At 35.3% G+C, this 144,179-nt stretch overlaps 2 protein-coding genes across 2 annotated transcripts in view; both read right to left on the bottom strand.

Annotated features, from left to right (window-relative positions):
* Nucleotides 1-44,707, bottom strand: part of lmx1bb (LIM homeobox transcription factor 1, beta b) — an 84,881-nt gene extending 40,174 nt beyond the window's left edge. Inside the window, exons 1-3 of the mRNA XM_051118004.1 lie at nucleotides 44,446-44,707; nucleotides 44,084-44,208; nucleotides 42,932-43,118 (exon numbers count right to left, since the gene is read on the bottom strand). Of these exons, the coding sequence (XP_050973961.1) occupies nucleotides 42,932-43,118; nucleotides 44,084-44,153 (257 nt within the window). The 5' untranslated portion in view covers nucleotides 44,154-44,208; nucleotides 44,446-44,707. The remainder of the gene's footprint in view (nucleotides 1-42,931; nucleotides 43,119-44,083; nucleotides 44,209-44,445) is intronic.
* A 27,041-nt stretch (nucleotides 44,708-71,748) lies between these two features.
* On the bottom strand, nucleotides 71,749-141,898 carry mvb12bb (multivesicular body subunit 12Bb). The gene is made up of 10 exons (XM_051118005.1): nucleotides 141,796-141,898; nucleotides 137,901-138,018; nucleotides 130,769-130,876; nucleotides 126,273-126,369; nucleotides 125,013-125,142; nucleotides 122,766-122,873; nucleotides 109,429-109,523; nucleotides 80,837-80,895; nucleotides 79,060-79,119; nucleotides 71,749-72,762 (listed from the first exon to the last, which is right to left on the bottom strand). Exons 2-10 carry the CDS (start codon nucleotides 138,009-138,011, stop codon nucleotides 72,706-72,708), a joined length of 825 nt encoding a protein of 274 aa, XP_050973962.1. The 5' UTR covers nucleotides 138,012-138,018; nucleotides 141,796-141,898; the 3' UTR covers nucleotides 71,749-72,705.
* Between the last annotated feature and the right edge of the window lie 2,281 nt (nucleotides 141,899-144,179).

The following is a 144,179-nucleotide window of genomic DNA, read 5'->3' as shown; positions in this document are numbered from 1 at the left end:
GTGAGAGAAACACTTTTCAGGGTCTGGATACTTTTGTGAAGGACTGTATCTATAAAACAGCAGGTGTGTGCCATACAAGGCATCCAACAATTGTTTCGACCAGCCAGGATGATGTCCAGAAAGGAGGAGTCGATCTCCTCTCCGCTCTCTTTGCCCTGAGTCTGGGCCAGTTGGTGAGGCTCCAGGCGTGACGGGGAGCTGGCTGGGTTTGAAAGCCCATCCTCGAGCTGCAGAGGACAGGGTCAGATGTGGAGATGCCCCTGAACTCCTCTGGTATGTGAGGGAGAAAGCAGGAAGAGCACAGTGGTAAAGGATCCATCGTGGACGCAGAGCAGGGCAAGAGCTGAAAGACCAGCATGCATTAACACGGCAAGTATTTCTTTAATGCCAAGTAATTCTTTTAATTTCTTTAAACATTTTGATGGGCTGATGGAGACACCGTATCACCTACAGTAAAAGCTCACTTTCCTCTCAAACCGAAAAAGCAGTAATGTCACCATATTCCATTCATCTGAAATCAAGCAGAACAATATTTCTGAAGGCCGTCAGGCATGACCTTTTGTTTGGAAAGAGCCAGGCCTTCAGATCTTTGTTAAAGAAATTCCACATGGCTGGCACAGGCAGGATGAAATGAAAGCCCCTGCTGGCACAGACTGGCGCTGGTGCGTGGGCACCGAGCTATCACATGTCCCATGGGACAAGGCACGTGCCAAACCGACAGACTTCCCCTCCAATCAGCCACTTACCAAAGGCTCTCCATTTCAGCCCACAAAGCCACTCTAAACACACACACACACACACACACATACACTCACACACAAATTCGCATACACAGATGGAGTTGGCCGCAGATGACTGAATTACAGTTACAAATGCAATTGGAGAAGACTTTCCAGTTTGATTCAGAAAGAAATTTCCCTGCTGCTAAACTCACTCCTCATGTTCTGCTCTGCTATATGTGTTCTGATGCAGCGGTATACTGCTAAAATACTGCGTGTTAAGGTAACGTAAGGTGATGTAAATATACACTACCAGTCAAAAGTTTTTGGACAGTAAGATTTTTAATGTTATTTAAAGAATCTCTTCTGCTCACCAAACTTGCATTTATTTGATCTGAAGTACAGCAAAAACAGTACAATTTTGAAATATTTTTTACTATTTAATATATTTATAGTAATATATATTTACTATTTTTACTATAGCTGTTTTATATTTGAATATATTTTAAATGAAATTTATTCCTGTGATCAAAGCTACATTTTCAGCATCATTACTCCAGTCTTCAGAGTCACATGATCCTTCAGAAATCATTCTAATATGCTGATTTGCTGTTCAAGAAACATTTGTATTTAAACATTTATTATTATCAGTATTTAAAATGTTGAGTACTTTTTTCAGGATTCTTTGATGAATAAAAAGATCCAAAGATCAGCATTTACATGAAAGACATTTATAATGTTACAAAAGATTTCTATTTCAGATAAAAGCTGTTCTTCTGAACTTTCTATTCATCATTGAAACCTGAAAAAATTCTACTCAGCTGTTTTCAACATAATAATAAATGTTCTTTGAGAAGCAAATCAGAATTTCTATAGCATCACGTGGCACTGGAGTAATGATGCTAAAAATTCAGCTTTGAAATCACAGGAATAAATTACATTTTAAAATATATTCAAATAGAAAACAGTTAAATATTTCTAAATATTTCAAAAGTTAAATATTTCAAAATTTTACTGTTTGTGCTGTACTTTGGATCAAATGAATGCAGGCTTGGTGAACAGAAGAGACTTCTTTATCAAAAATTAAAAATCTTACTGTTCAAAAACTTTTGACTGATTGTGTATGATAACTGAAATGCAATCATTTTTTGACATCTAAGAAACTGTCATTGATAATATAATTTTAATTAATGATAAATATGAATTTAGCAAATCTGCCTAAAATTAGTCACAATTTATGCAAAAAAAATGTCTGTAAAATTTACCAGAATAACTGAAGCTGCTATAAAATGTAGCCCTAATATTAAAATAAATATTTATGCCTATTTCAGTCTTTTTTGAGTTTTAGTGCTTAAAAATATAAATGCCAGATAGATCTATCTATTTATCTATTTATCTATCTATCTATCTATCTATCTAGCTATCTATCTATCTATCTATCTTTATATAGTGAAATATATATTATAGTGAAAATATTTTGAGGGTTCAGATGCACCGATATTAAAATTCTGGCCAAAATACCAATAAGCCAATGATTATTTTAATTAATAAATGGCTAATGGTAAAATTCTATATTATTTTGTCTACACAAATGAAAAATAAAACAATTTAATCAAAAATGAGTCATTTTGAATTTAGGCATTACAACATTATAATGACCAGTATGAAAAAAAAATCATAAAAATTAAAGTTACTAAAATTGTAACTAAAATTTTAATTGTGCATTTAATTATTACTATTAAGTGTGCACTGGATGATGCAAAGGTAATCTAAATATAAAAAATAATGGTAATGTGAATTACAGCTACATAGAAAAATACAAAATTAAAATTGATTGATAACAATATATTGTGTATCTCTAATGAAATGTTATGATTTAAAATAACTAAATAAAATATGGATAACTGAAATGTATGGATAATTGCTTGGGGGGCATATGCAAAAGCATTCATAAAAAATATATAAGAAAATATACAAAAAAGTAAATAAGAAATCTATAATCAAATGATTCGATGTAAAAACTAACGAAATGTAATGGCTTAATAAATCACTGCAAAAGAAACATCTTGATTGTTTTTTTGTTCACCACATTAAATTTGAATAATAGACTAACATTCCCACATTTGATTGTGACTGATTTTTTATTACATTTCTACCCAGTCGAATTCCTCGGTGCCCTGATCCCACACAAGATCATTGCGTCATTGTGGCAACAAAATAACAACATACATCAATATCGGCTGAGATGAGTTAATACAAAAATTCCTTTTTATCTCAGAGGTAGAGCACCAAACCCAACACATTGTAATGTCTAGACATTACACCATAAATACTAAAGCAGAAAAACAACAGGCCGAAAAGAACAATAAATTAATTGTAGAAGATTTTCCTTGCTTGCTTGCTTAAACACGTCCAGTGTATCTGATCTGGAGGGATGTTTTATCTCTATCATCGCAATGGGGATTTTTTTTTTTTTACCCTTACCATCTAATGTTACTATATGAATCTGTTCTAGTCTTCTCAACCCTGTGTGTTCAGCTATGTATTTTGCCTCAAGTGATCTGGCAGCGAATGTGACAGGAAACCCTCCATGAATGTGGGAATTTCACTTTCAGCCTTTGTATAACAGTTCAGAGATTCATTGCAATATATTGATAATGCAACTGCAAAAAAACATAACAATGTATGACGGACACGTGTTGATCCGAGCACAGCTGAGTCCCACCAGCTGTCTGAAGCACGGCTCATGTAAGCCCACAGGAGGGGCGGCTCCGTCACCTCCCTACACGGTGCGAATGCTTGTGTTGATCAGATATGCTGTCTCTTATATTGTTACACGCAGACAACGCAATCCCTTTAACAAACGCCTGCTCTCCCTTCGGCGGAGGGAGTGTGTGCGTATTCATGAGTCAATTGGACACCCTTTGACTTTGGGAGTGTGCATGGTGTATTCATGGGGTGATTTTACACAGTCTTGGCCTGTTTTGTCCATATCAGAGGGAGCTATTGTTTACTCACACAGCCTGTCGAAAAGCAGCTGCTTCTATAATGCAAAGGCAGCACTTTATGCCACATAGTGACTAATGGCTGGCAGTGAAAATGACTGGCACACACAAACACACAGCAAGAATTCAGCGATACACGGGTCAGTGACATACGAGGGTCCATGATGAATAAAAGATAGACTGTTTTTTTTTAATGTTTTTTTTATGTTTGTGTAGTTCAATAGTTAATCTGAAGAACGGTTTAAATGAAATTACTCTAAAAATGTCATGTGGTTTAACCCGTAGAAACTATTTTTCCTTACAAAGTTTTCCTTTTTTTCGTATTTTTCCTTTTTTTTTTTTTACTGAACTTGGAAACTTGCTGAACATACAGTAATTTATAAATAAATACATATAAAGTGTGTTTTTATTCATTCATTCATTCATTCATTCATTTACTTATTTATTTACAATATTTAAGCAAAAAATATTGAAATAAAAATGTAGGTATTTCAAACAACATAATGAAAGATTGACAAAATACTTCTTTCCCGTTATTATAGCAGGACAGTTGTATATTACCCTGACAATTTTTACTTTATTGAAAAAAAAAAAAAAAAAAAAAAAAAAAAAAAAAAAGAATTTAAATTCTGAAATTAAAAAAAAAACATGGTGATATAATTAATTTTCAAGAAAAGTTTAAATGAATTTCTCTAAAAATGTCATGGGGTTTAACCAGTAGAAACTAACGTTGCTTACAAATTAAATATGTATCTCAAAAAGTAAAAAAAGTAGTAATAATAATTAATTAAATACAATTTTAAACAAATATCATGAACTTGCTGAACTTGACACACAGTCATTCATAAATAAATAAATAAAGTGTGCTTTCATTTATTTATTTCCTTATTTATTTATTTTCTCCAGTTAAGCAAAAATATTTAAATTATTAATATGCAGGTATTTAAAAAAAGTAAATAATAATAATAATAATAATAAATCTATATAAATACAAAATAAATTCTTTTTTAAAACAAATATCATGAACTTGACACACAGTCATTCATAAATAAATAAATAGATACATACATAAATAAAGTGTGTTCTCATTCATTCATTTTCTCCAGTTAAGCAAAAATATTACTATATCGGGACAGTTATATCACCCAGACAATTTCGACTTTATTTATTAAAAAGGGGTGGGGTGGGGTGGGGGGGGTATAGTAAAGTTCGACAGTTAATTTCAAGTACAGTTTCAATAAAATTACTCAAAAAAATATCATGTGGTTTAACCAGTAGAAACTAAATTTCCTTACAAATCAAATACAGATCTCAAAAAGTTTTTTTTTTATAAAAAAATTAACAAATATCATGAACTATGTTTGCTGAACTTAACACACAGTCATGAATAAATGAATGAATGAATAAATAAATTAAATAAATAAAGTGTGCTTTATTTTGTAAAGTGAAATTTGTGAAATTAAACTATAGCCATTTCAAACAAAATCATGAAAGATTATATCAAAATACTCAAATTCAGGGTTTTTTCATTATTATAGCAAGACAGTTATATATATCACCCTAACAAGAACTGAAAAAGAATTGAAATTCAGATATTAAAAACATGCTCATCATAGAAGATGCATTCAAATAATTTCAAATGTATTTTTGTATAAAATACCATTTAGGACAAAAATTATAGGCACGTCATTGACTCACAAAACAAAAACAAAAAAGTGGCAAAGCAAACAAAGAAATACAGCAGCACACACAGCGTTTGATTGAAACCACCAAGCACCAGCAAGTCAAGACGTCAGATGTGTGATTGATATTTCTAACATGTCCCACCAACCCTGAGCTGGTCTCTGGTGTCCCTCGACCCCGCTGTGGCTCCTCGGTACCCAATGACCCGAGGGCTGTCATCAACCTCCAACCCTTGTCGAATGACAGCGCCTCCGGGCCCCGTCCAAACCCCCGACCCCTCTCCCCTTCCTCCAGGTGTCTGTCAGTGGGGTCCCCTGCTCTGTGACAGTGCCGTCACCCGTCCTCTGAAAGCCCTCCCCCTGTGCAGTGTCTCCCCGGCCCTCAGGCCAGCCTTTGATATGACCTGCCTCGGTGTCATTGTGTGAGGGCCGCTTGAATAAGCCTATTATTTCAACTCAATTTAGTGTGAGTAAACTCTGAATGATGAGGCTATCCCTCACACGCTCATTCTTACCCTCCACCCCTCCTCTCTCACAGGCTGACCGTAGCGCTATAATACACACAGACGACAAATCGCCTCTCTTATTCTGCTCTCTATCATTCTCTCATTCTCACAGCCTCGCTCCCGGATTCACGCAGGACAAGTGCCACTTGTGGAGACAAAAGTGCGTAACTAAATGCTTGTTTTAAAGAGGGAAGACTATAATTACCTCTAAAGAATACAAAACAGGGATACTTATGTATGTGGTATGTGGTGCGGAAAGTAAAACAAAGTGAAGTAATTGGTTGTTAAACAGCAATGATCTTTCAAAATATCTTGTTATGACAGAAATGATTTTGTTTTATCTATCTCTTTAATGGGATAGTTAACAAATGGGGGGGGAGGAAGTCACATAAACACACATAAAATAGATAGATAGCAAACACTAGGGATGTTCCCAAATCCGAATATGTGTTCGGAAAGGAAATGACGTGTACTACGGAACCCCTAAAAGAAATAAATACCAGATGAGATATAAAAATATATTTTAATAGTTTCTCTCGCATTATATCGTTGGGTATTTATACTGTTTATAAGTTGCAGGCATCAGGTAGCCGCTATTAATATGCAGGTCACTGAAATCGCCTTGAATGAGCATTCGCGTTTCACTTTCACTTATTCGTTTTTTGTTAAGCAGTGTTGCCAAGTCCACGGTTTTCCCGCGGAATTGGGCTACTTTAACACTGTTGCCGCCGATTGTTTTTGATGTCCGCGGGTTGAATCGACCTCAATAACGTCATATTTATCCACTGAAATGTGAATTTACCAGGGGAACCCAGACAGAAAACATGTATTATATCCCCCAGAACGCTAGTTTTGAGTGGCAATTGGGTGGGTTTTGTTTTGAAAACCTGGCAACCCTGCTGTTAAGTTTTACCTCAGCATAAAGACGCCAACCCCCGAACCGTGATAAACACGAGACCCAAATCCTAACAGCATAAATGTGCTGTCTGATTCATTTTGTAAAGAAAAGTTTCCATTTAAAGACTGTTAAAGAGCCTTTATTTGCAAAAGGCTGCAGCAGTATGTCTTAATTACAGTGAATTAGAGGCTGGCTTTAAGTGGCGGCCGTTTGTACTGTAAGTCTATGGAGTGCGTGTGTGTGTGTGTAGTAACGTGATTACCGGCTATGTGCTTTATCTTGGGCCGAAAGAGGCTGACACAGTGCTAGAAACTAATGTGATAAACGCCAACGCTATCAGGGCTCCACTCACGGATCTTAAAGCTAACTGTTTATGACAAGCTAATAACGTGGCATGCAAAAGTCAGGGCCGTAAATTGGTTAGTTAGGAGCATGATGGATGAGGGCTAGCCTAACCTTATTTCCAATAGTGCCGCTTGATTTCCAGACCTGCGGATAATGAATTTGATTTAATTAGCCTGTCCCTCATCTAATTAAGAAGGTAAAAAATCTGACCCCGATTGTAGTCGCAGAACACTCTGCAAAACCAACACAACACGTAGTCTCTCTGGCAAGAGAAAGTTTTGAATGACTGTACTGGCCAGACATATTTCTGTCTGATGATTGGCAGTATCTGAACCCTTGGGCAAAAATTCTCTCTTTTGCTTGACTGCACTGTTTATTTCATTAGGCACACATAATGGCAGGGACTTTTCTTTGGTGGTTCTCATGCTATGTGGTAAAAGTGAGCTCTTTTTTAGGACATTTCTTGAGAAGATCTGACACAATATCCAGTACAGGCAGTTTTTTTTTCTTTCTAGCAGCTTCCAAGACATTCTGATGCTGTGTTTTGCAGATGTATGTGGTTAGGACAACAGCACAAATGATCAAAACTAGCATTAAATCAAGGTTATGTCCTATTAGTATAATAGTAGCCTGTGCAAAGTATTATGCTTAACAAATGTAAACCTATTTGTAATTTTTCCAAGTATTTAATATTTTCATCTTTTTGTAAATAAAAAACAGAATTATTAAACAACAAATGTACACAGTACATAATGACAAATAAAAAAAGTGATTAATCAGAAATATTTGTGGGTTTTGAAAAATTTTGAAGCATAATTTCATTATGGATTAGTTGTACATATGCTGTAGCACGGAGGGCAACAGTAATGTCGCTTATATACTACCAGTCAAAAGTTTTTATAAGTTGTTTTTTTAAAGAAGTCTCTTCTGCTCACCAAGCCTGCATTTATTTGATACAAAATACAGCAAAAGCAGTAATATTGTGAAATATTTTTACTATTTAAAATAACTGCTTTCTATTTGAATATATTTTAAAACTTAATTTATTCCTGTGATTTCAAAGCTGAATTTTTAGCTTTATTACTCCAGTCACATGATCCTTCAGAAATCATTCTAATATTCTGATTTGCTGCTCAAAAAAATATTTATTATTTTTATTATGTTAAAAACAGCTGAGCAGAATTTTTTCAGGTTTCTTTGATGAATACACAGCTCAGAAAAACAGCATTTATCAGAAATAGAAACCTTTTGTAACATTATATCGTTATCATCACTTTTGATCAATTTAAAGCATCCTTGCTAAATAAAAGTATTACTTTCTGTAATTTCTTTCCAAAAAAGAAAAATAAATAAATAAATAAAATTATTTTATTATAGACTTCAAGCTGATAGGCATAGTCTATAACGTTACAAAAGCTTTTTATTTCAGATAAATGCTGATGTTTGGATCTTTCCATTGATAAAAAAAATCCAGAAAAAAAATGTACTCAACTGTTTTAAATATTGATAATAATAAAAAATGTTTTTGAACAGCAAATCTGCATATTAGAATGATTTCTGAAGGATCATGTGACACTTAAAACTGGAGTAATGATGCTGAAAATTTAGCTCTGATCATAGGAATAAATTACATTTTAAAATATATTCAAATAAAAAGCAGTTATTTTAAATAGTAAAAAATACTTTACAATATTACTGTTTTTGCAGTATTTTGGATCAAATAAATGCAAACTTGCTAAGCAGTTTCTAACATTTAAAAACCTTAAAAATCTTACTGTTCAAAAGCTTTTGACTTTTGAAAAAAAAAATTCAACTGAATAACTGTTTTGTTTCCTAAGTTTTTTGTTTTATTTTAAAAGCCAATAGCTTAGTGCCAATAGTGTTTTTTTTAAGTCTGGAGTTCTAAAATAACTGTTTGATTTAGTCAAACTACAAGTAGGAGCTAAAGGAGCAATCAATCAATCTCTAAGTCTCTGACAAACACTTAAACTGACAACGATTGATGGGTTCCATGAATTTATAGGAACTGTGGAGACCTGCCGTTGTACCTGCTTGTTGTTTTTTCTCCTGTGAAATTATTTCCAGTCATGCTGAACCCCTCAAATTTTCTTTGCGTTCTGAACCAATTACTAAAAAAAGCTGTACTACAGGAATTCATAGTGCAAGTCCAACTAACCCCCATCTAATGTCATGCCATTCTGGTTCACAGAAAGAAAAAACACAGTCCACTGGTCTTTACCTGAAGTTAGCTCTGCAGCTTTGTAAATCTAATTACCTCCAATGCACACTTCAGTTTATCTCTTTGCAGGTCATTATCTAAATTGACGACATATCATTAGAGTACTCGGTTGTGAAGTGCCCCTTTGTGTCAGTGAACGTGCGAATGTTGCATGCGTGTTGATGTTTATGTGTGAGTGTGTTTACGTTTGCTCTATCTCTTAATAGGGCCCAAAGGGAGGGTGTAGTTTGGTAATTAATCCTCTGTAGGCCATACAGAAACGGCATCGTAACTGTTTTAAAGGCGGCAAGCATAGAGCTGAACATGGCCTTTATGCAGTGAACGCAAACACGGCTATCAGGAGACACGGAATAGCCTCTTGTTGCCTGGCTTGTGAGAAGCATTCATTAAGCGGTATTCTGAGGGAAAGCAGCTCAGACTTTAGTCGGCACACTCATTACATTAGAGAACGTTCAAGAGAACGATGTGATTGATGCCAAACATTCATGCTCAGGGGTCTTGAAAGAGTAATAATAGAAGATAAAACATCTGAATGACTGAGCAGTCTTCCCTTTTAGCTGTGGCATAAAATATTTACATCTTTGCTAATTAAAAAAGTTTTTCCATATAGAAAAGAAATAATTAAAATAAGATGAGAGAATGTTAGTCTACATCTAAAAAAACCCAAAACGGTTTAAGTCAGTCTTTGATGGGTGCAGATGATCAGCAATATCAAGCAGTTGACAACAAGTTACTACAATGCCAACATAAAACATAAAACAGAGTGCCAGATTTTTAATAAATGCAGGGCATGTACACACAATGGTCACAATTGTCGTTTTAACGAAGCAGTTTCACCCAGTAAACTTCATACATCCAGGCCAGTAGGTGTCAGTATGAAGTCTAAAACCACTGCTACTATTGGGACAAATCTGAGTCAGTTACAATCAAGCAAAACCTAGTGAGCATCATTAAATAGCATACATATAATATTAGTAGTATTATAAGTGAATTGTAAACTAAACAGTATATAGTACAGTATACAGTTCTACAATGATTAAACTAAACCAGGAGTACTTTGATTAGTGATTATTGCCAAACCAAACTAGTGGTTAAATAATAAATTAAAAATACAATGCTTAGCCTCAGTTATGACCCTATGAAATCTGTTTTATTTACTTCCAAATTCATTTTTTTTTTCCTGTTTTAATTTCCTTTGGGTTTTTCTCTGACTCTGTTTTAATGGTTAAATTAAAAAAAAAAAAAAGAAGCATCAATCAAAAAGCATGTCTAATTAATTGAAACCATAAAACATGCACAATTTAACAGCAATTAATCAAAAGTTTAACAACAAATTAAGTTTTTAAGGCCCGTGTTTTCCATTAATTTTCTGGATTCCATTTTAATGCTTTCATTACAGTTCAATAATTAAAAGCATCTCTAATTAATTTAAGAATTTATTAAAAATGTATTAATTAAAATTAATTAAAGAGTTTAATTAAAGAGTTTATTTTTTCTTGTATTAAATTTTTTTCTGGTAAATAAATTCTAGTAAATATTTATTCTGGTAAATATTCCTTAAAAAAGAATGTTTTAATAATAATTTTATTAGTAGTAGTAGTAGTAGTACTACCCTTTAAGTCATATATTTCTGTCACCATTTCTTCAAGTTAAACCAAGCTTTTATTTTGATGGGCTGCTGTGAAGAACTTTAAGTTTCTGTTTGTGTGACAATAGTTTTTCTCACAGTAAACAGTAAAATGCTCATAAAGTGACTCCCAGAGCAGTTCTAGAGATTATGTTTATGTTTATGTACTCATATATTGAGGCAGCAGAGGCTGAAAACCCGCAGCGTAGCGCACACTTCAGTAAGTGTGTAGTAAACTAAACCGCTCGTCTGCGCCATTCATTCACACAGAGACGCGCAGAAAAGCAGAATTCATATTTAAATTATTATTCAAATATTTTTGCACCATGATTTAGTCTTCCAAAATTTGGCAAATTCCACGTTAGGGATTAAATTCAATATTTATGCCTGGATTCCGTCCACGTTTTCCGCATTGCGGAAATCATGGAACCCTACTCAATTAAAAAAGAGCTACATTTAGTCAGAAACCCCAACGCAGCTTGGTTAAATTGTGATACATGGAAACACATCACAAACGATGCAGCATAACTGCAATATCACAAATCAACTCTGAAATGGACAAAATACCAGAAAACCTAATACGTATAATAATTCAGAGAGAAAAAACCTGAAACATCTGATCGCTACCCAGCCTTGCTTTTTACAAACCCTGGATATGGGAGTGAAATTATTGCCGTCCTCTGAGCCAACTGGCCCAAATGACTCAGTATATCATGTAGAGAGATAAAGGCTTCATGTCAGTCCCACTCTTAAAAACAAACCACTATGGTGTTGGCACTCTGCAGCATTCCCACTTTGAGGTTGTTTTCGCTCTTTGCCTTATGTAACCCCATGCCAAGCAACCCTACGGGAACTACGGCATGAACTACAGCTACTGCTGTTACAATACGATCAGGCTTGGCTGGGATTTGTCCACCGTCATTCAGGAATTTCGGAGTGATTCGTGTCCTGAGCCATTCGATTAAGTTTCACCGGAGGAACGCTTGCAAAAGGGCCTCGTCTACCAGTTTTTGTGAGGGACACGCACGGATGCCCGTCGCCACCGGTGTGTTTATTGGTAACATAATCACAAGGACGAAACGTGGAAGGGGAACGGCCCTCGTGTCCACAGAGAGGTCCGTGCGCAATAACACTCTCGTCTGACAGATAGACAGCTAGATTAGAGGGAGTGACAGGCAAACAGACAGAGATCAAGCCGTATTCCCCTTACCCGTCATCTGGCTATGCTTTTCTCAGGTCAGTAAAGCTAATTCAATTCCCTCGGTCCTCCACCAAAAGGCAAGTGCCACTCATGAGAAGCGACGGAGGTGAGAGTAGGAAGGATGGAGGGAGAGAAAGAGGGCACTGAATAATTATGAATCAAGGGAGCTTAACCTTCTGGGGAGTTAATTTGAAGAGTGGCAGTGATGGGTAGTTTGAGTGTGTGTGTGAAAGAGAGAGAGAGAGAGGGAGAGAGAGAAAGAGACAGCTTATTTCCCAGGGGTGTCCCTATAGCCTTTTGTGTGAGTATGAAGAGATCAGAGCGCAGAGCAATATTATGTCTGTTAGCAACCATATGACGAACTGACCCCGGCAACCTGCCCTGGCGACCGCACCTGCCATCATCATGGCTAATTTGTTAAACAAATCAATAGCGCTCTATTGGCCCGTTCACACCCGGCCCTCTCTCCCCCGCCTGATTTCATCCCTCTGCTCTGGCCAATATAGTATCGAGTGCCAGTCAGTCTGTCAAGAGCAATCCACAGGTTCAGTTTCACACAAATACGGAAACCATATCTGGCTTGATGTAACTTATTTAAAGCAAATCTTTGTAGTGCTTTTAAATGCCATAAAAGTTGAGGGCACAAAATATGCCTCCAGAAAGTTTTCGCACAGAGAGTACAAAGCAAATCAGATATCAGATATATGTAATTACAGATGACTGAACTGGTATTGATTGGAGCAGGACACAAATATCTGTAAAAAAAAAAAATATATATAATGGTGCATTTACAGAATATTTTTGGCTAGTAATTGCGGTACTTCTAATGCAATTACGCCTACTTTTTTTTTTTCTTTCAGAATTAAATGACAACTCTAAATGGAAATGACTGATCATGAATCAAATATTAATTACTATAATACTGCATACTAATTACTGTAATCTGACTTCAAACAAACTATTTACATTACACTTAAAGTAATAGTTTGTTATTAGAGACAATCACCTAGCAGGCATTGATTTCACAGAAAAGGTGTAATTACATTATAGTGTTTTTGTAAGAAATTGCTGTTCAGTTTTTAACCCTGGATATTAATCCTGCCATCAAAGTTTTCAAACAGCAATTTTTCCATTAATGCACACTAACTGAACACTGTTATTGTAGTAATGAATACTACGTTTGCTAAAAAAAAAAGAGATTAAATTATTGCCTATTTCCACCACAGGTTGTGATGATTTTGTGAGGAATGTTCTAAATGTTAAAAAGGTTAATCACTTTGCAGGCTGGCTTTTTGTAACCCAATAATAATAGAGTCAAAATTAATTTACTTTCATCATCCCTGTGCCCCTAATACATTTGCCGCTATCCAGAAAAAATCATGACTACAGCCCCTTCAGCCCTGGTCTAGCGACACATCTGGTGCTACACCTCAGTCAGAGCGGATAAATCAGAATGTATTTCTTTTCTCTTTTTTTCCCAGCACACTCTCTCCCGCAAATTCAATCACATTCCTCTGATCTGCCACAAAGATCAAATTAGGGCAGAAAGTCGCTTTGGGGAGAGAAGGAGGGATGGAGCTGAACAGAAAGGCAGGGATGAGGAGAAAAGAGGGGGAGAAGAAGGATGAGACGAGACAGATGGGAAAGCAAAAAGAGAGAAAGAAAGTACTAGAGAGGAGGCAGATACAGAGGAACAAAGTGATAAAACAAGGCAACTCCAGCACTGGTTAGCCCACCTTATGACTCGACCACAGCTCTGGGCTTTGTCATTACTGAAAGCAGTCAGAGAGTTTTTCTCATTTATTGTGGCGACTTGGCTCGGCAGCACCGCTGGGCTCCAGCACGTCTCATGGTGGTGTGTGGTGCTGTGCGGGCTGAGAGAGGGGGACGTGTGCATGGCAGGAGGGAGCGGAGGCCCTGCTGAGACACTCTAGCAGTCTGGTCAGGGCCCTGTGGCAGCCCACATCTGCTTCCAGTTTGGCACAAACCGGCTAAAAGAGGGCCCGCTCTGCCAAGGGGAATCACAGACCTTTGATTGTGCAGCTCTTTTGACTTGCTCTAATTGTCATCTCTCATTATACAGTCAAAAGGTGCAAAGATGGAGCAAAACGATGGGGAGGGAGCAATGTATTCCTGGTCCTGGAAAAGGGAGGGGACTAGATAGATAGACAGATCCACAGAACAAACAATAGAATGAACAATAACACAACAGAAAGAATAAACAAATGATAGAACGAACAAACGAACGACAGACAGACAGACAGACAGACAGATAGATAGATAGATAGATAGACAGATAGATAGAACGAATGATAGAACGTATGATAGAACGAACGAACAAACGAAACAATAGATAGATAGATAGATAGAACGACAGGCAGACAGACAGATAAACAGACAGACAGACAAATAGATAGATAGATAGATAGATAGATAGATAGATAGATAGATAGATAGGTAGGTAGATAGATAATCAGATAGACAGACAGACAGACAAATAGATAGACAGATAGATAGACAGATAAAATGACAAAATAAAGACAGATAGAACGATAGATAGATAAAATGACAGAATGAACGAACAAGAGCGAACGAACGATGTATAGATAGATTAATAGATAGACAGATAGACAGATAGATAGATAGACAGATAGATAGATAGATAGATAAAATGACAAAAAGACAGATAGAACGATAGAACGACAGATAAAATGACAGAATGAACGAACAAGAGCGAACGAACGATAGATAGATAGATAGATAGATAGATAGATAGATAGATAGATAGATAGATAGATGATGGATGGATGGATGGATAGATGGATATAGCAAACAATAGAATGATAGAACGAACGATAGAATGAACGATAGAACCACAGACAGACAGATAAAAAGACAGACAGACAGATAGATAGATAGATAGATAGATAGATAGATAGATAGATAGATAGATAGATTAAATGACAAAATAAAGACAGATAGAACGATAGAACAATAGATAGATAGATTGATAGATAGATGGATGGATGGATGGATGGATGGATGTAACACAACAGAATGATAGAATGAACGGACAGATAAAAAGACAGACAAACAGATAGATAGACAGATAGATAGATAGATAGATAGATAGATAGATAGATAGATAGATAGATAGACAGATAGATAGATAGATAGATGAGAATACAAAATAAGATACAATGAAGGCAGATGGATGGATGGATGGATGGATGGATGGAACGAATGAACGAACGAACGAACAATAGATAGATAGATAGATAGATAGATGAGAATACAAAATAAGATACAACGAAGGCAGATGGATGAATGGAGTTTCTCTTACCCTACAAAGTCACACCAAATACCCCATGAGACATGACAGAAGAACTAGAAGAATCAAAGTCATCAAAAGCAAAACATTCAGTGAATTAACAAGGGCGTGAGAATTAGTGAAAGAGACTCATAAATTGTGGAAAAAGTCTCTGGATGAATTATACTGGGAGTGGTGATGTTTTGTACCAGTAGCAATTGCTGGAATAACTGAGAATCAAAACAATATGTTTATAGTATTTGAAAGACACACTGGCTCTTCATCAAGACTTATTTTGACAGCATGTATATTCTCATTTGTAAATGATGAAGTATGTGTGATTACATTGGTTGTTAACACCCAAGTATGCAAGAATCATTTCCCAACAACCAAGAGAAAATAAGCTCATGAATCCACTGACTACTTTGAACAGACGTTGTCTATTAGTCCAGAACTTGTTGTTCCACCAAACCGTTGCCGTATTCCTTCACAGTCAATTTTAACTATTTTCCCAAGAGCATCACACTACAATGAATCACTGTCACCTACATCTGATATCCTTTTTGAATTATTTGCCATTGGACGAGACAACGGTATGAAGATATGAGAGTCTAAATTGGATAAGAAAAGGAAGAGTTTCTGGCTCCATATGAGACCGCCTTTGTTTTGGCCCCCTTGGCTCTGCGGTTTCTCCTTACTCTTCTTAAACTCTTAATTTATTATCCTGTAATCGCAATACAAAGAAGCCACCTTGAGTGCAGTGCTTCTGAAAAGCCTCCTCAGGTGTTCACAAAGACTACGTGCTCAGTGCTTAATGAGTCCAAAGGTTGGCTCTCACCTCAAGGTGTTAAAAAAACCATCAACACAGAAGCCTTCAATTACAGCTGGGTAATCCCTCCAGCGATGGCAGGTATGTATCAGGTGAGAACAGGTTAAGTCACACACATACACACACACACATCCCTGACAGGCTAGGGTGTTGCCCTTCTTTGATGTGTAGCCAGTTTGTTTGAGAAACACACTTGAGCTGCTGTGACGTGCCCGAGAGATCACCCCACACATGATATGTCCCTTGTCTGCACTGCCTGCCTTGACATCCTGGGAATCTTGCACACACACACACACACACATATACACCCACCCACACTCATACACTGCGGTTCCACTGCCAGCCTTGACCTGTATTACCAATATTTTTCACTGTTTACAAAAACAAAATGCATGTACTGTTTCTCTGCAATGACATATGATGCTATCACAACAGAAGCAGAGACACTTTCTTCAAATATAAGCACTTTTGGATCCGTGGACTTTCAAAACACACCTTTAAACTATGACACAAAAAGCCCTTTTTAAGCCTAATTAAGGCTAATTTAATAACTAGCATTTTACATTTAATCTCAAGCAGTCACATATAATATTATAGATATAAAATTAATTTTTATACAATTATTTTATTTTTATTTAAATGTAATACATTTTTATGGTTAGTCTGTAATTTATATATATTATAATTCACCTCAAGTGACATATTTATTACATATTTTATGCTATCTATCTATCTATCTATCTATCTATCTATCTAGATATAGATAGAGGGCATTTAAAAACTGTGAATGCAAAAAAATAGGTTAAATTGAAATATTAAAATTAAAAGAATGCATGAAAGCATTATCTAAAATCTGTAATAAAAAATAAACGAAATTAAATGTTAAAAGCATAGTAAACATTTTTAAAGTATCACTATAATAACAAAAGGGGGGGAAATATCTGAAAAGTGCAATTTAAAAAAAAATGAAAAGAATGCAAGAAATAATGAACTGAAACCTGTAATTAATAATAATAATAATAATAATAAAATTAAATGTTGAAAGCATAGTAAAAGATTTAAAAGTAACAATATAATAACAAAGGGGGGGGTATGTAATTAAAAAAAATAATAAAAATTAAAAGAATGCTTGAGAGCATTATCTGAAATCTGTAATTAAAAAAAAAGAAAAAAAACGAAATCCTGAAAACAGGAAAACGTTTAAAAAGAGCACTATAATAAAAAAAGGGTGAAAAATCTGTAACTTTTAAAAAAGTAAAATAATAAAAAAAAAAAAATAAATAAATAAATTTAAATGTTGAAACCATAATAAAAAGTTTAAAAGTAACACTATATTCAAAAATGATGGGGGGGGGAGGTATGTAATAAAAAAAAGTTAAAATAAAAAATTAAATGAAATAAAAATAAAAATGTAATTAAATATAAATTAAATAAAAAGAATGCATGAAAGCATTATCTGACATCTTTAATTAAAAAAATACATTAATTAAATTAAATGTTGAAACCATAGTAAAAAGTTTAAAAGTAACACTTTATTAACAAAAAGGGGGGAAATGTGTAATAAAAAACCTTAAATAAAAAATTTAATGAAATAAAAAATTAAAAATTAAATTACATCTAAATGAAAAGACAAGAATGCATGAAAGAATGAAATAAATTGAAATGTTGAAAGCAAAAGTTTAAAAGTTAGAAAAATATCTGAAACCTGTTATTTAAAAAAGTAAAATTGAAAAAAAAAATTAAATGAAAAGAATGCATGAAATCATTATCTGAAACCTGTAATTTAAGAAAAATAAAACAAAAATTTAAAGCATAGTAAAAAGTTTAAAAGTAACACTGAAATATGGAATATTATTATTATTATTATCTGAAATCTGTTAGTAGCTCCAATAAAACCCCCAAAAATCAATATGAAGTGCCCATAGTTAAAGAAAAACCCACTTATGCTTATCCATCCCTGGCATTCTCAGTCATAGTAGACAGGAACCATTGCTCTAATCTCTTTTCAGGTTGGTTGCAAAGAGCACATTTCTTTTCCCCCCTCTCTCTAGCTCTCTGTTTGTCAAGCGTGCCATCAGATTAGCCTGCGCTCTGGTTTCAGTGCTAATTGTGCTCGTCCACTTAAAAAGCTGACAGACTCTTGAGTGTGGAAAATCGCAGGCCTTGAGTGGCTTACCGCTCATCCATCATCAGCAAATAGATCCCTCACAAGAGCCGCACACCATCACCATTAGCACGCGGCACACCATCACTATTAACCTGCCGCGTGCTCCCCATCAGCCAGCGCTCAAACACGTAGGACACTTAGACGTGAAGATTAATGTACATTTCAGAATAAAAGCAGGAAGAGCGAACAAACAAACCGCTAAGAATGTTTGGAGATTCAATGGTGAATAACCTTGTTTTGATGCAAATCCGAATAATGTAGCATCTTCCCCTCATGGTATTCATTCATTCAATTATTTATTTATTTTCCTTACGTGACGTTTTTCCCATTTCGACTGTCTGTGAGACGGTGCTATACATCCTAGCGGAGGCTCAGCTTCCTGTTTCCTACTCCGAAATACAATACAACTGTAATTTCATATTTCACAATGACAGAAAACCACGGCAAGGATTTTTAATTAAAAACCGAATGAGTGAAATGAAAGTGGGAGGAGAGACAATAAAAGCAGGAATGTGCGCATCCGCGGACAGATTCCCAGCGTATTTTTTTATTTAAGACCAGCGCCTGTGCGCTAACAGCATTAATGACATTATAAAGAATTATGAGCAGAAATCGAATTTGCTTCGCCACTTGAGCGCCACTAAAATGCCAAACAATAAACTACCAGATTGCAAATTAGATCAGTAAAAATATCAAACACATTGCGGTGGTGGGGGAGAGCGAGAAACGGGAGAGGGAGGGGAAAAAAAATCCATAATTGTGTTTAGCGTCTGGACCCCAGGGAGCGCAGACACTAAAGATCATCAGGGCCCGACGTGCGAGCCCGCTATTGACAGTGTGCTAAAAATCGACAGGCTAACTAAATAAACACTGCAGGCTCCATTAAATATTCAACAGCTGAGATTTGACTAAATCGCCTGTGTTTCGCTTCCGCGCGTCCCTCTTGGAATCGCTACTCTCTCTTCTGTTTTGCCTCTCCTTCTCGCTCTCTACTCATCACCCCATCTTTTTTCCTTCCCTGACTCTTGACAGCAATAAATGATGTGGAGCCTGAGGGCCTGACTCCGAGGGGAGAGAACCGAGGCCTCAGCCTGCTCGGAAAAAGCAATAGAGGAGAAACAGCCAATGACCAATGCTCATCACGCCAGCGCTGAGGCGAAGATCAGTGACATTAAATAAAGGCTCCGAACACCTCCCGCTACCAAGATGGAGGACCTGTCACGGGCGCACACATCCACAAAATCTACCCAGCGTGTACTCTGTGCAGGCAAGGCTGGATGGATGCACACCGTCACAGAAACCGGGAACCATTTTGGCAATGCAGATGTTTATGGTGGCTGCCATACAAGGTTTTATATTCAAGGTTAACTAACAGATTTGTTAACCATATGAGACATTGTTTAAAAAATGTATTTAATCATGCCAGCAGTGATTGGTTGGGGTTAGAGTATGTGAATGTAATGGAGCGAATATTCAGTGATCACTGTGCTTTAAATCCACTCCAGGTTTTCTCAATCGCTGAATAAAGGAACACGGCTCCGAAATTGCTTCATATATAGCAAAGTTTAAGTCTCTGTTACAGCTAAATCGTAGTTCTTTCAACATATTTTAAATCATACAAACGAGTGAAAGTATTTTGGTACATTTCCAGCTGCGATGGGCTATAGTTGACTTGACTCCTACGAAAATTACCATCTTTTTATTTTAGTAAAAGTCTAGTAACCATGTTTTTTTTTTGCCACATTGATTAGCATTTGTTTAACTACAGTTTTATTACAGTTCCGTGGTTAAACTATGGTTAGTGTAACAAAACCATGGTTAATTTAGTTAATTTAGTAACTATAGTAACCATGGTTTTTTGGTTTTACTACAAATTCCATGGTTAAACTACAGTTAGTGTAGCAAAACCATGGTAAATTTGTGGTTTCAATAGTTTAACTATAGTAAGTATGTTTTTTTGGTTTTATTTGTAGTGAATCCATGGTTAGTGTAACATAACCATGGTTAATTTGTGGTTTTATTATATTACAAGTGTAGTAACCATGTTTTTTGGCGTACTGATTACCATTTGTATAACCAGTTTTACTACAAATTCCATTGTTAAACTACAGTTAGTGTTAACATAACCATGGTTTTTTCATAACCATTTTTCTTAAGTTTTAAATTTTTTTAATTAAAAAAAAAAAAAAAAAAAAAAAAAAAAAAATGTAATAATAAAATTTTCCTAAAAATGTCATTTTGAATTACTGACTGTTCAATACACTGAAAAGAAATTTGAGGTAGAAATAATTTTCACTCGGAAATTGCTACATTTCTAAATTAATTCCAAAAGAAAAGGCAAGTAACACACTCAGTTAAACATAAAATTAAAAGAAAAACTTAAAAAGTATTTTCTTGTAAATCTTTGTTGTATTTCTATGCTTGAGAAATCATTTGTAAAGTCTAATATTATATATTGGTAACACTTCTCACTAGTTAACATTAGTTAGCATGAACTAAGAATGAACAATACTTTTATAGCATTAATTAATCTTAATGTTAATTTCAGCATTTACTGATGCATTATTAAAATCACACGTGTTTGTTAACATTAGTTAATTCTCTGTGAACTTACATGAACAATGAACAACTGTATTTTTATTAACTAACATTAACAAAGATTAATAAACACTGTGATAAATATATTGTTCATTGTTCGTTTATGTTAGTTAATGCATTAACTAATGTTAACAAATGACACCTTGTTGTAAAGTGTTACTTATATATTAATACTATTTCCATCTCTCTTTTATTTAAACTGCTTAAAAACTTCTAATAATATGTACAAATTATGTAGACTTTTTTGAGACTAGGTTGACTAATAATCCATGAACTTTGGGCTGTTACCTATTATGTTCATGATAGAGAGGTAAGAAAGTACACAGACGGTCCAACTTTTCAAAGCACAAAAGTTTGTGAACCCCTCATATACTTTAGTTGAATTTCCTGAACTAATACATCAGAATTTCAATGAAGCCATGCAATCTCAACTGACATTGAAGGTCAACTGTGTTGCACCAAGACAGACCTCTGCATGTGTTTTAATCATATCAGCATTCTGACACTGATGGTCCAACTCGAGGGACAATCTCCTGTCCCTCCCCTAGCATTCGACTGCTGCCCACGCCTTTATATATCTGTGTATTTCTAGGGGGATAGATCAGGACAGATGACGGCACGAGCCGAACCCGTTAATCTGAACTGAAAACCAAACTCCTCCAGGTTTCTCCTCCTCTGTCTGTGCTCATCTGCTCCCGCGAGAGCCGAGAAGCACTTATGCAAATGAGCAGTGACAGCGTTATTGTGGAAGGAATATCAATGGAGTAATTACAGCACAGCCAGCACTCCTTTCCCCACCACCCCTGCCCGACTTCATCTCACAGCCCAGCTATGGCTCTCCCTGAGGGGGGAGGAGGAGACAGCAGCCACACTCTCTGGATCCAGAGCTAATAATGGAGGAACAGGTACAGGCACTGAGGGAGTCAGCCCGGGGGTCCTGAGACGCAGACGTGGCTAAACGTGGCCTCTGGTCCCAAAGAGTGATCGCAACATGATCTAATGATTAATGTGCAGTGAGCTGTGTTAAAGGCTCCAAACAGGAAAGTGTGTCACTGTTTGTCTCTGTGTGTATGTAAATTGATGTATGCTCAAGTGGATTGAGGTGGTGAGTTTTGAAGGCACCTGTACTGAAGGATGACAGGTACCAATGGTAAACTGCCACTGTGGTATATACGCTCAAAATACACTCATAACTTTGTAACTGTAAACATTAGTAAATTTGTTTAGCTTTTTACATCTATTGAGGTCACCTATATTAGTGATGTATGTTAAATTGGTATCATTGGTAAGAGATTTTTTATTAATCAGTATAGTTTTTTTTTTTTTACGTTATCTTTGTAATCTAACTTTCACTAACACTTTGAAATCACTAATAATGAATGTCCATTTTTCATACTGTACATATGATGCAATGATACCTAAATGTACTTGCACTGTAAAAAAAAAAATTTACTTGCACTGTAAAAAAAAAAAAGTGGCTTCAACTTAAAATGATTTGTTACCTGACTGCCTTAAAATTTAAGTTCAGTCAACACAAATATCTAACTTGTCACTTAGTACAACTTAACATTTCAAGTTGACTAAACTTATTTGAGTTAACTAAACTTCAAATTTGAAGGCAGCCAGGTAACAAATTATTTTAAGTTGATTAAATTTTTTTTTATTTAATTTTTTATTTTAAGGTGTATTTTAGTTTATAGTATTCTGTTTTAATAATTATCATCTTATTGTATTGGACAGTTTTAACATCAGTGCATCACTAATATATATGATCCCTTTCAGTCAGTCACATTCGACTGACGTAAAAATTCAAAAACTTTAAAATTGTATTTTTAGCAGATTCATATGAAAGCCCATTTACACCACCAAATAAAAAAGGGATATTGTGACTCTTTATCTCACAATTCAGACTTTTTTTATATAAAAATATAAACTCGCAATTGCGAGTTATAAAGTCAGAATTGTGAAATATAAACTCACAATTTTGACTTTTTCTTTGCAGAATTGCATCATTTTGCCATTTTGCCACTTTTTTTTGCAAATGCGAGTTTGCAATTCTGACTTTTTTTCACAATTATATCTCATAATTTTGACTTATAAAGTCAGAATCGCATAATATAAACTCACAATTGCAAGTTATAAAGTCAGAATTGCGAAATATAAACTCACAATTCCGACTAATTTCTCACAATTACAAGCTTATATCTTACAATTCTGACTTGACTCGCAATTGGATGTTATAAAGTCAGAACTGCGATTCTGGGAAAAATAAAATCACAAATTGCAAGTTTATTTCTTAGAATTGTGAGTTTATGTCTAACAATTCTGACTTTATTTCTCAGAACTGTGTTTATATCTCATAATTTTAAAATAAAAATAAAATAAATAAATAAAAAAATAGAATTGCGTGATAAAAAGTCACAATGACCTTTTTTACATTTTTTATTCAGTGGCGGAAACAGGCTTCCATACATTTATAATATACATAAGTTCTCTTCAATAAAAAAGACCAAAAATGTATTGATGACTGATAAAGTTTTTTGTCTAATAAAATGCTGTGGACTGAGAATATCTGTCACTCTAAAGCCAAGTAGCAAATAATGGTTCACTGCTGACATACACACTTAATTATATTGACTATTTAAACAAAAAAGGACAAGCCCTTCAATAGTGATATGTCATGTTCCAACTTGGTGTTTCAATGCATCAACACAATAAAACTACACTCTCAATTTCACAGGCTTCTCAAATGAGTGTTGATAGTTACATGAACAATCACAACTGCACAAAACTTCAGAACGTCATGTTGGTGTAAGTGAACTACGCATCCAACATCAAGCTTCAACACTGAACTTCAAGGGGAAGAAAAATAATATCAGTTTTTGTAACTACTTCTGAAACATCACAGCATATTCCTGCAGTCTTAAAATATACTGCTCGAAGCAAGATTTACTTTAGCTTAAAAGAATCTAACAAGGTCTAGAATCTTACCGTACTTATGCTTGCTTACAGGATTAGCGTTCATCAGTGAATCTAAGGTGATTTACTCTGACAGGCTCTGGAAACAAGTTGGCGATTGTCCAATGAGCAAACACTTTTGGCATGTAAGAGTTGTCTAATTTAATGCTCAAATTTGTCTCTTTGTGCTTAGGGAAAGCACTCCTAGCCCCATTAATCCATGTGAAACAACAGTCATGCACGCCTGAAGAGCAGTAATCTTTCATCCTCACCATCTATTCACAGGTGAAGGATGGGTACGGCCATAAATAACGAGGGGGAGAAGAAAAAAGGAGGCAGGAGGGATCAAGGCGAACGCTGGGAGACCAGAAAAAGCAAGGGAGAGAAAGCTAAGGAGAAAGAGGGGATAGCTTCAAAGCCGCCACATTCCTTAATACCCCCCTTAGGCTGAGCATTAACACGGCCACGGCTGGAATGCTCCGGTCGCCCTATGTGCACCATCACTGGCATGAGCGATACCCCCTAAAAACTCTGTAAACACACTGATAAAAGTAAATGTTCCTTATGAGCATTGATGGTTTCATGAAGAACCTTGAACATCCCCTAAAAAAATAAAGGTTCCAAAAGCAATTCCATAGAACCATTTTTGGTTCCTCAAAGAATCTTTCAATGTACAGTTCTTAAAAGAACCATTTTTACTTTTTTAAAGGTTCTGTGGATGTTAAAGGGACAGTTCAGCCAAAAATGAAAATTCTGTCATTAATTACTCACCCTCATGTCATTCCAAACCTGTAAGACCTTCAGTCATCTTCAGAATGCAAATTAAGATATTTTTGATGAAATCTGAGAGCTTTCTGACCCTGCATAGACAACAACGCAACTGACACGTTCAAGGCCCAGAAAGGTAGTAAGAACATCGTTAAAACAGTCCATGTCACATCAGTGGTTCAACCGTAATGTTATGAAGCTACAAGAATACTTTTTGTGTACAAAGGAAACAAAAAACCATCCCTTTAAAGGTTCTTCTTGGAATCACAGATGCCAAACCTTTTAGAATAGCGCACGTAATGCTTAACAAGTGTTTGAAATCAAAAGTTACTGGCCGGTTTTAATAAATAAAAGAAGAGGACGAGGAATTAATAAATGCGCGAGAGATCAGGAGACATCCTCAGAGGGCAAGAGGAGTAGAGCAGGGGTCAAGCCCAAGACCCCTAACACATTCTGTTACTGCACAAGACTGGCGATGTCCAAGCACCTCATAGATCAGAGCGCGCTTATCCCCACACTTATCTCACCAGCAATAACTCCCAATTAAAACTCGAAGAGAGTAAAACAGATGAAGTGAGAGACAGGAACCAGAGGTTTCCGAGGCCATTCGCCCCTTCCGTCTGCACCAGCCTCTGCATACGCACATGTTCGCACTCCAACGGACAGCCAAAACAAATCGCTCGTGACCCCACTGGCATATAAATTCTGATTATGGGGTGAAATGTGCTTGCGGATTCCCTACCACACATTTCTGAGGTCTGTGTGGCCGTAAATAAATCAGAGAATCATCCTTAATAGTTTCACCCAATCCTGCACGGCCCCAAAAAACGATTTCTAACAAAAAACAATGTTTCGCTTCGGATGAGAATCAGTTTACTGGTTTTAGAAGTGGTAAATGTATTGGGATACGCAATGGTTGTACAAACAAACATCTGTGTTTTCATAACGACAACGGTAGGAGAGCAGATACGCATGGCAATCAGGTCAATTAAGATTTGCTGAACACGAAAGGATTGGCATTTATTGCAAATACTTGCCTGACACACATTGTATCATTTATACAGCGGATTGATGAATGTTTCCATGCAAAGCAAACCTGAAAAATAAACAAATGGGATGGTGAATGTAGGAAAGAAATAAGCAACTGTCAAGTATGATATTCATTTGCTCACTGGCCTTTCAGAGAACAAATTGCTACAGTGCAATAAAAAATATGCAGAAATAGGATATAGGTCTGTGGTGTGAAGTTTTGGGTTTCTTTTTTCTTGTTCATTTAACTGCCATTGTTCTTATGTTTAAGAGGTCTGTTTTGCGTTTTCTCAGTTTTATTTTTCTTCACGGTAATAAAAATAACGAATTAAAATAACGGGCAACTCTCCACAGCATGAGCCCCCGCCGTGGGAGGAGCTGTAAAGCCGATGCTAACATGATTAACAGTGTTGACAACGAAAAAATAAAGAGTAAGAAAAAACATGCCCTCTCTATTTATTTTTCCTGTTCCATGCCTTTTCTTTGATCCTGTGGGTCTTATGAACCTTCCACATAAACAGCTACGTGCGAAGGACACTTTTAGTGCATCCTGGGCTTGATGCAATGCATCTGCATGGATGTCCCCAGAATCACAAATCTCAAGGATGAAACGGACTCATGCAACCTCTGGAAAATGACATCTCTTTCTATCTGAAATATCTTAAGAACAGGTTACACGCTCCCAGTCTAGCACCTAAACGCATTTGGAGGACAGCGAGTCAGCGCAGGCTTTGAAATATCAACCACTTGTGCAATTACCTACAGGCCTCTGGTGGTTTGCCGCCACAGGGCGAGTGTCCATCTCGAGGAGGACAGCCGAGACGTGAAAACCGAGATAAAGAATGGGCACCTTACATAAATCAGTCTCTGATGTCCACATCCCAACATAAAGTACTCTGAAATATAATCAAGATACAGCATAGTCATTAAACTACCAAGGACTAATAATGACAAGGTACTGATTTATAGGTAGTGAGGGAATTGTACATGTAGGACGTTTCTGAGATAAATAAAAAATCCTTTTAACACTCTAAATCCCATGTCATGTCTGTTTATAGCTGTTCAATATACACTTTTCCTCAGTGGAATGAGAGTCTCTAAAAATGTTCTAGTGTTAGTGTTTAAAGCAGGGATGTCCCCGAATAGTGAATCCATGTTTGAAAAGGGCGGAGAACGAATAACGTGTTCTACTGAGCCACTACAGGGACACGTTTGGCCGCTTGCTAGCGCTAGCCTGTTACATTACATTACTTCAAATTTCACTTACCACATAAACAGAGTAATCAGAGATGACTGATAGGATGATATTGAATGATTTGCAGATCCTAAACACCACTGACAAATGTCTAATCTTGTAAAAAGCGTAGTAAGTACTGCCGCTCAAGCTAATATAAACAGACTTTGTGTGATCGCGAATCTCAAAACCAAAAGTAAAAAGCGACCGCAAAAGCAATTTATGTACAGTATAATTACCCAAGGATATAATTGTGAAAACGGTCCAAAATAACACTGAACCCTACTAACTTTCAATGCATGAACAAAAGTACAGAGATATTCTTCAAAATATCTTCTTTTGTGTGCCATAGAAGAAAGAAAGACACAAATTCCACCAGTACCAGAGTGGATTATAAGCTTTTTTTTTTTTTTTTTTTTTTTTTTTTTTTGTTGCAAAAAACAAACAAACAAACAAAAAAGCTCAGCTTCGCCCAGCATTTACATATATTAATTGGACTGCAATTGGTCTTAGCACAGTGGTAAGAGTTTGTGTGAATCTCAAAAGTGAAAGTAAAAAGCGACCGAAAAATGTACAGTAAATATAGGATATAATTGGGAAAGAAACTACTGAAATTGCTATATTTTTTCCTCCAATCTCCAATTTATTCCCTTTAGCCCTGCTCAAAAAACAGCTAAAACCAGCCTAGGCTGGTTCCAGCTGGTCTCCCAGCCTGACCAGCTAAGAGCAGCCTGGAAGTGGCCAAAACCCCTCTAAAACCAGCCTGCTGACCAGCTAAGACCAGCCTGGATGAACAGGTTGACCTGGTTTTAGCTGCTTTTTTCAGCAGGGAGGGGTTCCATAGTACACGTCATTTTCTTTCTGAACACAGTATTCTATAACTCTTTTTGTCTACAATGGAAGTGAAAATGGTTCAAAACAGCACTGAACCCTGCTGACTTTCATTGCATGGACAAAAACACAGAGATATTCTTCAAAATATCTTCTTTTGTGTGTCATAGAAGAAAGAAAGACACAAATTGTACCAGCACCAGTGTGGACTGTAAGCCTAACTTTGCAAAAAACAAAAAAGCTCAGCTTCGCCCAGCATTTACACATTGGAGTACAATTGGTCTTAGGACTGTGGTAGCCTAAGTACTGCTGCTCCGTAATGATCGTGAATCTTGAAAGTGAAAGTAAAAAGCGACCGCAAAAGCGATTTATGCCCAAGGATATAATTGGGAGAGAAACCATTGAAATAGCTATATTTTTCCTCCAATCTTGTATTTATTCCCTTTAGGGGTTCCGTAGTACACATAATTTCGTTTCTGAACACAGTATTTGGATTCAGGCACAGCCCAAGTTTAAAGTGAAATTTACACGTTAACTGGACTACAATTGGTCTTTGCATTGTTAATGTGCACCAACTGTCTAATGTAAAGCAAAAGCATATCATTAAATCTGTTTAGAGCTTCTCAGGCACTAGAAAAAAACGTTCAAAACTCACTTACTAAACCTCTTGACAAGCTATTGCTTCTACGTGCACCCCTGTGAGAAGACGTAGGTCACTCCATCAATTTTCCATTGAGGTCTATGTCCTCACAGATATCAAAGACTCAGGGTTAAATAACTAATTAAATAATAACGAAGGAAACAGAAATACAAATGCAACCAGAGAAGAAATGAACACTGATTGCAGAGGCCAAGTAAGAGTTTCCATTTGGGGTTGCCAAAGCACCGTTAAATATTATGGGCACATCAGGGTGCAAAGAGAGCCTGTTGGTCAGCCCAGAGGGGAGTATGACATCTGACACAGAGCAGAAGCGTTCTGGACCACGCAGACCCCATGCTTCAAAAGAACCGCATGGGAAACAGACAACACCGCTGCGTTTGGGTCACAAACATGGCCCTCCAGCAGAAGAATAGAAGAACAGGTATCACGAGGAGCACAATCACAGGTTATACAATCCTAGTCTTCACCGAAAGCGAGCAAAAACATATCCTAACGAAGTCACATGAAACCTTAGAGCAAGCTGCTTACTTATTTATCCTGCTCTGACTTTTACCGACTGTGGTTGAACTCAAACCCAAGGGCCTCAATAGTTGTTGGGTCTCAGATGCAGTATGGCTTGAGGGCCGATCTCCAATGCTGTGTCAGGGATTCTGCTCTAGTTGTCGGTTCGCTTTTATAGCTTCCTTGAAATATCTGTTAAAGAGGAGCTGGTGAGCTAAAGAAAACTGCTTTAAAACATTGGGGTGTAAATCTCTTTTAATACTACAGAACCCTGCGTTAATGCTGCCTTCAGAAACCGCTCACCGTATTTCTCTCTCTCCCTTTTCCTCATTACGGACAACATGGAACCATAAGACCACATCTTCAAGTTCTGCACAACTAGACGTGTTTTTCAGATACACTACGCAAACTCCGGCCAAGAGTCCACAAACTCTTCCTGTTTGGCTCTCAAGCTGCTCGTTTGTCTTTCTCTCGCTGGTCAGAAGAACGTAACATTTCAATTACAGAAAAAAAAAAGAAAAACTCTCATAATCCTTGACGAATGTCCGCTGAGGTTCATCCGATGGCTGGCAAAAGAGTTTCTTCGCAGCTGCTCGCATGTCTCCCACGAAGGGGGAACAAACCCCACATGGGTGGGAGATACTTGGAGTTCTCAAAAATAATGATGTTTGAGCCTTTTGATTGATCATACATCTCTCCCTGGAGTTTGATACAGTTTTTGGGAGACTTAAAACCTTGACAGAGAGAAATACAGCCTCGGAGAAAGAGGAGAGGTCGGTATTGAGAAAACATGCGCTGGAATAATGCGAGGCCTGTCTGAGGAACAGCCTGTTTGTGAATAACGTCATGTTGTACCTGCGCTGATGACATCACTATGAAATAGCAGAGAAGAAAGGAGCGTTGGGACAAAGCGAACCAAACCCTGGTGGAAAATCAAGGCCAGTTTTTCCTTCTCTTAAACTCTCAGGGCTGCGGTGAGCTTCAACCCTATAATAAAATAATGCACAGCAGTGTGTGTAGTGGATCTCTGTTTGAAAAATACTTGTGGAGAAAAAGAAAAACACATGGTGTGTAGTGTGGCACAAAACATATTTCATGCATGACTTTGGAGAATGTTAATAAGGATTAGAATCATACTTCAACTAATGTTCGGGTTCCCTCATGGGGCCATGACTGATTTTTACTCATGTTTCTCAAATGGAGAGACATAACATCTGAGGTAAAAGTTAACATTTTTAAAAACAAAAAAGGTAGAAAATGCTTTTAGGGGTATAATTTGTGAGCACAGTACGGAGAAAAGGAATCATTCTTCTCTCTTAATAGCTAATTCGGAGCCGCTCTCTTGCGTTCGCTCTCTTTCTGCAGTCTTTATTTCATTAGGATGTCATGTCAGGGGCCCTCAAGTCTCCCTCTGACCCCACACTCCGAGCACGGCTTCTGGTTAATGTTACATCGATACGGCTCTTGTAAAAAAATGCTTTAACGTACAATGCATGTTCGCTTTCCAAGGAAAGATGGACCAATTAATCTGATTATAGTCTCAAATCCGACAACATGTGTACGCGTGTATCTAAGCATGTGGGATGCAGATGTGCGGTGCGTATGTGCGTGCCTGCGAGCGTGTAACTGGTGGATCAGGCCAAAATGTTGAGAGGATACAGCAGCTGCCCTTCCACTGCGAATAAACTGAACATCAGCTCTTCAAAAAGCTCTGCAGCCTGTCAGATACAGAAATGTCGGCACTACTTGAAAACCACGAAACCAAAAACGCCACCATGCGCACTCGCTTTGATAAAAAGGCCAAACACCCACACCATCACGCTACTGAGAGGTTTTGTACAGAGCATCGTGTGTCCGTGTGTGAGCGTCGCATGGTTTACGGTGGTATTTTTCAAAATTAGGTTGCAGGTTTGTTGTGGACAAAGCAAAATCAGAGATTTACTGGTTTACTATGAGCATATCTGCTCGTGTTCAACGGATGACACTGTGTAGTCACATACAAAGACAACTCAGCAACTGTATGCAAATACAGCCCACGTGAGAGTGACAGACAGCTGCTCTGAGACTGGGAAGTAACGACAGGAAAGCGCAATGAAAGGGATACAGAAGTGAAATCATAAACCTCTGTCCAAGCCTTCATGCTCCATTTGATATCATAACACTAAAGCACTTAACACTTCAGAGCGGATCATTTATTCTTCTCCGCTTACATCACTGGGTCCAACGTTATGGACGATATGTTTGCAAGGCTCTCTTAGAAAGCTATGATTTAGATTTCTGTCCTTGCTTTGTTAATAGTATGTAAGTTGGTTGGGAGAACATCTTACCTAGACCAGTTATTCTCAAGGGGTGGTTTGTGTTCCAAAAATGCATTGCAAGTCTATTCTGATACATCAAAACACTGGTTACGGAAACAAATAATGCTACATGCAAATTTTAAACAAATGCAAAAAATGTTTCATTTTAAGGACATTTTGTTGACTTTTGTACTATCAGCAATTGCAGTACTATGCCACTTGATGTCTGATGCAAAATTTGGGTCCTGAAGCAAAACCAATGATCCAAACTGGTACTTCTGCTGACAGGTAAAGCATATCACACAGATGAAAAGAAAGAAAGTTGCAACACATTCTCACTCCCAACTCATCACATGTTGACGCTTGGTCAGGACCCCTTGGCGTCAATTTTGATGCAAAGGATACCCCTTTAACATCATTTTTCAATGTGCAGGGTCCTCCGCTGCTTTAAATAAGAAACCTTTGGTGTCAATATGCTGACACAAAAAGCATTGGGAATTTTATCATCATAATTAAACTACATATTGGGTTAATATTTTGCCATTACTGCATATATGTTGGGGTGTATTTTTTTTTTTTTCAGTGTAAACAGTTAAAACGATTATTTTTACATCGCACAGTTTACATATTTATGAACACGTAACCCAACCCCTGCACCTAAACCTACCATTTGTCAATATAAAACACAGCCTATAATAGGCAGACACAGCTACAGTTGGCAAAACAATTGATTTCTGAGAGGAATAGACACGTTTGCCATCTCTATCTGCTATACAGCTCATCCTGTGTGCAGTCTTTGCGCATTCCACACAAATTTAACACCAGAAGAAGCGTTACGTCAGCTCCTGTGTGCCTTATGATGTACTCTATTCGTCGCATAATGATACCGGAGGACTTGGGATGCAACACGACTTTTTTGTAACACTTTTATACTGCTTTTTATGATCAGTTTTTTGCAATAAATACTTGTCACTGTATTTGCCTGTTGCGTATTTTTTTATTGTTTAGAAGTAGGTAGGTTTAGTGTAGGGGTGGGGTTAGGTGCTCCAAAATATCTATCAAAAGTATGCATTTTTATAAAATGTTTTTTCAAATGCATGCAAACCATTAAATTTAAGAATGAAAAATTTAAACCAATTGTACACAGCAGTTAACAGAAGCCAGAGATGCTAAAGATGGATGCAAAGAGGAGAAAATACTAAATCAGGCAATACTATATAAAAAAAAAATTAATAAGCCAGTGATGCAGATTTTTGGTTAAACCGCCCAGGATTATTTCAGTCATCAAACATTCTTTTATAAAAGTCTGTTGTAGCAGTACCATGGTACAGTGATGGAGTCTGATGGCAATACCATGGTACCATAGTACACAGTACATGTCCAGAAACTCAAGGAGGTTTATTTGAAATGATTTCATACATTTTGACACTGTTTTAATCGAAAAGTCTTCGTTCACAGTTTTCACATGCAGGTGTTGAACCTACTAAAGACCTTCTTCGATGCTGCAAAATGAAAGCATTTCCAATGGATTCCACCCAATCCAATGTTTTTTCTTCGTTTTCCTTATTTGGACTATCACATTGTTTTAGTGAGTAAAAGCTGCTCAGACAACTCCGTAACTGAATAAGCTGTCTGAGTGATTTAGACTGAATCGCGAACTGATTCATACAGTTTCACATAAAGGAGTGATTTATGCAAGAATCAGAAAACAGAAAATGACAGACGAGCTGGCAGGGAAACTGTTTCTCATATATATCCACCACCAGACAGGAATTTATCAATAAATTATAAAACTGGTTGGGTAAATTGCCACAACTCAAAAGATGGCAGTCAATCAGTCACAGCTTGAATGACCCTGGACATGATATTTGTAAAAAATGTGATCATCATTATTAAAAAATAAATAAATAAATCTAAATCATCAAAAAAAAAAAAAAAAAAAAATCATCAGAGATGTTTTATAAAGGTTTTGTCACAGATACCACACCCTCTGTATACTAAAATTATAACACCAATTCAGAACCTCACAGCCAATAATCCAAATAAAGAGACTAGTATATATATAGTTTCTGTACTTGAAACTACAGTCTGCTTTTATTCCATCAAATTTTTCATTTGTGTATTATTTTAGACAGTGTAACACTCTCTCTTAATCCTTTAACTCTTCTAAAGAGTGCTTATGCAAACAAGGATGAATGTGACAGCAAACTGTTTGGATTGCACCAGACTGTTTATCTCACAGACGGAGATGTTTTTGGGCGCGTGAGGCTTTCAGGCTCTGCCCTCAGGTGGTTTGGCACCGTGTCCCACCACTACAGAGCTGAAGAAGAAGGGCAGAGGAGAGTCTGGCGCACGGTGTGATGTGGAGCTGGAGGTCAGGGCTCTGCCGCCTCTCCAGCTGAGCACCAAGCGCCACACACCGGCTCTGGTTTCATGTTCTGGGCCGGGGGTCAGGATCGCTTTCCCCCTGCTAACTGCAGGGGCAGGGGCCGCTCCTCACGCCTGACAACAGACAGACGCCCACCTCGGGAGGGGGGAACAGACTTACTCACTCACTCCCGAGAAAAAACAACAGAAGCAGGAGAGCCAGGAGTGGAGATGGATTGGTCTGAGATGGAGAACATGTTTGAGGCCATAACAGAAATGTTTGACTCTTTTTAGGGGCGAAATATGCAAAAGTCAGGTCTATCTATTTTCCATATGTGACTCGAGTGAGTTCAGCTTTGTTTCTCATTCAGTCCTTACCGCTGAATAAGCAATTCTAAGGTTCAATGTTTCTTCGAAACACTATTATGTCTGAACAGCATATTTGTGTTTGTGGTTATGAATCCTGCCAAAAAGGATGGGCATCGAGAGGACTGGTAAAATGTGTACTATCAAAACAACAGCATTCGCAAGGTAAAAGAGAATAAAGAACATGCACTGTTTGACACAAAAACAAAGAACGCGTAACATCTCAATATTAATCAGCCAATATTTAAGGTTTTTTGGTGCCGCTCGTATGTAAACAAAGACACATGAGTCTTCATTAAAATGCCACTACGGAATAAATCATTTCCCCTTATTCGATTTTCAGAAGTCCTCAATATTTCATTCCCTCATCCACCTTTTTTTTTTTTTAGACTAGGATCATTTTGCTGCACTTGCGAGTGGTGGAAATTCCCAGGAAGATGTATTGTGGCTCTTTTCAGAGAAATATTAGCATCCAGCCAGGAGAGACATGGAAACACAGCGGAGAGGGGGAGAGAAAGGAGGAAAAAGGCACAGACGATCAGTATCGTACTTTCAGGAATTGTGTTTTTTTTTTTTTTTTTTTGGCTCACAAAGGTGGCATCCCTGTGTTAAAAAAGCAAGATGAGACCTGACCTAAAGATGACATCATGAAGATCTCAGCTGAAATCTTCTCTAAAAACTCTTAAAATGAATCTGTTCTGTTTCTATTAAAAAAATAATCTGGATTCAATACAAGTTCAATCGTGAGCACTGATTGCCACAAAACTTGTTTACTTGTCTCTTGTTTACAATAGAGACATTTACAATGGATGTTAATGGGGCTAATTTTTATTTTTATTTTTAGAAAAGCATTTTTTTAAGAAAAGAAAGGACAAGCAGCTTTGTAGTAATCAACATTATTCTACAAATTCTGCTGATCGATCTTAACTTGCATTGAACCCAAGATATTCCTCTAATTTCTCTGACTATAAAATTAAAACCAATTGTGTTTACACTGCTGCGGCTTTGTGTTTAACTCCTCTGAATCGTCTGACAGAAGAATATTAAAATTTTTAAACATCTGCAATCCACTTAGCTGCTTATTCAATTCTTTTTTTTCCTGTCTCTCCTTCTTCTTTCATTCCATTCTCCATCACTGTGCCTTCTCCTCCTAACATCCAAATATTTCCACTCTCCACTTTTTGAAGCCGCCATGGGTCTTTTGACCTCCAGCACAAATCATTTTAGCTGCTTGCGGGGGGCTCGCAGTCCCATGGAGGTATGGAAATATGATCCCCACCATCTCCTGCTCACGTTTGTTTTCCTTGGTCCAGGCAGCGATGGGCCGATCAGCAACGATCCCCATAGCGACAGAAGATCAGAACCGTGGGTGGGGAAACAGAAGGTCTTGCTGGTCAGAACGCTGTTTTTTCAGTTTACTTTAACCAGTCTCCTAGCTTCCCCTCAACCCAGGGAGGGAGATGAGGAGGAATATTTAGACCGCAACATTCAGGATTCAGGATTTTGTCCCGGATACACACACTGAACAATGACACTCCTGCTTTGATGCACCACAGGATGAAGCCATTTCATTTGCATATACCAATGAAACACACACACACACACACATATATAACTCATATTATCATGTACAACACAATCAAGAGGTACATGATTTCATAGTTTTAGCAATAGGTTTTCACTGTTTTGAGCAGAAGCTTATAATGAGGCATTTACAATAGAAGTTAAAGGGGCCAATTTTTAAAAGATTTAAAAGCAGAAATATGAATTTTATAATTTTATAAAAGCACTTACATTAATTCTTGTTTAAACTTGGTTTTTATTTTAGCTGTAAAGTGTAACTTTAAGCTCCTGCTCACGAAAACTAAAGCTGATTGCTAAAAAATCAAAACGTATGATTCCAACAACACTGTTTTAGGTTACAACCACACAAAATATTCTAGGCAACCAAAATCCAATCTGTCATGTTCACTACAAACATCATGATGTGCTAAATTGTAAGAATTCAAATGCAATTTTCCTGAAAGGGCCATGCAAGTATATTGGTGGTATGACAACACTCAAGAACGTTCCAACTGCTGCTCTTCTCTTTCCCTTTAGAATGAAAATGGAGAAATATTACAATGCGGAATGCAAAGCTTTAGAACTGTGGTCGCGAAGAAGAAGGTAATTGGCTGGTCAAAGTAATCAGATTGGTTTCAGAGCATCTGATCTGGAGTCTAACAGACTTCCAACTAGTTGAACGAGTAAATAAAGAACTGTGGGAGCTCCAGCAGAAGACAGATTACCTCTAGCTCCAGGAGGGTCCGACCCGGAGAAAGCTTATTCCACGTGAAGGAAAACTGAGCGGGCGCAAAAGACCACAAAGCAAAAGTCATTCTTTCAAGTGACCCTTAAAACGCTCTAATATGGCGAGGAAGTCCACCCAAAAATACTTACTATTTTCTGTCATCATTTATTCAACCTTATGCTCCAAACATGATTTTCTTTCTTTTATGGTATATAATATATGACATGTTAAAGAACGTCGGTCTAAACAAGGAACATTTTCAAAATACCTTTTGTGCTCCACAGAAAAAATAAGTCAGGTTTGAATCCACATGAGGGTGAGTAAACTATGACAGTACATGAATACCTGCTGAAACTACAAAATGATATTCGGATAATCTGTATTCGGAAAGACTTGGAAAACGAATAACACTGTGTCTACACTGGACGTGACAAAGCGACCGTTGCAAGTCATTTGAACTTTGTGTGAGCACGTCATAAACAGAACGCGGCAGCCGTTTACTGTCGGGGATTTGACGTGTCGCGCCACGCCGTGCCGAGCTACTCACATCCGGTGTAGACACGGTGTAATGCATTTTAAGGAGTCAGGACACGTTTAGCCGCTTGCTAGGTAGCCTGTTACATTACAGCTACATAAAATATGACTTACCACATAAACACAGTAAGGAAAGATGACTTATAGGACGATGGCAAATGATTTGCAGATCCTGAGCACCACTGCCAAACATCTTTTAAAAAGTGTGGTAAGTACTTCCGCTCTATAGTAAACACAGAGTAATGTGTGATCGACAATCTCGCATATCACATAGCGGCTCCCAGATGTCCGCAATTTATATAGGCCTACTATGTGTAATTACCCAATGATATAATTGTGAGAGAAAGAGAGAAAAATCTCATATTTATTCCCTTTAGGAATGCACATCCCTAATAATTATGGACTTTTCCACCATAAATAGCTTTGTATTTATGAAAATGCCTTCAGAACAAGGGTTAAATGGAGGGAGCAAACTGCTTAATGTGTGTGTGACTGTGCCTGTCTGTGAGCCTGAGCCTCCTAAGATCCTTCTCATGCTCACTTGGCTGTGAGAGAGGTTTCGGAGGGAGGAAGTGGCAGTGGTGCCATTCCAAAGCACTGTCCCATTCCACCTCATTCTTCCCTCTTTTCTCCCTCTGACACAAATAAGAGGATTAGGGCACACAGCTTCCGTCAGTCCCTCCATTGAAGACAATGCGGCGAAGAGCTTAGTAAGATAGCCTTGGATAGCGGAGCAGACCTGTCATTCAAATCGGCTAGTACTATGGCTGTTGGGAGGCTAATCTCATTAGGATATGAAAAAGAAAGAGAGGGAGAGAAAGAGTCTGAGAAGTCCAAGATGAGATTTGATTATCATCCTCATAACTTGCATCTAAGACATGAGCCAAGCTTAAATCTTCTTGTCTATGACAAGACAGTTGAAACACTCTCGCAAGACAACTTAATAGTCCAGGATTATTTTGGAGGATGTGGAGAGTTTGAAAGAAACCAATTATTGTTATATCACTGGATTATGCTGCTGTTGTTTTTGCAATTACAAATGCTATATTTTCGCTTTAATACTCAAAATCCTTGTTTTGAGACAAACCCACTTGCATAATGTCTTCATGCACAGGTAGAATGTGTTAGGTGGGTGTGATAGTGAACCGTGGGCGAGCCACTTGCCCCGTGGCACCACTTTTCATCCCAGTGCCAGCATTTTCTCGGGTATCCGTGAAGGAAAAACACTGTGGAGACACTGAGCTTCATCACTAAGCTGAGAACACTGTGGAACAGAAATGAGAAAAGAGCCTACAGCAACATTAGAGAGGGATGATGGAAAGATATTGTGCTTATGGCTTGTTAATATTATGCTAAAACAGAAAGAATCTTTTTATTTGCATATGGATGATATAAGCGTATATATGTGGAAAGAAGTAAACCAAATTGTAAGTTGATTCCCCTGAAATAAACATTGTGGCTCAGCATCTCAACCAGTCCAACTTAGAAATGCATAGTAAATTGCATTTAGGGGCAGGAATATCTGTTTGCCCAATCAGTTGATGAAAGGGGCGCGTTCCTATCATTATTTTTGCAATTCTTTTTGGTGATGTTATGATGGTGAAAAAATACACTCTTCACATTAATTATCTAATACAGGATAATTAACCAATGGTTAAAATTATAGATTAGAAATACCTCAATACATTATTGTAAAATATTCAATTTAGCATTGAGTTGATTTATATAGAGGAGGTGGTTTATGTAGATATATGATGCAGTAACATCCATAAAAAAATAAAAATAAAAAAAAATAATAGCAATTATTATTCAAATAGTACAACAAATGATTACAAATTTATATATATATTTAGTTCATAAAATAAAAACACTTCACTTTTGAAAATCATTAAATAAGATCTTTATAATCTTACATTCATAATCTATAGAGTAATATGTGACCCGGAACCACAACACCAGTCATAAGGGTCAGTTGTTTGAAATTGCGATTTATAAGAATAAGAAAAATAGATAATTATGACCCATATAACCATATTGTTGGCCAAAATATAACCGTGCTACTTATGACTGGTTTTGTGTTCCAGGGTCACATATTAGCTTCTGCAAGTAGTGTATTTAAAATTGTAAAATAAATATCCCTTAAATTTGGCTCTGGCTGGCACAATAAACATAGAGATATAGCATACATATTTTCCATGGTTAAATACTATCACAGCTGTGGAGTTAATATCAGGGACATTAAGTAACAAAAGTCACACATCTAAAAGAGAAGAGACGTGCAGAGAAAACTAAATAATCTATTCCACGGGTGAATTTAAAAGCAAAACCCAGTCATCTAACGCGCCCCTATACACCAGAATAACATCCCGTTAGGTCAAAGCGTTAAACGTCTGGTGGTGGGGGGTGTGTGGCACTAGTCATGAGATGACAGATGATTGCATCATTTTAATGCTGCCAGCAGAGGCTGGGCTAATGTTGACACAAAACCTAATACTTCCTTGCAGAGGAACAGGCTGGCTCAGGCTCGGCCTCATCCCAGAGCAGAGCGCTATACGAGGGCCTTCAAAACGGCAAGCAAAACCCCTGAACGCTGCAGGATTAGTACCCGCCTCACTTCCCTAGTATTACCTTTTCTCACACGTTCACCGAAACATAGCCTTTTTTTATTTTTATATTTATACAAGTATTCAAAAACATCACAATTTATTATTTTAATTGAACTGATTTAATTGACAGTAAAGGCATTCTTGGTAAAAACACAATGTCAGGGTGTATTGGGAGGGTGTATGGCTCCATTCATGTAGAAAACACACTGCCAGGCCCAAAATCCACTCATGTCAGCGGGAATGCAGCATCCCGCTCGCAAAGCAGAGCTAATTAAAAAACAACACATCGCAGGAGGACGCCCCCACGGTGCTAAAATAGAACTATCAGCACACCAGGGGATCGTCCACAACTTCCTACTTCAAGCAAATTATCCCTGGACCAAGACTAACAACAGACTTGAGCCAGGTTCCACTGACAATAAGGGCCAGACGAGAACATTTGAACACACAGCATTCGAATAATACAGAAATATATGCACACTTCTGTTAAACAACACCTTAAAATTGCACTACAGAAGCTGAGGCATATCTATGTGTCTGTCTATCCATCTATCTATCAATGCACACACAAACCCTGAGCACACAGAAACCCTTATTACCTACTCCTCTAATGGTACAAAAATTCTATTTGAGAAGAATTCAAATCACAAGCAAAAAATTAAATACAACAACAATAAACATGTCTCTCACCACACAAAAATGCTTTGGCTAAAACAATTTTTTACCTGGAAGTGCATCATTTACACTTTCATTAAATTAGAAGCAACAATCATTCTTTTACTTTGCAATAAATCAATCTATTCTTTCCTGATAGTTTTGAGTAAGTAATTAAAAATAAATATATAAATTATATTTACATGTATTTGAAGAAATAAATATGAAGCTATTATAATATAATTTACTGAAAAGAAATTAGCATTTCTAGCCTCCCTGGATTTAAAATGTAATTTACAGATGTTTAAAGAAAAACACCTTAAAAAGGTGTTTAAAAGAAAGAAAGAAAGAAAGAAAAAAGAAAAATAGTGCAGGGTGCATCTAGGAGTGGCGCTGCAATTCAAATTAATTCCTATTAATTTACAATACAGTAAAGAGAATTCCCACTAATAGCCTGAAAACACAATTATATTTCCATAACCTGTCTTTAAGTGGCGCTAAAGCAAAAGCCATTTAAAGAGCATTATATGCAGATCGTAATTCCAAAGCTAATCCTCTAATAACGAAAGCCTGTTATTCCAAGTTACTCTTGAGCTACATCGAGGTGAAATTTCCGCGCCAAAACAAGCTATAAATTCCCGCCGGTAAGCTCGTGCTGTAAATAGCTGACAGAGAGGTGTGAATATGAACGTTTGCCCAATGTCATGATTTACGGTTCTAATGATTACAGGGCATGAATCAATTTATGCTAGTATGTCATTAGGCGGAGTTCCACCAGAAACGGCCAAAGGCTTCAACTTGGAGCCACGGGCGCTTTGCGGGGTTGACAAGTACAACCTAAATGAACGTCATAAAAGTCAAAAAGGTGCCAATTACATCTACTAAGTGGCCCGTCATTGCGAAATAAATAAACAAATATTACTGCGAGCTACCTGTGTAGCGCGTGTGAGAAGACCCCCCACAGCAGAGGTGTGTGTGTGCTGAAACTAAACTGCTGTTTATGAAAAGGCAGGTTTTAGTAAAAGGAGATAAGACCAGGAAAATATGATTTACACGAACCTAACATCTGACTGATATCCACAAGGCCTTGGAAAACGGTTAAAAACTGCAAGTGGTAGATGAAAAAAAGTGATGATAGCTAAACAAACTGTCATTTAAATAAGAAACGCAGTCTAAATATAATACCGTGGGCTACTCAAAGAAAACCTTTTTCACATGTTTGGCCTAACTCAGTGCTAGCTGCTGTCTCCAGGGTAATGGAATATAAGACCGGAGCTATGAAATTAATTTTGTTAACACTAACTCTACACGGTCAAGCTGAAAGAAATCGGCGACTATTAAAGTCAGGCGGTAGATATGGCCCTTAATTATTGCATGGTGTCGGACAGGGACCTCCCAGTTATCACCATCAGAGAGGGAGCGATATTTCAAAACCCCTGACACAAAAGCTTGCAAAAGTAGTGACATACATGGGGAGAAGACATGCAACATAAGGCGCCCTGCGGTCCACTCACAGCTTCAGGACCCGGTGAATATCAACACAGCACCCACCCACTGTGCACATTCAAACTATCCTATACCACGACTACACGCGATTATATAACCAAGGAATAAGAAGTGCGATTCGAGAAGATTTTAATCTCTGCATAAGGTGTTAAAAAATAAGCATTTTGTATCTGCATCACTTTTAGCGTTTTAACACTCATGATGTTATGGTTAATGCTTAATTAAATCAATAACATTTTGTAATAAAACGATAGAAATGGCACATGATTAAAAAATACAACAACAACAATAATAATTAATAATAGCCCTAATAACAATAACAAATGAGCTGTATAAAGTAATGGAAAAATTAAAAAGCTAAAATAAATAAAAGTTAAAAGATAAAACAATAGTGCGTTATTAAAAAGAAACACCAGTGCGTGTATTATTTGCAAGCGGTCAGGAAAATTATATATATATATATATATATATATATGTGTGTGTGTATGTATGTATACACACACACACACACACACACACACAATGTCTCACTTAAATCATGTAAACTTAAGATGAATTAATTAATATGTTATGGCCAGCATCCATCTGCGTTAAATGGACTTGGGCCTACTGTATATACGACAGGTGATCAAATAATTATGTCGTCCTCGACTGATCGAAGGATCAAAAAAAAAACAAAAAAAAAAAAAAAAAAAAAAGACAGAGACTTAAGAGAGACTACATTACATGAAATCGCTTAATTTTGATTGCCATTGCGTTGCAAAATATCACAGCTAAAATGATCCAGTGCAGCGTAAACTGAAATTAAAATTCAAGCCAAAATATCACTCACTAAATCACAGGACTGACGTGTCTCAGTTTAGAAATAAGAACTTGTTTAGACAAAGCATTTAACTAAATTCATTCTGCCTATTACTTACATAAATGCCTAAGAATATAAAGACAAGTCTTCGTCAATACAGTACACTTGACATCTCAACTGTAAGAACAACAGAAATTTAAAATGTTGACAAGTTCATCAAAATCATACCACCAATGCCACCATTCAGTTCAACTTTACGAATGGAAATACCGTGAGTGTTAGTGGGTATAAAATAAACTTTTTTGGCTTGATCGCAGTTGAATAAAAACATGTCAAGCAGAAGCAATGAACCTGCGTGCGTGTTACACCAATAATATCTTTCAAATAATCCATGCCCTTACTGTTGGTAGTCGTGTTTGCAGTAAAGTTTCCTCTCCCGGAAGTAGCAGCTGGTGGTGAGCGGTTGTTGACACACGGCGCATTGCAAACACTCCTCGTGCCATGAAGACTCGTTGACTCGCATCAGAAAGCGGTCGGATATCGGCCGCTGGCACCCCTCACACACCGCCTGGTGATGGCACTCCGTCCCTGGAGAGCAAATGCATCATTTTAATAACACCCTAATTTCATCTGATTTTTTTTTTTTTTTTTTTTTTTTTTTTTTTTAAATAAGGATACATAAATAGGCAATACTGAACATGTGGTTATGATATGAAATTGTAATATTAGGCTGTTAAACCAATTTGACACGTTGAAGAAAAAGAACAACAAATGGCGTGTGAATTATAAATGGCAGAACATAAAGTAGGCCTATGTACGATAGGATTGTATTATTATTATTACTGTTATTATTATTATTATTATTATTATTATTATTATTATTATTATATACGCTCGTTTTAAATAATGAACAAACTATCAATCAAATCTACATCTCAAAAAAAAAAGTTTACATAATGGTGATTCTTAAATAATATTTGTATTTTTATTTATCCTGCAAAAAACATTTGGATTAAAAATGTACTCCAGTTTGCTTAAAAAAATTTGTTGCTTGTTTGCGTGTGTGTGTTTATGTGTGTGAATGTTTTTGCGGTAGGCCTCTTTTTTATTCCTCAGTATTTAAAAGTTTCAGTTATTTGAATGAGACAGCCATTATATTTGTATAAGTGTGTAAATGACAGATAGGCTTAACCGTTATTGTCAAATAAAACTAAAAAATAAAAACAACAAGACTAGGGCATCAAAATAAATGCATTACGTTGCGCATAAAATGTAAGAAAAAATGTATTATACGTCAGTTGTGTATTGGGGTTATTTTCTCTAAGAAATAGCCTTGATTATTCGACAGATATGCGGCCGGCCGGTAAAATGCATGACACAGAAGGATGCATCCCAGCCGCCTGCATAGCTCGACTGCCACAGTTCCAGCTTTAGTTCTCGCGTACATCTTGATAAAAACAGCATTATAACATTTTTAGAAATTATCTCTCCGTGCTCCAGAAATACGTGTTCACAATAGTGGGCTATAATCATGAAGACAATCAATCACTTACCCAGCATAACTCCAAGTGTAGCTTGTCCCGACCGCAGCGGATGGTCTTCGATTTTTATACCGTCCAACATCTTTATATATTCCCACTGTTACCAGCAAGGAAGCGCCGTCCTATTGACTCAGAACCTGTTGTAATATCCACAACAACACATTTGTCAGAGTTGTCCACGCTTCAAATCCCAAAACTATAGCACACAACATTAAAGAAATCTCAATCTCACGGCTTTGCCGCTGAGATGGCCAGCTCAAGAAAACTTTTCATTGCAACGGGCACTTGCAAGATTAGTATTTGCTCTCGATCAAACCTTGGCACAGAAGCACAACAAGACATAACTATAAAACTTAAAACACGCACTAATTCACCTGTTAATTAATGACCGAGTCAATCTAGACGATTTCTGCACGAAGCGCAAAGTTTGTATCCCGGCTGTGCTGTCACGAGCTGCACGGGAAGATCCTCCCTTTCCTACACCGTGCACAAGTCGTCTTGTCCCGCAAAAAGTTTTCAGGAAATTAGTAAAAATCCACGAAAACATAAAGGAGATGTCTAAACGTTAACTCTTAAATTAGTGCGCCATTCGGCTCCCTGCAGCTTGAGAAAGCTCAAAACTAAGATAGGCTTGAGAGAAAGCACCCTCCCCTTTTGGTCGCGTCACTTTGCAGACCATTGACTGACATAGGGGATGCTATTGGTGCGCCAGTGTTCGTGCACTCTGCCGAGTGGAACTAAATGCGTTCCGCCTCCAAAATCGTATTGCCTCCCAAACTAGAGGCGCACAAGGATGGTAAACAACGTTACAAAAATTGTGGTGAAACAAATGAGTATAAAAACACAGTCTAATTCAGACTAAAGCTTGGCCTAAACAAAGCAAGCAATAAAGAAAAAGAAAGAAAGAAAGAAAGAAAGAAATACAATTCATACATTTATATATATTCATGTTTTTGATCATTTCAAATATGAATTTTGATGCCTTACAGACTATGTAAAAATGCATTTTAAGCTCAACATTTTTTAAAACAAGTAATGTGTTTAAAGACAGAACAGTCGCACGTATGTGACATTTTGGACATGATTTGCGTTTTAATGACCAACCGCTTCTCTCAATTTAACGAAATTACGACGCAAAAAAAGAAAGAATGAATGAATGAATGAAAGAAAGGAAAAAAGGCAACAACAGAAATATATTATTAATGTTAATTTTATTCTTACTATTATTATTATGATTATTATTAGTAGTAGTAGTAGGCTAATAGTAGCAGTAGAAGTACACTTTTATTGCAGTGTTTATGTTACAGTGCGATTACAATAAACAAACGGGAAAACGTAATTTGTAATTAATCTGTGGACGTGATTGCAATTACGCGATGTTATTTCTTTTGTAATTAATCACAAGGGCATCCAATTTGTATCTTGCCTATTGTGATGTAAAATGTTACTGTTATTGTTGTTGATGTAAATAGATGGTGTCACTTCAAACCTTGAAGCGCATGTTACTCTTTGGTTTTATTCCGGCTGCTCCGAGGCCCTCTCCCCTCATGCAGAGGCTGCTGGCTTTGATATCAGGTAGCGGAGCATCACGCCTGGCCCGTCCGCATGCTTTGTGCTTTTGTGTCCATTATGAAGCTTCGAACCTTATGACCCTCGTCCACGATGCACCTGGAGATCAGGGCCGATAACCACAGACAGCGGCTGACAGAGTCCGATGAAATAAAAAACAAACCCTTGTGCAGTTCTATAGGATGGCAGAGATAGAGTAATAATACTAGCGATTAAAAGATAAAAATCGAGATAATGAGTTAAATGTTCCAGATTTTTATTTAGTCAGCTTTGTGGTTTTGTTCCGGAGGGACCGCTTTGGTTAGATCTATTTTCATCAAAAAAACAATAAACCAATAAAAAGAGGATGCATCTGAATAAATGAAACGATGCAGATAAGACATATAAGTGATGAATCTTTTATACATTATTGAAATGTGTAGCTTCTTTGTGAATTTATTTTTGTGTTACCTTGCCCATTTATTCGAGAGAGTAAATTCCAATAAATACATCCATTAGACATTTCGTTCTTATTAAAACATCGAAGACTCGCTTAACTGTTTAAATACATTTGCACAACATAATTTATAGCGGTATTGTACGGAAACATTTTGCTCACCGTTTTGATCATGGGGGAACACAATAAATCAGCTGTATTTATGGCAGCTCACTGCTTCACAAATGTTTGAGACAGGCTAACGATAGCCATGACTACCAATGATATACATTGGCTACCTATTGAGAGCAATTGTTAGGATCCCAGTGCTGGATATTTGGGTTGAGAACCACAAATGGTTGCGCCTTTCATCTTCAGGTCTTTATTAATTGCATGTGTCCTCAGTTGTTGCTAAGATTAACTACACGCAAGTCAAGTTCTCGTCCTCTCTGTATTTATTTGGAAAAGTCAATCTCGAAGAATAAAACGCCTCTGTTAAAATGTTTAAAATTCTTCAAAATAAGAAAAGAAAATGCGCATTATTGATTTAGCTCATTGCATGTTTCATAGCACATAATGAGATTTGGCCACTCAAACGTCAGTTTTTAATACTAACTAATACCAACGACTTGCCTTCAATGCCTCAAGTCATATACTCAAACATTAGAGTTAACACGCTCTTTTCCAAACATCATATAGCTACACTGAGAGGAAGGAATGTACTCGCTTAACTCCTCGCGTTATACGGAATTCGTCACGCTCCCCTGTTACCGCCTCACTCCCGGGATTCCGTACTACCTCCGAGCCATTTAGGAGACTTCAAGCAGTCGCCAAGTGAGATACCTATGACGACCCTTCATTATCGGGTAACCCCCACCAGCCCAACACCTTCAAAAATAAATGTCTTCAGCTGACAGTCAGAAAATCATAGGCCACGGCCGCCAGTTCATTACAGTCTTCTAAACGGTTTATTCTCGGTCGAACTCAGCTGACGATGTATTTTCAGTAGGCTACTTTCTCCATTAGACTGCAGCAATGCCGCGATGACCAGAAAGACTACTGATTAAATAATCAATCGAAAGACAGGAGGTGAGTCCAAGGAGGAACTGTAAATTTCGATAACAATGATAAATTGTGGAAACTGTTTAACAGTAGAGATAAATGTATTATTATTAGTAGTATTGGTATTATTATTTAATTTTACAACAATAGAGTTTTAATCATAAGCAGGACGGTGGACCGTACACTAAAATCTAAAATAGATAATGGTGCAAAATATATTTGGATTATTATTTCATTGTTATATTAAATAATAAATTATAAAAACGGTTAAAAACAAACATACTTTTAAATTTAAATAAACCAATAGTGTTTCTGAAAATATGTTTTAAAGTGTTTCAAAAGTGGAAGATTTCATTATTCCACATGGGGCGGGTCGCCTGTCATGGTTGCTGCCATATTGAGATCACATGGCATGAAAAACATCTTTATTTAACATATATTAACGAACGTTTCTCGGGTTAGAATAAAGCAATTCGCTATTTCTGGGGTGTCGTAGATCCTGCATCCTCGCAGAAAAAAAAATACTGAGTATGTCTTTAATTAAAAAATGGCGGCGCTATTTCCAAATTTAATGTTAAAAACGTTGTGACTCACCATCATTAGGGGAGATCGATGGATCATTTACCTTGATTGAGGTTCACTGAACATCCTTTGTAGTGAAACTGGAGCCCGAGGGTCGTACTTGTGCCTAAACAAGATTTGTGCAAGGCTCCCCCTTGCGTTTCAATTATGATCTGCAAACGGCTAGGCCTAATGACAGACAGATCGGCTTAGGTAAATGTTAGGAAACTCAAACTCATAATTGCTTGTTATTTAAAACGACAGACAGTCGTGTAAAGATGTCTGGATTAGAGAGATTAATACACTCTAAAAACCGCTGGGTTAAAAACAATCTAGCGCTGGGTAAAATATGGACATACCCAGCGGTTGGTTTATATGTTTAACCCAACCTTCTGGGTACTAACCCAACCTCTGGGTCAAAACAACCCAAACGCTGGGTATGTCCATATTTTACCCAGTGCTGAGCTGTATTTAAGAGTGTATGTTTGGTGCACTACTAGAAATTCTGCTCTTGCGTCACTGGTTTAAACGAGTTATGTCTGCTGAAAAGGAAAAACAGCTTGCAAACCACCTAAGACCAGCAAACTAGCTTAGGCTTGGTTAAGTTTTTTTTTCCGCCAGGAGGGATGTGCTATGAAGAAAGTAATTGCTACAGAGAGGAATGAACTGTGTCCAAGGCCGTCAGCAATATGCTGGTGGCGTGACTTGTGTGTGTCAGGGACTTGGCCTTTTGTTTGGAACTCTGGTTTACGAAGTGTTTCATAAAGACGGATCTCATTGGACAAGCATGAAAGGCAATCAGGGCGAACGCCTTACATGTTTAGAGTCCCTTAAAAGTCGTTTGACTTCCGTCACTGGTGGCGCAAAGGCCCAAATGTTGTGCCCACAAAAAGTTGAAAGGGTTTTAGTGAGCGCACGAGATGGGCTCTGAACTCTGGTCTCTGAAGAATTTTGACAAAAGCAAGAAACGCAAATACATGTGATTTATGTAATGTTGCTTGAGAACGTCTCTTTAATTGTTTTCTTTCAGACACCCCCTCCCTCTCTCCAAATGGTGCGCCTGAGCAGCAGGTGTGTGGCACGTGCACCACCATAGAGAGTGAGAGAGAGGGTGAAAAAGCCAATCTAAACTCAATAAAGGTTTGCAAGCTTTGCTACACTGTTTTAGTTAAACAACTCGGATAATTCGACCACAAGGTAAGAACAACGCAACACGCATTAAGAGGACTTAAACTGTTTGTTTATAAAGAAATTAAAATAATGAAATAATGAGAGGAAATGAAAAGAAAAGAATCCAGAATTTCCAGAATATCTGATTAAAAAGTGTACAACGGCAATGAAAAATATTTATCTTCAGACATTATTTAGATACTAATTTAGCGACGTTTTTCGTTTTAAAAAAGGGATTTAAGCTAGGCTACACGATAAATGTTCACGAGACATTTAATAATTTTTTTTTTATTTCTGTATCCGGTCGCAAAAATGCGTTTTCCATACTTACTATCAAACTTTGAGAAAAGAGGTAAAATATAGCTCAGAACGTAGGCTACCCAAACAACCACTAACTAGCTAGCTAAATGACAGACGAAAAAACAAACAATTAATTAAATTGTACGCTCATCAATCGAAAATATAAAATTCAAAGGAAGGGTATTTGTTTAGTTTCAATTATAAAATTAAAATAAATAAAAAATCTAATTGATATAAAATTGCCAAATAATTTCGTTTCCTGAAGGGAGCGTTTCCCTCAAGTGTAATGCGAGATGTTAAATTATCAGCAAGTTCACTATTTTTTAACATCGTTAAATTTGCCCAACCTTGACACATCAGTATTAATCACAGAGCGCTTTACAATAAATTTGTATTTATAATACAAACAAACATAAAAGCGACTATAACAATAAAATATAATTCTGACATAAGCAACAACATTAATAACAGCCCTAATAATAATAATAATAATAATAATAATAATAATAATAATAATAATAATAATGGTTACTCTGTATACTAGGAGTGTGCATAAAACTAGCGTTAATTTTGACTGGAAATGAAGCATGAAGTGAAGTATGGGATGTTTAGGCTTTACAGGAACACCTCAGATGTCATCATGGACTTCAAGCTTGTCTCACTGAAATGATAAGCTGTGTAGTTTTCACAGCTGAGACGCCGCGCGATGAGATGCGCTCTGAGAACATCACTGCCATCTAACGATGCTTACACCGCGTTTGATCGCATCGAAATAACATCATCGAAATTGATTTATAAACGATGATGCATACAGACATATTTAGACTATTGTAGTATCAACTGACAAGTTTAGCAAAATGCTTTCAAATGGTTTTGCACAAAAACGTTACCTTTCTAGACTAGCACTTCTGGACAGCGTAAGCGTTTTTTGCGTCATGTAAATAATAATAATAATAATAATACAAAACAACAATTCGTTAAATACACGAAATTTTACGGACAGGTCAACAACTTTCCGACAACAACTTGTGCTACACAAGAAACGCCATCAAATTTTAGTTGCAGTATAACCGCGTTAATTTCTGCGCTAGAAGTTGCTAATGATGCTTTGTACTATAATAATAATAATAATAATAATAATAATATGAAAAATATGTCTGCTTTAGATTTTAATCCCCCAGAATTTTTTTTTCTTTAAGTCTCAAACTTTGCACATAAGGCTAATACACAAGAACAAAGTAAAGATACATGTTAGATGTTAACCTGTATTTGGTATCGGTTAAATCTCGGAGCTGTTTGGAGCATGCGGGTTAATCCTTCACTTATCTTAACAAATCCTGAAAAAGAAAGCAAACCCTGCTAATGGCAGTGAGAAGCAGACACATACAGTAAATTGTATGTGGCAGTGAACTTTCAAGTTCCACTTTGATCTTTAATGAGAGTTTGCTATAATGAACCTTTGGACTTTTCAAAGACCTAAAAACAAGATAAAAGGCACCTTTACGCTATTTTCACTCATTTGAAAATATGCATTACAACGCCAGTAATTAAGAATCAAATAGGAATTAAAAACTAAACAAGAATTAGGCTGCTTACTTAACGTATAGCTTATTACATTTGGTGTAGCATTTAATAAAAAAAAGACATTTTTCTTTGCAAAGTTCTTTTCAATAAGTTTTGTTATAATTTTGCAGCCGCATATTCTTGCGTAAGATTATTAACCTACATAATAAAAACATTTACTAAAATAATAATAGCAAACAAATTCTATTATACGTTATGTAACGATGAACAGAAAATTAGTTTTGTTTTCAGAAAAGTTGTCATGTTTCCTCACGAAATTTTGATTAGTATATTTTCATATATTTTCAATGTTTACATTTATGTGAACTACTAATCAGCATTAAACACATACTTACATTGATGAGGGACATATTATGCAGTAGTACCTACTTTTTTAACACCTACCGTACAGTTTGCCCTAGATGGTCTCAATTCTGTGTTATATAGAGGGTCAATATCGCCCTCCAGTGGCCAATCAACGTCTTTAGTTTCACTGACATTCTCACGATGAAACAAACATGAGTCTAGTTTAGATTTACCAATCACTGTACTAAACATATTTAACGTAGTGTTAGCTGAAAGTTAATTTAAAAGGAGTTGACCGTCACGTGGCTGCCTTTATGGAAGTTTTTAATTGCACATACTAGTAGTAAGACTGTGACGTTTGACTCGATGTTTTAAACAGTGTTGTATTTTGTATTAAATACATTATCACAGAAGCTTTTTCTCAAATGTTAAATAAGAGCTCAACTGACTTGTAATAGTGTCTATTTAGACAAGCACATTTCCAAGGACAAAAGAGAGAATTAAAAATAAAAACAAAAAAGATGTGATCATTTCCACTTAAACTATTAACCTTGCACTGTAATGCACACACTCTTTGAATAATAATTAATAATTTATGAGCTATATGAGGACAATTCATTTGGATGTCAGTTTGATGGAATTAAGATTATTAAAAAAAAAAAAAACTACTTCTTCTGAAAGAAAACCTTGACTCAGTAATAAAAAAAAAATGTCTTTTAAATGAAAATGTACTCACCCTCAGGCCATCCAATGTGTAAACGATTTTGTTTCTTCAACAGAACAGATCTGGAGAATTTTAGCATTACATTACACTGTTGTTTTCTAAATGGATAAAGGGCTAAAATAAGTCCTTTATCCATAATGCTTTCTTCAGTTAAAAAAAAAAAAAAAAAAAAGTTGTCTCATCTGAATCAGGAGAGAAATATGCATGTTTACAGGCCAAAACAGTTCTAAACAATATGTTGGTGGATGCTGATGTGAGAGAACAGGTGCACTTTTTTTTTTTTTTTTTTTTTAATGGAGAAAGTGTTATGGTTATAGGACTTCTGCATTTTTGCCAGAAGCTACAGTTGCCCTAAATCTGCCTTAATGATGGATTTGTTTCTTATACACACGCAGCTTCTCACTTTACAGAATGTTAACTGATGGACTTGAGTGGTGTGGATTACTTCTGGATTATTTTGATGTTTGTATCAGCTGTTTGGACTCTCATTCTGACGGTACACATTCACTGCAGAGGATCCACTGATGAGCAAGCGATGTAATGCTAAATTTCCCTAAATCTCTTCTGATGAAGAAACAAACTCATCTACATCTTGGAAGGCCTGAGTAAACTTTCAGCAGATTTTTATTTTTAACTTTGAGTTGATGAACTTTCCATAAGCGCACATGTAAAAAGGTATAAATGATGAGATAAAGTTTTTAATGACACACTATATACTATATTAAAATAAAAGGTTTTAGAGCCAACAAATTTCAATGTATTAGTACGCTTTCATCCAGACTTCCCCTATCAAAGGTCAGGATCTGACGCAGATCAAAGTTAGCTTAAGATGAAACAGACTATTTTAGGTACAGCTAACAAAGGCACTGTGTTGAGAGAAGATGTGTTTGATTTCTCCATCGAATCTGGAAAATGTCATATGGAAACATGGAAAAATTTGTTTCCAAAAGAAATACCTGCACACACATCTAATAGCTACAAATCATTTTTTATAGCAAAGAGGCAGTGGTAGTGCATTTATAATTATGATAATATCAAAATTAATCTATTAGTATTTGCACTGTTGTTATGGAAAAGAGTTAAGGCTTTTGTGAGGTCTACAAATCCTGCAGCACAACTGAAGGAATGGTATCGTTTCCCAAACTAGACGAGATTTACGATGCTTTTCAGCAGATGGTTGTCTTGTCCACTGGGTTCTTCTCCAGTCTGATTTATTCATCCCATGGCAAAGCAGGCTCAGTGGCGGCTCTGAGTCTGATTTTAGGATACGTGCCATTTACAACATACATCCCCTGTTTCTCTTTTGTGGGAGGAATAACTTCAGTCAGAGCTCTTGAAATTAAATGTGTGTAACCAGTCTTGTGGCCTGAACACTGAGAAGTTCTAAATAGATTCGAGTCACCACACTGAGGAGAGCTCATGTCTGAAAATTTGTCACTGGTTTGTAATTATGGCGAACCAACAGTGTGCCGTGAAGATTAAAGGGGAAATGTGGGGATCAAGGTAATTGCTTAATGCTTCACATCAAGATGTCAACTTTAAATTTCAGGTGCTTTGATGACTGTCAGGCCTCTGGTCTCTCTCTCTTTTTTTTTTTCAACCTAGTTATTAACTACTCTCATGGATAATAATAATAATAATAATAATAATAGTTGTTGATGCATGCCCATGTATCATGATGTTTTTTTCAGCATTAAGATTTTAGGTTATAATTTATACCAATTTATAAAGGTGTATATCTTTTTTTTCTTATCTTTATTTAGTTAGTTTTAGCATTGATTTTTAGTCAGTAGTGGTGGCCATGTTGTCTTGACAAATATTTTTTTTAAATACTAATATCCCATGCAGTCATTAAATAAACTTGAGGTTATTAAAACTTTAAAAACTTTAAAATAGCTATGTCAAACTGCAGGACATCTGTGCCTGAAGTGTTTAATGTGAAATACAGTATTTTTGTATTCTCCTTCCTCTCCATAATAATTTGTAATATTACAGTTGTATCACTATATAGAAACATTATCAATACAATTTTTACCAGTAAATATAAAATACTGAAGGGATAGTTCACCCAAAAAATTTAATTCTGTCATTAGTTACTCACCCTCATGTCGTTCCAAACCTGTAAGACCTTCATTCATCTTCGGAACACAGACTGATATATATTTGATGAAATCCGACAGCTTTCTGACCCTGCATAGACAGCATAATTACCACATTCAAAGGCCAGAAAGGTAGTAAGAACATCGTTAAAATAGTCCATGCGACATCAGTGGTTCAACCATAATGTTACGAAGCTCCCAGAATACTTTTATTTGCGCAAAGAAAACAAAAAATATTAACTTAATTCCACAATTTCTTCTCTTCCGTGTTGACGCGCGTCCACGAGAGTACCACGACGTTTTCACCGTAATTTAGATGAATATTCAACATTAAACTGTCTATATGCTTAGTTTTGATGGTATCCCAAAACACTGTTTTCATAATGCCAGGCACAACCTGATGTAAACAAACAAAGCTTCATATATCATTCATGTCGCATTTTATTATGTCGTCAGTCCATTAGACATATTTGCATTACACTAACTTGTTCACCAGTTGTATGGAACATATTTTATGTTCACCTAAAAATACAATTAGCTTTCCTGCTGTTAACTACCTTGGTGAAAAAACCAGCATATGCTGGTAGGTACCCACTGAGCAAAAGTAGTCCAAACGACGTCATTTCAACGTCTTTGTCGGAATATAGACATGATCTGCACGTCGGGTGGACGTCTCATGTTTGTTGGGTATGTTTTGATGCTGGTTTAAGCTGGTCCTTTGCTGGTTCATGCTGGTCCTTGACCAGCAACAAGACCAGTAAAAACCAGCAAAGGACCATCTTAAACCAGCATCAAAACATACCTACCAGCATATGCTGTTTTTTTCACCAGGGTAATCACCTGTCTGAACCATGGGCGTCGCTAGACCCCATGAAAAATCTGCTGTGGCCCAGTAAAATCTCAAGTTTGAGTTATAATTTACTTTATTTGTCAGTGTATTCATTTAGACTGATAATCCCGAAATAAAGAAATTAATCTATATGTAACAACCGAATCAACGCTTGTAAAAGCAACGCAGTTTAACCGATGACAAACTGGCCCATGCGCGCAGAAACGATTAAACGATCGGTGCATGCTTCCTCAATAAAGTTGATCATTCTCACGCGTTTTAGGCTTTGTCAGTTTAAATATTCAAGAGTTTCAAGCATAAGACAGCAAGAAATATATTTTAATGCGGTACTTAGACGCTGTGATAGACCACACCGCATTGAAAAATAGTTGAATGCGGTGTGATAGATCGTTTTTGTTCGCGCCGGCGGCACCGCACACACACAAAAAGCCAGAGCTCGGCTCGGACAGCAGGTGAGTACCAAATTGAGCTTTCTTTCGCGCCTTCATCAGCAAATTCATACAAAATTACGTCGGAATGACCGTCTTGAGGAGTATCCACGGAAATGCGTATTGTTCTTCAACCTAACAATATTACTGCTCGGCCCCATCGCCGTAGCGGCTCAAATACATAGGCAATTGCGCTTATTATAGACTCAACAGTCCTTTCAAGTTCTCTTTCCTCCATTATATTTCAATGATCATCGGAGCAAACCAACCCTGTGACGGCACACGCTGTAGTACTGCAAGATGACGGCGCCCCTGCTCCAAAAGCTATAACAAAATAACATTTTTCTTTAAAATTGTTGCATTAATTTTTTAGTGAAAGCTTGACTGACTGCTTAGAACGTTTTAGAACGACATGAGAGGGTGAGTAATTAATGACAGAATTTTCATTTTTCGGGTGAACTATCCCTATTAAAAAAACACCACCTAAATCAACAAACGTGACAATTTCACAGGCCACATTCACCATTGCTGTGTTATAAATGTAACTCACGGCACAGCTCTCGATGTCTGCGTCTGAATGTGGATCGCTCCAGATGTTCCTCAGCTGGCTGGATCTGGAGATGAAGATCTGTGCAGCGTCTGTCAAAAGCTAGCATTTCTAATCTATCCAGCACCCCCTCATCTCTATCAACACATTCAGTGCTCCCTGCATGTGCTGACCTGGGGGTCTCCATGTATCCCACAAGAGCAAAAAATGACTTTCAAACTGAAACCGGTCCAAGCGCTGATCCCGTGTGTTTAAGATCATGGATAAATAATGACCTGAAGCAGAGATGTTGATCTCTGTTTTATGCTAGAACACAAAATGTTACAGAAAATATACTTGAATTTAACTCAAATCAGAAATGAATGCTGAGTTGAAGAGGCCTTTATCGGACATGCTAACATAACATGAAATTATTTTTAGTGTATGGCCAACATAATACAGGTACAGTCAGAAGTGTAAAGGTAGAAAAGCAGCTTTGGTTTAAACTCTTCAGATTTGTAGCCATGTCTTGGCCATCATTTACCGGACCATCTGCTTGGCTATTAGAGCCTGCAGTTTTGAACCCCCTGAATGGTCAAATGTAGTTAGCGGGCTGAAACATGAAGGTGTGAGTGGATTCTGCACAGGATTTATTGCTGTGGTCTCCCTCATCAAAGGTCAGCATGGAAGATGGGTTACAGCCTAGAAAAGAACAGACCTGCGGCATTAGAGCGGTGAAGTTCTCAGTCTTATGTAGTTTCCAGGTGTCTAATTGACTATTTTAAATAGCGTAGCTCTGGCAGATTCAAGACTTTGGCTAACAGAGGATATGTATTATTTCATATCAAAATAAATAAATAAATAAATAAATAATTGAATAAATACATAAGTAATATATAACATTATTAGAAAATAATATTACATAATATATAATAACGTTATTTCAATAGTATTTAAATTTAAAAACATTAAAAATGAATAGTTCTTATGATTTAGAAAAACTTATAAATCAATAAATAAAAAATGAAGTAATATGTAACAATTAGAAAACAATATTACATAATATATAATAATGTTATTTTAATTGTATTTAAATGTAAGATAATTAAAAATTAATAGTTCTTATGATTTAAAAAAATACTTATAAAATAAATAAATAGTGAAGTAATATATAACATTATTAAAAATAATATTACATAATGTATAATAGTTATTTCAATAGTATTTAAATATAAGAACATTAAAAAATAGTTCTTATGATTTAGACACACTCAAACACACAAATAAATAAATAGTGAAGTAATATTTAGCATTCTTAGAAAATAATATTACATAACATAATATTATGTCAATAGTATTTAAATGTAAGAATATTAAAAATTAAATGTTCTTATGATTTAGAAATATTTATAAATACATAAATAACATTATTAGAAAATAATATGACATAATACATAATGTTATTTCAATAGCACTGAAAATTAATGGTTCTAAAGGTTTAAAAATACTTATAAAATACTCAAGTAATATATAACATTATTAAAAAATAATATTACATAACATTTAATAATGTTATTTCAATAGTATTTAAATTTAAGAATATTAAAAATGAATAGTTCTTATGATTTATATGGGGATGAATATAAAAATAATTATCCACACCTAAAACATCTTTAAACATAATAACAATAGTATAGTAATAATAATAGTAAAAAAATATAATGTATTTTGATACATTTGATACAAATTATTTAATATAATATAAACTATGCTATTTTTTTCAATTTAGTTTCAATTTATATTAAATACAATACATTCACAAATACAACAAGTATGCTAATTTTTTTACAGTTTAAAAAATGTAAAACAGAGAGAGAGAGAGAGAAATGATCTAACGTTTAAAATGTAAAAATACAAAATTATTACACTAAAAAGTGTCTTTGCCATTAAAATTTATGATTTAAGCTACGAGGTCTTACCACAGACCTATATATCAATGAACAGGAAGTATGTCAATCCTAATGAAGTTATTAGAGCAGCCCATCTGGACACAAGGGACTTTGACTTACAAGTGACTTAATTTACAATTGTAGTTCATTCAGATTTTCTGTACTAGATCTAACAAATATGATTCCCATATATGAAATGCACCCTAAAACCAACTGACCGATCATCAAATCACCCCTAACCTTCCACCAAACACAATTAAGAACAGTTTAAAAAACATGTAAATCAATGCTGTTCTCCCCATGGGTTTACTCAGGAAAAGAGGAGGGAAAACAGCTCTCTGGGGGAGTGTTGGGAGTAACAAGAAAACAAGCTCCCTCTACAAAATCCCTTTCTGTAGTTGTCAGTGTTTTCCCCCTGGACCACTTTTTGAATCATAAACATCTTAACAGGGCCTGCCTCCCGCGGGAGCCCCTGAGAGTTTCCTACAAGCAGGCTCAGGAGCTGCGCTCTTATTGCATCCAGGTGGCCATGGTAAAAAGCGCTGGCCTACCATAAATGTCCCATAAAATGCAAGTGGCACCTCCAGAGGTGGATAGGGTCACTGCACCTGTCTGTGGACTGAGACTCGATGTTTCCTCTTCCGACTCCACTCTCACGCTCCTGCACTCCTGTACTGACACTTTGTTTCTCCATTTTATTATCCATCATTTATTATGATTATGATTACTATACTGAGTAAGGAATGAGACGTTCTGTGTTGCTGGCCTCCAAAATAACACTATTTATACTGTATATATTTATACTGTAAACGAGAAGTACACAGATTTGTGGCGTTTTTATAGCATATTGCTAAATCCATAGCATGTGTCCATTGGTGAATGGTCCATGGGGACCAGCATCCTTCTGGTCAGGCTTAATTGGCCTTCATGCCTGGACATGGGGCCACATCGCTTTGATCTCACTTAAAAGGAGCTAATTGATCTCTGTGTTCAGGCCACTTTGTGGTGTCTTAAAGGGGAGAAAAGCAGCACAAAACTTTTTATTTTTCTATTTTTTTTAGGGAGAATAGACTTTCAAAATGGTATTGCTAACACTAAAATTATTATTGATGAATGAAAAAACAATACAGTATTTATTTATTTATTATTATCATCATCATCATCATCATCATCATCATCATCAACATAATCATGTATTGTAAATATATTTGATATTACTATTAATAATATTATGTTTAGTAGTAAAACACTAAATCAACACATGCTTATTATAAATGTGTTGATTATCATATCCAAATGTTATCACTAATATTCATCAATAAATGTAATAATAACAATTATTATTAATATTATTATACATTTTGTAATAATAATAATAATAATAATAATAATAATAATATGTATTATACAATTATTATTATTATTATTATTATTATTATGTTTAGTAGTTAAACATTAAATCAACATGCTGATTATAAATGTGTTGATTATAATATCAATAATCATTCACATATAATCACTAACATTCATCAATAAATGTAATAATAATAATAATAATAATTATAATGATGTTGTTGCTAATGTTGATTATTATTATTTTATTATTATTATTAAAGGTTTAGAATTAAAACACTAAATTAACAAATGTGCTGATTTTAAATGTTGATTATAACATTGATATCAAAATTGTATCACTAACACTCATTAATAAATGTATAATAATAACATCATAATAATAAACAAAAACAGCTATTATTATTTATTATTATGAAAATTTTGTATTAAACACCACTAAATCAACAAACATTTTGATTATAAATGTTGATTATAATATTAGTAATATCACATTTTGTTGTTGTTAATTATTATTATTATTATTATTATTATTATAAAGGTATAGTATTAAAAACACTAACTCAAATGTTTATTATAAACATGTTGATTATAGTATTAAAATTTAATCACTAATGATCATTAATAAATGTATATTAATAATAATAATAATAATAATTATTATTATTAAATAATATTTAGTATTTTTTATTATTATATGTTTAGAATTAAAACACCACTAAATCAACAAAAATGTTAATTAACCCTAACCCTAATGCTAATAAATGTTGATTATAATATTAGTAATATCAAATTTTCATCAACAATCAAATTATCAATGCATGTATGCATAACAATAATAATTTATTATTATTATTATTAAAAACCTTTTTCTTTAAAACACCACTAAATCAACAAACATGCTGATTATAAATCTTGATTGTAATAGTAATATTAAATCAGTAACAATCAAATGATCAATGCATGTATGAATAATAATAATAATAATAATAATAATAATAATAATAATATCTTTACCATTAAAAAGCACCACCTAAATCAATAAACTTCAGCGGCTGCATTTACCATTGCTGTACTTTGAGGAAAAAAAAGGAAATGAAAATTCAGACAAGACCAAGGGAAAATGATTGGAATGATGAAAAAGAATGGGAAAAACATGAAAGTTAAACTTCCAGACTTAGACAAAGGTAGGATATGGGCTGCTGGTGGGGGTAAGTGTGTGGGACAGGACAGGGGAATGCAAAAAAAAAGAGAGAGAGATCACCTCACGCCCCGGCCCATTGCTCCTCAATTACTCTAATGTGCCTCATATGGCTGAAGTACTCTGACAGAGAGAGAGAAGGACTCCTTGCACTTGCCTTGCTCTTTGATATCACTCTGCTCTGTGCCAGATCCAGACGTGATGGTTTACGTCTCCCCCTCAAGTCCAGTCTGAGCTTGTTAAGGGAGAAGTGCAGCGAAGACCACACGCTTCAACCTCCCTCTACGCTTCTCCTGCAACGGCATGCTCTCTTAACCTCCAGATGATGTCATCAACACAGAAAAGCATGAAAATAAATGTGCACATGCTTTATGGCTTGTCATAATAACTCTTGTTAAAGGTGATTGGCAAAATAAGAGTGTACGGATGTGTGTTGAGGAATGAAGTGCACGGCAATCATTCAGTGCTTAATCAGAGTCCTTGCATACCTAACTTTCTGTTTATTCTTAGCGATTTATGTAAGATTTTAGAACATGCACGTTTTTCACAGTTTCGCAGTTGGTACTTTATCAAAATCAAAACGCCTCATTGTTTCAACGTTGGAACGCGACTGAAGTACAAAGCCTATAATTTACATACTAAATAAGAGTTTAGCATTTGGATACATCGCAGAGCTCCATTTCGCAACCAGTTGAATACGCAACCCTTTAAAATAACGTTATACTCTTTTGTCAGTGAGAGATGCGTTCAAAATCAGCACATGGTCACTGTCTAGTGTGCTTTGTTTTCAAATGCGCAACTCACGGCATTCACTGTTCTTCCGCTGTCAGTTATCAAAAAATGGTGTTTATCTGAAAGTGTAACGATGCAAACATGTTTTCTTTGAGGGCTAGGTTTAGGGTTAGGGTTGGGTTAGGGGATAGACAATATCGTTTGGTCAGTATAAAATCTATAGAAGTCTATGGAAAGTCCCCACAATTCACAAAAACAAACATGTGTGTGTGTGTGTGTGTGCGCATGTATGTGTATACAGTAGTCAAAGTGAAGTGGATCAAAACCTTTCATTAAAATTGTCCTAAAACCAAAACAAATGATTCCAAATGATTTCTGTTTCAAAAAGTGTAATGAGGTTTTCACAAAAATATTAAGCAGCACAATTGTTTTCAACATTGATAATAGGATATGTTTCTTGAACAGCAAATCAACATTTTCAAATGATTTCTGAAAGATCATGTGACACAAAAGAATAATAAATAGTTATTTTAAATTGTAATATTTCAGAATATTACTGTTTTTGGTTTTAATTTTGTATCTTAATGTGGCCGGGGCTTCTTCAAAAAATCTAAAACATTTTTTACAGATCCCTAAAAATAGTGTTTTTTTTTTTTTTTAAATATTGTAATCATGTATTGTAATTAATGGGGTTTTTATTCAGTAATTCTGTGAGACGTACATTTCAGACATCTTTGCTATTCTTTAAAACCTAAGCTAGTTGAGAGAAATTATTCAGTTTGAATTCACAGAATTGTTATTATGACATATCTTCAATTAAATATTGACAAATAAATATGTATATATACAGCGTTCACATGCATGTAGTCATATAGGACAAATTTACCTTTCAGATTAATCACTTTTACTGAGATTCTGCTTTGTCGGTCAATGCTTAGTCAGTTATTGATCAAAATTGTCAAAACACAATCTAAAATAGATATTTGCTTTATATTTATAAATACAATTTAAACATAAAAATATATTAAAATTACTTGGGGGTAAGATGGCCTGGCCTGAATAATTTTATATTTTGTGCCATGACAACTAAATTAGTAAACGTTTCTTCCATTGTCTGATGCCCTCTTTCTCTTTTTTTATAATCTAACTCATAACTATTAATATTAATATTATTAAATTTACATACTGAGTGACTGATACCATCTTTTGTTATGGAATATGCTAGTTGGTTCGCACTGAGTTCGAAGTTTTAACGCACATCTTTGCTTTAATATATTTTCAAGATCTGAGGTAAACTATCTGTTGTTGCTTTCAGTATGGCTATTAGGTCACGCAAAATTATATTCAAACTCACATTAGACACATTTAACTTTGAATAAAGCACATAATCATTACCTGAGATTATCACTGTCATACAATTTGTATGTTTCAGCCGCTATATCGCGGAAACAGAAACGGTTTTCTAAAAATATAAATTTTGCGTGTCAGCATCGAGGCTAGTTAGGACAAAAACTCTAAATAACATGGAAAAGGTACCTTTTATCGCGTGTCGCGGTGTCGCATCGCATGTAGTTAGGACACGGTGTTAAGGTTAACATCTTTCCCATCTTTTTTAAGGGTCAGGCCAGTTAGAAATACCTCTTTAAATGTATGAACTACATACTTCTATTCATTTCTAGTGTTATTTGGATAGTGTGCACCTGTAACCTGTAGATTTGCAGTGAATTTTTTTTTATGAAACATGAATTTGCATGATTCCTAGTAGGATTGCGATGATAAATCGATTCGTGGATCGATTCTGAGATTTTCCGAATGCATGCCGATTATCTGTGGTATCGATTCTCAGTTTAGTTTTTAACAGCAGATGGTGCTCTAATCTATTTTTTTTTTTTTATTTTATTTTTTTTTTTTTTTTTTACCGCACACTCAAATGTTCGGCTGAGTTATCAACCTTAATTATCCACCTTCTTCAATGCGTAAGTAATGCCATGTTCCAGACAAGGTCGGAAGGGGGAACATCCGAGTTGAAATGTCCTACTTCCAAATAATCGGCAACCTCCCTGTCTTAAAGACTCCCCATGTTAAAATGGCCAACTTTACAGCAGAAAAATATGTTTACAGCCTGGTACAAAAAGTGGTTTTGGTCTATACAATTATAAAAATAAAGGTGATTCACGGTGCCATAGAAGAACCTTTTTTGTCTAAATGGTTGATATGATTCTTTAGGGTCTTAATGAAAAGTCTCTAATATACTTTGATTAAAAATTCTCAATGGTTTTGTAAAACAACACGCTTTTTACCTTGTCAAAATGAGCTCTACAAAAATCACCTCATTCTAAGGGGTTGTTCCTTTAAATGCAAATGAGCTCTGCTCACCCCGCCCCTTTCTTCTCTCTGTGGAATGACGATCTTGTTTACTTTAGCTGCATTTAGCCGCGTTTAGCTGCGTTTAGCCGCTAAACTTCCTAACTACCACATTATAAGGAAAAGCAATCGCAAAGATTCATAAAACGCTTATACACACTTCTACTGTAAGTGAAGCTGGATCATGAATGATTCCTGCAAACATAGATGGATATATTGTAGATCGGGAGGTGCATTCCCTTCACAAACAAATGTAATCTACTGCATCTTCAGCGGCTCAGGTGTCGGGAGTAAATGACGACCACTATGTTCATTATTACATCCAGCAACACAACACCTCAATCGCTCAATCGGAGATATTCTTGTCTAACTTACATCCCTGCTTCGGCATCGAAATAAGGAAAGTTACTGGACTGTTACAGCTGATCTGAGGTAAGAGCTCATGTCAATCAACTATCGTGGGAGCGGTCTCTGTCGGTGTGACGGCACGCCGACAGGCATCTGAGAACAGCTCGATTTGAAAAAGGGGATATTATTTTTACAGATTAATTAAAATTGGAAGTTTCAGCCCCACCCACATCTTGCCTCTTTGCCCATTTTCGATTATCCGGGAGTGACGCGAATCCAAGATGGCGACAGCCAGCCCAGCCCAAAATGAGCTTAAAAATAATGCACTTCAGAAACCTACGGGTGATGTCACGGACACTACCTCCATGGTTTTTTTTACAGTCTATGCTTCCAACTTAAGTGAGTTCCAGCCAATCACATTACGTTAACAAAACAAAAGATGGATAAATAAATAAATGCCTTTCGTGTTGAAAACAGCTGACATAAAACTGAAATTAAGGTATCATTTTATAAACTTAATGTCTAATGTTTTTAAGTTTGACATAAGGTAACTCCACATTATGCTCGTTGGAAGCAGTGATGTCAAATGACACGTCCTGCTAAAGTCGGGGTAGATCGACCTGCCCTGAGTTCACGGGTCGGATATCTGACTTCAAGCTGTGTTCCAAACGTTATTTCCAAGTAGTAGGTGGGAAAAATCCCAATTTCATGTTGTCTGGAACGGAGCATAAGTAAGCCTATGGGTGAGACTTCCGGTTTATAAACCATAATACAAACCAGTGTGTTCATTAATATGGTAATACATTAAAATAATACGGTAAGACACTCAAATTTGCAATATCAGGCAGCAAAACTAGCTATTTTGTACAGCTAAAAATAGCAGGATGCCCCAGTCTAGCCAGCCCCATAAGATTTACAAATGGCCACGCTAACTTCATGAATGATTATTTTTGGTACAAATAAGGAATTGGAAGCAAACAGAGTAGTTTATGGCTGTTTCTTAAACATGCAGTGCCATCTGCTGTTCAAAACTAAGCTTAGAATCGATTTGAGAGAGAATCGTGATGCATTTGGAAAATTTCAGAATCGATGCAGAATCATATCTCGATTTGTAATACATCAATTTATTGTCACAACCTGATTCATCAAACAAACTCACCATACACTGTAAGAACAACATGATCATTTCCACAAGTGTTTGTCATCTCATTGTAGTACTATGAATATAACGCACATTGTAGTGCATTTCATGAGATCAGCCTGTGTTTTTATCAAAGGTTTAGACTCTGTAAATTTCATTATGTAGGTTCCTCCTCAGAGACTCTGTCTATCCGAATGTATGAAAGACCCATCACAGGATTTCAGCTTATTCTCATGGACAAGTTTCCATGTATTCACGTATGTTTTACTTTGTGTGTGAGTGTCTGTGAAAAGAAAAGAGAGACTAACAAGGTTGAGTCCACGTGCCCAGCGATGGATGGCTCCCTCTGCTCTTCTCTACATTGGAAGCAGATGACTATATCAGCGGCCTACAAAAACACAGTCCTGTCCGTTCATGCACACCGAGTCACAGTCTGACAAACCTCTCATCTCTTTCACCCTCCATCTCCTATAAAACAGAGAAATACAGCATAATACAAGAAACAGAAAGCAATTTCTCATCCTGAATGTACATTGCTCATTGATCAACTAGAAAAGGAGTTTGTTTTCTAATTATAAGTATAAAGATAAATAGGCTAGCCGAGAATAGTTCCCCTTCATATTTCATGCCAAACCAATTCCCTTCAAACACACATGGATTAAACACACTAAAGGCTCTGACCAATGAGTGAGCCAGTCCTTTTCATTTTACAGTGCGGTCTCAGGATATTATGATTATTTTCCCAATCATAAAGCCATAGCAAGGCTGAAAGTAAAACCATGTGAGGTGGTTGTTTGAAGAGGCAGTGATGCCGGGAGTGGGAGTTGTGGTTCTGAGAGAGACCTAATATTTAGCTCCATCTGGAGGTGAGGGTCCATGCTGAGGTGATCAGAGACTTAGGACGGGCCCTTGATCACTTGTAAGGGGACAGTTCATGGAAATCTGGATTTCCCTGCAATAATAGCATTCAATTTTACAGCATACACTCAAAAAAAATGATACAAAACTGTCACTGGGGCAAAACACTTTGAAAAGGTATTATACGTACACTATTCGCTTGTTAAGTCTGACGTCAAGCGTCACCTCTTCTGTGACTTTCGGGTCCAAATGCTGATCAGATGACATGAGAAAACAACGAACGGTGCTAATTATACACTCACAATGTGATATAATACTACCAGAAAAAATATAATCCTACCCTTTAACTCTATACCGAAATCCCGGATAGCCATACAATGAATATATATATATATATATATATATATATATAATAAATATATAAATAAATAAATATAACAATTATTTGTGTTTGGGACACTGTGAGCACCAAAACTGTAGTGTATACTGTAAATTTGAAAACGTTTAGCTTAAATGTTTAATATGAATAAACAGTGCTCATAAACGAATAAACAGTGCTCATTTTAATCAGTGACGGAAAAATCTGAAGGCCGTCCATCATTTTGACAGATTACACTGAGGGTGATCTATTGCAAATTGTAGCTGTAATTCCCACTCCTGTCTAGTTGGTGGCGAGTGCGCTCCAGTCAGCAGAGCACGGGATACAGAACAAAAACGAAACTATCACCAATGTTTTCCTATGCATTTGAATACACACAGCCGAGTACACAGAAGCTACAACAATCTATCACACCACATTAACAAGTGCCAAAATGGTATTTATTGCTTGAATTTCCTAAGGAAATTGACAGAATTTGAAATCTGAGACAAAAGTAACACAAAGCCTAGCCTATTGCAATTTATTGGAAGGAAGATGCACTATTGTCCATACATCAACTGAAAACAGCATAGACTAAGAGATCGATTGTGATTTAAGAATCAATATTGGTTCATTAAAATGAAAATCTATTAATCTATTAAATCGGGAAATAGTTTTTTTTTTTTTTTTTAACCCAGCCTGCACTGTCATCCTGTAGGTTCATGATTAAAAACGAATATGTGAACAAAAATAAAAGCAATTAAATGTGTTATTATAATCAAAATCTGAAAATGAAAATGACGGGTAGTAATAGATTATGACGGAATTTTTACGACCCTGTCCGTCATTTTGAGTCTAGCGCAACCTCTGATTCTCACCAGAAGTTACAGTACACATCTCCTACGTCATCCGCTGAAATGCCACTTTCTAGTGAATGCGTGTACGACAGTTAGCAAAAGCTAGAGATCACAAAAAAACTGTTGTTATTGGATCATTGAGATATTGATGATACATTAAGTGGACCACCCATATCATTACTATTACTCTAAATAACATGGTTGATAAAATATTGGGATGCATAATAGATTAACAGAGAAGTTCACTTCCAGATCAAAAATTTACAGATAATGTACTCGCCCCCTTGTCATCCAAAATACTTTCTTCAGTCGTAAAGAAATTACGTTTTTTAAAGGAAAACATTTCAGGACTTCTCTCCATATAGTGGACTTCTATGGTGCCCACACGAGTTTGAACTTCCAAAACGCAGTTTCAAGGGGCTCTGAACAATCCCAGCAGAGGATGAAGGGTCTTATCTAGCAAAACAATAGGTTGTTTTCTAAAAAATTGACAATTTTTATACTTTTTAACCTTGAATGCTTGTCTTGTCTAGCTCTGCGTGAACTCTTTGTTAGGATGACTTTGAAGTTGGAGAAGAAAATGGGATGGGTGTTTTTCGATATACCCTATAACTATCATGAACCAGAATACACAGAGTTCACGCAGAACTAGACAAGACAAGCATTTGAGGTTAAAAGCTATATAAATTATATATATATTTTTTAGGAAATGACTGATTGTTTCACTAGATAAGACCCTTTTTCCTCAGGTTCCTCATTTAGAGCACTTTGAAGCTACTTTTAAAATGCATTTTTTGAAGTTCAAAATCACAGGCACTATTGAAGTCCACTATATGGAGAGAAATACTGAAATGTTTTCCTTAAAAAACTATTTCTTACGACTGAAGAAAGAAAGACGTGCACATCTTGGATGACAAGGGGGTGAGTAAATTATCTGTAAATTTTTGCTCTGGAAGTGACCTAATCCTTTAAATCCAATGTTAAAATTTTGTACCATCTTGTCTAACTAAGTTTAAAATAAGATTAAGAACTAAAATCTTTTTTTTTTTTTTTTTTTTTTTTTTTTTATGATTTAAGCATTATAACATATTGTGCAGTATGAATATTTATTTTAAGATTAGGTAAACATTACATTTAATTTAACAATGTAAATTGAAAAATAAACAAAAATATACAGATTGTGCATACATAATTTAGTAATAATAATAATAATAATTTTACAAAAAAAAAAAAAAAAGAGAAAAATAATAATAAAATAAAAAAACAAAAAGTGGTAGTTCACAACCAGAATGGGGCCTACTAGGGACCTCTGACTTAAAATGATCTAAATTAATATATTATGATATATTAATTAGATTTTTATTTTAAATATATTAATATCATGGTATAATAAAAATCTAAATTAAAATGCTAAAAAAATATACAGTCAAGAAGTAAACTACAATCCTATTTCTGTTTTGTCTGATATATGGGGGATTTTGAGTCAAAAAACACTGATGATATTTACTTGACATGCCTTTGTTAGTGAATGGGTTCACATGGAAACTAAATGCTCCACCTGTTCAAAGGAGTGTGAAGTGAGTTGATGGGAAGGACAACCATGAGTGCATCCTGTCCCACTCATGATGTCTGAACGGGCCAGTGAGACCGAATCTGAGCTCTGGTGCAGCATCTGTGTGTCTCCTGCTGATGTTTGTTACCGACAGCATCAACACATCAGTGACTCTGACACCCACTCACTCTACAAACCCCTATTGGGTTATCTGGGGAAAAGAGCAAGACTGACAGGAAAAAAAGAAGAAGGAAAAATGCATCTGTGGTCACATAAGAAAAAATCATCTGGGAGAGCAAAAATCATTAACTAGTTTTATTTATTTGTTTATTTTCTGTAAAATTAAAACACAAATGCAAGGCACTATAGAATGAATGGAGGCTGATGGGCTGTAATGTTGTCCAAAGGGATGTTTTTTTAAGCATAAAGTGTGCCACAAGTTGCTAGAAATCAGACGGAAAACAGGATGAAGGATCATAAGATTGGGGCTAGTTGTCACATGATTTACTAAACATTTCTTAGGGTGAGGGGGTGGGTTGGGAAAAAGTAAAAAGTAAAACATACTTAACCCTAACACATGTGTCACTTGTAATGTTGTTGGTGCAAAGTACATTTACTTGTTTACTCATTTAGCAAATGAGTAAACAACCAACAAAAAGAGCAATATTATGAAAGTGCTGTGACAAGTCCTAATGCAGTACCTGTAGCAAGTTTTTTAAAAATAATAATTATAATAATTAAAACAGAAAACAAGACAGAATAGAAAAAGAATAGAAAAGGCTAGTGTTATAAGATCTTTTTTTTTCAACCCCTTGCAGAATCTGTGAAAATGTGAATAATTTTAACAAAATAAGAGAAATCATACAAATTGCATGTTATTTTTTTTACTACTGTCCTGAGTAAGATATATAATAAAAGAGTTTTACATATAGTCAAAAGAACAAAAATAGCTGAAATTATTAAAGGAACACTCCACTTTTTTTGAAAATAGGCCCATTTTCCAACTCCCCTAGAGTTAAACAGTTGAGATTTATGGTTTTCGAATCCATTCAGGTGCTCTCCGGATCTGGTGGTAGCACTTTTAGCATAGCTTAGCATAGATAATTGAATCTGATTAGACCGACAGCATCTCGCTCAAAAATGACCAAAGAGTTTTGATATTTTTCCTATTTAAAACATGACTTCTGTAGTTACATAGTTTACAAAGACAGACGAAAAACGAACAGTTGGCGTAATAATCAAGGAACTTTGCTGCCGTATCATGGGTGCAGCAGGCACAATGATATTACACAGCCGTCAACTCTGCCGTCTGCATCTCTGCATCTACAAAAACTTAGAGCCGGTCACTTTAAAGCACTGCGTAATATCATTGCGCCTGCTGCACCCATGGTACGGCAGCAAAGTTCCTTCATTATTACGCCAGAATGAGAGTATAGTTCCTAGCCATATCAGTCTAGAAAATCACAACTTTTCATTTTCCATCAGTCTTAGTACACAATGTAACTACAGAAGAGTCAAGTTTTAAATTGAGAAAAATATTGTCATTATATGGTCATTTTTGAGTGAGATGCTATCGGTCTAATCAGATTCAATGATCTATGCTAAGCTATGCTAAAAGTGCTACCACCAGACAAGGAGATCGGCTGAATGGATTCGAAAAAGGTAAAACTCTGTTTAACTGTAGGGGAGTTGGAAAATGAGCCTATTTTTAAAAAAGTGGAGTGTGCCTTTAAAATAATCCCCTGCAAAAGTTTGGGAACCCTTGGTTTTCCAGCAACTTTTGCATATTTGAACCCTTTCCAGTAGTGACTGTATGATTTTGAGATCCATCTTTTCACACTGAGGACTCAAACACAACTATTAAACGGGTCATTGGATGCCCATTTTCCACAAGTTAATATGATTCTTTAGGGTCTTAATGAAAAGTCTCTAATATACTCTGATTAAAAATTCTCAATGGTTTTGTAAAACAACACCCTTTTTACCTTGTCAAAATGAGCTCAGCAAAAATCATCTCATTCTAAGGGGTTGTTCCTGTAAATGCAAATGAGCTCTGCTCACCCCGCCCCTCTCTACTCTCTGTGGAGTGACAATCTTGTTTAATTTAGCCGCGTTTAGCCGCATTTAGCCGCGTTTAGCTGCGTTTAGCCACGTTTAGCCGCTAAACTTCCTAACTACCACGTTATAAGGAAAGGCGATCGCAAAGATTCATAAAAAACCGCTTATGCTCACTTCTGCTGTAAGTGAAGCTGGATCATGAATGATTTGCGCGAACATAGACAGATATATGTAGATCGGGAGGTGCATTCCATTCACAAACAAACGTAATCCACTGCATCTTCAGCGGCTCAGATGTCGGGAGTAAATGACGACCACTATGTTCATTATTACATCCAGCAACACAACACCTCAATCGCTCAATCGGAGATATTCTTGTCTAACTTACATCTCTGCTCTGGCATCGAAACAAGGAAAGTTACTGGACTGTGACAGCTGGTCTGAGGTAAGACACTCATGTCAATCAGCTATCGTGGGAGCGGCCTCTGTTGGTGTGACAGCACACTGACAGGCATCTGAGAATGGCTCGATTTGAAGAAGGGGATATTATTTTTACAGATTAATTGAAAACCACTGCATGGATTTGTATCATTATAGGGTAGATTTGGACATACACTGCCAACACACATTAATGTTCAAACAACATGAAAAAGTGAAGTTTGCATCCGATGACCCCTTTAAGTACAATTTACCTTGATCTTCAAATTAAAAAGTTTTCACCCCCCAGCAATGCATTGTATTTCCTTCTGGAGCATCAGTGAATGTTTGAACCTTTTTTAATAGTTGTGTTTGAGTCCCTCAGTTGTCATAAAAAGATGGATCTCAAAATCATACAGTCACTGCTGGAAAGGGTTCAAATATGTAAAAATATGCTCAGTTTAACTGTTCAGAACAAACAAGCGACTCATGAACAACCATCACAAAAAAAAAAAAAAAAAAAAAAAAAAAAAACAGCCGTAAATCATCCAGGTAACCACACACAGCATTATGAACCAAGGGTTCCCAAAATTTGGAAGTGGGTTATTTTAATAATTTCAGCTATTTTCTTTTTTGTAAAACAACTTAAAAAATAATAAAAAAATTACATGCATTTTGTATGATCTCTCTTATTTTGTTAAAACTATTCACATTTTCACAGATTCTGCAAGGGGTTCCCAAACTTTTACATGCCACTGTAGATAGAACAAAAACAGAATAGAGAGTGCTAGTGTTAGAGAGTCAAGATTTTTTTTTTTTTATATATATAAAAATAAAATAAAACAAGTAGACAGAATATAAACAGAACAGAGAGTGCCAGAGTTAGAGGGTCAAGGTTATTAATTAATTTAATTATTTATTGAAAAGTACAATGTCAAATGCAAAAATTTATCCTAGAGCTTTTAAAAACATTATTTTTACTAATAAACTAAATAAACAGACATTCAATAGTAATTCCTATTCAATCCGACTGTTACTGTCCTTTAAAAATCAAAAGTAAAAAAATAAAAATAATAAAATAAAATAATAATAAAAAATTAAATTAGGTAGTTTTAAATTAACCACATCAACAAAAACCTTTACGAAAAAAGTTGAGCTTCTTCTTGAGCAACTCCCTGAGAACATTTGTGACCCTGGACACACAAAACCAGTCTTAAGTCGCTGGGGTATATTTGTAGCAATAGCCAAAATTATATTTTTTTCTTTTATGCCAAGAATCACTAGGAAATTAAGTAAAGATCATGTTCCATGAAGATATTTTGTAAAATTCCTACTGTAAATATATGAAAACTTAATTTTTGATTAGTAATACACATTGCTAAGCACTTTATTTGGACAACTTTAAAGGCATTTTTTTTGCACCCTCAGATTGCAGATTTTCAAATAGTTTTATCTCGACCAAATATTGTTCTATCCTAGCAAATCATACATCAATGCAAAGCTTATTTAGCTTTCAGATGATGTACAAATCTCAATTTTGAAAAATTGACCCTTATGACTGGTTTTGTGATCCAGGGTCACATTTATGTATGTAAAAATTAAAGTCAAAACACAACCCATTTCACCTGAAACAAGATACTGAATAAGAAAAAATATGCAAGGAAGGACTTGATTTTTATCCATTTGGGTTGATCACATTAAAAGTCTTTATATGGCACAAGGATGGAAGAAGTTTTCTGAAAAGAAACACGGCCAGGAAGAATACAGCAGTAGTGTAAGTATTGGATTCTCAGTTAGATGACATAAAATGAAGGCTCACAACACTGTTGGATTTCTTATACCAGTGTTAATGGCGAATCTCCACTCTCTAGAGTCACTGGCTCCATGTGAAGGCTGCAGCGCTGTGTTCAATGTTGAAACTATAATTGTACTGTAACATAAACAGAAAACAAAAAGAACATTGACTTTGCCAATTCAACAGCAAACAGTGTTGACAATAATATTAACAACGATACTGATATTTTTCTGAAAGTAGCGTAAAGTTCACCACTGCATCATTTCATCCAACAGCAACTATTACACTTTAGTCTTCCTTCCCTCTCCAAAACCTTTATTTCTGACTTTGCCTAGTAAAAGCTGCTGAATGGCGCCTCTTAGTGTACGTAACCAAAAAACACAGCCACTAAATCATGAAAATTCAAAACGCATGAATTACACTACACCTCTTATATCACAGCACGCAAAATCTCATAAATGATCACTTATTTAAGCTTCCGACTTGCCTAATAAAATTATTACATCTAGAGGCCCTGAAATTAGGTCTAAATACAGTGCAGGAAGATGTCACGGATAAAGTTTTAAGATGTGACAAAACATAGACAGAATCACAAAAAATTATGCTGATTATGCATCATATGTTCACTCAATTTACTGAATCACCGACCCTTCAGCTACTCTGTAAAAAACACCAAATAATAATCATAGACGGTTATATTAAAAAAAAGTTTACAAGCTTAAACAAGCTTTAAAATGGCTAAAATAGGAGAAATGGGAATTATATTATATAAAAGTACATTACAAAATTGCATTTTTTCTAAAAATATATAGAAATAAAATCTATAAAATAAAATACAAAATAATTAATTACAAATAAAATAAAGGCTGAATAGATTTAATGTGTTTACCTTCATCATTTTAAAATGGAAAACAAATAAAATAAAAATAAAAACAAAAATCCTTGTTTTAACCTCTCCCTTTTAAGCTTTCTAACACGCTCTTGTAAGCTGTTATGCAGATTCACAGCACTAGGTGATGCTGGAGGATCACACAACAACCTTGTTCTTCCTTTCAGAAATCTGTCTCTCTCCTTCATCTACCTGCAGCAAAACTGCAAGTTCCACCAACATGTCACATGTCACACGCCGCTTAGTTATAATAAAAAGTCACACACAGCACCTGACTAAGTAATAAATAAACAAGTATGTGTGTGTGTGTGTGCGTGCGTGCGCACATGTATAAATGATGGATGGGAAGGAATGGGCTGTTATCACAGAGTGCATGTATCACTGCCTGCCATTTTTACACAGGCCCGTGACAGGACAGTGACATGCGGAACATGGGCGGCAGCCTCCGAGATGAGCAGATCTTCATTTCCTGTTCCTGCTCAGAGCAGGTGAAAATATGTGACATGTTGTCTTCATTAATTCCCCCTTCATTTGAATATCCAGCCGTGTGCTCTCTGGGTGTCCTCTCAGTTTCTTTCTCCCTCACTTGACCAAATGTACAGTCACACACACACGTCCATTGGAAGTACATTATAGCATGTGACAGGTCTCGTCTGGTTTAAAGTGCCACACTTTCAAACATGCATGAAATCACACATTGTGTATATATTCATATTCCATTTTTTATCATATTTTCTAGGTAGCTGAAAAAACGCACACACACAGACACACACACACACACACACCCGAATCATTAGCCTCCCTTCAATAACATTTTTCAGCTGTGCAAACTACATAAAGACGTCAGCTCAAATCACTAACTAATTAACACTTAAAAAGACACAAATTAGATATGCGTGGCTAAAAGCAATTATAATCTCTACGAGTTTTGCAAATCATTTGGGAAATGAAAAGAATGCGTAATTGCTGGAACCAACATCTTCAACAAAAAAATGGCTCAAGTGATGCTTGTTAGGGAGCAGTCTTATCGACGGCCCCGATTGTGATTACGCCGCTTTTCCGCAATTACATGTGCATATGTTTAATGTCACAAAATGCCTCTTTTTAATGAATGTGTTTTTAATAGAATTAGCAATCAGTCAATTACGATGTGCGTCAAGGCCCTGAGCAGAGAAGTTATCATCCAGAGACTAATGAAGGAATACGTGCCGATTCCTACTGGAAATATGTATTCGGCTCCCGCTCTCTAAATGCAACTGAATTATATTATACGCTCACTTAAAACTGAGATTTTAGTAGCGCTTTACATTACGGCATCCGTGTTATGCTCATTACGCATTGATAAAATTAATTACTGCTATAATAACAATTATAGTATGCGATTACAAACAGCACTACAAAATAAGTATTAACATAGGTGTATTATTTAGTGTAACACTAGGCAAGCACTGACACAAAAACTCTAAAAATAAAATGATAGAACTATACAAATATATATATATACAATTAAAACACACACAACTATATACAAATGAACTACAGTTAATATTATTTAGTGCAACACTATACAAGCACAAGAAAAAAAATAATTATATAATAAAAAAATATAATTATATAAAAAATAAATGAACTACAATTGATATTTAGTGTAACACTAGATAAGCACAACACAGAAAGCCTTTAACCCCCTGTGACCTTTGTCACAAAAAGACTTTCATCGTTGTCTTTTTCCCTATCACGCTTTAGATATCATAAGAAATTATGTATCAGCTGAAAACTTAAAATTTCAAAATTCATCTTTTGAAAACCATTTTAAAATCAGACGTTGCATTACCATTGAAAATGTACATTTAAATCATATGACAATGTTTTTATTCATAAATTATAAAAATTTAAGTTTGAATAATGCATTTTATGTCTATGTTCAAAAATGGGAGTGAGAGTTAAAGGGTTAAAAAATAAAAAAATAAACTTATATAACTATAAAAATTAAAATGTATATATAAAATTAAAAATACACACACACAATTATATATAAATGAACTATAACTGATATTTAGTGTAACACTAGATAAGCACAACACAGAAACTCTGAAATTCTTTATAAAATAATAAAAAAAAAATACATTTAACTATAAAAATACAATTTTATATATAAAATTTAAAATGCACACACACACAACTGTATACAAGTGAGCTATAACTGATATTATTTAGTGTAACACTAGATAAGCACAACACAGAAAGTCTTTATGAATTAAAAAAATACAATTATATAACTATAAAAAATAAAATTTATATAGATGAGTAAACGCACACACACACACACACACACACACACACACACACACATTATGCACAAATGAACTATAATTGATATTTAGTGTAACAAGATAAGCACAACACAGGAAGCCTTTAAAATTTTTAAAAATATAAAAAAAAATATATAACTATAAAAATAAACATTTATATATAAAATTAATAATACACATTACAATGCATATATTAAATTAAATACACGCACACAATTATATACAAATAAACTAAAATCGATATTATTTAGTGTAACATTATATAAGCAATATGAAATATATTATATTATTAAATAAAAATACACACGCAATTATATACAAATGAACTAATACTGATATTATTGAACTATAATTGATATAAATATATATGCATAAATATATATAAATGTATATTTATTAAATCAATTATTATATAAATAATTATATTAAATATATTATTAAATAAAACACAATTATATTCGAATGAACTATAAATGATATTTAGTGTAACACTAGATAAGCACAACTTAGTCTATATTTTTTTCTAAAATTAAAAATATGCACACATTTATTTATATACTTATATACAAATGAACTATAATTGATATTATTTAGTGTAACATTACATAAGCACAACATATATATATATATATATATATATATATATATATAATAAGTATATTATTACAATAGTAATAAATAATAAATTAAATATATTAAAAAATACACACACACATATATTAATATTAATTTTCTTTATCTATACATAAACGCACATATTTTACATATGACTGAAATTACAAATACCAAAAAAAAAAATCTTATAAGAATTTTCTCTCTCTGTACATAAATGCACAGTTTATATTTTAGTCTCTCTCTCTCTATACTAAAAAATGAATTTAAAAATAAATATTAATAATAGTAATCATAATACTCATAATAATAAACTCATATAACGTCCCTTAAAAAATGTAAAATTGACTTCCTTTATTGTTCATGTCACAGGGTCATACACAAATGCAATATATGGCCAATAGTGAGTGATTCAGAGCAAGAGCATCCCGGCTTGCATTTTTGACAGGGTGGCAGGGAAACGGCGTTCCAGGTCGAAGATGCGGCTGAAGAACAATAGCTGTGGATGCTCTCACACTGATTCTAATTATCAGGGCAGCGCTCCGACTCCGTCGCCGTCAGCCCGCGCTTCTCCATTAATCTTGTGCTGTCGCCCACCTCACTAAACCCAGTGCTGTTACACTATCTCTGCTTTACTTCATCTGCGGAGCCTGCGTTAGGCTGTAATTAATGAATCCCCCCCTCCCCTCGTGCTAGGTCTGCTGCTTCTAATCACAGGCTGCTTCGAGGAGAGATGCGCCATGAAAAGTGTTGATGGGGAGGGGGGTCAATGTGATAGTAAATATGTAGAACTAAACAAAGAGAAACTGCCATTCCAAAACAAAATCCTGCTGTTTTCACATAATTTATTCCAGATATTCGATAATGACTTGTAATGAAATGAAAGCCATTATCAGTCTTGTGTGTCGCCAAGTTCATTTTATCTTGTTTTTAACAAAAATTCCAGGCCATGAACTACTGCCTTTTGCACAACATTTTTATTACATTACTGCTATTGCTATTATTGCTAATATAACTAACAATTTGAACAATAATAACAATGAAACCTTTTGTTGCTTTATTGCAGATGGCTACTCTCTCAACATAATTATCATGCCATTTTTGAAACTTAAAAATACCTAAAATTGTACATTTAATAATAATAAAATTAATAATGAAACCTTTTGTCACTTTATTGCAGCTGCCTGCAACCAGCATAATTATTTTTCAGTTTTACACTTTCACCACATACTGAAGAGAAAATCAACAGGAACACTGACCAAATTCTAAATTACGTGTTTAAATAATAATATAAATAATGAAAGCAAATGAGAGTGAGAAATATTAACTATATTATTAATAATAAAATAATAAAAAAAATTAAGATTATAATAATTATTAATATTATTATTTAAAAATAAATATTTATTTTGTAAATAATAATAATAATAATAATAATAATAATAATAATTATAATTATTATTATTATAATTATAATTATTAAATAATATAAATAATGAAAGCAAATGGGTAAAAACAACAACGATAATAATGGTTAATATGATTATTTAAAAATAAATATATATTTTGTAAATAATAATAATAATAATAATAATAATATATTATATGTGTGTATGTGTGTGTTTAAATAACAACAACAACAATAATAATGATGATGATGATGATGAGAGGGAATGAGAGTGAGAAATAATTATTATATCATTTAAAAAAAAAATATGAATAAAATATATATATATATATATATATATATATATATATATATATATATATATATATATATATAAATTATAATACATAATAGCTGCCTGCTGCCAACAAAATTATTTTTCAGTTTTACACCACATACTGAAGGGAAAATCAACAGTAAAATTAACAAAATTATTAATTATGTTTAAATGCTAATTAAAAAAATGAAAGCAAATTAGTGTGAGAAATAACAATTATGTTATTATTATTATTATTATTATTATTATTATTATTAATAAAAATAATAATAATAAAGATAATAATTTTTATTATTGTGGATCAAAACAGATTTTGTAAATTATTATTATTATTATTATTATTATTATTATTTGTTAAAATTTAAATAATAATCATATTGGCATATTGGTAAAAATGTATCATATTTTATATATATTTAATATAAATAATAAAAAATAAAAACAATTTTTTTTTTATTATTTAATCATATTGGCATATTGAACATCTGAGGCCACATATAGAAAAGCTTAAAAGATAACTGTATAAAACTAAAAATTACACACACAAATAATGAATAATGCGAGCAAAAAAATAAAAAATAAAATAATATATATATATATATATACATATATATTATTAAAAAAAAATATATATATAAAAAGTATTATTATTTAAAAATAAATATATACATTTTAAAATAATAATAATAATAATAAAACCCTTACAAGCTAAATGTACACTAAACCTTTTTTCTAACCTTCTAAACCTTTTTTGTTAAAAAAATATATATATATATATATATATATATATATATATTGTGAAACAATACAAAATAATGTGTGTTAATATGTATTTAATACACACTCGTAGGACGAACCTGAGCACCTTAGTCTACCTGAGCATGTTTGAACTTACTTCATCTTCAATCTCTTGTGGTGATTTGATGGTAATGTTCAAGAAATGGAGTGGCTCTATCTGGAAAGAAAGAAAAAAAAAAGACATATGAAAACAGACAGAGGAAACATTATGGTGGTGCCCATGGTTAAGTAAGCATGCTTAAGATCTTTAATCCTCTCTCTCGCTCTCATTCTCTCTCTGACAATAAGAACAGAGCTCTTGTGACAGGGGCCAAATGGCCCTCCATGAGCCAGCTCTGCCTGGCTGCATGCATTCATCAGCTGCAGATCCATTACAGTAGTGCTGAAGGCTTGTGCAGCACTGACTCCACATCACAGCTCAACATCTGGGTGGGATGAGGGGGTCTAGCAAATTTGGTTGGATCAAGTTGCATAGTGACAGATCTATCTGAACTATCTGTCTGTCCAACCAATGAAAGACTGGGGAAATGTTTAGGAAAACTTGTCATTACTGTACAATAAGGTTCCATTTGTTGACATATTAGTTAATGAACTAAAAATGAAAATTACTAAATAAGCATTTATTAGTCTTGGCTTATATTCATTTCAACATTTATTTAATTTTTCATTTCAAAAGTAAACATTATTATTATTGAATGTACCTGAGGTAACACAAACTAACAATGAATTATGTTTTTTGAACACTTTGCAGTAAGGTGTCATTTGTTAACATTAATTAATGTATTAACTAACATGAATGAACAATACATTTATTACACTATTTATTCATCTTTGTTAACATTAGTTCATAAAATTGCAGTTGCTCATTGTTTGCTTATGTTAGTTCACAGTGCATTAACTAATATTAACACAACTTGTGATTTTAATAATTAACAAATGTTGAAATTAATATAAACTAAGATTAATAAATGCTGTAGAAGTATTGCTCATTCTCAGTTCATGTTAACTAAAGTAGTTAACTAATGTTAACTAATGAACCTTATTGTAAAGTGTTACCTATATTTTTATTATAGTTATATACTATATAGCAGTTATGTATTATATATTATACAGTATATTTTTCATTAACGAATGTTAACAAATATTAATGCATTCTTTAACAAATGCATTGTTAATGTTAGCTAATGCATAGTTAAATACTTTATTAATAATAAATAATTTTATATTATTAGTAACATCGAACAAAAATGTTCCATTTGTTAACATGAGTTATATTATGTTAATGAAATAACAATGAAAAATAATAAATAAGCAACTGAGGTAACACAAACTAACAATGAACACTTATATTATATATTTAATATTTTTTATTAACTAATGTTAACAAATATTAATACATTCTGTAACAAATGTATTGTTAATGTTAGCTAATGCATAGTTAATGCAACATTAACTAATAGAACCAAAAGGTAAAGGGTTAATTGAATATTAATTATTATTATTATTAGTATTATTATAAAATGTATAATTTATTAAAATTAAATAATTGTATATTATTGGCAAGACTGTACAGTAAGGTTCCATTTGTTAACATAAGTTATATTAGTTATTGAACTAACAATGAAAAATACTAAATAAGGATTTATTATTCTTGGTTTATGTTCATTTCAACATTTACTAATACATTATTAAAATTAAGCATTTTATCTATTAATAATATTGCAGAATTAAATTTAAATTAATTAACTAATAGAACCTAAAAGGTAATAGGTTAATTCATTATTAAATTAAAAAAAAAAAAAAAATAATAATAATAATAATTATTATTATTATTATTAATTTATGTATTTTTTTAATTTTAAATAAGCACTTACTTCTTCTCTGGTTGTGGAGGTAGATTTTTTGGAGATCATGAAGGGTATATCATCCATAGCTGGAAAGAGAGAGAGAAAAAAAAAAAAAATATATATATATATATATATATATATATATATATATATATAATTGATAATGAGGTGATTATTACTGAAAAACAACCTCAACAGGGTGATCAGAATGTTAAGCCAGATCCTGAAAAAAAGACCTCCAATTTATCAAAATGTAAATAAATAGACATGAAACATTTTAACCGTGTTTTTTATTAGAGAAGAAAAAGTGTGAAATCATAAGACAGACATGAAACTAGTACAGGAAACTGGTAGCCAGGAACATTTTAAACACACAGTCATTATACAAGAATATGTGACAATTCCAGAGATCAGAGATCAGTGAAATAAAATACGATGTAAAAACAAATATGAAAATATTAATTCCAAACAAACATCTTCAATATCGAGCACTGTTCTCAACGTTGTGAAAATGCATTTGACTTAATCTAATGGTCGAAAATAGCAGAACACTGAAAGTTGCCGAATCCCCTCGGAAACTGGCTCAGACAAAGCAGGATGAAAGCCTTTTTTATCCTCCACTGTATTTGAGGGCCCCCCCGCTCGCTCTCCTCCCTCTTTCCCTGTTAATTACTCTTGATTATTCCTGATCCTGTCTTGTCAGGGAGACGTTCGACTCCAAAAACAAAGCCCCACTCGCACACGTCGAAAGAAAAAGGGGAAAGAGAGAGACAAAACATTCGCCGGATATCAATTTGCATGAAAATGAGCCAGAGTGTTCGGCTCTCCGAGAGAAAGCGAGAGCGAGAAAGAAAGAGAGAGGTGGATTGAAAGAGGACTTGCCAAGAGTGCGGTGGTATAATTAGCATTCTACCAAACAAACGAGCTTCAACAGAGCTATAATTAAGCAGGCCTGTAATTAAGTGTATGCCCTTTATCATAATGATCATGGTTAAAGCGCCTTTGATGGCTGCCAGTGGGTTATTAACGGCGTAACCCTGCGCCACACGGCGCCCACGCAAGAATCAGGGTGTCACGACTGTCAGGCTAAAGAGCGCCCCTTTGTTTATCAAATACATTAGAGCCCAAATTAACACAGGGTGACACGAGCGCACAATAGCTCCCATTGACTGAACTGAAGAAAAATGTCCATCCCCCCCCCCCAAAAAAAAAAAAATCACAAAGTGCCTAACTTTGCTCATGGAAAACATGTTGAGTATGGCATCCAACAGCAGCGCTATACATTAGCAACCGCGCATGGGAAACCGGAGGAGCTCTTCTCATAAGTTACCTAGAGGTCGACGGTGTAACGTCCGCTGCTGAAGGAGGAAAGAATATCTTAAACTGTCATACGGTTTCATTATCTTGGCAAAAGCTGAATACTTCTTTGTCCTCAACTCTTCCACTGAGTGTCCAGAATACTTAGTGAATATATGAACATACAAGATGTCTTGGGGGAAAAAGGGTGAACATGTTATAAATGATGACACTGTCATCCAGTCATGAGCTCAGCACGTCCTGGCAAGGACCTCCTCTCTTATAGAAATTGGTACTGCATGACTTCCAAAAGTATTTGGGTCAGTGCTGTAATGCTTTTTTTGTAATAATTTATTCAAAAAGACAGTAAAAAGCTGTCATACAATAACTTTAAAACTTTTAAACTTTAACATGAAAATCTGACTTTTTCCGTATTTAAGTGCTATAATCGAATCTTGGGTGCATCTACCAACCCAGAAAATGTGAATGCCTTTCTCTGCAAGCATGTGAAAAAACGAGCCGCTCAAATTTCACACCACTAGTGATGTAGTAAGGGGATCTTATTATAATATTACTGCCCCTTAATCAGTATGTTTACACCCATGGTGCCGACATTTTGTTTTTGCAAGTGACACTGGTGTACCAAACAGATGTTTTTTGGCAGAGTATCTGAGGTACGAGCTGTAAAGGCACAGCTATATTCTGGAAAAGGGGGCGGGGAGCAGCAACTCATTTGCATTTAAAGGGGTCATCGGATGCCCATTTTTCACAAGCTGATATGATTCTTTAGGGTCTTAATGAAAAGTCTATAATATACTTTGGTTAAAAATTCTCAATGGTAGTGTAAAACAACACTCTTTTTACCTTGCCAAAATCAACTCTGCAAAAATCATTTCATTCTGGTCGAGGCTGCTTTAAATGCAAATGAGTTCTGCTCGCCCCGCCCCTCTCTTCTCTCTGTGATGTGATGAGTCTGTTTACTTTAGCCGCATTTAGCTGCTAAACTTGTTAACTAGCACATTATTAGGAAAGGCGATCGCAAAGATTCATAAAAAAACCCTTATACTCACTTCTGCTGTAAGTGAAGCTGGATCATGAATGATTTGCGCAAACATAGACGCATTTATGTAGATCAGGAGGCGCATTCACGTAATTCACTGCATCTTCAGCAGCTCAGATGTCGGGAGTAAATGACGACCACTACGTTTATTATTACATCCAGCAACACAACACCTCAGTCGCTCAATTCTTGTCTAACTTACATCTTAGCATCCAATGACACCTTTAAAGAGTCATGCACAGAAACAGCACGTTTCTGCTTCCACTGAAAATGGGCATTTTCAAAATTATATAATAAATTATCTGTGGGGTATTTTGAGCTGAAACTTCATATTTGAGCTGAAGCATTCATATTGCTTGTAGATGTTACTACACTTTGCCACAACCTGTGGAAAATTCAATTGAATGAGTATGATTTGAAAAGGCACACACATATTAAAGGAGAAGTTCACTTCTAGAACAAAAATTTACAGATAATTATATTATACTCACTTCCTTGTCATCAAAGATGTTCATGTCTTTCTTTCTTCAGTTGTAAAGAAATTATGTTTGTAACATTTCAGGGATGTTCTCCATATAGTGGACTTCTATGGTGCCCGTAAGTTTGAACTTTGAAGTAAAATGCAGTTTAAATGCAGCTTCAAAGGGCTCTAGATGATCCCAGACAAGGAAGAAGGGTCTTATCTAACGAAATGATTGGTTATTTTCTTTAAAAAATCTACAATTTATTTACTTCTTAAACTCAAATGCTTGTCTTATCCAGCTCTGTGATGCGCATCCGTACTCTGTGTAATCCAGGTCAATACAGTTAGGGTATTCTTATTTTCTCAAAAATAAGAATTTCATCTTATTTTCTCTTCCAACTTCAAAATCATCCTACATCGCTGCAGAAATACCGACCCAGTGTTTACAAATTGAACGTTCAAAGAAGGTCAAACGTCCTTTACAAAAACGGTAAAAGAGCAATGTAGGACGATTGTGAAGTATTGACCCGGATTACACAGAGTTTGCATGGGCATCGCAGAGCTAGACAAGAGAAGCATTTGTGGTTAAAAAATATATAAATTGTACATGTTTTTAAAATATACAATTGTTTCATTAGATAAGACCCTTCTTCCTCAGCTGGGATAATTTAGAGCCATTTGAAGCTGCATTTTGAGTAAATTATCTGTAATTTTTTGTTCTGGAAGTGAACTTCTCCTTTAATTTAAAATGTCTAACAGGCAAAAATTCATATCAGAGCAAAAACCAAGCTCTGAGGTAAAAAAGCTGCCTGTAGACCTCAGAAACTGGATTGAATCAAGCCACAAATCTAAGGAAGAGGTAAAAAAAAAAAAAAATACATTTTGCTGCATTGTAGGTTCACAGAGGCATGTAGCCTCTGTTACCCTTAATGGAAGAAGTTTGAATCAACCATGACTCTTCCTTTAGACTGGTGACCTAGAACCTGATGGTCACTCTAGTTGAGCTCCATGGTCATATGTGGAGATAGGAGAAAGATCACTGCAACACTCCACCGATCTGGGCTTTATGGCGGTGTGGCAAGACTCAATCCTCTACCTCGGTGAAGACACATGAAAACACACTTGGAATCTGGAACAAAGCACCTGAAGGACCGTTAGACTGTGAGAAACAAGATTCTCTGGTCTGTTGAACCTCAGATCCAAATATCATGTATGGAGGAAACCAGGCACTACTCATCACCCCCACAGTACTATCCCAAAAGTTAAGTGTGGTAGTAGCAGCCTCATGCTGGGGCGCTGTTTTTCAGCGACAGGAACTGAAGGACTCGTCAGAGTATAAGAAAAGCTCACTGCACCAAAATATTGAGATAGCCTTATTGAAAACCCAGTCCAGAGCATTCAGAACCTCAGACTGGGCAAAAGGTTCACCTTCCAACAGGACAATGACCCTAACCACAAAGCAAGAGTGGCTTAGACAACTCTGTGAATGTCCTTGAGTGGTCCAGCCACAGCCTGGGCTTGAACACAATCAAATATTTCTGGAGAAACCTGAAAATGTGCGTCTGCCCCATCCAACCTGACAGAGCTTGAGAGGTAAAGAGGTGAGGGGAAGAATGACAGATGATTTCCAAATGCTGATGTGCAAAGCTTGTTGCATCATAACCAAAATAACTTGAGGCTGTAAAGATGCTTCAGCTAAGTACTGAGTTACTTATGCAGTGTTCTAGTTTCAGTTTTTTTTTTTTATATTTAAAAAAATTATGAAGTTGTGACAATTCTGTTTTTACCTTTGTCATTATGGTGTACGGAGTGTGGCTTAAAGCAGTTTAACATAAGGCAGCAATGTAACAAAATGTGAAAAACGAAGGGGTATGAGTACTTACAAAACAAAATGAAAACATTGTATTAACATATTATCATGCCCCCCAAAAAACCCATGGTTGTACTATGGTACTTTTTTTATGTATATTTCCTACCTTAAAGCTAACTTATCATTCAAGCTCTAAAAACCAAGACTGATATACAAGGTTAAACCACTTCACCACAGCCGTTAACGATCTACTCACACAGCTTCTTTAGGCTTCCCTATGAATATTTTTTTTAACACCATTTTGGATACTACCTTTACGGCCATTAGACAGGCCTCGGGGAATGTATCACTCGGCTCTAGAATGGACTATTGAACAACAAAGAGCTTCAAGAGGTCATTTCACCAGCAGGGCTCGGGTAATTGAAAAGGGGATGATAACGACTTGTTTCGGTCCATAAAAACAAGTGAATAAACATGTGCTAAAGCATCGCTGAACAACAGCGTGAGGTAAGAGAGCAAGGCTGATGAATCGGCACGCGTCAAATGGATGAAGGTGCGACTTGAAGGCCGGAGCGTTGCCTTTTATTGTTCAAGCATTGCCTTTTCAATCAGACTGCGCTTAGTATTCACCCGCCATTCATACTGGGCGTCCCACACTAACACACACGTACATGCACACGCTTTTTGCACACACTTACGGCCTGATAGGAAGATTTGGGGGCGATTGTGAGGAAAGAAAAATAGATGTGAATTTGGGGTCAGGTTGGGGAGGAGTGTTAAGGTAATGTTTGTCCAGACTGCTGTTGCCTGGACTGAAGTCGTAAAGGTAAAGTATGGCGCCTGGCAGATTCAGCTCAAATAGGTTAGACCACAGGCAGCCTGATATATACACTCCTCTGGAAGAGCATAACTGAGATCATGGAAGCAGCTTGAAATGGTCTGTAGGTACAAATGCACCAAAATGCCAGTGTTCAGGAAATACATACATATAGTTGAAGTTAAAAGTTTACATACACCTTGCAGAATCTGCAAAATGTTAATTATTTTACCAAAAAAAAGAGGAATCATACAAAATGCATGTTATTTTTTAATTTAGTACTGACCTGAATAAGATATTTCACACAAAAGACATTTACATATAGTCCATAAAAGAAAATAATAGTTGAATTTATAAAAATGACCCCGTTCAGGAGTTGACATACACTTGATTCTTAAAATGTTGTAATAGTTGTTCATTAGTTTCTTGTTTGTCCTGAAAAGTTAAACTGCCCGCTGTTCTTCAGAAAAATCCTGGCTCTGGCTCCTAATGCATTGATTTTCCTTCTGGAGCATCAGTGAGTGTTTGAGCCTTCTGTAAGAGTTGCATATGAGTCCCTCAGTTGTCCTCAGTGTGAAAAGATGGATCTTAAAACCATACAATCATTGTTGGAAAGGGTTCAAATACATAAAAATACTGAAAAACCAAAGAATCTGTGGGACCTGAATGATTTTTTCTGAAGAACAGCAGGCAGTTGAACAAAAAAGGACTCATGAACAACTATCACTAAACTGTGGATCATTCAGGTAACAACACAGTATTAAGAATCAAGTGTATGTAAACTTTTGAACAGGTCACTTTTATAAATTCATCTATTATTTTCTCTTGTGGACTATATGTAAATGTCTTTTATGTGAAATGTCTTATTCAGGTCAGTACTAAAAAAACATGCATTTTGTATGATTCCTCTTATTTTGGTAAAATAATTAACATTTTGCAGTATGTAAACTTTTGACTTCAACTGTATATATTTGAAGTAAATGCAAATTGTTGGGTGAGATCATATATAACACTGGGTCTTTGTGCTCCATGTAGCTGTAAAGCATTTAAAACAGTGGTTGGGGCTTGAACCGGTGGTCCGTGACCAAAAATGTTTGCAGGACATGGACAGCAAAAAAGCAATGCTAATTTCAAATAATAAAACACAAACAATCATGTTATAGTGCATATTTAGCATGTACAGAATCAGACCTGGGCTTATTATCTTATCAAATGGAAGAAAAAAAAATTCTTCCCATATCTTTTGTTGTTAAAGGAATAGTTTACCCAAATATTAAAATTTGCTGTTAATTTACTCATCCTCAGGCCACCTAAGATGTAGGTGACTCGCTTTCTTCAGTAGAACACTAAAGATGATGGGTCTTAGTGGTTCCAATGCAAGATAACAAAAACCACTCCACTGTAAAAAACAAAAAACACAATTTGTTGAGTCAGCTTAAAATAATTTGTTACCCTGCTGCCTTAAATTTTTAAGTTCAATCAACTCAAATAAGTTCAGTCAACTTGAAATGTTAAGTTGTAGTAAGTAACAACTTAGATATTTCTATTTGTTAAACTTAAAAGCTGGGTAAGTAACCCAGCTGCCTGAAAATTTTAAGTTGAATCAACTCAAATATCTAATTTGTCGCTTAGTATAACTTAACATTTCAAGTTGAATAAACTTTTTTTTGAGTTGACTTCACATTTTAAGGCAGCTGGGTAAAAAATTATTTTAAGTTGACTCAACAAATTGTTTTTTACAGTGTAGAACGGTGTTATATATTTTGCAGACTTATGCACTTTATCCCAAATGTTTCCAAGAATGTTAAAATCTGGAAAAATAAGCAATTTTACCTAGTGACCCATCCCTTGTCATTGTGTCGCCTGCTAATGACATCAGATTAATTTAAGATTAAGATTAATTAAAAAAAGTAAGTAAACAGTTTATATACTTAAATGTAACCACTTTGTTACGTCAAAATAAGACTTAAAACGGCATGAAAACATGATCTGTGGGAGTTTTTAGTGAGTAATCAGGTCAGTCTTAGTGTCTGTGACCAGTTGAGGTTGAGCTACAGAATCTGGCTGTGATCAAAACATCTTGTAGGTACAAAAGAGCTCATTGATCTTTATAGGGTTGATGGACACAGATTTGCAGTTCAATGCTGCATGATATCTGTTTATTCAAAACAAATACTACAATAGGGACTTTCAGTCTGCCAATATTTGACACGCGGTTAGACCTGGTACACGGGCACTATCATGACATTAATTGCTGATTAGAGCGGCGAGTTCAGCACTGGGATCGGTTAGAGTGAGTGAATGATGAGGGTGTGCTGAAGTGAGTATGAGTGTGGCTATGAGGATCATTGCCTTATTAATAGCTGTGTCAGGTGTTTTGAAAAATTCCGGCATTGTCATCCCTACAGCCCCCGAGCCCTGACGGATGGTTGCTGCAGGCAGAGAAGACTTCCCTTACATGCTGCTATGAGCTCTAATCCTTCACACTTCCATTGTTGGATGCACTGTCACACAGGACTTCCGCCAGCCACGCTCGCCACACCGTCGCGCACACACATCAGATTCATACGTAGGCTAATGCTAAAAGACTGACAGATGGAGGACTCGGTCAGCCAGTACAGCACAGTTCATGAAACAAAAAATAATTTCTTCCCCAGAGGAGGAGGTGTAAAAAAAATGATGAGAAAGAGAAATTCAGAGAATTTGAAATAATTCCTTAGGCTACCCAGACTAAAAGAGACACTTTGTAACAGTTCAAAGTAGCAAGCAAGCTCATATTTCATGTAATTTGTTCTTTGGATTTTAATATGCCATAATATGGCAAAATATGAAGTTTGATGGGGAGAGGAAAAGACTCAAACTTACAGTAACCCTAAAATGCACCATATAAATATTAAGCAGGACAACTGTTTTCAACAACAACAACAACAACAATAATAATAATAATAATAAAAGTTTTTTTAAGAACCAATTCAACATATTTCTGAAAGATCACGTGACACCAAAGACTGATGGCTGTTGAAAAATCAGCTTTGCCATCAAAGAAATACATTACATTACATTAAATTTTAACAGAAAACAGTCATTTTAAATCATCATAATATTTCACAATATTACTGTTTTTTAAATATATTTTTTATATATTTTTGATCAAATAAATGCAGCCTTGATAGGCATGAGAGAACTTCAAAATACTTTAAAGTCCCCCAAACTGTTGAAAAGTAGTAAATGCTTAAATAAATAAAATAAAATATAACATTCCCAACAAAGATATGGAGCTAAAAAAAGATTTATATTTTAAACAAATAAATAAATAAAGATGAAAGATTTTATTATATTTAAAAAAAAACAAACAAACAAACAACAAAAAAAAACAATATTTTTTTAAATATAAAATATTCATTCCTAAACAAAAAAGTATTTATTTATTTATTTAGTAGTAGATTAAATAAATAAATAAACAAACAAACAAACATATAATAAAACAGATAATACACATTTTATTACATCATAAAAACTACAATAATAATAAAATAATTTAAAATTTTTAAATATAGCAAGTTCATTCCTAAACAAAAAAGCATTTATTTATTTATTTATTTTATTATTATTTAGCATTCCCAGTAGTAGATTAAATAAATAAATATATAGATAATACACATTTTTTAAATTATTAAAAAATATAATAATTATAAAACAATTTTGGATTTTTTGCACATAAAATGTTCATTCATTAACAAAAAAATATTTATTTATTTATTTATTTAGTAGTAGTAGCGATAAATAAATAAATAAATAAATAAATACACTTTTTTACATTATAAAAAAATATATAAAATAATTTTAGAATTTTAAAAAAATATAAAATGTTAATTTCTAATCACATTTATTTATTTATTTACTTAATTAGCACTAGTAGTAGTAATAGTAGATTAAATAAATATAAATAAATAAATAAAGATAAAGATAATGCACATTTTATTACATAATTTGTTTATTACAAAGTTTATTTGCAAAAACAGATAACAATTTTTTTTTACATTTTCAAAAATCATGTTTTCATTATGTTACCATGATTTTATTGTTTTATTTTGTTAGTTACCTGTATTTTTTTTTTGTTAGTTATTTTTGCTTAATCAAAACAACCCAACTGCAGTTGAGATAAACTGGAATGCACATGAAAAAACATGATTTTTGAAAATTGTTAAAAAACGAGTTACGTATATATATATATATATATATATATATATATATATATATATACAGGGGTTGGACAATGAAACTGAAACACTGGCCAATATAGTGTTTCATGGATATGTTTGCACAGCCTGGTGGCCTATCTTCACTGATTGCACACTGCACCAGTAAGAGCAGAGAGTGAAGGTTGACTATGTGCACCCAATGGATCAAACATTGTACCCTGAAAGTAGTGCCTTGTATCAGGATGATAATGCACCAATACACACAACAAGGCTGGTGACAGAGTGGTTTGATGAACATGAAAGTGAAGATGAACATCTCCCATGGCCTGCACAGTCACCAGATCTGAATATTATTGAGGGATGTTTTGGAAGAGCGAGTTAGGAAAAGTTTTCCTACGCCAGCATCACATAGTGACCTGGCCATTTTTTTTTGCAAGAGGAGAATAGCTTAAAATCCTTCTGGCTATTGTGCAGGACTTATATTTGTCATTCCCAGGATGAAATGATGCTGCATTGGGCACAAAAGGGCTCAACAACGTACTAATTGTTTTTAAAAAAACAGGTGTTTCAGTTTTATTGTCCAACCCCTGTATATATATATATATATATATATATATATATATTATTATTATTATTATTATTATTATTATTATTATTTAGTAGTAGTAGATCTATGTTCCTGGATAAACTACATATACTGTTTTTATGTTGTACAGCTTTTGACTTTAACTGTCACATGCTACACCCATCATTATTTTACATTCAACATTACACTACATTCAAGCTATATAAGTAATTGATGCTCTTTCCATACAACTCTTCAGACCTTCCCTTCCCCTTACCTTTTCACCCCATAACACACATTTAATCTCCTCACACCCACAGCTCACACTGACAACATCCAGCCAAACCACAGGAGAGCAACAGCAGACTGGATCTGAGTCACTGCAGCAGCAGCAGGTCATGCATAAAGGACAATAGTGCAAGTGGATGTGAAATCTGGAGAAGCTGATAGGAAGAGAGGGTTACCCAGTGGGTGTGGACTGCAGATTGGACTCAGCGGGTTGAAGGGGACGCTTTAACCCTAGGGAAATCCCAACAGCTCCCTCAGCACACAGACTGTCTTACAGAGACAAACCTTCTTGCCTTTAAAGAAAAATTGTGCCCGCCGCCTGAAGACATCTTAGAGACATATTGTCGTTTATTTTGTCGCGCGGGTTTGCCATCTGTGCCATTCCAATAGAGGCTGCTGCCTGGTGAAGCCAGAGCCTGGGCGAGGAGGTCTGCCCGAGCCCCTCCAAAGCCCAGCCTGGTCATTAGTCAAATTGCCTAATGAGAGAGAATACAAATGGCCCCCTGCCCTGACAGGAGGAGTTTTGGAAGTGTCAGCGCTCCTGACCCGTGCTATGAGAACAGATGATGGCTCGCTGCTATTTTCAGCACCTTTTAATGACTCTGTCGTGGCCCTTGCCATTCCTCCAGCTTTCATCTGATTTTCGTCTTTTATTCATTTTCCATCTTAAGGGGGTCATATGATGTGATTTCATGTTTTCCTTTGTCTTTGGAGTGTTACAAGCATATAAAAGATCTGTAAAGTTGCAAAGATTAAAGTCTCAAACCCAAAGAGATATTCTTTATAAACGCTAAGACTCAGCCACGCCTTCCTAAAACGGCTCATTCAAACACGCCCCCACAAATCTATGTCACGGTGTGGAAAGATTTGCATAACACCGCCAAAATGTATAAGTAAAGAAAGAAGGCGTAACTTTTATTCTCTCTGTAGTATTGTTGTTTCTGCCGCTATGTTGTGGAGACGTTGTGTGTTTCGTTGTGAAAGCGAAAGTACTTTGTTTGGCCTTCCAAATGAGTACACAACTAGAAATCAGTGGTTAATTTATATTTACACTGTTCCAGAACAGTACAACGCAAATATTTGAGTGTGTGCAGTGCATTTTACAGAGGACTGTTTCCTGAACCTGAGAGAGTAGCCTACAATGCCGGCTGAGTACACTATAAACTGGGGCAATTTCCACGTTGCAAGGACAGTCTGGCGCTTCTGACTCACAGCCTGTAAGTACGTTGTCATATTTAAAGAACTTGCTACTGGCTATTCAAACATGAGTTTTGAGCAGTGTAGAGTAGTGCTTGTTGTTCACGCCACCCAACGTGTAAAAAGTAATTATGTCCTCACTGTATCCAACAAATGTCTCATTTATAATGGGTTTTATTGTTTTTGTCTTGTCGAGCCAGGAAAGGCATCACAACATAGTAAGGGGCGTAACATTTCCGTCACATGCTTAAGGTACTCGGCCAATCACAACGCATTGTATAGCTGGCTAATCAGAGCACACTGCACTTTTCAAATCGATGAGCTTTGTAAAAATCTGTGCATTTCAGAAAGGCGGGGCAGAGCGGAGAAACAATAATGTACAGTATGTGGAACATAATGTGTTTTTTAAATCTCAAACTGCGTAAACGCATTGCATTACACCAAATACACAAAACAATGTTCTTTTTAGCAACATCATATGACCCCTTTAACTTTGTGTTGTTGTGCATCACACTCATGTAGAAAAGATTAAAGTGAGAAGAATCAATATTTCGCTTTAAAGCGACATGGCTCCAAACCTCAGTTGCTCTTTCCGTGTTATTACAACTAATAGGGCCGGAGTCTTCAAAATTCGAAAATGACACAGTAGTCCTGTATAAGTCTTTAGAACTTATAATAGCTGTGTGCTTACAGCAGTTTTATGTGAAAAAAAGAGTAAATTATTGACAGATATCTTCCATTCCATTTGTCTGTTAACTGTTGTGACTAAATCTTTAAATGAGCTGAAGGAATAGTTCACCCAAAAAAAGAAAAGGAAAATTCTGTCATTATTTACTCACTGTCATGTTGCTCCAAAACTGTATGAGTTTCTTTTTATCTGTTGAACACAAAATAAGATACTTTTAAGAATGCTGGTAACCAAAGAGTTTGGTTACTAACATTTTTTAATGGTGTGTTCAAACTTGTCACGTTTGGTTTGATTAAAACTAAATTTGGTGCGATTGCTCTGTTAGTGCGGTTCATTTGAGTAAGTGTGAACGCTGCCATCCAAACCCTGGTGAGCACCAAACAAGTGGACTGAACCCGCTAAAAAGACGGGTCTCGGTCTGCCTCCAAATGAACTCTGGTGTGGTTTGAATGAAATATGAACACAACATGGACCAAATATATTGTTTTCTTTTTTGGTCCAGACCAAACTAACCAAGACAACTGAAGTGTGAACGCACCCTAAAATATCTTTTGTGTTCAACACACACACACACAAAAAAAAAAAAAAACTCATACAGGTTTGGAAGAACATGAGGGTAAGAAAATCATAACAAAATTATAATTTCTCTGAACTATCAATTTAAACTTGTTCACATTCACTTTGATTATAAAGAAAAGAATGGACAATATATTTATCAAAATTCACCTTTTGTAATAGACTAAAATTCCAACAGGTTTGGAACGACTCAAGGTTTGACTAAATGATGACAGAATTGTGATTTTGGGCAAACCTTTAAAGGGATAGTTCACTCAAAAATGAAAATTCTGTCATTAATTACTCACCCTCATGTTGTTCTAAACCTATAAGATCTTCGTTCATCTTCAGAACACAAATTAGGACGTTTTTGATGAAATCTGAGAGCTTTCTGACCCTGCATAGACAGCAACACAACTGACACGTTAAAAGTACAGAAAGGTAGTAGGGACATTGTTACAACAGTCCATGTGACATTAGCGGTTCAACCGTAATTTTATGGTACCATCCCTTCTGTGTCAGTCTTCGACCCACGTTCACGAGAGTATCACGGCACTCTGACGTAGAACGTTATTTTTGTTTTCTTTGCACACAAAAAATATTCTCGTAGCTTCATAAAATTAAAGCAACCTCTACTAGTGCATAGAAAGTGATAGAGTGAGGGGGAGAGACCAGACAGATAAGGGGGCAGGGGAGATGTATTAAGTTTATTTAGCAGAGAATTGTTATTTTTCCATCTGGTTGACAAGTGGCCCTTGAAATCTGGTAGTGGGTTGGGTGCCAGTAGGCATCACCCACTAGGCTCTGATCTATCTGTCTTCTAGAGTGAAAGAGGAGCCAAATGCTCCAGTGGATGCCTGGCATTAAGCACACACTTCAGAAATGCTGTAGTGTAATGTAATTCCAGCACCTATCACCCCCTCCATTCAGTAAGAGAGGTCAAGAAACATGACCTCTAGATAAAAATAGTCTTTAATATTTTTTTTCTCCATGCAATGATATAAATGTGAATAATCACAGAGAGAAATACTTGAAACATTAATTGATGCTTTCACACTTAAGGTTTCAGAGTCTGGTTTCTGTCATTGATGTGAAAGTGACCCCAGATCATGTCAAAAGGTGGTCTGGAGTGCAACTCATGTGAATGCCAGTATAGTGGACACTACAAGTATGAACACAATCTCTCTTAACTTAGCTATTGAAGATGTATACTTTGCATCTTTGCATGTGAGGACACACTAATTATTATGGAGTAATGCATTTATCACAGTTACTTATCTCTGAATAAACTGTCTTTAGAAAGCAAATATTAAAAATAAATACAATAACTGAAAAATGAAACAAACAAAAAACAGCAATAAAAAGTCATAAAATAAAAAACAAAAACTCAAAATAAAAAGTAAATCGCAAATGATAAAAAAAACTGAATAGAAACATTAAAAGACACAAGAAAATAAACAAAACAAAAACAAAACAAAGACAATAAAATTAAATAAACAAAAATAAATAGAAACAATATGACAAAATAAAAAAGAATGCTTAAACTGAAAAACAATAAAATAAAATTAACCGAATAATGAAACAAACAAAAAACAAGAAGTCACAAAATAAAACAAAAACTCAAAATGAAAAAAATAAAACAAATAAACTAAGTGAAACACAATAAATAAAAAAACAAAAAATAAAAATATTAAAAGACATGAAAATAAAAAACAAAATTAAATAAATAATAATTAAATAAACAAAAATAAATAGACACAATATAAGACTAAATAAAACAAAAACAATATAATATATATATATATATATATATATATATATATATATATATATATATATATATATATATATATATATAAAACAAAGTAAAACACAATAAACAAACAAAAAAGAAACATTAAAAGAAAAGACATGAATAAACATGAAAAGAAAAGAAAAAAATAATTAAATAAAAATAAACAGAAACAATAAGACAATATAAAATAACAATGTGAATACAAAATTAAACAAAAAGCTCAAAAAATATAAACAATAAAAGTACAACAATGTAAGTAAAACAAAATAAAAAAGAAAAACTACATAAAATAATACAAAATGAAAAAATAAATAAAAACAAAAGACATTAAATTAACAAATACCTAAAATAAAAACAAAGAAAATTAAGTAAACAAAAATAACTAGAAACACAATACTAGACACAAAATAAAAACTATATGTATATATATATGTATAATATATGATATAAACAAATAAATAAAACAAAGTAAAAGAAAAAAATAACTAAATACAAACAATGAAATAATACAAAAAAAAAAAAAAAAAAAAAAAAAAACAAAGTAGTGCTGTCAAACGATTAATTGTGATTAATCACATCCAAAACAAATGTTTTATTTTACATACTATATGTGCGTACTGTGTATGTTTACTACGTATATACAGTAATCAACATTTGAAGTAGATCAAAAGAGTTCATCAAAGTTGTTCTAAGACAAGAATGGGTATTGTTTTGGTTTTAGGACAACTCTGATGAAAGGTTTTGATCCACTTAAAATGTTGACTATATACACATACATACATACGCTATCTTTTCAAAATATTTACATGTATTTATTTATATTCATTGTAATTAATATTTTATATATAAATATATTTAACATATAAACATAACATTTTTCTTAAATATATAAATGCATGTGTGTGTACATAATAAATATACACAGCACACACATATTATGCAAACAAAAACTTTTATTTTGAATGTGCTTAATTGCAAATTAATCATTTGGCAATACTAAAAATAAGACATTAAAATAAAAAAAGACAATAAAATAAAAACAACTAAACAAAATAAACAAGCCTAAAATAAAACACACAATAAATTAAACACTAAAAACAAATAAACAAACAGAAACATTTTATAAATAAAAGCCGGGGTTGGGGGTGAAATCGAACTCCGGGTTTGCACCAAGCAATTGAACCAAGTGTTAAAACCTCCTAAGAAAAGTGGTCTAGGGATTAGTCAAGTGTACTAGAGAGATTAGCACTAGCTCTGGCATGTGATAGGGTCTAGTAGTACCGTAATGCTAGCACAGTGATCTGAAGTTGTTTTGAGACTCTAAGTAAATGAGCTCGGCCTCTCCAGAGCACGCATGAGCGGCAGAGCTGGCAACGGACCCGCCGCTAAATTGCGTGTGCCGGATGGGCCGCAGCAGAAGGCACAATTACACCAAATCCCCTCTTAATTAGCGGTTCTGTGGGTATGCTAACTCACCATGCTGGAGCAGGAGGTAGGGCGGACTTGGAAAGCGACGTTGAACCATACTAGAAAGAGAAGCAAATTAAGGCAAGAAAGTGGCGCACGGGTCACGCGATAGGGTCGTGCCTGTATTTGTACGCTACGGTCCGTACGAGAGCTATTTCGAGCTGAGCTAGCATCCCTTACCTCCACTTAAGTTTCACTGGCACCCTACAGTAGACAATCACTGGCACGGAGCCCCAATAGATCCCCTCAGAGCTGGGGAGTGTTATTAAGTTTTCCATGTTGGCGGCTGCAGGGCGATGTAAAGTGGCACCTCGGCCTGGTGAGTAATGATGTGTGCCAGGACTCAGGCAGGAGGGATGACAGCATGAGAGGCCTCGTTGGCAGCCACTGGTGCAGCCATAGGACCATTCATCATCTCCTTAAACCAATCCACCAATGCCGCACCGCCATTCCTCATTAATTATGTTAATCGCCGTAGCATTACGTTCGCCGTGACATGAGGCTCAGTAGACACTGTAGCTCAGATGTGTCATTCAGAGATGAGAGTATGTGCATAAGCTTTGACAGCTGCAGTTTGGCCTAACAAACAGTGCAAGTTTGACACGGAGCCCCGAATGAAGCAACAGTGTAGGCGATAACAGGAAGGAGTATGACTGACTTAAGATGTCTGGATTTACATGTTAGGAACTATAAAGTGCATGCTGCACGGAACTTTAGAAACAAAACAAACAAAGCAAGAAATCATAGATAGGACCCCTGGAGAGCCTTATAACGGTTTGTCAAAGAAAGTTAGTTAAAATAGCAGATATTTTATGACGAAGTAAGTTTAGGTTGTACAATGTCATGAGGTACAACTACCAAAAACTGACATTTATAAATGATTACATATAAAGTATATTTAAGTTGTACAATGTCATGCGGTACAACTACCAAAAAACAAAAATTTATAAATTACATATAAATTACGATTTTTAAAAATCTTATAATTAAAAGTTATAAGTCATCAAATTTTTTATTTTATTTTTCTTTTCTTTTTGAAAATAATGATCAAGATGTGCACTCAACTATTTACTAAAGGTCTAAAGAAAATTTTATTGATTTCTAATAAAACTTCATTTCTAATAACTTGTGTGTGTTTTATTATTTTTTAAAGACTGTCCTTTACTGTAAACTATTGTAAATGTCACAGAAAATCTAAAGAACATTTATTTATTTATTTATTTATTTATTTATTTTACTTGGTTGCACAACATGTTGAAAAAGTGAAACTTTTCTTGAAAATGGTATAAAAACCAAGATGAATAAAAACAACATTTCTAATAACTTAAAACATGCATTTTATTTTATTTTTTGATTTTGTGAAGACTTTTCTCTATTGTGAACTACTGTACATGTCATAGAAGTCAGTAAAAATAGCATAGAATTTCACATTTTGTGACAAAGTAAGTTCAAGTTGTACAATACCAAAATGACCAAAAACTAACAGTTATTACATATAAATTACAATTTTTAAAACAGAATATATATATATATATATATATATATATATATATATATTTTTATTTAATTATAATTTAAATTTAATTAATTAATTAATTTTTGAAAATAATGATCAAGATGAACATTCAAGTATTCACTTAAGGTCTAAAGAAAATGTAATTTATTTATTTAACTTGATTTCCAAATTTAAAGTAAACTTTTCTTGAAAATGGTATAAAAACTGAGATGAACAAAAAACAAACAAACAAACAAACAAAAAAAACCCATTTGTAATAACTTAGTACTTGTATTTTATTATTTTTTAAGACTTTTTTTTTATTGTGAACTATCATATATGTCATAAAAGTCAGTTAAAATAATAGATAATGTCACGTTAATGACCTAAGTAAATCTAGTTTGTACAATGTAATGCGGTACAACAATTATAAATTGTTACTTTTATTTAAAATTTTAATTTTAAAACAGAAAAAAGTCATTTTTAATTTTATTTATTTATTTATTTATGGAAATGATGATCAAGATGTGCACTCAAGTATTCACTTAAGTTCTAAAGAAAATGTTATTTTCTTGAAAATGGTATAAAAACCAAGATGACTAAAAATAAAACATTTCTAATTTTGAGACTTTTCTTTATCCACCTTATTCTTCAACGTGGAAGTAAGCCTAAGGGTGAGACTTCCAGTTCATCAGCTGCTATTGGGAAATAAGGAGAAGAATAACAACGTGCAGTAAACGGTAAAGCTGTTTGCACTACAAACCAGTGTGTTTATAATTAAGAAAAAACATTAAAAAATATGGTAAGACACACCAATTTGCAATATAAAGCAGCAAAACAAGCTGTTTTGTACAGCTAAAAATAGCTGGATGCGGATGAGACCGGAAGCCAAACCCATAAAATGTACAAATGGACGCACCTGTTCTTAGGGCAAAAATTAGGTGGATTGTGAACTTATTTGTCATAGACCCTTGCACAGAATGATCCTGAATAACAGAAAAAAAAAACCCAATCATAAAAAACGACCCATAGCTATGACACCAAATAATAAAGAATGTTCAAAAATTATGACAACACATACAATAGCACGCTGACTACAATAAGCGTTATTTTGAGAGCACGGGTGTGGGAATTTGGCCATTGTTTCAGAGAACAAACTCTTCATCCAGCTGTAGATGAGTCTCTTAGTATATTTTGAGACAAAAGCAGGCGGCACACTTTGAAAACAGCCTTTGGGGGGCCCACTTCCCCCTTATCAGAAATGGCTCCATTCCCCGGAATCTCATTGTGAGTTTAAATCGCACTATGTATTAGGGGCTCGTTAATAACCAACTTAACGAGTCCACAGACCCATTAAAAGATCTTTAAGAGCATATTTGATCATAAATCTCCTTAACCTATATTTAATGGCTGGATTTCGAGGGAAATATTTTTATCAAGTTCTAATTAGATGTGCGATAACAAAGACTGCTGAACATGAGGGCAATGGGAAGGCTAGACAGGCCCATCTATTGAGGGCGGCCATGTTTGATAGGCTGGAGACTAATGAAGGAACAGATCTTATTCTGGGCTGGGAGATGGACGGCTGAGGAATGATACCCCGGACTGTGATTAGGCCCACAGGCACGTGGCTCTCATTAGTCTTGCGCTTGACTTAAATCTCCAAGAAACTTACAGACACATTTAGAAAATAATAGAAGAGCACATTTATATTCATAGTGTGAACAGAAAAGAAAAAGACTAAATATTTTTCAATAGGTAATGATAAAAAATAGATAGTGTATTTCAACACTAATGCTAATAATAACATATTGCATTTTCATTTTGAAAGGTCAGTACATTTTTTTTTACTTCTACACTTGAATGAATGAACTACGCTGAATTTATGTATTTACTTACATATTCACAACAACTTTTATTTTGTATTTAAAGAAATAAAGAAAGAAAGTCCCATCAGAGCCCCTATACCTCAAATAAGTTGTAGATTAGGGGTCTAGCCATTACAGTTTGATGTAAAAAAATTGTTAGAGAAATGTAAATAATAAATTCAGTGTAGAAGTTTATTTTTTAAATGACCCCTTAAAAAGTAAAATACAATAGGTAAAACCACAAATGTAAATGTAGAAGTATATGTATTTTAACAGTAAGTATTCTAATAATTTTATTTTGGCAGATATATAAAAAAAAATCTTATTATGAGATATATGATATATATATATATATATATATATATATATATATATGTGTGAGTGTGTGCGTATATATATATATATATATATATATATATATATATATATTATTATTATAAATTGTTAAAATAAAATAATAATATTATATATACATATATATATATATATATATATATATATATATATATATATGTGTGTGTGTGTGTGTGTGCGTATATATATATATATATATATATATATATATATATTATTATTATTATTATTATTATTATTATTATTATTGTTATAAATAAAATAATAATATTATATATACATATATATATATATATATATATATATATATATGTGTGTGTGTGTGTGTATGTGTATATATATATACACGCACACACATATATAATAATATTTATATTATTATAAATAGAATAATAATAATAATAATAATAATAATAATAATAATATATATATATATATATACATATATATATATTATTTTTTCATATTTTTTATCATTTTTATTTATTTAAACCATTTATTTATATAAATACATGAATGAAGGAATAAAATAAAATAAAATAAAATAAATAGACTGGTGTCAGAGTCTATCCAATAAGTTGTAGATCAGGGGTCTTGCAATTGTTGCTTGATGTAAAATAATTTTTAGTGAAACTAAAATAAATAATAAATAAATAAATAAGTTCAACTAAAGGCATAAGTTTAATTTTTTATTGACCCTTCAAAATTAAAATGCAACAGGTGAAACTACAAATGTAAATGTAGAAGTATATGCACTTTGACAATAATTACGCCCATTATTTTTGCAATGACAGCATCAAAAAAACAACAACAACAACAAAAAAAAGAGACAAAAGTATGTAATAGAGTGATATGGTATAATGTGCATATTACTATAGGTCCTAATACTCTAGTAATGACAAGAGGCCCCCTAAAGGAAGACTGAGGGTAAAGTCTTAAATCGGGATTAATCCAGGAACAAAACTTTAGCTGCCACATCAGTCATAGGTTTAGTGGTATTTGCTATCATGCACACAAGCCAAGCAAGTTGTAAACCCCCTCTGCATTTTCCCCAGGCTCCCTCTACGTAGGCCACGGGAATAAATCATTAATGGCTTTTTTGGAAAAGAAGCTGTATGCAGTCTTTCATGCCCTGTCGCCAACCTGAAGTCCTTGGCTCCCTTTCAGAACGGTTTTATTGCCCCGAAATTGCGCGGCTTAAATCGTGTACCCATCGAAAGTAAAACACAGCTGTAAATCTGGTCTATGTCTATTCCCCTCCTAGTCCCCCCACACCCCCCACCGCCACCCATCAAATATCCATACACAATTCATTTAGGGCAATTTAGCTGATGCTAAACAGAATCAAGGTGAACTTTCAATGGGCCCTCGGCTATGAGAGAGGAGGAGCAGAAAAATGGTGGCCTAGCTTTGGGGGGTTTTAATCAACCAGCTCCTCAAGGCTAGCCCATCCAGCCATGGAGCGGCCGCACTTAGCAGATGAGTTTTTGTGTCGCTAGCCCGAGTGCGTGTTCTCTAATCCTTCAGCCTAAAGTGTTTTGGTATTGTAAAATATGGCCACACGGGTGGAGAGAGCTGCTGGGCTACACGAGATTAGAGTCACGATTAAAAGCCTATGGGATCCTCCTAGCCAGAGCGCTAGTCACGCCACGCGGTCTGCAGCCCGAGATAAGATGGAACTTTTGTTTGAAACCTGATGAGAGGCTTCCTAATGAAAGTGCCGGCCCAAAAATAATCTTTTTTCTCTGTGTTAGTCAATCAAAAAACAGTGTGGTCGGGGACGGCTGAAGAGGGAGAAAAAAAAAAAAAAAAAGTGGGGGAAAAAGAGAAGTCATTTTGCATAATCAGTGAGCACCATCTGGAACAATTAACGAAATTCCACAGAACTCGGAGGATCAGTCATATTGGCTTATTAAAGATCCTGAATTATAGGAGCAATAAATCCGCGGAAAAATGAAGCGTACCCCGGCCTGTCATCACTATTTTAACTTCAAATACGCACGAATATTCGATAAGGCTGAAAAGAAGAGATTAATATATGCAAATTAAGTCAAGCATTTTAAAAACCCCCCAACAACTGTCTGCCATTTTTTTCCTGTCTCTTATTACGAGCCTTTATGTTTTATTCATACACCGGCTCACCTGTCATTTCATAAGCTCTAATATTATGGGGGTATTATTAAAGTGCGTAAAGTGCCGCTTTAATTGGAAAGCTCTGTTGCATTTTCCAATTATTTGGAGCAAATTAAAAGCAGATGCACATACTTTAATAAGGGGACTAATATCAGTTCCGGAAAATCAAAAATCATTGTCACTCGCTCTGATATTTTGCTAACTCAAGGTAATACTGAAACATCTCTGGCTTTTTATCTCTCTTAATTGATCTTCCTTTAATACACCAAGGAATAATTGATTGCAATTATATATGATCTTTAATAAAGACATTGTCATTCTTTTTTGATTCATGCAATAGATATGTTAATGCAAATTACATAGGGGATATTGAATATCTGTGTTATGAGCATGTGTTAAAAATGAAAAAGACAAGTGGCCAAAGTCAAGCTCATAAGCCATAACTGAAATGCTGAATAAATAAGCTTTCCACTGATGTATGGTTTGCTAGGATCGGACAATATTTGGCCGAGATGCAACTATTTGAAAATCTGGAATCTGAGGGTGCAAAAAAAAACTACATATTGAGAAAATTAACTTTAAAGTTGTCCAGATGAAGTTCTTAGCAATGCATTTTAAGTTTTGATATAAAAATATCTTTCATGGAACATGATCTTTACTTAATATCCTAATGATTTTTGGATTTGACCTCATACATTGTATTGCTGGCTATTGCTACAAATATACCCGTGGAATTTATGACTGGTTCTGTGTGTCCATGGTTGCATATAATACTTAAAAAAGACATTATCAACACGAAGTTCCCTTTACACATGATGCTCATTTCTGACTTCATTAATACTCCCCAAAAAAGAATGCATTCAAATCCATCACCTCACAGATGTTGCAAACGGACTCTTTTTCACACTGATTCCTTCGCTAATTAGGAAATATTTCCTTCAAGCCATCAAGCTAAATGAAAAATAAATGACACCAAAAATCTGCTCGGCTTCAAAGAGAGGCGGTGGTGAAACAAAGTAAGAGGTTGAGAAGTCTAGAAATACTCAACTTGTTCAAATGAGCGTGGACTGTCAAGTGAATGAGGGTTGCCAAATCTGTGTGAATTAGTTTTTAATACTCTGCTAATAAATGTCAAAGCACCGGCACCTCAAATCCGCACATAATGTGGCTGACGATGACAGATTCCCAGACACGTCGAGGCTCCTGCGCTAGGCTAGTCTTTAATGCGCTGGTCTTTTTTTTTTTCTTTTGCATGTGTGTGTTTTGTTGGGAAGTGACGGAAGGTTTAATCAAGAAAGCAGGCAATTCATCAATCCTGAAGGAGCCGGTGCTACGAGCCTGACAGAGCGCACATGGTTTTAGCCCAGCTCGAACCTGGCCAGCTGTCAACATCCACGCGCATACATATACGCACATATGTGAGCGCGTGGAGTCCCCAACGATTAAGGTAAATCCAGCTGTCTGTTTGAAACCCCACACTTGCTCCTCAGGTCATAACTCTATTCATGAAGAAATTTAAATAAGACTATTAATAATAACAAACAAACATAGGGCTGTCACTAATGATTATTTTAGTAATCGAGTAATTGGTCAATTATACTAATGATTATCTGAGAAATTGGATAATTAGAATTATTATTATTATCATTATTATTATTGTTTGTGGTAATTAAGACCTAAGCAAACAATAGCTTTTAAATTATTTAAAATACATATATAATAGCAATGAGGCAATATTAATTAGTTCAAATGAAGTATCAAAAACAAGTAATCATATGGATTTATTGAACAAAACTGTTTAATCACATAATGCATCATAAACAATAGAACTAACGCACATTATTCATTATAACATATGACTGCAGATGGTGCCAACGGCCTGACGATTGTTTTTACACTTTACAGAGCGATTTAATCCTTGTTTAATACTGACTAAACAACATTTAATTCAAATGTCCACTTAATCTTTAATATTTGTTAATTTCTTTACGACAGAAATGCTACAGCCACTGTAATTTATTGAATACGGACATCAAAACGTGTAAACTCAGAGTAAGCGTTTGAGCTTTTATTTTGAAATTGCGATATATTGATGTATTCTTCTGTGCTTGCGGTAGGTTTATATGATTTACCTTACAAATCTGATGAAATGGCGTGAGAAATTCGCAGAGAAGAAATATGCAGAGAAGTTTGAGATATGACCCTGGACCACAAAACCAGTCTAATGTTGCATGGGTATATTTGTACCAATAGCCAAAAATACACTGGATGGGTCAAATTTATAGATTTTCCTTTTATGCCAAAAATCATTAGGATATTATGTAAAGATCATGATCCATGAGGATATTTTGTAAATTTCCCACCATAAATATATCAAAACTTAATTTTTGATTAGTAATATGCATTGCTATAAACTTCATTTGGACAACTTTTATCAGGCCATTTTATCAGTATTTAGATTTTTTTGAACCCTCTGATTTGATATTTTGAAATAGTTGCATCTCAGCCAAATATTGTCCTTTCCTAACAAACCATACATTAACAGAAAGCTTATAAATCTTAATTTTGAGAAATTTACACTTATGACTGGTTTTGTGGTCCAGGGTCACATATGTAAATGATTACAATTCCTGTGAAGCAGCTTTTACTGCTCCGTGAACGGCGCATGTCAATAACTAAAGCTGCATTGCATATAATTACTGAATTGAATCGTAGCGTTCGTGAATTTACAATAGCATTATTCTTTATTATGATTTTTAAATGGGTTCCGTACATCATGAACCCTTTGAAAACAGTCTAATAATGTGTTCCATGTATAGAGTGTTCTCAGGACACTTATTTGCGGCACTGAATGTAAACAATGCCACTGAACCAAAGAAAACTCGCATATTTCGCTGATTATTGCTGCTGAAAATGGTCAATTATTGTCATGTTTTGGGCTGTGCTAATCGGTCGGACCAGGAAAAACATTTGGGGAACTATAGACTGCCAGTTATAACAAATCAAGGAGCGCAAAAACTGTCTGAGGAACAAAAGGCATTTGTGGTTGGCCAAACTGAACCAGGATTTTCAGGGCAAGAATCTTGACAACATTCGTGTTTGTTCTCATAATTTCCGGTCAGGTAGGTGAAATATTAGGCAAATAGCTTAATTAATACTGCTTGTACGTATCTTTACCACATAATAACTTTAGTTTGTCAAAACATTGTGCCCTTTCTTGCTTACTAAGTCCTTTCTATATGATATATTAGCTTCCACACGTTTTTTTCCGTGGTTCAGACAGCATAAATTCGCAGAACAACGTATACAGTAGTACATTAACTGTGCAATCCATGCTGTTACTTACATCCGAGTGTAACCAATATGGTCGCACATCCGGGTAACTGACCAAATTGTGACTTCAGTACAAACCCTCTATTCTCGTCCATTAAATGCGCCACTTCCAGTATTTTGCCGATTACTCGACACTGGCAAATTGCAGTCGAAGATTTTTCAGATTTAGTATTTGAATCAAGGAATCGTGACAGCCCTAAACAAACATATGTATTAATTTAACTGTGGTAAATCCAGGTGTCTGTCCAAAACCCCACACTTGTTTTTTAAGTAATAACTCAATTCATGAAGAAATTTAAATAAAACTCCTGAACAGAATTAATAATAATAATAAATGCAAATGATTATTATTATTATATAATTATACATTTTTTTTTTAATAAATAAATGACATATAAATTATTGAAAAAAAAAAAAACATTTTATTTATAAGAAGCTCAGGACAACATCGTACATTGTCAGAACTGTGGCATAGCGCTTTGTCTACATATTCCAGAAACGCTGACATATTCCCTGTGTCTCCATCAATAAAAATACCAAAATATCCACTCTATAACTAGACCACATACCGCTCCGCCGCTAAGCTCGCCTGTGAACACAGTTCCTGACGGTTACAGAGACGTTGCTAAAGGAGGATCAATAGAACACACTACTTGTGGTGACAGAGTGATGATTGGTGGCAGAGCATGTGTCTGCCTGTCAGTCAAATGGCATTACCATGGCGACAGGGAAGTTGAATGCATCAGCCCTCGTGCTGACAGAACCTCTCCTTTCTCTTTGGCCTCACTCGAGAACAAGTCAATCTGCTGTCACTTTAACCACGTCAAAGGCAAGTGGCAGAGTTTAATGTGTCAGTCACTTATTTTAACCACTGAAGCCTTGATATGATCAACGTGCCTGTAATGGCGCAATTACAGTATGCGTAAAATCTATACAGAAGTCTCTTTATGGCTGTGTCAAGGCCAAAGATGTATTAATGCAATTAACGAAAATACAAAAGCACATGAGGATTGAACTGAAGTTAAAATATAGTCAATAAAGACTATCAAAAAAGCCAAATCAAATAAAGTGGGGGTTTCAAAGAGAAGCAACTTGCACATATTCTAACTTTTTTTTTCTTCAAAACTCCATGTAGCAACACATGTGGTATATTGTTCACAGTAAGCAACTAAAATGAAAATATGAGAAACGAAATTACGATTACAAGTGCAAGTGATACAATTATTACCTGCACATTTTATTCTAATTGCCAAAATAACACCTATACCAATATCAAAAAAGAACATAAGCATGTGTGATAAAATGTCAGTTTTGGACCTGGATGTACCTCAATACAGTTCTTCCTCTATTCTACAGATTAGCTCATCCTCACCACATGGTGTCTCTCTCCAGCCAGAAAAAAAACACACATGCCTTCACAGCTCAAACTCAAGGTATATTTTGGACCTGAAAGACAGGTCTGCGGGGTGAGGTGGTCAGTGGGATTTCCTAAAGCACACAATCTCATTCTTCTAATGTTTACATAGGAGTGCACACGTCATTGGTGGGACTGTGTCATTCTCTGCCACTTAAAGAGTTAACAGTAATCTTATGAAGTGCCGGCCTGTAGGTTTGCGGGGCCCTAGGCAAGATAATGAAAATGGGCCCCACTAGTGTAAAAAACTGTCATAGAAATTTGACGAGTGAAGAGAAAGCACATAACATGACTTTCAATATTTCAATATTTAAGTGTGAATGTGTATTAATTGTAACATTCAACAAACATATGTAAAAATAATTAAACAAATTTAAAAAAAAAGGAGTGCAAGTGAACTTGAGTAAACCGATACACATGCATCACAAATAAAATAGGAAGTAGAAAAGAATAAAATATACAGAGGATAAACATAGGCCTACTAATATTCATAAATGATACAAAATGCAGGCTATTTTGCTTGTTTTGTTTTGATTGATAAAAAAAAAATACTTTATTGCGTTAGACATTGGATCCGGGTCTGATCATGGGCATCACTGCATGTATAAAACAAGTACTACAGCAATAAATATTATGTATATGGCAGTCAAAACATCTTTTTTTCCAGCTCCCCAAAGATATTGCTTGGATTCCATTTCTACAACAACTTCACTTTAATCTCTCTATCATACTTTAATTTCAAATCATTTAAAAATAGCATTAACGTATAACCATTCTTCATTTCGAGAGACTATTCTAAGTGATTTCCAAAATCTAAACCGTAACAACAAAACCTAAACTGTAACAAGCAAGGTTTTTAGAAATGACCAAAAATGATAAAGAACACTGTTGTGCCTGTTTGTAGGGCTGCACAATTAGGCCAAAGAGTTGTTTTTATTAATATGACTAATTCTGATTATTGTTATTACTAAATAAAAGCAATAATTAATGCTAATGATAATCATATATATTTTACAATAGCAGCATGACCTGTTAACATGCAGGAGGCCTAACTATAAATGTTTAGAAAGGTATAACGATTTATTATAATATCATGATTAAAAATCTTTGACAAAAAAAAAAAAAAAAATCTTTTTTTTTTTTTTTTTTGGTCAGAAAGTCTTATGCATTCTTATGCAGAAAGAGAAAAACTCCTCTACACTGGAGAAAAAAAAAAACATAGTGGTATTATCATTCCTATTTTTACCCCAAATAAGGTGTTGTGAGCATTAGCCACACTGAGTATTTTTATATGAATAAACTACAGATGCAATGCAATGCTAATCAACAGCCTTTATCACTATGTAAAACAATGATTTTGCCTCATTCTGGGATGTGAAACCACGTTAGATCGCAAAAGGAAGTTATTTCAAATACTTTACTGATGTTATTAAATGAATCTGGAACAAAAAATGTCATTAAAATGTTCTCAATAGACAACAGGTTTGTAGACAGACTCAAACCCATGCAAAATCCATACACGCATTCTACTGAGGTAAATTTGAATGCACAGGCTTATTTTTTTCATATGTTCGACACATTTGTCGCACTGTATAGTCCTGGTGCATCACCCTAGTTATGTAGTCAGAATGTGCGTGCAGCTTGTGGTCCTTGTGGTCGCGTGGCCCTCCCCTTAAGGCGGGACCCTAGGCAAACGCTTGTATCGCCTGTTGGACGGACCGGCTTAGGGATGTCTCCCAAGTCAGTTTCACAGAAAGTTGTGTAGCAATGCTGTAAATATTTGCTAGAGTTAGATAAAACTAGTTGCAGGGGGACTGACCTGATTTGGTGTAGATGTTGTAGATTTGATGTTCATAGTCTGGCCTGACCATGTTCTTTTTAGTAGGACTGTAGACTGGAGACTCTGGGAACTGTCTAGGAAAGAAAAGCAGAACTGACCTTATTAACAATGTGCAAAGACATAATTAATGGAAATGTTCAAAAGAATCACTGTATTCGAAAAAAGATTCTGGAAGCAGACCTCACACTGCAATTTAATAGAAAACGTTCTGCATTCTAGAACTTTGCACATGCTGTCTGCAGAATTATGAACGAATTATGCAAATCAGGAAACAACGCAAACACGCCCCACAGAATCTGTCATGAACGCAATTTGCACAGTGCAGTTCATATTGTGGACAACACAGCAAACTGAGGAGATCTTGGTGTGCTTTACTGGGATTTTACAACACTGCGCTCACAAATGAATCAGCTCTTTGAAGTGGAATATAAACATAATATAAATATAACAGGAATCACTGATGTTTGGGACTGTGGGTCTCCGTCTTTAACCACTGTGAATCACTGACTCCATCTGATCATTAACCTCCCATTTTCTCTCCCTCTCTGTCTGTGGCTCTTAGGTGGCTGTGAGCGGTTGTCATGGAGTCAGTGGTAATAAGAAGGGTTTCCTAAGCCAGTATAGTAAAAGACACACACACACATATGCACAAACCAACAACAGCAGCAGTCCAGAAACGGTCCTAAAACCGTGAGTTATACACACAACCACACAACCACGTCATCAGTCCAAAAAGGGTGTCTGTGGCTAGATTATTAGTGTCACCCTGCATGGACAGCTAAAGTGTTGGACTTTTTTTTTTTTCCTTGGAGCATCACACTAGATTCCTATTATACTATAGCAGTGCCAATGAATCTAATAATTTTGCAGTAACAATACTGGAAACATTCAAACCAAAGTGTCAGATAAACACATAAAATCCAACCAATAGTTTACAATAATGAAGTTCTATTAACAATTCTATAAATAATAATAATGACATATAGAAATTATATAAAAATACTGGGTTAAAAACAACCCAGCTCTGAGTGATAAATGGACAAACCAGCAAATAGCCTAATCGCTGGGTCAAAACAACCCAGTTGCTGGGTTTGTCCATATTTTACCCAGCACTGAGTTGTATTTAACCAAGCATTTTTTAGAGTAATAATAATAATAATAATAATAATAATAATAATAATAATAATAATAATAATAATAATAAAATTATTTTTTCAAATACATTCATCTTATTATAATAAAATAGTATAATAAAAAATAGTAGTATTAAATATTATTTCTATAACCAAATGCTTGAATTTAAATTATTATTTCTACATTTATATTTTAAGACATGCAATTCACTACAAAATAGTTTACATTTGTACTATACTTATTTATTGTTGTTAATATTATTATTAATACATTTTCAAAGTCAATAATAATAATAACAATTAAATATATTAATATTAATATAAAATATTATTCTATATTTTTATAATAAAAAGCTTGCATATAAAATTATTATTACTACATTTATGCTTAAATACATACAATTTACTATATAATATTTTATATTTGTACTATCATTATTTATTGTTGTTATCATTTGTTATTAATACTATTATAAAGAGGAGCAAAAGCAATTTGTCAAAGAGCCAATATTAATAATAATAACTATTATTATTATTATTATTATATTAAAATAAATTCATCTTATGATAAAAAAAACTATTAATTCATATTCATTATTATTATTAATATGATCAAATATTATTTTGTGTTTTCATAATAAAATGCCTGCATTTAAATTATTACTACATTTAAACTTAAATACATGCACTTTACTATCAAATATTTTATATTTGTACTATCATTATGAATGATTGTAATTACTACTATATTTAAATGCATTCGTCATATAATAAAATAGAGAAATAATCATTCATATTAATTAATATTATTAATATTATCAAACATTGTTCTGTATTTTCATAATAAGATGCCTGCATTTATACTTAAAAACATGCATTTTGCTATTAAATATTTTATATTTGTACTTTTATTATTTATTATTGTTATTAATATTATTATAAAGACAAACAAAAGCAATTTGTCAGAGCCAATAATAATAATAATAATAATAATAATTATTATTATTAAATTTAAAATGAACATTAACTAAATTAACATTTGCCATAAAGTCAAACTGCTTATCCATATCAAAGTTTTGGGAAAGAGCACAAATAGCATGCGTTGCACTTCATGGACAGTTTGAACTTGCTCTCCTCATCAATCAGGCGCTGGTGAATTACACTCTCTGACTCACTCACGGGAATCAATAAATTCAGTGCCTCGCTGCCTGAGTCTCTCTGCATCAGGAGCGCTGCATAATTCTGCTTTAGACATGCTTTGAAGACCAAATGAGCATCTCCAACAGGTTACAGGATGCATCAGATGCATTAAAGTCAGACAGAGTCATGTTTGGAAGAAGATTAGGAGCAAAGTGACACCACCAAGGGGAGTAAGATGTCATTTAGCCGGCGGAAGAATCTGAGTTTGAGAGTAAGTTGGGAAGGTAAGTGCAGAAGTGGATGCTGGAAAAGCCTCTGAAATGCGATATCAATTCAAAGCAGGAGATGCCTAGATGTTGAAAATGGAGGAGGGGTGTGTTTGAAATAAATAGATGAAATGGTTGAAGAGCTCGGGCACCGATGCAAATGCAAATCCTGGTTGGTTGGTGTAGAAATCCGCTAAGCAAAAACCGAATTAGTAAAACACAGTCATCGATTCTTTCTGAAAGCACTTCTTTCAGTCAAACACCCTGTCCACCAGAGATCTACTGTACATATTCATCCGAATTAATGAATGGGAAGCGTGGGTCAGCTCTGGTATTCAACTCGGGAGTAAACCGAAGACAGGTCTGCCGTGAGTGGCTACTCTGCATTTCTATCAGGTGTGATGAGATAAATAAATGCAGTAATTTCTATCAGGGGCCATAAAACATGCTCCCTGACAGCCTGTGGTATTTATGAACTGAAGCCTGCAACTCAGATTTATTTCTCTCGATGGGGCCGACTTCTCCCTGTTCATCTGCATCAGCATTTGCCCGTGTTCAATTCGGCCCAATGGTGAATTTTTAAAAGGTTGGCATCAATCTTGTGGAACCGATTGCCACATTTAATGAAGACTTCCCTTCGTTTGCAAAGGTTGACTCGAACGCAGGGGGGAGAGAAAGCCGGGGACATGGCTCTACGCGCATCCAGACATTTCACAAACAGCCATAAACTGAAAGGAGACGGTCCGGATGCTCTTTCGACGAAACTGGCCTCAACTACCCCAGTCACTGGAGCAAGCCGAAACAATAGCGAATGATATCGAGCAATACAGAAAATGGAAATGAGATATATTCAGTGAAAAGCCTGTTTACGACACACAAATCTATCTGGACGTAAAACATCCCCAATTTGATAAGGTCAAAATAGAGATAAGAGTTGATCTTTAGAAAATCAACCATTTTAAGATTATCTAACGTCTTGTATATGTTTAAAATACAGTAGAGTAACTCTCTGTGCCAGAAGTATGCACACACACACACACACACACACACACACAAACAAGCACCTAACCTCCAAAACTTTCTGTCTCTGAGCCGCCTCTCAAAAAGTGAAACAAAACTATATGCTTGAATCAATATAAGTTTCAGGGGCGAGCATTTTTCCTATCTTCATAGCTGTCAAACTGTGTAACCATACTCAATCCCAATTCTCTGCTTTTAACAGTTTAGGGTACGTTGGGTTTGGGTAGCATATGGCATATCAATTATACATCTAATTCTTAAAATACAAACATGGCTACATAATCAACAGCAGTGCGAGGCTTGCATTACATCGGCCACTGGAGTTTTGACTACAATTAATCATCATTCAAACCCATCAGAGCCACACTGACACAAATCCCTATTTTGAATATCTAATTATACCACAATACCTCCCAGAATTAAAACAGAACTGGGATTACAAAGTAAACAATTTAGCTCGTACACCACAGCATAAGCCTCAAATGGTTTTTTTGATCTTCAGCATGCTCCACTTAGATCTACGGAAGACGATGAGGCCAAGAAAAACGAGAGTTTGAAGGCAGACGAAGGTGGAACCAGAGGACAGTTGATGGTTGATTCCTAATAAGGCCAAACCGAAGACAAGTGGGCACAAAGACAAGCACTCAAGAATAACACGATGCCTGGTAGGTGGAGGCAGAGGATTGACCTGGGATGAAGGACTGGACAAATTAACACAGAGTCTTCAAAGGAGGAGACAGGCACTTTCAAAAAGTGTACATAGACTAAATAAAACTGAACTGCAGTTGTATTACATCTAGTGATAAAACCATGAACCAAAAGGACTGTCAGCTTGTACAGTATTCACAGGCAAGGCAATATTACAGCCTGGGCAACTAACTTCAAGGATCTTCAACATTCTCCACTTAGATCTACGGATGACAATGAGGCCAAGAAAGATGGGAGTTTGAAGACAGACAAAGGTCCCGAGGCACAAACTTGATGGTTGATTCCTAATAAGGCCAAATAGAAGACAAGTGGACACAAAGACAAGCGCTCAAAAATATCACAATGCCTGGTAGGTGGAGGAAGAGGATTGACCTGGGATGAAGAACTAGACAAATTAGGAACAAGTCTTTAAATAAGGAGACAGGCACTTCAAAAAGGTGTACGTAAAATAAAGAAGACCGAATTGCGGTTGGATTATCACTAGTGATAAAACGAAGAACTATTTTATGCATTTTATGAGCCAAAAAAATTGTCAGCTTGGACAGTATTTACAGTCAAGGCAATATTACAGCCAGGGAAACTCCAAGGATCTTCAACATGCTCCACTTAGATCTACAGATGAAGTTGAGGCCAAGAAAGATGGGAGTCTGAAGACAAATGAAGGTCTTGAGGCACAAACTTGGAGGTTGATTCCTAATAAGTCCAAATGGAAGACAAGTGGACACAAAGACAAGCACTCAAGAACAACACAATGCCTGGTATGTGGAGGGAGAGGATCGACCTGGGATGGACTGGACAAATTAGGGCAGAGTCTTCAAATGAGAAGACAGGCACTTCCAAAAGGTGTCCGTAGACTGGTAGGTGAAGGAAAAGGATTGACCTGAGATGAAGGACTAGACAAATTAGGACAGATGAGGAGACAGGAACTTCCAAAAGATGTACATAGACTAATTCCCGGGACACACCAAGCCAATCAGCCGTTGGTCAAAGTTGGGCCATCAGCATGTGTCTGTCGGGCTAGTTTGTTTGGTGTAGTCCACACGTTGGCTCTCGTCGGGCTTACGTTGGCAGGAGTTGGGGCCGTCAGGGAGAGTGAGAACTCCGATTGGATGCTCAGTTCGCGAATGAGTCAGTGCTGGGGAATAAAAGCGAAAGTAATGAATACGAGTAAGCAAATGACGGCGGCACAGACAGAAGCCTGTTCTAATGTTGCGTGATCTTTTCCAAGCATTCCAATATGTGAATATTTCATAACAAAATGAGCCGCTTAAAATAAAGTTTTCAGCATAACTGATATTTAAAATAGTAAGGAAGTGCTACTTTGTTCACGCTTCATATATCTGCGTATATATGGTATATCTTTGTTTCGGTTGCACTTTTGAATAACGAATATACACTATTAAATCTGCTGAAATAGACAGATAAATTCTCACACAGTCACAGAACACACGTGTTAGTTCGCAGTTGGCTGTAGTCTGTGCGGCGTGTTCAAGCGCAGCTTTTTGGTTCAGACGTTTCCAATGCGAGGCGACAACATTGTCGCGCTAGTTTTTTCAAGTCGGCTTGGTGTGTCCCGGCCTTTAATAGGACTGAATTGCGGTTGGATTACCGCTAGTGATAAAATGAAAAACAATTTTATGTATTTTATGAACCGAAAGAACTGTAAACTTGTACAGTATGTCCAGGGAAGGCAATATTACAGCCTGGGAAACTTCAAGAATTTTCAACATGCTTCATTTAGATCTACAGATGACAAAGAAAGGCCAAGAAAGAAGGGAGTTTGAAGACAGATGAAGGTCTCAAGGTACAAACTCACAGGACAGTTGATGGTTGATTCCTAATAAGGCCAAATGGAAGACAACTGGACACAAAGACAAGCACTCAAGAATATCACAATGCCTGGTAGGCGAAGGAAAAGGATTGACCTGGGATGAAGGACTGGACAAATTAGAGCAGAGTCTTCAAATGAGAAGACAGACACGTCCTAGTGGTGTAGGTAGACTAAAATAAGTCAGAATTGTAGTTTGGACTACCATCAGGGATTTTTGTGTTTTTAAAACTGTTGCATGAACAAAAATTGTTGCTAACTTGTACAGTATCTTTTGGCAAGGCAAAATTACAGCCTGGGAAATTTTGAGGAGCCTCGTAAAGGAGCCAATTAGTCAGGGTAATCTCAATATCAAAAGCCCAATCCCACATGCTGGAATCTCCACGGGTGGCTGATGAGAAACTCAAGAAAGCATCGGCGTAGAAGCGGAAGCACAAGTCCGTCTTGGGGAGGAGACGTCGGGAACATCTGTCACACTGTGGACAAATTCGCCAAAGCCTTCGGTGAGGCAAAGACTGGGATAAAAACGATATATAAAAATAATACGGCGCGAACTGAGAGGAATCTGGAAGCCGGTGTTTTGACACTCATCCGAGATCCTCGATGACAACACCTCAGCGCTCGCTCCGAGCAGGCAGCCCACACAACCCACGGCTTGTAGACAGCTGCTCTCTGCAGTGGCGGCTTTCCCGCTTGTCATTACCCCACTTAAAGTTCCATGTCAGGTGTGGAGAAGGAAGAATCTTGAAGAATTCCGTGGCGGAATATGGGAGTGTAGAATCTCTAAAGAGCCACAGATCTTTGCTGATGATTCTATTGTTTGTGGCACTGCTCAGTTTGAGTTTACTTGATGTGTATGGAAATTTGCACGCTTTTTAGGGCTTTCTGGGAAAGGGTACACAGAAGACTGTCTGAAAAACACATTTGAGGATGGTGTCACAACAGATCTCATACAGGGGCTGCCTTCCCTGAGAACTGGTAGATCAGCTGTTGTTTGGAGAGGTGATGTTGAGTAGGTGACACGGAGGTCACCGAAACCAACAAAGAGTGGGAACACTGACACCCGTCCATCAGTGCTACTCATATGCTATATAGAGTACTCATAATCCAAGACGAAGCCTGTGCCTGTATCTATCCATCTATCTATCTAAAGTTATTCCAAAGTTCAGCCAATATGGTCCTATATTTACTGACCTCCAGTAGTGACTTGGTGGAGTGAATCATGGGATAGCATAAAAAACTCTTCCTGCTCACAATGGGAAATATGCTTGACCTTTACATTTATATTGTTCAGCTTTTGGATATAAAAACTTTCCCTGCCTTACTGTATATGACCCTATCATTCAGAGAGAAATGCCTGAAACCTTGATTCTATGAAGAAAAAGAGAAACCGAAATATTAGCACAAGGCAACTTTATGTTCTCTGTCAATCTAGAGGTCAGATATCAGAGCGCGAGATGACAGTTTTATCAGGATGACAAATGGCAGCACAGACGGGAGAAGAAGAAGCTCACCCTGAAGAACAACAACCCTAAAATCTATGGTTTGGGAACTAGATTGACCAGGCCCAGTTTGAATGAAATGGGGGTCACAAAGTTGACACCAGGCAATTTGATGGCATATATAGTATTCATGGTGCAATCATAACACCGAAAGCATAAAATTATTGGTAAAAATAAAATGTATTGCATGCTTTATGTGCCTTGATGTGTCATATAAGTATTTAATCTCCATAACAGAGTTGAGCTTATTTTATTTATTTATTTTTAAACATAAACACTTCACAGAAACCCTTTGAAATTTCAAACAGGCAGCAAGGGAAACTGAGATTTGAACAAGTTTACACTCAGTAGTCTGCACACACAGTGATTAGTGTCCTTGTAGCCCCAGGCAAAAAGGTTTATTTGCAGAACCACCAGCATTCAAAGTTAAAGGGGTCATTAAACATTTATTCCTTATTGACTATGTTTAAAACATCTTTCCTATAACTGTAAAAGGCGTTTAAATTTGAGGGCGTCTTAAAAGAGTCATACAAACAGTAAAACATTGATGGGACCGCAGAGTTTATGTAAAATAAAGCAAGAACACCATTAAACCTTGTAAGGCAGGTTTCCTATTCTAAAACCTTTATTTTCCATTATTCCTTTATTTTTAACAATATATTCACCTGCCTTTAACCCTCTGAGCCTCTTTTTTTTTCCAGGAAAATCACTTTGATATATTTTTGTTAAATAGTGTTTTTTTTTTTGTTTTTGTTTTTTTTTTTTTCTAATATAATTTAGCTTACTTAAAAAATGTATATACTAGTAAACTGTAGTTTTTATTATTTAGATTTTTTATTTTTAGCGATTTTGTTTTAATTTATTTTATTTAAATTTTAGTACTAGTACTACTTCAACATTTTTTTTTTTTTAACTCCAAGGCATCATTTTCCATCGAATATTTACATTTTATTTTAGTTCAGCCTTATTTAAATGATCAGAAATTACTTTAGTTTACAATTTTGAACATTTAAATGGACTACATGAGTGCTGCAGCAAAAAGGTGTTTATGTGCTAAATGCTTATTTTGACTTTTAGAAGAACAGTCTTATATAAATGACCTCAAAGCTGACTGATGTGAACTAAAAGCTAGAAAAGTGTTATTCTGTAGCAGAAACATTCAATTTAATGGGATGCTGAAAGTCTTGAAAACAGGAAAAGCCCAACGACATCTTCAATAAAACACTTGGTTACCTCTTGTGCCTTTTAAACCAAGTTCTTTTTTTCTCCAGATTCACAGATTGCAGTTGGACATCCACGCCGACGTAGAAGCATGAAATGTAATAATAACACAAAAGTGCACAGTCTGTGATCACAGCAGGTATCGGAGTGGGGAGGCGCGGATCCTCGCTTGGAGGTACAATTTATTCTTCTCCAACTTGAAAAGTGGCTTCAAAAGAGTGAGGAATTAACAGGGTGAGACGAAGTGTGTGAAACTGTGGGACTGGATGTAGGATGACTCAGAGACATCAAACGTTTCTCCCCTATAGCTGCCCCTTCCAAAAAACACACAGCACAAAGGGCTTTATTCAAGCCACGAAACCACGGTATGTTTCAGAGGTCGGTCTTGAGCAAGAGTTCAAAGAGCAAAAACTTCAGACGTTCCAAGTAGAGCCCACTGGAACATCTTATGCTCATCATGGGATGAAAGCAACCAATGATCACTGAGAATTTATGTGAGAATTGGCCCAAGTCAGAATCGATGCCATATTTCATTTAAAGTGAACAAAACTGACGGTAAAAGATAAAGTCCTTTCATTGCTGTATAGTACTGTTGGGTAACGCCGTGTTTGGTTATTCAACTGACGATGCACTAAAAATATGTTTTGTCCACTGAAATATGTAGAAAGACTTTTTTACTGCTCCGTTCCAAAATCTACCAAGACTACTACATTGTAAGGCATTGTAGCATTGTAGCTACTCCCAGCACAAAATAATGCATTCAAGTCATTTTGGAAAGACTGAATTTAAGACATGTATTTAGCACATAAATGGCACCAAAGTCATAATAATTGGGAAATTCTGTATTTTCTTTTGGTTTTGTTTTTTGTCTTTCCAAGTTGGGAGCGTGTAAGTCAGAAAACAAGGCAAGTCGGAATGGTAGCAGCATTTGAATTTACAGTCAATTTTTTTAAAGAAATATTTTTTCATTAAAGTCCCCATGAAATCAAAGTTTTTTGGCTTTTAGTATGAATATATTAGCCTTAAGGTTATCTATACGCTAGAGTGTTCCAAAATTTGCATTTACAAGATATAAGCATTCAAAACTTGCAGTCTCTAACTTCCGCCAATATGGATCAACGATTTTTATGACATCACCCTGCACTTCAGCTTCTCAAACTTTCTGTCCAATCAAAGGCTCTCTAGAATCCGAAGCGTCCTGCCCCCTACTATAAATGGAAGTTGAACCTGCGGCTAAGATCGGTCACTTGCTCACAGTGTTAGTATTTTCTGTATGGTGAACAGCATGTAGTGCACAATGTAGGCAATAGGGAACGATTCAGACAGTGTAAATATGCTTTCGATTGGGGCAAATGAGGTCTGGTTTCACGTTGTTTCACGCGAACCGCACCTGACATGGACCTTTAAGAAGAACAACAACCCTAAAATCTATGGTTTGGGAACTGGATTGACCAGGTCCAGTTTAAATGAAATGGGGGTCACAAAGATGACACCAGGCAATTTGATGGCATATATAGTATTCATGGTGCAATCGTAACACCTAAAGCATAAAATTATTGGTAAAAATAAAATATATTGCATGCTTTATGTGCCTTGATGTGTATATAAGTATTTAATCTCCATAACAGAGTTGAGATTATTTTATTTATTTATTTTTAAACATAAACACTTCACAGAAACCCTTTGAAATTTCAAACAGGCAGCAAGGCAAATGAGGTCTGGTTTCACGTTGTGTCACGCGAACCGCAGCAGCGTGAACAGTCTACTCTAGACTCTGGCTCCGGTCCACAGACGCGATAACACAAAGTGGATCATATGCGCAAGTCAGCATTAAACACTTTTAAAACTACACAGCCTCAGCATGATTATGATCACTATTTTGTTTAGTAAGAGTTTCATATTGAATCTAGGGGGTAATCTATTAGACCGTAACTGTCGTAAGCTGTCAAATGCGGCTTTACAGAGCTCAAAGGCTCTGGCCCGAGCAGTTATAAATGAAACGCTTTTGGCTATTTTAAAAAGGGGGCGGGGATGCATGATGTGTCTCATCCTGTATTCCTGTTTCAGTAGAAATTACAACATCACATATACGTTGCATTTCAAGGCACTTCAGTGGACCTTTAACAACAAAACTAGTTATATTGCATATACAAAATATGATAGCATTAAAAGACGAAACTTTTTGGTTTAAAGCAAGTAAAAACACAACTAAAAAACTGTCACCAGTGTACATTGTATAAAGTATTCATATGTATAAAAACACTGCATATTCTTCCGTGTGTAAATGAAATATATTTCTTATTAAAGTTACAAAAGTGATTTAGTCAAGAGCAGTGAGAGATTTTCTCTGTTTTGTTGTTTGATTAACATAAATGACAGACAGCAGGAATATTAAGACTGCTGTCACTTTAAGAGCTGCCCGGATCCAATATACTGTTACACGTTTTCTTTCTCAGCTGTTTGCTTTCACTTAAGACCTAAATTACTGTTTACGAGGATACGAGGATAAGACACGCATTTTGACACAAACAAGTGTATTTAAAAGAGAAGTCCACTTCCAAAACAAAGATTCACATATAATGTACTCACCCCCATGTCACCCAAGATGTTCATGTCTTTCTTTCTTCATTCGTAAAGAAATTATGTTTTTTGAGGAAAACATTTCAGCATGTAATGAACTGATATGGTGCCCCAATTTTGAACTTCCAAAATGCAGTTTAAATGCGGCTTCAAATGATCCCAAATGCGGTTGTAAATGATCCCGGCCGAGAAAGTAGGGTCTTATCTAGCGTAACGGTCAGTTATTTTCATAAAAATAGTACAATTTATATACTTTGTAATGTCAAACGCTCATCTTGTCTTACTCTGCCTGGACAGTTTTTTCCGGTTCATGACAGTTAGGGTATGTTGAAAAACTCTCATGTTCTCCCTCAACTTCAACTTTTGCAAAGACTGGATCAGTACTTCTGCAGCAATGTAGGATGATTTTGAAATGATTTTTGAAGTTGATAAAGAAAATAAGTTTGGTGTTTTTGGACATACCCTAACTGTCTTGAGCCACAATACACAGAGTAAGGAGAGCAAGGCAAGACGAGCATTTGAGATTAAAAAGTATTTAAATTATATTTTTTATTTTTTTTTTCCTTGGCTGAGATCATTTACAACCACATTTGGAATCGTTTGAAGCTGCATTTAAACTGCATTTTGGAAGTTCAAAATCGGGGCATCATAGCACTTGAAATGTTCCTGAAATGTTTTCCTCAAAAAACACAATTTCTTTACGACTGAAGAAAGAAAGATATGAACGTCTTGGATGACAAGGGGGTGAGTACATTATATGTGAATCTTTGTTTTGGAAGTGGACTTTTCCTTTAACCACTCAAGGCCTATAAAGTGGCAAAAATAACTCAGTTCAATACTCCCGCGCTCTGTGAGCACAGTCTTCATGTGCGTGCACATCTCTGACAGCGCTCAGAAACAGTCTGACAGTGCACACATATCGCAAAATTAGTTCTCTTTTGCTGCTGATTTCGTTTCACTGGCTTAAAATGCTTAAAAACGTGCGCAAACGATACGTTTTGATGTAACCATGATAGAGGCGATAGTCTAAAATCTCTACCGGTTGACAAATTTATCTAGTGTGTTCCTAATCAGTCACTTTCAGTGCCATGGACATTAGGATGTTAGTTTACTAGGTTTTGGAACAAAGTTAATGCTTTGTTGACTAACTGACCAGCAGCTGTAACTTCTAAAGCACTATGAAACACTGAACAGACTATATTACCACCTCAAATCTTTGTTCAGCAGCAAGTCTTGAGGTAAAAGCACTGAACTGGTGACTTGTTGTAAAGGCACTGAAAAACAAAGTGGATAAAGTTTGCAGAAATAAAACTTCAACTAAGCTTTATGTGTACTGGCCCTAACTGCAGTGCCGGGACCTTCACAGCCTTGATTAGCACAATCGCACACTCCCACCAACCTCTCTGCTCTACCAACTATAGGAAGGGAGCAGTGATTGTTTATTTACTATTTACAGAGGAAAAACCCCACTACTTCCTGCTCATTAATAATTGACATGTTTGAGTTGGATGAGGTACAAAGTCACACTCCCTCTCTGTCTTCTTCCCTTCAGGCTGTGTGTTTGTGTGCGAGGCCGCTGGGCAGACTCTGTGTTTGTGCTGTGTGTCAGAGCAGACAACAGACTGCGCTCTCCTCACGGCGGTCTCTCCTGCTTGAGTACTTTCTGCACCTTGTGGCTGTTTTGTCCCTGCTGAACTTCGGGTTATCAGTGGAAAAACACTCAGTTATCTTATGCTACATTCTGTTCTTGAACTTGAAAGGAAGGAATTTCCAACTTCCTACTTAAAAAACGTAATTTTACACATTGTTGACTATCGCTCATCCAACAAGACTCAGTGAACAATTTCTCCTTCTGTGTTAAGGAATATTCTGTTAAAATAAGCAATATAGTTCATGTATTCTTGGTGAAGTGTCTTACCTGGCAACACCAATGTCAGTTGTAGAGACAGAGGAAGTTTTGTGCACTGTATCCTGCGACTTAGGGACTTTTCCTAGCTGATACCAAATGCCCAATCCATTCAGCTCACTGTGGACAAAAACAGCTTGTTTCATTATATGGAACATGTAAAATTACATGTATAGTCAAACCAATTTATCCAGACACCTTTAACATTTCTCACATTATCAGAGTTTCTTCGCTATAGTTTACGAAAAGGTAAAAATATATTACAAGTACTTAGAGTTGAACTGTGTCATTTTCATCTTGATAATGCCAGATAAGTTTGATAGAAAGGTATGTAATGAATTACAATCAACCAAAAATTCAGACAACTGTTAGCTTGACAATATCAACACAACTATCAATACTTTGTTGACCAATTACCAAGCGATGCTTAATTTTGTCCAGTCTGTGGCCTAAAAAGGTTGCGTTAGCAATTAAAGAAAAAAAAAACACTTAAGCAAAGCTCGGTCAGGTAAAAGTGTCTAAATTTTTGGTCCAAAATTTTTATTGGTTTTACTGGTCCACAGTATAAAGAATTTTTGGGTATGTCACAATTTACTTAATTTTGCTATCCTCACTTACAAATGAACTATAGTGTCCTTCACCCACTCATTTAAAAAAATATAAAAAATTAGCCTATATCTGGTGTCTGAATAATTTTTGATTTGACTGTATGTATACCAGGGTCATTTCCTCTGAGATGGCAAGGGAGGCAGTGTCTCCTGGCAATATTGGATAAGAAAAAAAAAAAAAATATATATATATATATATATATATATATATATCACTTGTTCTAAAGAAACAATGTTCAACAGAGACAACAACAGGTGTAGCTCCAGTGGGAGTCTGTGTCTCTTGCCTCCACTGAGCCCACTGAGTTTTAACAGACCCTCTAAAGCATGCAGTGGGTTTGGTTGAGGGTAATTGAGAATGAATGAGGTAAAGTCAGGAGAGAGGAGGCAATGCCTCCATCACAAAATAATTGGATATGACTAGTTGTGTTTGGCTAGGATTGGTTCATTCAGTAAATCCTGACTTTATATCCTTCCTTCGTTTGTGAATAAGTCTGAATGAAAAAAAAGTATGGTGTTAATGGAAAGACGAATTTAAAAAAAAAGTAAAAAGTACATTGTGATGTCAAAATACGACTTCAAATGGCATGAAAACATAATCTGTGTGAGTTTTTGGTGAGTAATCATCTTGGTGAAATTTAAAGTAAATTTCTGTGTCTGTGACCAATATTTACTGAGCTTTGATGACTGATGATCTGAAATTTTCAAAAACAGTTAAAACTTAACTAATAAAAAGAATAGCTGAACATAGTTCACAAATAAAATATTTGTTTTTTGTTTTATAAATTGAGCTTTACAGTTTTATTTTTACCAAATTCTGTTTTCCATTACTTTTGTGGATTCCATTACTTTCCATTAAAATTTTTAGCGGCTCCAATGAATTGATTTTATTTAAAAAAAAAAAAAAAAAAAAAATATATATATATATATATATATATATATATATATATATAATACATTTTTTTTTTTTTTTTCTTTTTTTTTTTTTTCAGAAGTACTGTGTATTTACATTTTTCTTTATATATTATTTATTTATTTAATTTGTGTGTGGGAAATCAATCATTTAGATTAATCGATTAATCGCTAAAATTTGTCGATAGATTTATCGATATAAAAATAGTCATTAGTGACAGCTCTAATTTTTAGTCAAATATACGAGAATTTAAATTTACATTTTAAAAAAAGGTCTTACATTTGCTGACCTCAAACTTTTGAACAGCAATGCCCTAACAAACAGCACTTGCTCACTCTATATAGTATGAATATGGTGTATATTGTCAAGAAGATACTATATAATGTTTGTAAGACATATCAGCGGTGGCTTTAAACGCTTTCGGAAGAGCAGCACCAGTAAAGCAAGCGCCCATAATGCCTGTAGCAGGCCGCAGGCACTGAGGTGCACTAGAGAAAACAGGAGCTGGTCAAAAAACACACACAAACAGACCAGAAGAACAATCCACTTCGGTTTAAAAATGACGATTCAGACAGCATAATAAGCATGGCTTCAGGATATTTACTTTGGTACTCCTTTACCCTCACAGGGAATAGTGACCGAACCATCTGCATGAAATACACACAAATAACTCACAAAAAAACATGTCATCCTTGTCATACCAACTCACTCGGTTTAGCCAAAGATATGATATCTTACCCCATAAATGTATAATTAGTGAGGCCTTGCTTTGATTTCCCCTGTATAACCACATCGCATATAGCCGTATCGGCGCTGTGCCTGGGGACCAACTTCACACACAGTCTCTCCTTCCTCAAAGCCTGCTCCTCTGAGAGAGAAAGAGATATAACAGTCATAACATAAACAGCCCTAATTATGTCTTTCATTTATCAGCAGTCTAACTGCATTTAAACCAGAGTGCTTTTATACGCCACAGTCCCATATACTCATAACTAAAACCTACATTATGCATCAATCCCCTCACAAACATATTGCTTGACCTGTTTGTCCTTGGGAAGCTTTATAAACAACGACACAACGATATATATGTATAAAAACTGCCTATTTCCTAACAATTTATTCTGAGAGACGAGCTAAATATATATGTGCATTAATATTTGAATGCAACCTATGTGGAGTTTTGAGGCTCAAGGCACAAATAAGTATATGAAAGCCCATCATAATTGCATAAAAATGTCAGTGGGTGCTAGAGGGGAATCTTCAGCATCAAATATGTGTGTAAGAAGGATATAAGCGACTTGACTGAGAGTGAAATGGCAATACAGTGGCTGAGGCATCTATTAAACATGGCTTTGCTACAATAAAGCGGCGCATTAAAATCAGCGCCCGTCTTCTTTTTAGTCATTCCTCCAGAACCCGCTACCAGACTAGGCCATATTACTCCTGAGCCCACCCCATTCGTTTCGAGGCGGCACCGGGGCGAGGGCCGTGTAAATGCAATAATAATGAAAATAATAAACATGCTGCCCTCACTCCCAATGCCGAAATAATATTGCGGCGTTCTCATAGGCGCGGTGAGAGGAGAAGAGAGAAGACGAGAAGGGGAGAAATACATAGCACTCAAAAAGCACTAAAGCATCAAGGGAATGCATTTCATTAATATTAGATAACCACCATCCACTCCCGCTCTGCACAAATAAATACATAAATAAATAAGCACATCATAAAGAAAAGCTGGGTTCTGGCAGAGATAAACAATGACTCATCGTTCTCCTCTCCTCCTACCTCCGGGGCAAAATGTTTATTTTACTCTCTCGCACTATCATAAATTAAGCTAAACCTGAGCCCATGAAACATTCACATTCACAACCTCTGGAGAAGCGCTCCCTCAGGATGACTACAGAGAGGAGAGCGAGAAAAAGAGAGGATGAAAGCAAAAAAAAGAGATAGAGAGAGAAGAGAGAAGAGAGAAGAGAGAGAGATGGAAACTGTGCTTACGGGTATCCGTGGTGTCTTGGATCGGAGTGAAGCCCTCTGGCAAACAGTCCTTCAAGTCGATCAACTTCATGTCCACGACCACGTTGCATAATTGCTTCTGCCACAAAATTTAGTGATATAATAATGAATATATGAGCATATGAAAGCACTTCGCAGGGTTAAAATTTCGTCTAGAAGCAGGGGGCTTTCAATTATGCATGATCCGCACCTACGACAAAAAGGCCGCCGTTGTATTTCGCGGACGCGCGCACACACAAATTTGTTGAATCGCTGCCCTCTTTTAAGCATGCAAGCACCTGTGCGCTAGCCATCATCTTCAGACATGGCAGGCCCGCGCTCGGGCCAGTCGGTGGCAGGCCAAATTGCTTGTGCTTCAGAACAGGGAGTACTTGAAAACAATCAGGAGCTGTTTAGTTGACATTTTCAAGCATGACTTTTTCCCTCAGCCTTCCCAGCCCGCACTCATTATGGTTCCATTTTTCGCAGTAATAAATAGCAATAATCCAGCGAAAGCCCTGAAAGAGTGCAGCTAGCGTGGCGTGACGTGATGAGTCCGACATTCTGGATGCCGTCGTTACTGTTACCCGGCAGTTATTACCACTACAGACCATTTTTATTCATAGTTCTGACTTGAGGGTACAAATATGGATGAATGCTATTACTATGCATGAGGCCTGTTTTTTTTTTTTTTAACACTTTTTTTTTTAATAAAAGACGCGGGAGATTTTTCCCATCAGGACCTGACAAAGGGCCATCTACCTCCAACCCTGAGTATGATAAATCACAAACTGTTTACTTCCCACCACATAATTCACTGGCTAATTCTGTAGAATCTGTTTTTGTCATAGACAATTACAGTGGGGGCCACTTTGACTGACAGACAAAATAGCCTTTGTTGATGGCGCTGCCATGTTTTATTAGCGTCAGGGACTTCAAAACAGTGCAGACACACATTTTAAGACTCCACGCTGGAGAGGTGGCAGAGGGGAATGATGTGCTACATACTAAAACTGCAGCTCTCATTGAACTTGATCAACAGGCAGAAGCGTGCTGGAATTGGCCGGGGTAAAGCAGCCACAGCGGATTACAACGTCACCTCTGAATATCAGAACCATTACGAGGCTTAGGAGATGTATGTAATTTTGCTGCTACGATAACAATAAAGCACCAAGACAGACAAAAACATAGCTTTTCTGGTCACTGATCAGTTTTGAGATTTTGGGCTGTTTGGCTTTTAATAATATGTTGTGACATAAGTACACATTCAAAAAAAAAAAAAAAAAAAAAAAAGATTTGCTGTTGATGCAGTTTTCTTTTTATATAAACAATTCACTTTGATTTAACACCATTGTATCAGGTTTTTCATTCAAACATGATTGCACTTTTTTTTTTAATTTTGAAGGAACATGTTTCAGTAAGCGGCTCAAAATAAGTTTTATAATTCACACCATGCTTTGCAGAGGGCTAAATATGTGGAGAGAAAATGTTGAAATAAAGACTATTATGTTGGCATTTTAACAGACTTTCTGTTATGTTGGTGTTTTTTTGGGTGAGTTAACATTTAGCATGTACTTAGGTTGAGTTTACTAGCCCAATTGCGTTGCCAAGGGGGGTCAGGGCATTCCGGGGATAAATTACATGTTTTTGTGTCAGGCTTCCGCTGGTAAATTTGCATTTCAGAGGCTAAATATTATATATTAAATATTATAATATAGACGTTACTGGGGTCCCTTCAATATGCAGACATCAAAACTACCCATGGCAACAGAGTAAAAGTAGCCCAAATCCTCGGGAACTAAACTAACTAAAACTAAAATTAGACATGTTGATTGAATCACGTGGAACCACTGTCCATGATCGAATCACGTTCAGCCAAAGAGTTTTTTTTGTGTTTTTTTGAGTGCACTTTTAATTGTTTACTTTATTGCTCTTTACCTATGTGCACATGTAGATTTATATTATAATACATATAAAGGTGATTTTCTCAAAATTTATCTCATGCACTTAGCCAAAAATTTCCACTTCGATATTACTTATACCAAACAGTTTGATTCCTTTATATTCTACACTTTTTTTTTTAAACAGAGGAGCTTGTTTATACAGTGTCCTTTATTTTATAATTTTTTTAATACAATGTTGTAATTCCAATTAGAAATCATAACTTGGCTGTTGGCTAACACCAACCAAAATCCCACATGGCCTAAGCGACGTCAGGAAAAAGAAAAGTTGTTTGAAAGGAAAAAATCTTTACATTTTTATTAAAAATTAGTCAAATAACATGCACTAATGAATCTTTCACACACTGTACAATATTATTTTTCGAAGTACTAACTAAAACAAAGAATACTGCAGTAAATTTCATGTTTAATTCAATGGGTTAATTCATGTTTATTTGTAATTTCTTGTGAAATTTACTAGCAATTTCTGAGTGAAAACTGTTTGAAAACATTTTTTTTTCAGTGCAACACTAAAATCATGCATTAAGAAAGTAAATACGCTAAATTTTGATTTTACATTGATTTTACAACTGTTTATGGTCAATATGCCCAAAATAAAGGCCTTGTCTTGAACACTAAGGTAAAGTATATATGCAACATGGTAGTTAAAAGTCTAATCATCATTCTTATATATATATATATATATAAAATATATATATATATATATATAATTGACAAACACACCATTCGCACACAAATCAATGCTGCCCTGTGACTAATAATTTTTATACTGAATCAGTACATTCTACTTCTCAGCAACGAGGAGGTAATATTGCTCTTTGCTTCATTGTTTGAAGAGTGAGACACACAGAAAGACATACAGGTAATTCACACACACACACCATATTTTTATTGTAAAACAGTTTATTAATATTAAATGATTTGGAACTTTTATCTTACCTCACACTATTTCAACGTTAAACTGACGCTTTGTACTGGAATTCGTGCTCTGCTTCTGTCAACAGTAAACCCCGCCTACTTTGATTTGATTGGCCATCTCAGTTATTTTGACAATGACAAGTGCTGTTAGACCTCTGAGATAAACTAGGCGGAAAATGTAACTTTTAAAGATTTTTGCCAACAAGTGTAGCAGATTTCATTTTCAAATTTCATTTTTCATGTTTTAAAGAGAAACAAAATTTTCCTGCAGAGAGCTCCATTTTTGAGCCCAAAGGTTAACATGAGATTAATGATTTACCATGTGATAGGAGTCTTGAATGTATAATCACACCTGTGTGTTTTAGGCTAGTGAGTGCCCTTGAATGTGACATGAAATATCACATATATCATAACATTTATTAGTTTATAAAACATGGGTTTTGAAACATTTTGATGCTACAATATGATGACGACTTTCTAAAATATAGAAGACAGCTTTATCCATTTATAAAAGTGAAAGAAAAACACTGTAAATAAACTCACTAGATTTGGATTTGGGCTATGATAAAACCATAATAAAAAATAATCATGAATTAATCAGTAAAGGATGCTTTGTTGCAACAGCGCATATAAAAGAAAACCAGATGTGCTGGTGAGATGTAACACTGAATAACAATGACCCACCAAAACAAGCTGATTAGCCACAGCCTATTTCGGATCCTAACAAACACTACAAGCAACCCATCAGCAGGCTAAGCTCAATTATGAACACAAGGTGGGTTTAAATAAATGCATATTTTTAGGAACATTAATCCTAGACAGAGAACAAGCATAGAATGTTTCCTAAACAGACATGTGTTATTTGTTGCCTTCGCTTATACAGCAAATGGAGGGAAAATAACGGTAAGGCAGCTGAAGCTTTGCATTGTTCACCTTAAATGAAGACCGATAACCTGAACAGCATGACTGGACCACCTGTTTCACTTTCAAGACAGATACCTGCGCATAAAAAGGCGCTCATTCTCAATTTAGCTCAGCCAAATGAGAGTTAAATGTTCAAATAGTTTCAATTCACAGAGGAATCTTTTAAAATAGGTGCTCCTTTAGCAGGCATATTGGATGGCTGTTTGATGTGTCATATTTCATAAGCAAGAATCCCCATAACCAAAAAGTTTGACATTTTTTGGATGTTTTCTCCATCTTTGATGAATGGCTGGGAGGTATCCAAACTGTCTACAGGGACCAGGTTAATTGAGCCAAATGAAATCGTAAACTACTAATGCGCAGAGTTGCGTTTATGAATAATCATAAACCAAATTCCTTCGGGAGATCCGGAGATCATCAACAAATTTTCAAATGCAAGCATGCTGGGACTTCATACATCAAGTGAAAAAAGATTCTCAAACCATTCTAAATTCAGAGTAGTATTTGCATTCGGTTTAGATACTTCACTTTAAAGGACGGAACATATTTTGAAGGAGTTTGTGATCAAAGATCTGAGCAGAACCCTAATGAGGGACGGACTGAAGCGAACGGGGCAAACGCGCTCTATCACGGCATGTGAAGAAACTGCAGAAAAACTCGCAATGAGCGTGTTAAAACGTACACGTTTTCACTTACATTTTTGGAGGTGGCAGCTCGGGTGAAGCAAAGATAGCGTGTGACCTTGGATTTGAATATGCTGTCCTTCCACAGGTTGGCGTCGAAGCCATCTGTTGTTTGTGCAACCTACGTGAAAAGAAAAAAAACACACAGAGAGGAGAATGTGCATTGAGGTGAGATCGAGTTAATGTATGGACGGTACGCGTGTTTCTTTTTTTGCCCCGCTCTGTGCATACTTGGCTTAATTAAGGCTTGCTTGAGCTCTCACTCCATCTCATTAGAGCCCTACGCAAGTGGAGAAGAATCTTCAGCCTCCAAAGAGGGTAAAAATACCACCGGGCCCCCCATGGGGCAACAAGGATGAGACAAGACCTCACAAAGAAGGCCCTGAACAAGCTAAATGAGACTCCATTGTGCTCTGCAGAAAGCAAGCAGTTGCAACAATTGTAGTGATGCAATCAAGGATTTAAAATTTTGATAAGAAGTGGAACTTCCTGAATTGACATTTTAAAAAAATCAACAATCACACAACAGAAATTTGATGAGCAAAACACAATTTTTGCAATTTATACATTTTTATTTTTAGAATGCATTTGTATATTTACCAGATTATATATATATATATATATATTTTTTTTTTTTTTCTCCAATACTTTCAAATCAATACAGCCATGAAAACCATAAGATGTCCATCACATTTTATATTATCACCTTTTATAATAGAATATAGTGATCTGCTCTGTACATGCTTCATTTAATTTAAAAATGCATAATTTCCATTGTAACAATTATCTCTTTTTATTAATTAAAATAAATATTAATATTAATATCTTTAAATTACAAAATATTGAATCTTATAATGGGTGCATAAATTTACTGACAACTTGAAAGTTGAGATTTTAAAAATTCAACAATCACACAACAGAAATTTGATTAGAAAAACACAATTTTTGCAATTTTAACATTTTTATTTTTTTTTTTTTAGTATGCATTAGTATATTTACCAGATTATATTTTTCTTTATATTTTTCTCAGTCCAGTACTTTCAAATTAACACAGCCATGAAAACCACAAAATGTCCATCACATTTTATAGTATCATGTTTTATAATATAATATAATATAATATAATATAACATAATATATAATATAATATAATATAATATAATATAACATAATATAATATAATATAATATAATATAATATAATATAATATAATATAATATAATATAATATAATATAATATAATATAATAAAGTGATTTGCTCTATACATGCCCTTGTATTATTAAAAAAAAAAAAAAATACACATATAGCATTTATTCAAGTTCATTTTGAATTATAATTTAAGAAAGTACAATTCTGCATCCTGCTTACTTCAGTTTAACTTTCATTCAGAAACTAAACTGGAAATAAAGGAATAGTGAAAATTCAAAAAATGAATCCATTTGAGATGTAGTTGAGTTTGCTTTCTCACTGGAACATATTTGGAGAAATGTAGCATTAAATCCCTTGCGTTGTTTTGGAAATGCTTCTTACAAAGGCAGTAATGCTAAATTTCTCCAAATCTGTTCCGAAGAAGTAACAAACTCATCTACATCTTGGATGGCCTGAGGGTGAGTACATTTTCAGCTAATTTTTATTTTTGGGTGAACTATTCCTTTAAATTGCCATTTTAAATTCCGTTCTGAATGGCGCACAACTCCGAAGTGATCTTTTGTGAGGTCATGACAGGCATACATTAAACTTTCAGAAAAGACAGACAACCTGACAGGAAAACGGGCATCGAAGAAAACAGGCTGGTGGACAGAGACAGCAAGAGAATGTGGTGGAGCTACAGCCTCAGCAGTCGTTGGCTAGGACGAAAGCTCTCAGGAGGAGTCTATACATCAACCACAATATCCTCCCCTCCTTTCCAGCTCCCCCTCCCTTTACAAGACAACCCGTCCTGGCCACTTTTTCCAGGTCAGTGCCCCGCTCCTCTTGTCAGCGTAAACAAAGAGCCGGAGCTGTGAAGCCCAAAGTCAAACAGGGAGGAACCAGGCACCAAAGGAGTCTGTATGCCACCGCACAACCAGGGCAGGCAACGCAGCCTGAATGTGGAAACAGTTGCTAAGCGCTGGGACTAGTAAAGGGAGGAGAAAAAAAAAAAAAAAAAACTTCGTACTTAATCAAGTTACACTTACGTATAATTCTTCTGTGCCTTGTGGTTTGCTGTGTGCTGATGGATAGTTCATCTCTTTAGTATGGAAGCCCGTTTCCACTACTAAATTAAAAAATTAAAAAAGGTAATTGCGACTTTTTATCTCACAGTTCTGACTTTTTTCTCACAATTACGAGTTAACGTACGACGCCTCATTGTACCATTGTACCATCACAAAGAGGCACAAAATCACTTTCCAGAACATTCTCTTACACCGTTCCTGGCTGGTGGAATGATCTTCCCACCGCTATCCGGAATGCCAACTCCCTAACAACTTTCAAGCAACTGCTGAAAACCCATCTCTTTCGACACTACTTGACTTAAAAAAAAAAAAAAAAAAAAAAAAAAATTCCTTTTCTACTCTTTTCCCTTTCTAGCTTGTACTTAATTGAACAATGCCTGTTATATGGTATTTTGAGCACCTCGTAGGTCGTTTTGCTTCTTTAGGACAAATCGCTTGATGTATTCCCCACCTGTAAGTCGCTTTGGATAAAAGCGTCTGCTAAATGAATAAATGTAAATGTAAATGTAACATTTTTTTCTCAGAATTGCATGATATAAGCTCACATATGAGAGTTATAAAGTCAGAATAGCAGAATATAAACTGGCAACTTCGAGACATAAAGTCAGAATTTGCAAGATAAAAACTTGTATCTGGCAATTCTGACTTTTTTCTCAGAATTGTGTGTTTATCTCTTGCAGTTCTGTCTTTTTTATAAAATTGCAATTGCATGTTCTAAAGTCAGAACTGTGGGATATGAACTCAAAAAAGTTGCAACTGCAAAATATTTTTAGAAAAAAACTTGCAATTCTTACTTTATTTCTCAGAATTGTGAGTTTATATCTTTATATATCACAATTCTGAGTTTTTTCTCACAATTGCAAGTTTATATCACACAATACAGACCATATGATACAATTTTGAGTTTCGTAATTCTAAAAAAAAAAACCTCAGAACTACATGTTTATATCTTACAATTCTGGGAAAATAAGTCAGAATTGTGAGTCTGTATCACACAGTACTAAGAAAAAAGGTCAGAATTGCGATATGTAAATTCGGAATTGTAAGAAAAGTCAGAATTATGAGATAAAAGTCGCAATTACTTTCTCTATTTTTTTATTCAGTGGTGAAAACGTGCTTCCATAGTTGTTGATAAAGTTCAGAATACTAGCTAAAACTAATTACAACTGTTGTTTGTTAATAAATATTTTTGTTTGCACAAAGCGAACATGAACATGAAACCGAAAACAACTTCAGTTTTTGTTTATATCATGTTGTTTAAAGGTTGTTTTGTTTGAGCAAATAAAACAAAATCACTTCATTCTGCTGGTTAGACAAATATTTGTAAAACGTTTTGATAATTAAAGTTTAAAACAGTGAAATCTTCAAAGTCTTAATAAAACTAAGTACTAAAAACAAATCTTCCACTTATATTTGGCTATCCGTTTTTGTTTATATTTGGTTGTGAAAAGGTTGTGAAAGCTGTTGATAGTTCAGAATTTTCAAAATTCAAGGCATTTGCTATAGAAGCCGAACATTATTTTAATGTTGGTTTAGATTTGGTTGCATAACTATTTTTAATAAACATGCTCGTTTGTGCAAACAAAGTGAGACATGGATTGACAGAAGCTGTTAATAATTTAAAATGCTCTTAGTTCAAACACTTGCTAAAACTACCTACTAAAAATCTAAGCAATATTGAAAGATGGATTTTTATATTTAGTTGTTTATAGGTTATATTTGCACAAGCAAAGTGACACAGTGGAGAGATTTGACTGTTAGAAGCTACTGATAATCAGTTTAAAGTAGTCAAACTTCCAAAAGAGACAAATCTTTATATTTTCATTTATATTTTGTTGTATAAAAGTTGTTAATAAATAAATGCGTTTGTTTGTGCAAACAAAGTGAAACAGTTGCATCCTGCTACGTGTGATGGAGGGAAAGGCCAAGCGGAACAGGGCCTCTGAGAACACGTTGGTGCCATGTGGCGTACACCGGATCCTCAGCGCCAGTGGGCAGAACCCCAGCAACGTGCCAACCCACAGACAACCCGCCGGAGACGGCAACAGTTGGGGACTGGCGGGTGGGGCGGGAAGTGAGAGAGAGAGAAGAAAGAAAACGGAGGGAGAAGAGGAAAGCGGAAAGGAAGAACTCTAGCTGCCCGTAAGCTTAACGCATGGTTGTTTTATACAGTGTTTGCTTTGTGCTTTGTTTTATTCACAAAACTTCCCCTCTCTCTCTCTTTCTGCCCTGGTTCTTTTAACAGTCTTTTTTTTTGATGCACACCCACATACACAACAGATACACACACACACAAAACATTTTCCTAGAGGCCATTGATACTGTTGTCCTAGTTTCCCCTCTCAGCGCTCTGGGATTGCTGAGTGTTGCAGAAGCGCCGGAGAACCAGCAGCCACCCTTGTGTCAGTGCCATCTGAGTCCTAAACAAACACAGGGCAACGGTGCCAAGCTCTGTTGGAGGCCTCATCTGAAAGAGTTGTTAAAATCTATCCTCAGGGTAGGCCGAAGGATTCACGGCTTTTAGCCGGCCAGAGGAAGAACAGAAATAAAACCAAACCTTATCAATAAATTATGTTACTGCCTTCTGGGAAGGGAAGAGAATAAACACATACTTTTTGCTTTTTAATTGTTCAATTTTGAGTAAAACTGCCATACTACATTTAACAAGGCTCATGATATTAACTACAAAAAACCAAGAACTTACCAGTCAATACCTCAATGCTGAACAATATCTGATATAGGATGAGAGAAACTTAAGGGCTTGAATACACTGAAGTTAAAGGGCAAAAAAACTAGAAGGCAAGAGAAGCAAATGGGAACCAATCAGAAAACACAACTAATCTAGAAAATTTAACCAGACAATTGAATCAATGACAATACAGACCATTCCTGAACATGAAAGAAGTATGAACACACAACCAAATTTCAAAATAAAAGACATGACATGAGTTTGTGTATTAACCCTAACCCTAAAAATCATGACACACTGTAGGAAATGTTGGTAACACTTTGCAATAAGGTGTCATTTGTTAACATTAGTTAGTGTATTAACTAACATGAAAAAACAATGAAAAAGATTATTTCAGTATTTATTCATCTTTGTTAATATTAGTTAAAAAACACAGTCATTCATTGTTTGTTCATGTTAGTTCACAGTGCATTAACTAATGTTAACAAACACAACTTTTGATAATGACTAAGTAAATTATGAAATTAACATGAACTAAGATTAATAAATGCTGTAGAAGTATTGTTCATTCTTAGTTCATGTTAACTAATGAACCTTATTGTAAAGTGTTACCGAAATGTCCGAAACAAGAAAATACATGACATTTTATTGCAAAATTAATATATGAAAAGTGTGAATTACCTTGTGATTTGAAGACAAAAACAGTGAAATTATATGTTTCTTGATTTTTGTTACTGTTATTGTTGTTATTTACTGTTAATTTTTTTGGTCATTTTAATTTAAAAATGCTACCTAACTGTTTAGACAATGAATGTAGTTTTACTGAAAAAAAAAAAAAAAAATATATTTAAAAAAAAAAAATCACATAACATTACAGCACTGTGAAAATTATGTTTTTGGACTGTAATGGTATGTTAAAGATGTTTCCAGACGCCCCTGCATGACATATTACATTTAATTATATTTTAATTTAATATTTATTTTTCTTTTTACTATATTCAGTTGTTATTGGATTTTTGAGTTACACTTTATGTTGTTTTTTAATTGCATTTTTAGCGTAAATATAACTGAATTAATGACTGCGCTCACTGTAAAAATAAGTGTACATTTAAAATAATTGTTAAAATGCTACAGAACTTTTTTTTTAAAGGTTAACAGTACCAGTACTATATACAAGGAAAACTATAAAAAATCTAACCAGACATTTCATGTAATATTACAGTAAAATGCTGTTAATTGTACAGTTTTTATAAATAAAAAAGAACAAATCAACCTAAAATCTACAGTCAAAAGTTGTAAAATGACATTTCCAAAACAAAGATTCACATATAATGTACTCACCCCCTTGTTATCCAAGATGTTCATGTCTTTCTTTCTTCAGCTGTAAAGAAATTATGTTTTTTTTGAGGAAAACATTTCTGCATTTTTCTCCATAAAATGGACTGATATGGTGCCCCGACTTTGAACTTCCAAAATGCGGTTTAAATGTGGCTTCAAACAATCCCAAATGCGAATGTAAATGATCCCAGCTGAGGAAGAAGGGTCTTATCTAGCGAAACGATCTGTTATTTTCATAAAAAAAATACAATTTAAATATTTTTTTAATCTCAAACGCTCATCTTGCCTTTCTCTCCCTGAACTCTGTGTATTCTGACTCAAGACAGTTAGGGTATGTAAAAAAAAACTCCAATCGCATTTTCTCCCTCAACTTCAAAAATCATTTCAAAATCATCCTACAGAAGTACCGACCCAGTCTTTGCAAAGTGAACATGCAAAGAAGATCAAACACCCTTAACAAAAAACGTAAAACAGCGATACAGGATGATTTCAAAGTTGAGGGAGAACATAAGATGGGAATTTTTTGACATACCCTAACTGTCATGAACTGACAGTTAAATATTAAAATAACCGTTGCGCTAGTTAAGACCCTTCTTCCTCAGCTGGGATCGTTTACAAGCACATTTGGGATCGTTTGAAGCCAAGTTCAAAATCGGGGCACCATATCAGTCCATTATATGGAGAAAAATGCTGAAATGTTTTCCTCAAAAAACATAATTTCTTTACGGCTGACATTATTATCTTCACATTATTATGGTGGTTGTCAGTATATGTTAAAGGTACAAATTTTAGTTGATTTTAGTAGCAGTGTGTTTACATTCAAATTTTCTTGTTATCTATATTCTTATTTATCTTATTTAGGTTCCAAATCACACATAAAACTGGCAAATGCAAACTCACAATATAGTAGCCTGATGGAGGTTCTTTCTTGGATGCCAGCACACCAACATCAGTAATGGCTTCAGGCTGCGGCTCTGTTTTACCAACGGAGATGTTCTGAAGATCTGCCATGCCTGCTCTGTGAGACAAATAAAAGTTTCATTTACACATGCAATTATAATAGTTACAATAGTTTATTTTTATAGCAAAACGAAACAGCTCACACATCCCACTAACACACAGATCTGGGAATAAATAAAGACTAAAACACAAAAAGAAAATGCAAAACACTTTGAGCTGTTGACAAGGTGCAAATTTATTACCACCGGAGCATCCATAAAGACTTGAGCATCTAATTTTATTTTCACATTAAAACAATCTATAAATATATTAAGACTCTTATTGTGTTTCCAAGCTTTTGCTTTTTTGCTTGACGCAACTAGCTGGCAATCAGAGCACAGTTTCTCAAGTACATGTGCTCTTCGGTATTAAAAAATAGGTTTGGCAGACAAAAACACAAGAACACAGACCCACACACATATGCACAGGTGGAATAAAAGACAGAGCGAGAGATATAAAGATATATATAAGAAATATATTAAAATAAACTCTCTCATGAAGGCTTTTCAGTACCAGACTGAACTCTCAGCGTTGGTAAACTGAATGATAGTCATTGTGCTAATAGCCGAGCGTATGAGCCTCCTAAAGCCAGAGAAACAATCATGCGGCAGGTCTCGTTTGTACACTAAATAAGCTGCACAGACACAGACAATAATACTGCTGAGGGCCCAATTAGCAGGGTAATTAATTACCGCAAACCTTTTTTCCCCTGTAATGAGCTTCAGATATATGGAGTGGGCTGACATTATGTTCTGAACTGTTTCAGATGAAATGGTTTTAGTGGCGGTTGTATATAAAGATGAGCGATCTTCATTCGCGCATTAAAGAGTGGGAGTAAACTTTTCACTGCGTAAATGCCACCAGCAAATCTCTGGAAATGAGGTAGAGCTTGAAATAGTTATGGCCTCTTCTCTATTTTGTGTTTGAGTTGAACATTTATAGAGATGTTAAAGCATTACAGAATGTTGTTTAAAATGATGAATATTAGATGTGCAAGTTTAATACACTATGGCGGGAATTTACTAAACACGAACTGTGCAAAAGAATGACAATGTTGTTTATTTGCACTCACTCTCTGCGTTGTTTTAGAGCACCATTCACTAAAGGAATTACGCAAATCAGGTAAGTATGCAAATGCATTCACTAAATTAAAATAAAGACACCTGAAACAGCTGTTTAAAATGGCAAAAATGTGCTTGTCTACATTGCACTATAATTTGCTAATTTACATAGAAAGGATGCATGTTTGCCCTGAGGAAAAAAAAAATTAAATGCTATTTAAAGGGATAGCGAATGAATATTCTGTCATCATGTACTTGTGTGCAACACAAAAGAAGATATTATGAAAAACGACTCCCATGGAATGAAAGTCACGTTCTTTTAGTGGTCCATAGAAGAAAGAAAGCCATTCAGGTTTGAGGAACAAAATGAGGGTGAGTTTTCATTTTTGGGTGAACTATCTCTTTAAGTGCTATTTTACCTTTGGTTGAACTGGTGGTTTATATCTAATTCATTGTTTTTGTGTTAAAATTCTAAACACAGACACATGACACAAAGGCTTAGCTCACCTCTAAGACAAAGAACTAAAAAGATAAATGTTGTGGTACACCTTTAAGTCTTTGAATGATAATGGGCCTACGTTAAGACCCAGCGGACCCACCACAAATGACCTGAGATGGAGTAGCAATACAAACATAATTAGGCTCCACCAAGTGAAGTCTCTCTAAACAACAGGCTACGGCGATCAGATATTTTCTAGGAAATCTAGATCAATCGTTGTCTATTTTCGTCCCGAGATGCTTGAGCCTAATGTGTACGCATGGATCACCAAGGATTAGTGACTAGCCTATGTGGAGGGTCCTTTGCCCTTTTATTAAATTACGTTTAAAGCAACCTACTGGAGTAAATGACACAGTTATTGCATTCAATCTAAATGTTTACCGAATTTATTGCAATTATGGTTATTAAATCTACAGGATTTACTGAGGCAGTGGAGGGTCTGTGTATAAAAAGTCGGTCGGAGGGACTTATTAAGGAGAACCGAGGATGGCAAATTAGCTTATGGAGGGAGAATGATTTCTTTCTTGTGTTAATTTGTACACTAATCAATGCAGCCTTTTCCTAACTGTGCTGGGCTATTTGATTGTAAAGCAACTTTAATTGAAAAATGGAGGCCAGGCTGTCCAGACTGGGGGCGACTTTCTGTGGCACTAATGATGCACACTCATCTTATAGTGTCTTTATGTTAAAGATGAAAGAAGATGGAGCGGATCAAGCTTGCATTGCAACAGATGAAGGAGAATTAGTAAAAGCGATACGCCAAATGTTTAAGGACACCATCAAGCCATTGCATGTGAAACATGAATGAACAATGGTCATAGTCAAATCTACTATCTAACATACTCACACAAATTATTAAGATGGGATAAATAACAATAACTAGTAAATATTTACAAGACAGCACTGTTACTATTAAAGCATTTGCATCCAAAAGGTTGACAAAACATTGATATATTTTACACGAAGTTGTGTGAACGTGACTGTTTTGATTTCATGTGAACATTTTGACCCTGGACCACAAAACCAGTCTTGAGTAGCAAGGGCATATTTGTAGCAATAACCAAAAATACATTGTAGGTCAAAATGATCAATTTTTCTTTTATGCCAAAAATCATTAGGATATTAAGTAAATATATTTTGTAAATTTCCTACCATAAATATATTAAAACCTAATTTTTAATTAGTAATACGCATTGCTAGGAACTTCATTTGGACAACTTTTTTCAATATGTTGATTTTTTTGCACCCTCAGATTCCAGATTTTCAAATAGTTGTATCTCAGCCAGATACCGTCCTATCCTAACAAATTGTACATCAATGATTTAGCTTTCAGATGATGTATAAATCTCAATTAATAAAAAAAAAAAATCACCCTTCCCTGGTGAAAAAAACAGCATATGCTGGTAGGTATGTTTTGATGCTGGAATGCTGGTTAGGTAAGTTTTGATGCTGGTTTAAGATGGTCCTTTGCTGGTTTATGCTGGTCCTTAGCTGGTTTAAGATGGTCCTTTGCTGGTTTTTGCTGGTCCTTAGCTGGTTTAAGCTGGTCCTTTGCTGGTTTATGCTGGTCCTTCGCTAGTTTAAGCTGGTCCTTTGCTGGTTTATGCTGGTCCTTAGCTGGTTTAAGCTGGTCCTTAGCTGGTTTAAGCTGGTCCTTTGCTGGTTTTTGCTGGTCAAGGACCAGCATGAACCAGCAAAGAACCAGCATAAACCAGCAAAGGACCAGCTTAAACCAGCATCAAAACATACCTACCAGCATATGCTGGTTTTTTCACCAGGGTTATGACTGGTTTTGTGGTCCAGGGTCACATTTTACATGGCTAGTGTAAACAGTATGACCAGAGATGTTCATCATATAAATGATGTATCATATAAATCATGATCAAATGTAAATACAACATGATAGTGGTGACATGTTCAGATTCACCTTTACTGAGCAACCGAACATTTTTCATTCTGTAGTTATACCTGTTTTTAAAAGTTTTTCTTAATATCATTTCAAACGATTTAACTCAATATGAGTCAGCCATTTACAAAGTTATGAACATCTTTAAATAAGTCCAGTTGGCAAACAATAGTTGGAATCAGCGTTTCACTGTCACAACGTACTGTAAACACAAGCGTCATTTATTTACGTCTTTGTTTATTCACACGCTGTTTACGCGAAAATACGTCGTAACGTCATCGCAGCCGATCTATCCAGATTAAACGATGTGAATTCGTCGTTTTTGCTTACCTGAGGGAACCAAACAGCACAGTTTGCGTACGCGATTATCCGGCTACTGAGGTAAAATACACAAGCTTACATTGTCCTTTTCACTTCCGCAAGTATTATCAATTTGACAAATTATTTACCAGGAATGGTGACGTTCCTAGGAAGGTTCAAGAGTGACACCTGTTGTATACTTTTTACCTAAAAGGAAAATAAGGTCTTTTTTAGCCTATAGCCTCCTCCGTCCTGGGATGGAAAACGGAAAAAAACTGTATGTATTTGTCCAATATTTGTACACATGAAATCTGATGTTGTTTTGATATGCATCGATTTAATATGAACACTTTTATTTTCACCAGTATTGAGCAGGCACAGCACATTTAGTTTGCTTTCAAAATGCTGAATGAAATGGTTTTACAACAGTTTTAGTAAAATAATAATAATGTAACACATTATACATTGCAATGAGTTATACTTACATGAGTATAACTCAAGTATGCCTAACACTAATAAACATGCATTTAGCATTAAATTATTTATTTAAGCATCTTATACATTGTTATTGTTAGTCTTATTATAATTGTGAACATGCAGTGTGTATAGTATAGAATACTTCTCCAAATGTACAGCATACTTCAAATGTGTTTTCTCACACTTTAATAGCTCTGTCATCAATTTGGAGCATCATTCTCATATATTATGAGGTAATATGATCTCTATATGTACACGCGCACACACGCACACATAGATATTTAAACACTAATCATTAAAATAACATTGTTCCTCAGAAAACACTGTTCTGTTAAGACATACAAATCATTTTCTGTGTTTTTATTCCTTAAATTTAGGTAAGAAACATTGAAACTCCAGAAAATAAATATTCCACAATACCATCCTTGCATTGTAGAAGATGAATAATCTGTGTACATGCGTAGGGAGGCTCGTATACCCTCGTGAAGCACAGCGAGGTGGAACAGATTACGCCACAGCCAATTGCGTGGCATAAGAATACATCAGTCTGCATCGTCTAATGGCAGCTGCACAGTGGCATAATCCTGATGGATTTGACTCTGTCATTGCCTTGAAATAAGTTTCAGAGAAGAGAAAGAACACAGAAACAACGGCAAAAAGCATCTGTTATCAACCCAGCGTTCTGCTGGAGCTAATAATGCACAATAAGATCAAACACACAGGAACTAAACAAGATTTAATGAACATAATAAGGTAATGAGACCTCTTACGCTCATCATCATTCATGGAAAACTGACAATGAATCAATGCCCATGGCCCAGAGCAGGCGCCCGCCGCTAGTGTACACTACAGACGTGTCAATGAGAGACTAATGGATGCCATCTCAACTGAGACTTGCTGTGTCAGTTTGGCTTGCAACCAAACCGCCCAAAAGCTGGAGAAAGACGCGTGGCAGATAGCGAGAGTGCTACATGTGTTTCATGTCAGAGCGCGTATACAGCGCAGAGGCATGTCAGGTCATGCTGCAGCAGTGCCACCTGCTAAGTTTCGCTATGCGTAGTGTGATATAATGAGCCTTTGTCAATATTTCCAAGCCGGTTGAGATGCTAAAGAAGCACACAGTCATCCCGAAACGGTACGCCACTGTACATAGTAAAAGCTATTTCGTTGGTACTTTAACTGTACAGCAGGCTGTCAAGTAATATCTCACGTACTTTCTGCAGTACAAACATCTCCACTAACTCCCCGAGCTGTTCTCCTTCATCCTGCTGTGTTATAGTGTCAGCTGAACTTCTCAATGTCACACCTGACTCTCCTGACAAGGTGGGGAAAAAAAAGACTACAAGCTTTCCTCTAACACCTCAGCTAGATTTCACAGACAGGCTGAAGTTGATGAAATAAAACGTGGAGTGTGGAGAGATGTTTTCAGAAGGAAGGAGGAAAGCGGGGAAGTGGCACACCTGTTAAAGTAATGGTCTAATTATGGAAAAGGTGGTGAAGCACTCAGCGCGAAACAGTCAGCGATCAGCATTCTCACACTAACTGTGAAAGCCGTCAGCCATTATGGGCTGGTTTTAATGCGCGCCCCGACGCATGCTGGGGATTTGCGGGTAAGATGAATGATGCCCGCATGTGTGAACGCATGTGTGTGTGTGTGAGATGGGGGTGGAGATGGTCCGCTGAGCGATGCAGATGGTACATGGGAGGGGGGATCATTAGATATGAGGGTGCTTTGTTTGCAGCGCTGCAATTCTTACATTCCAATAAACCGCCTCTTCAGGTCCAGTAAATGCCACCCGTACAGTTCACTTTCACGGCCCTAAACATCCTACAAAAGACCTTGTCAAAGGTTCTGGATAATAAGGAGTTGCAAAATTCACATAATGCTATTTAAATGTCATGGAGCTCCAACAAACAATGAAATGGCATGTTTACAT

This window comes from Labeo rohita, chromosome 8 (assembly GCF_022985175.1).
Source record: "Labeo rohita strain BAU-BD-2019 chromosome 8, IGBB_LRoh.1.0, whole genome shotgun sequence".
Classification (NCBI taxonomy): domain Eukaryota; kingdom Metazoa; phylum Chordata; class Actinopteri; order Cypriniformes; family Cyprinidae; genus Labeo; species Labeo rohita.
The sequence above is the reverse complement of the archived record's forward strand: the minus strand, read 5'-3'. Positions and strand labels throughout refer to the sequence as shown.

Coding starts and splice junctions, on each gene's coding strand:
- mvb12bb (XM_051118005.1), bottom strand. CDS start 138,011: ATGGCAGATCTTCAGAACATCTCCGTTGGTAAAACAGAGCCGCAGCCT. Junction 130,877..137,900: donor CTCCATCAGGCTACTATATT/GTGAGTTTGCAT, acceptor CTTTTCACGTAG/GTTGCACAAACAACAGATGG. Junction 126,370..130,768: donor GAGCTGCCACCTCCAAAAAT/GTAAGTGAAAAC, acceptor ATTTTGTGGCAG/AAGCAATTATGCAACGTGGT.